Genomic DNA, 141,130 nt, shown 5'->3' with positions numbered 1-141,130 from the left:
GTAGGGGAAGGCCTCTTGTAGAAGATGTCAATGTAATAAGGCTTTAAAGGTGGGGAGAGTGATCATCTGTCAGACATGAAGGGAGAGAGAGCTCCAGGATAGAGGCAGGATGTGGGTAAGGGATTGGCAGTGAGATAGACAAGATCAAAGTACAATAAGTAAATTGGCATCAGAAGAGTCAAGTGTGCAGGCTGGGTTGCAGTAGGAGAGTAGTGAGGTGAGGTAGGAGGGGACAAGGGGACAGAGTGCTTTAAAGTCAATGATGAGGAGTTTATGTTTGATGCAGAGGTGGATGGGCAACCACTGAAGGTTCTTGAGGAGTAGGGAAACATGGACTGAATGGTTTTGTAGGAACCAATTGGTGATCTGGGCACCAGAAAGAAGTATGGACTGGAGTGGGGAGAAACCGGAGGCAGGGAGGTCAGCAAAGGAGGCTAATATAGTAATCAAGGTGATATAGGATAAGTGCTTGGATTAATGTGGTAGTAGTTTGGATGGAGAGAAAAGGGCAGATTTTAGCAATGTTGTGAAGGTTGAACCTACAAGATTTGGTGACGGATTGAAAATGTGGGTTGAATGAGAGAGGTGAGTCAAGAATAATGTCCAGGTTACAGGTTTGTGAGACAGGGAAGTTGGTGGTGCTGTCTACAGTGATGGAAAACCCAGGGGGTGGACAGGGTTTGGGTGGGGAAATAAGGAGTTCTGTTTTGGACATGTTAAGTTTGAGGTGTCAGTAAAAAATCCAAGTAGGGATGTCCTCAAAGGAGGAGGAAATGAGTGACTGCAAAGGAGAACGATCAAGCCTAGAGATGTAGATTTGGGAATCATCTACATAGAGATGGTAGTTAAAGTCATGGGAACAAATGAGTTCTCCAAGGGAGTGGGTGTAGATGGAGAATAGAAGGGACTCAGAACTGAGTCTTGAGTGATTCCCACTGATAGGGAATGGAAGGCAAAGGAGGTGCCCATGAAAGAGACTGAGAATGAGCGGTTAGAGAGATAGGAGGAGCAGGAGAGAACAGTGTCAGCGAAGCCAAGGTTGGATAACGTTTCCAGGAGAAAGGGGTGGCTGACAGTGTCGAAGGCAACGGAGAAGTCGAGGAGGATTAGGATGGCATAGAGGCCATTGGATTTGGCAAGAAGGAGATCATTGGTGACCTTTGAGAAGGCGATTTCAGTGGAGTGAAGGGGCGGAAGCCAGATTAGAGGGGGTCAAGGAGAGGAAGTGGAGGCAGCGGGTGTAGACAACTTGCTCAAGGAGTTTGGAGAGGAATGGTAGGAGGGAGATGGGGCGATAACTGGAGGGAGCCATGGAGTCAAGGGAGGGGTTTTTTTCTTAGGAGAGGGGAGACATGAGCATGTTTGAAAGTAGTGAAGAAGAAGCCACTGGAAAGTGAACAGTTTGAAGATGGCCATCAGGGAGGGGAGAAGAGAGGGACCAAGGTCACACAACAATCAAGTGGCAGAGCCAAGATTAGAACCCAAGTCCTCTGAATTCTAGGCTCTTTCCACTAGGCAATGCTGCCCTCTCTGTCTTGGCTCATCCTACAGAGATCGATGACTCAAATGTGGAGTCCATATTCAGAGACATGGGAGGGGAATGTAATGGCTCTGGAGCAAATTGGGGGTGCTGGTGGTGGGATTCTGGGATCATGTGGAATCCCATAGCTTAATGGAAAGAGCACAGGCCAGAGAATCAGAGGAACTGGGTTTCTAATCCCAGATCTGCCACTTGACTGCTGTATGACCTTGGGCAAATCACTTCACTTTTCAGGCAGAGTATGGATCCGGGAAGGGCACTGTCAGACAGAGCACTGAACCTTATATTAATGTGTGTCTCCCCCTCTAGACTGTAAGCTTGTTGTGGGCAGGGAATGTGTCTATTGTTGTATTGTACTCTCCCAAGCCCTTAGTATAGTGCTCTGCACACAGTAAGTGCTCAGTAAACATGATTAAATGAAAAAAAAGAAATGAAAAACTTCACTATGCCTCAGTTCCCTCATCTGCAAAATGGGGATTCAACACCTTTCTCCCTCCTACTTGGAATGTGAGCCCCATGTGGGACATGGACTGTGTCTAACCTGTTTATCTTGTATCAGGGACCTTGTCTAATTAGCATCTGTGTATTCTGTCCTGTCCCAGCACAAAGCAAGTGCTTAATAAATGCTACTACTAATAACTGTGGAATTTATTAAGTGCTAATTGTGTGCCAGGTACTGTACTAAGCACTGGGGTGGATACAAACAAATCAGGTTGGACACAGTCTGTCCCACATGGGGCTCACATTTTCAATCCCCATTTTACAGATGAGGTAACCGAGGCATACTTCGATCCCCAGTGCAGGTATCATGAGATGCATTTGCAGTGTGTGCTTGGAGATCGTCCGGAAGAATAGGTTGTGCTCCCTGACCTCAAGTAGCTTAGACTGTAATGGCTTCTAGACAGGATTCAAAGCAGAACCTGGCATTTGCCAACGGCACCACTTGCAAAGCCCTAAACCAGATAATGAGTGTATTTACATAGCTGTCCCTCAGGTTCAAAGACGATGCTACTGACAATCAGATTTTATCTATGTGAGCATGCTAACTGAAAAGGCCTATGCCTGGATCCCTCTTATCTCTCCCACCACTGACCTCTTGTTCATGCCCTCCCTTCTGCCTGGAGCTCCCTCCCCCTTCATATCCAACAGACCACTGCTCTCCCCATCTTCAAAGCTTTTCTGAAACCACATCTCCTCCAGGAGACCTACCCTGATTAATCTCTCATCTCCCTACCCTATTCCCCCCAACCAAATGCCATTCCAGAATTTCCACATCACCTGAGAGCTTGGATACTGACCCTTCCTCCACCCCCGCCCTAAACCCCGCATTGGGCAGGGATTGTCTCTATCAGTTGCCGGATTGTATATTCCAAGCGCTTAATACAGGGCTCTGCACATAGTAAGTGCTCAATAAATACTACTGAATGAATGAATTATGTACATATCTTTAAATGCTATTGGTTTTTTTAATGGTATTTGATAAATGCTTACTATGTGCCAAACACTGTTCTAAGGCCTGGGGTAGGTACAAGTTAGTTTGGTCAGACACAGTCCCTGTTCCACTTGGGGCTCACAGGCTAAGTGGGAAGGAGAACAGGTATTTAGCCCCTATTTTGCAATTATGGAAATGAGCCATAGAGAAGCGAGTGACTTGCCCAAGGTCACACAGCAAGCATTGGCAGACCTGGAATTAGAACGCAGGTCCTCTGACTCCTAGGCTCGTGCTCTTTCCACTAGGTCATGCTGCTGTTGCTTCCTTCTACCTGTAATTTTTAAAATTATTATTATAATTATTATATTTGTTAAGCACTTACTATTTGCCCAATACTGTGCTAAGCACTGGGTAGATACAAGTTAATCAGGTTAGACACATATGGGGTTCACTGTTTAAAAGGAAGGGAAAATAGGTATTGAATCCTCGTTTTACAGACAAGGACCTCAAGCAAGAGTGGGTCTGTTTAGTGTCCATTAATTGTAAGTCAGTCAGTCAGTCAATCGGGTTTATTGAGAGCTTACTGTGTGCAGAGCACTGTACTAAGCACTTGGGAGAGTATAATATAACAGTGTAACAAACATATTCCCTGCCCACAATGAGCTTACAGCCTAGACGGGGAGACCGACACTAATATAAATAAATAAAATTACAGATATGTACGTAAGAGCTGTGGCAGTGGGAAGCAGGATGAGTAAAGGGAGCAAGTCAGGGCAATGCAGAAAGGAGTGGAAGAAAAGGAAAAGAAGGCTTAGTTAGGGAAAGCCTCTTGGAGGAGATATACCTTCAGGAAGGCTTTGAAGTTGGGGAGAATGATTGTCTGTTGGATATGAAGGGGGAACTGAACATTTCTGTAGAAAAATGATCCAGGCAGCAGTGTGAAGTATGGACTGGAGTGAGGAGATACAGGAAGCAGGGAGGTCAGCAAGGAGGCTGATACAGTAATCTATGTGGGATAGGATGTGTACTTGGCTTAACATGGTAGCAGTTTAGATAGAGAGGAAGGGGCAGATTTTAGTAACGTCGTGAAGGTCGAACCAACAGGATTTAGTAATGGATTGATATGTAAGGTCCTTGAAGGCAGGTATCATGTCTAGTAACTATATTATAGTCTCCCCAGTTCTTACAACGGTGGTCTGCACGCAGTAAGCACTCAATCCATACAATTGATTGATTGAGTGATGGATGACTCACAGACCTTTCTACCCTCTATGCAACTAAAGATGGTACTTTGCTGTGCTGATGCTCGCACGATGGACTGACCCATTGAGATGCTGGGATAATCCCAGAGGGATGTTGTCCACAATGTCCAGTCTGAATCCTCTCCATCTCTGAGTGGTTTCATACTTAGTCAGGGCAAGCAAGGAGTCACTTGGTACCTGGCAAAATCCCGTCTCTTGGCAATGTGTTCTCTGGCTCCAGAAGAGCCAACCGATGCCTGATTGCTGCCCACCAGGCAGAATGGTCTGTCTGCTGCCATTGTCTCCCAGCAGCCCCTCACTGTACTAGATTGTTTGAGAGTGACTGTGCTTGCCTAGGTTTCTTCAGTGTTTTTTCTGCCCTCTCCGCTTGCCCACAGCCCCTTTCAGCTGACAACACAACAGCTGCTTGTGTATCCGCCTGCCGCTCCTTCTCCCCACGTGTCCCACCCGGTGATGTGGTGTTGCTGTGAACACTCCTGTGGGTGGGCTGCGTTCCAGGTCCTTGTGATCTGTCATCTCGCCTTGCCAACCCAGGGCTGATGCTGACGAGACCCACTGGAGAAGGAGGAAGGATGCTAGAGTCTCCAATCAACAAATAAATACAATTGAATGAATGAATCAATCAATCATATTTATTGAGCACTTACTGTGTGCAGAGAACTATACTAAACGCTTGGGAGACTACACTATAATAGAGTTAGTAGGTGCATTCCCTAATCACAATGAGCTCACAGTCTAGAGCAGGAGACAGACATTAATATAAATAAATGAATTATGGATATGTACATAAGTGATGTGGGGCTGAGGGAGGGGTGAATAAAGGGTGCAAATCTAAGTGCAAGAGTGATGAAGAAGGGAGTGGGAAAAGAGGAAATGAAGGCCTAGTCAGGGAAGGCCTCTTGAAGGAAATGTGCCTTCAATAAGGCTTTGAAGGTGGCTACTCCGATAGTCTTTAGAATATGAAGGGGGTGGGTGTTCCAAGCCAGAGGTAGGATGTGGGTGAGAGGTCAGTGAGATAGATGAGATAAATCGATAAATGAAAAATTAATCATCATCTATGGTATTTATTGAGAGCTTATTATGTGCAAAGCACTGTACTAAGCATTTGGGAGAATACAACAGAGCTGGTAGACACGTTCCCTGCTCATTATAGACACTTTCCCTGCCCACAATGAGCTTACAGTCAATCAAAGGTATTTCTAGAGAGCCTACCGAGTGCAGAGCACTGTACTAAATGCATAAGAGAGTACAATATAATGGAGTTGGTAGACACATTCCCTGTCCACAAGAGGTTTACAATCTAGAGAGAAGCTTACCCTCTAAAAAGAGATCCATTATGGCCGAGAAGCAGAGGGACAGGTGCACGTTTAGGCGGAGGGAGAAACGGGTGAGATATCACTCCCTTTCAGTTAGTCTGGAAGGGCTTCCTGGAGGCAGAGGGTCTCAGCTGTTCAGGAGCTACTAGTTGGAGTGCTCGCTTCCTTGCCATGCCCCCTCCCCCACACCATGGAGGGCAGGGAGAGAAATGACACCAAAACTTAGCTTGTTCGGCTCCTGGCCTGACATCTGCAGAAGACTGAAATCGCCTTTTATGTTCACCATAGCCTCTCCCCCTCCTCCAAGGCTGGGGAGCCGTTCCAGGATTTTTCTATTTATCTCCGTTTGTGTCTTCCTGTTTACACTGCAGATTTAACCTCTCCTCCTGCTGCCTCTCCTCAGGAAAACACCTTAAGGCCACGCTCTGTTCCCGGAGGACACTCAGTGAAGGATTGTTGATCAGGGTGATGATGCCTGCTCTCCCTTTTTCCAAAATCTTTTCCAGCACAGTGCAGGGTCTCCTCCTCCAGGAAGCCTACTGGGATTCATCATCATTATAACCGTAGAAGTTGTTGGGTGCTTACTATATGTCAAGCGCTGGGCTAAGTGCTGAGATAGGTGCAAGATAATCAAGTCAGACACCATCCCTGTCCCACATAAGGCTCCCAGTCTAAGGAGGAGGGAGTACAGGTACTGAATCCCCATTTTTCAGTTGAGGAAACAGAGGCACAGAAAAGTGAAATGACAACCCAAGGTCACACAGCAGACACATGGCAGATCTGGGATGAGAACCCAGGTCCTCTGGCTCCCAGGCCCTGGTTCTTTCCACTAGGTCACTCTGCTTCTCTCCACATCTCAGACTGGGAACTTAATGAGAACAGGGAACTGGTCTGTTCTCTAACAAATTGGATGCATTCAGTTCCTTGTGGGTAGGGACCATGTCTACCTATGCTATTGTTTTGTCCTCTCCCAAGGGCTTAGTTCAGTGCTCTACACACAGAAAGTGCTTAATAAATAGCAATGATAGATTGATCAAATTAGCTTATCATTTACATGTTAGGCCTGGATGGGGGGCAACAAGGCCCATTCTAAAGTAATAATACTAATAATGGTATTTGTTAAGCGCTTACTATGTGCCAGGCAATGTACTTAGGGCTAGGGTGGATAGAACAGTGCTTTGCACATGGTAAGCCCTTAGCAAATACCATCATTATTATTACAAGCAAATTGGGTTGGACACAGTCCCTTTCCCACGTGGGTCTCACAGTCTCAATCGCAGTTTTACAAACGAGGTAACTGAAGCCCAGAGTATTCATTCCATTCATTCAATTGTATTTATCAAGCGCTTACTGTGTGCAGAGAACTGTACTAAGCACTTGGAAAGTACAATTCAGCAATAAAGAGAGACAATCTCAATTCTCTTTCCTAATGAACTTGTTCTCTAGTTGTGGAAAATTGAAAATTCCCGTTGCAGAACTATCTCCTTACAGTGGACTCAACTTGATATAAAATCTCCCCTGTTCCTCTCTAGTCCCTCCCTCCTCCTGCCTTATCTCAAAATCCATGCACTCCACTTGCACCTCCAACCCCATCCATTCACACCTTATCAAAGCACTTGCCCCTTTCCTGCTTCCCAGCTTGAGAAGCACTGTGGCTTAGTGGAAACAAACCCTGGCTTGGGAATCAGAGGTTGTGAGTTCTAATCCAGGCTCCTCCACTTGTCAGCTGTGTGACTTTGGGCAAGTCACTTCACTTCTCTGTGCCTCAGTTACCTTATCTGTAAAATGGGGATTGAGACTGTGAGTCCCAGTGGTTGCCTATCAACCTCTGCACAAAACAAAAACTTCTCACTCTAGGCTTCAAGGCTCTCCATCACCTTGCCCTCTCCTACCTCTCCTCCCGTCTCTCTTTCTACTCCCCACCCCGCACGCTCCGTTCCTCTGCAGCCCACCTCCTCACCGTCCCCCATTCTCACCTATCCCACCGTCGACCCCTGGGCCACGTCTTCCTGCTGTCCTGGATGCCCTCCCTCCTCACCTCTGCCAAACTAATTCTCTTTCCCTCTTCAAAGTCCTACTTAGAGCTCACCTCCTCCAAGAGGCCTTCCCAGACTGAGCTCCCCTTTTCCCTCTGCTCCCTCTGCTGCCCCTTTACCCACCCCCTCACCTTCCCTCAGCTAAGCCCCCTTTTCCCCACTTTTCCCTCTTCTCCTCCCCCTCTCCCTTCCCCTCCCCTCAGCACTGTGCTCGTCCACTCAATTGTATATATTTTAATTACCCTATTTATTTTGTTAATGAGATGTACATCACCTTGATTCTATTTATTGCTACTGTTTTAATGAGATGTATATCCCCTTGATTCTATTTATTGCTATTGTTTTTGTCTGTCTCCCCCGATTAGACTGTAAGCCCGTCAATGGGCAGGGACTGTCTCTATCTGTTGCCGATTTGTACATTCCAAGCGCTTAGTACAGTGCTCTGCACATAGTAAGCGCTCAATAAATACTATTGAACGATTGAACGAACGAACAATCGCTGTCCACACTGGGCATACAGTCTAGAAGTGGGGAAACAGACATCAAAACAACTAAACAGCCATCAGTATAAATAAATAGAATTATAGATATATACACATCAAAACAAATGAACAGGCATTAATATAAATAAATAGAACTATAGATATGTACATATATACACGCCCCTCTCAGGGTCGCACCTGGAGAGTTTTCAGTACTCTACCAGTCTCGACTATGGGAGGGAGAGTCAAGCAGAGGCATGCCCATTCCATTCCTAGCTTGGCCTGTGGCTAGTGAGTGGAAGGCAATCTGATACAAGTCAAAACTCCCTTCTGCTGGGCAGCAGTAGCATGGGAGAGAGTCAAGAGCATAGACTCAAGTTTACTGTGTGGAAGGAGGCAGTGGTAAACCACTTCCGTATTTTTACCATGAAAACTCTATGGATACACTAACAGAACCATTGCAGATGGAGGTGGGGCATTCTGGGAGAGATGTATCCATGGTGTCGCTATGGGTCAGAGACGACTCAGCAGCATAAGACAAAACATATATACACAAGTGCTGTGCGGTGAGGAGAGGAGGGATGAGCAAAGGGAGAGATTTGGGGTGATGCAGAGGGGAGTGGGAGCTGAGGAAAATGGGGGCTTAGTCTGGGAAGGCCTCTTGGAGGAGGTGAGCCTTCAGTAGGGCTTTGAAGTGGGGAAGTGTGATTGTTTGGAGTATTTGAGGAGGGAGGGCGTTCCAGGCCAGAGGTAGGAGGTGGGTCAGGGGTCGATGGCGGGACAGGCAAGAATGAGGCACAGTGAGAAGGTTAGCACCAGAGGAGCGGGGTGTGCGGGCTGGGATGTAGAAGATGATGAGCGGGGAAGCAGCGTGGCTCAGTGGAAAGAGCCTGGGCTTTGGAGTCAGAGGTCATGGGTTCGACTCCCAGCTCTGGCACTTGTCAGCTGTGTGACTGTGGGCAAGTCACTTAACTTCTCTGTGCCTCAGTTACCTCATCTGTAAAATGGGGATTAACTGTGAGCCTCATGTGGGACAACCTGATTACCCTGTATCTCCCCCAGCACTTAGAACAGTGCTCTGCACATAGTAAGTTCTTAAGAAATACCAACATCATTATTATTATTAGAAGGATAGAAGGGTGGTGAGGTAAGTGGGCCAGGAGATGGAGAGTTTTGAAGCCAATAGTGAGGAGTTTTTGCTTCATACGAAGGTTGATAGGCAACTACTGGAGATTTTTGAGGAGGGGGGTGACATGCCCAGAATGTTTCTGTAGAAAGATATTCCGGGCAGCAATGTTCATTCATTCATTCAATCGTATTTCTTGAGCGCTTACTGTGTGTAGACCACTGTACTAAGCACTTGGAATGTACAATTTGGCAACAGATAGAGACAATCCCTGCTCAACAACGGAGTCACAGTCTAAAAGTGAAGTATGGACTGAAGTGGGGAGAGACAGGATGTTGGGAGGTCAGAAAAGAGACTGATGCAGTAATCCAGTCGGGATAGGATGAGTGACTGTACTAACGTGGTAGACGTTTGGATGGAGAGGAAAGGGCAGATCTTGGCGATGTTGTGAAAGTGATACTGGCAGGCTTTGGTGACAGACTAGATATGTGGGGTGAATGACAGAGCAGAGTCAAGGATGACACCAAGGTTGTGGGCTTGTGAGACGGGAAGGATGGTTGTGCTGTCCACAGTGATGGGAAAGTCAGGGAGAGGACAGGGTTTAAGAGGGAAGATAAGGAGCTCTGTCTTGGACATTTTGAGTTTTAGGTGGCAGGAGGACATCCAAGTAGAGATGACCTGAAGGCAGGAGGAAATGTAAACCTGGAGGGAGGGAAAGAGAACAGGGGAGGAGATATAGATTTGGGTGTCATCAGCACAGAGATGATAGTTGAAGCCATGGGAGTGAATGAGTTCACCAAGGGAGTAAGTGCAGATGGAGAATAGAAGGGGACCAAGAACTGAGCCCTGAGGAACCCCTACAGTTAGTGGATGGGAAGGGGAGGAGGAGCTCGTGAAGGAGACTGAGAATGAATGGCCAGAGAGATAAGAGGAGATCCGGGAGAGGATGGAGTCCGTGAAGCCAAGGTTGGATAAAGTGTTGAGGAGAAGGGGATGGTCCACAGTGTCAAAGGCAGCTGAAAGGTCAAGGAGGATTAGGATGGAGTATGAGCTGTTGGATTTGGCAAGAAGGAGGTCATTGGTGACCTTTAAGAGGGCAGTTTCAGTGGAGTGGAGGGGGCAGAAGCCAGATCGGAGGGGGTCCAGGAGAGAGTTGGAGGAGAGGAATTCGAGGCAGTGAGTGTAGACGACTCACTCCAGGAGTTTGGAAAGGAAGGGTAGGAGGGAGATGGGGCGATAACTGGAGGGGGCTGTGAGTTAAGGGAGGGTTTTTTTAGGATGGGGGAGACGTGAGCATGGTTGAAGACAGAGGGGAAGAAGCCATTTGAGAGTGAGTGGTTGAAGATGGAAGTTAAGGAGGGGAGGAGGGAAGGGGTGAGAGTTTTTAGAAGGTGTGAGGGAATGGGGTCTGAAGTGCATATGGAGAGGGTGGCACTGGAGGGGAGGGAGGAGATCTCCTCTGAAGACACTGCTGGGAAGGATGGGAAAGTTGAAAAGGGGGCTGAGAGGAAGGGGGATGGAGGAAGGGGAGGGGTGATTTGGGGGACCTCAGACCTGATGGTGTTAATTTTCCTAATGAAGTAGATGTCCAGATCGTTGGGGGTGAGGGATGGGGGAGGGGGAGGGACAGGGGGTCTGAGGAGGGAGTTAAATGTTTGGAACAGCTGACGAAGGTGATGGGCACGGGTGTCAATAAGGGAAGAGAAATCGTTTTGCTGGGCAGAGGAGAGGGCAGAGTTAAGGCAAGAAAGGACTGAAGGGACTTGTCGAAGGTCACACGGAAGACAAGTGGTGGAACTAGGTTTAGAGCCCCTGACCTTCTGACTCCTAGGCCCATGCTCTATCCACTAAGCCATGCTGCTTCTCATAAGCATCATCACCATCAACGGGATTTACAGAATGCTCACTGTGTGCACTGTGTGCAGAGTACTGTACTAAGCACTTGGGAGAGTACAATCCAATAGGGTTGGAAGACATGTTCCCTGTCCACAAGATATGAATGAACCAATGACCAAACCGGATGCTTATTTACATGTCATTTGCATGTTGTCAATTCCTAGTCCAATTACCCAGCAACCGAATTCGCCCTCATTCCTTTCCCCAAATGTCTCAGGACTCTCCCTGGTGTACCTGGCTCCATCCGGAAACATTAATAAGAGTTCTAATCCCAGCTCTGCCACTTGTTTGAGTGACCTTGGGCAACTCTCTTAACTTCTCTGGGCCTCAGTTACTTCATCTGTAAAAATGGGATTTGAGACTGTGAGCCCCACCTGGGACAGGGACTGTGTCCAACCCGATATGCTTGTATCCACCCCAGCATTTAGTACAGTGCCTGGCACATAGTAAGTACTTAACAAATACCATAATAATAATTATTATTATTAGAACAGACACCTCTCTGTCCAAGAAGGTTTAGGCAGTCACTTGTCTAGAGGCAGGGGCTGGACCAGACAACCTCTCAAAGACCCTGCCAAGCCCCAAATGCCCATTTTTGGTTCTTGCCCAGACCTGCTCCAAATCCTGATTGGAGTGTGGAGGCCAGAAGCAGCCGCAGTACCCGGCAGTCTCACGGGGAAGCTCTGTGGGAGGTGACTCACTGCAGTATCAGTAATAACTGAGCCTCCCATGGGCAGAGCAGCAAACTGGGTGTCGGGGGAGCATATGCAGCTCGGTCTCTACCTTTGAAGAGTCTGTCATCTAATGGGCAAGGCAAAAGTGCACGCAAACTGATGAAGAGACTAGAGTTGAAAGGCCATGAGAATCGAGAAAAATAACAAGGCCGGTGGATAGAAAATGAAAAATCAAGAAAAGGATTAAGGCCCGGGAGTGCTGAGGGGACTCAAGGGAGTGTTCTAGATTCTGGGGGAGCATGGAGCAGGGGACGCACCCTCACCTCTAGTTAAATCCTTCTTGAACCCCTCACCCTGACGCCAGAGCTCACAAACAAGGAAATAAGCTGGGGATTAACTCCTCTGCAGGGGAGGGGACAGCTTCATATTTGGAATTCTTACTGAAGCAGATTCCTAGGGGAATAAAACCAGTATCCTTCCTGTTCCTGGCTCAGCTTACATCCTGCTCCAAAAAGTCCTGCCCCTGGACTCCAGGAGAGTGCCAACTTTGTCCAGCAGGTTGAGTCCTCTGTGCTTCCGTGAATCCCAGCTCCGCCGCTTATCAGCTGTGTGACTTTGGACAAGTCACTTAACTTCTCTGTGCTTCAGTTGCCTCATCTGTAAAATGGGGATTAAGACTGTGAACCCCATGTGGGACAACCTGATTACCTTGTATCTACCCCAGCGCTTAGAACAGTGCTTGGCACATAGTAAGCAATTAACAAATACCATTATTATTATTACCTTTGGAGGTCACAACTTGGAATTAGAGCTTTAGTCACATGAATCCATCATTTGATTGTAAGCTCTTAGAGAGTAGGGATGAAGCCCTTTCCTTCTTATAATGATAATAATAGTAAAATTGTGAGCATGAGATGTGCCGGTTACATTATCATATTGTACTCTCCCAAGTGTTTACTACAGTGCTCTGTACACAACAAGCACTCAATAAATACGACTGACTAATAATAATAATAACTGTGGTATTTGTTAAGGGCTTACTCTGTGCCAGGCATTGTACTAAGTGCTGGGGTAGATACAAGCAACTCGGGTTGGACACAGTGCCCGTCCCTGTAGACTGTAAGCTTGTTGTGGGCAGGGAATGTGTCTGTTATTGTTATATTGTACTTTCCCAAGCACTTAGTACAATGCTCTGCACACAGGAACTGCTCAGTAAATACGATTGAATGAATGAATGTCCCACATTGTTAATCCCCATTTTACAAGTGAGGAAACTGAGGCCCAGAGAAGTGAAGTGACTTGCCCAAGGTCACCCAGCAGACCAGTGGTGAAGCCGGGATTAGAACCCAGGTTCTTCTGACTCCCAGACCCGTGCTCTACCCACTAATCCAGTTCCTCAAGCCTTTAGCTGGCACCTGGTACAGCACTCGGTACACAGTAGCCATATCAGCCCAACAACCACCTCTAGCACTTACATATTTATTGATATCCATCATCAGCCCTTGCATATCTGTGCTTATCCGATTGTACAGTCAGCTATTTATTCTGATTCCACTGTCGGTAAATATTTTTATGGCTGTGTCTCCTGTTAAGAGTGTAAGCCTCCTGCAGGCAGGGAACGGATCTCGTGCCTCTGTTGGACTTTCTGAAGGGTTGCATTCAGTGGGTCCTCAATAAATATTAATACTATTATTACTACGAAGACTATGACTGCTATCACTGCTCTGTTCACAGTAGGTGCCCGCCTAGTACTCTGCACAAAGTAGATGCTCTATAAATACTGTGGATACTGATTCTGATACTCTCACCCAAGTCCTGACTCCTCGTACCAGAACTTCAAACACCCCTTTGGTTTAATATATCTAAGAGAGGTTTTATAGACGACTTGTGTTTTTCCAAATAAGTACTCCTCCTACCGCCTAGATTCACTAAATTTACAATGGATTTATGTAACATCCCATGTCACGTTTTATATAATCTAAGACCACGAGCCCATGAGCAAGGCTATTGCTGGGTGAGACCCAGGGCCCATCCAGCCCCGTGTTCTGTCTGTTCTGTCTCCATGGCAACAGGATGCGTGGCGGAAACATGTGCTGGTGTCCAGGGTGTTGAGGACACCCATCCGCCTGGTTAGAAGTGGACTGTCCAACACCCCTAACTTTCCCTTCCACATCCCTAACTTGTGCCCTCTAGTAACTCTAGATGGGCTTCTAGTCCACGAATCTCTCCAAACCCCTCTTGAACCTGCTGATAAGTTCAGGCTGCACAGCTTCCTGAAGGAACAAATTCCATCTGTTTACCACCCACTGGGTGAAGAAGTGTTTCCTTATGTTTGATTTGAACCTCCCACTTTCAAGCTCCGACCAGCCCTCGTCCTGGTGCTGTGGGATTTGGAGAACAACAATTCCATGTTCTCCCCATCCACCTGCTTCCTGGTCTGGGATTGGGCAGCATTGATTGACCTGTATACCTGACATCTTCTAAAACATTTCTCTCTGCTTGCCTGGGGAGCAGGGGTGAAGGGTCCAGCTTTCCTCAAGCCAGACTCAGTGAGGAGGTGCCATCAATCTTCCTTGGCCAATCACTTCTTGGAGGGGAGGGGTCAGGTTCCTTCTTAAAGTCCTCTAGACTGTAAGCTCATTGTGAGCAGGGAGTGTGTCTGTTGTATTGTATTCTCCCAAGCAATTAGTACAGTGGTCTGCACACAGTAAATGCTCAATAAATATGATTGACTGACTAACTGTCTTAAAGAACCAGTCCCTCCCCCTCCTTTATAGAAGTCCTGTAGGAAGGGCCTCCGGCCTTCTGGCCCCTTAAGTGCCCCTATCCTTACTCTGTAACCACCGTTTCTTTTTGGAACAGATCCCAACACAACACCTTCATTTTCTTGGGCTAACAGAACTCTGTGTGTCCCACCAGGTGGGTCTGTTCCAAAAACAATCGTCCCTGGACCCTGATCCCGGCCAACTAACATTTGTGCCCCACCCTCTCATAAGGTTGACAGAGAAAATAAAACTGTGTTTTTAATGTGACCCTGGGTTTCTGCTTGCCCTGGCCTGGGCCAATGCCTTTTAAGTTTCCTTTCCATAGAATGACCAGCCTGGACTTCATTCTTTTCTCTGCCCTTTGTTTCTCTTTTCCCTGCCTCCTTTGGGAACATCCCTCTCTCACCTTTCCAGACCTCCTTTCCTTCTTGCCCACCAATTTCTCCCGCCATCTTGGCTTGCCTGTCACATGAGTAAGTCTGGCTTACACTTTGCAAAGCAGTTTAATCGCTTTGGGCAGGACTGGCCATGTGTTGTTCCATGCTCTGTAATCTTTTTACTTCCTCAACCAAGATCATCTCAGCCCTATTTGTCTTTTCCAGGGACAACCATCCCACCTTCACGCATCCCACAACCCTGCATCCCACCATCCCACCAAGCATCCTGCTGCTATGGAGACTGAATCCCGGGCTGGGTGGACCATGGCTCTGACTCAGGATGGTGCTGCTTTGGTTTCTTATGTTCTACAGAGCTGGGTCCCTTCTCTTCAGAGGCTCCACTCCCTTGGGCTCTCTGTTTTTCAGAGGTCAGACTGCTCCCACCAGGTTCTCCAGAAAGAATCCCTTCATTTGCCCTCAGACATGTCTTGGTATTAGTATCTACTCTATCCGCCAGGCTGTACTCTGATTTTTCAACCTTCACTTCCCCTTCTCTGAGCCTTCTTCAGAGGTGACCTCTCCCCAGGCTTTCCCACCTGTTTCTTTGTCTTGCACTGCCTTGGGCTCAAGGCCAGAGTGGCAAATGCATAAATCTGGTCAATGGATTGTAGTCCAACTCTGCAAGCTGAGTGACCTCAGGCAAGTTGCTTAACATCTCTGGGCCTCAGTTTCCTCACCCATAGAATCAATCAATCAATGGTATTTATTGAGTGCTGTGTGCAGGGCACTGTGCTAAGCACTTGGGAAAGACCAAAACAATAGAGTTGGTAGATGTAATCCCTGTCCATGTCTACCAACAAGTTCCACAAGGAGCTGACCGTCTACAGGAGGAAACAGACAATAAAATAAATCACAGATAAGGGAAATAGTAGAGTATGAGGACATTTACATAAGAGCTGTGGGGTGGGGTGATGGAGAAAATAACCCCAACCCTTCCCTCCCTTCCTCCCTTCCTCCTTCTCTCTAAGAGACCTAAGGAGGAGGAAATGAGATAAACAGTGGCAAAGGCCTTTGGGAAATGAAAAGCGCTGGGCACATTCCAGATATTCTTTTTTCTGGGGAGAGGTCTGTTCCACCTCACCTACAACACTTAAACTTCACTGACCCCACCATGACCCTTCAATCTCGTCCCCTCCGTCCCCCCCGTCCCCCCCCCCATCAGCCCATCCCAGTCCTTCTCTTCCATCACACCTTCCCCTCCCCCTCCACCGCGAACTCACTTTCATTCATTCATTCATTCAATCATATTTATTGAGCGCTTACTGTGTCAAAGCCCTGTACTAAGTACTTGAGAGAGTACAATATAACAATAAACAGACACATTCCCTGCCTACAGTGAGTTTACAATCTAGAGGGGGCGACATTTATTATATGAATAAATAAATAAATAAATAAATAAATAAATAAATAAATAAATAAATAAATAAATATGGAGGGGGATGAATAAAGGGAGCAAGTCAGGGTGATACAAAAGGGGGTGGGAGAAAAGGAAAGGAGGACTTAGTCAGGGAAGGCTTCTTGGAGATGTGCCTTCAATAAGGCTTTGGAGCGGGGAAAGTAATTGTCTCTCAGATATGAGGAGGGAGGGCATTCCAGGCCAGAGGCAGGGGGCAAGGTGATTGAGTGCTTTAAAGCCAATGGTGAGGAGTTTCTGTTTGATGCAGGGGTGGATGGGTAACCACTGGAGTTTTTTGAGGAGTGGGGAAACAGGGTCTGAACGTTTTGTAGGAAAATGATCCGGGCAGCAGAATGAAGAATGGACTGGAGTGGGGAGAGACACAGAAATCACGGCAGAATAGGATAATTGTTTGGATCACTCTCATCCAACCCTTCCCCACCCCTCATTCCGTACCCTCCCCCAGAACCACCCTCTCCAGCCTCAACCAAGTGTGGCCTGTGGAACCCTGGTTCCATCATGGGGAAGCTCTCCTTCATCCTTGACCTGTTCCTGACCCAATTGCTACTCCTCATCAATGAAACCTAGCTCTCTCCAGATAACATGGTCTCCCCTGCTGCTCTCTCAGAGGAGGCCTCATCTTCTCCCAGTCCCTCAGACTCACTGGGAAAGGAGGGGGTGTTGGCTTCTTTCTCATGCTCCATTGCTATTTTTGCACCATTCCATCTCCCCCATCCTTTTCTTTCCCTTCCTTCGAAGCCTTTATCATCCAACTCTACCACCCACTCCAGATTCTAGTAGCTGTCACCTACTGCCCCCCAGGTCCCACCTCCAACTTTTTAAACCATTTTGAATGCTTTCTCACATTCCTTCTCTCTTTCTCCATGCTTACATTGATCCTTGGGTACTTCAATATCCACATAGATGTTCCTGATGACCCTTCCACTGCCCGCCATCTATCACTCCTCAACTCCACTGACCTCCCGTTCCATCCCATCTCACCCACTCACCAACTTGAGGACACATTCCATCTCATCATCTCTAGCCACTACACAGTCTCTATCCTCACCAGTTCTAAAATTCCTCTGACCACAACCTCCTCACCTGCTTTCTTTCCCACACACCTCCTCCCCACAGATCTGTGCTGTTCCCAGGAATCTCCGATCTTTTGACTCCAACCAATTTTTCCAACTCATCATGCCCCATTTAGCACCCATTCCCAAACTACCCTTCCTTGATGACAAGAATGACACTCTCAACACCACCCTCTCTACTAAACTCAACTCACTTGCTCCCCATCCCTTCATCAATCTCGTACCACTAACCCACAGCCCTGGATCACCTCCACAATCTGTCTCCTTCACTCTTGTGCATGAGCCGCAGAGAGCCGCTTGCCGAAATCTAGATATCAGGCCAACTTTGTCCACTTCAAGTTTATCCTAGTGTGCTTTAACTCTGCCCTTTCCTCTGCCTGGCAAAATTATTTCTCCCTCCTTATTGATGCCCATGCTCAACGTCCTCGCCAGTTGTTCCAGACATTTAACTCCCTCCTCAAACCCCCTTTCGCCCATCCCTTGCCCCTAATGAGCTGGCCACCTACTTTATTGAGAAAATTGACTCTATCAGGTGTGATCTCCCTAAAATCTCCACTGTCTCCTCCCCAGTCCCTCCCTGGTCTTGTCCTTTCTTCAACTCTCCCATCTTTCCCAGCACTATCTCTAGAGGAGATTTCCTGCCTTCTTTCAAAATCCCCCCGCAACCTGCTCATCCGAACCAATTCCTTCACACCTTATCAAATCACTTGCTCCCTCCCTTCTTCCCTCCCTAACTGCCATTTTCAACTGTTCGCTCTCCAATCGCTTCTTCCCTACTGCATTCAAACATGCCCATGTCTCCCCTGTCCTACAAAAACCCTCCCTTGATCCCACGGCTCCTTCTATTTTTCGCCCCATCTCCCTCCTACCATTCTTCTCCAAACTCCTTGAGCGAGTTGTCTACACCTGCTGTCTCAATTTCCTCTCCTCCAATTCTCTCCTTGACCCCCTCCAATCTGGCTTGTGTCCCCGTTGCTCCACAGAAACCGACCTCTCAAAGATCACCAATGACCTCCTCCTTACCAAATCCAACGGCCTCTACTCCATCCTAACCTTCCTCCACCTCTCAGCTGCCTTTGACACTGTCGACCATCCCCTTCTCCTGGAAATATTATCCAACCTTGGCTTCATTAACACTGTCCTCTCATGGTTCTCCTCCTATCTCTCAGGCCGCTCATTCTCAGTCTCTTTCGGGGGCTCCCCGTCTGCCTCCCACTCACTAACTGTGGGAGTCCCTCAAGGTTCAGTTCTGGACCTCCTTCTATTCTCCATCTACACCCACTCCCTTGGAGAGCTCATTCTCTCCCATGGCATTAACTACCACCTCCATGCAGAAGATACCCAAATCTACATCTCCAGTCCTACTCTCTCTTTCTCTCTGCAGTCTCGCATTTCTTCCTGCCTTCAAGACATCTCTACTTCGATGCCCTCCTATCACCTCAAACTCAATATGTCTAAAACGGAACTTCATCTTCCCACCCAAATCCTGTTCACCCCCAGACCTTCCCATCACTGTAGACAGCACCACCATCCTTTCTGTCTCACAAGCCCGTAATCTCGGCATTATCCTTGACTCCTCTCTCTCATTCAACCCACATATTCAATACATCACTAAATCCTATGGGTTCTACCTTCACGACATCCCCAAAATCCTCCCTCCCCTTCCCATCCAAACTGCTACCACGTTAATCCAAACACTTATCCTACCCCTCCTTGATTATTATATCAGCCTCCTTGCCGACCTCCCTGCCTCCTGTCTCTCCTCACTGCAGTTCCTACTTCACTCTGCTGCCTGGACTGTCTTTTTACAAAAATGTTCAGGCCATGTTTCCCCACTTCTCAAGAAACTCCGATGGTTGCCCATCCACTTCCACATCGAATAAAACTCCTCCTCATTAGTTTTAAAGCACTCAATCACCTTGCCCTACATAACCTTGCTGCTCTCCTACTACATCCCAGCGTGCACACTTTGCTCTTCTAATGCTAACCTTCTCACTGTACCTTGATCTTGCCTAATCTCGCCACCAACCTCTCACCCATGTCCTGGCTCTGGCCTGGAGTGCCCTCCCTCCTCAAATTCGATAGACAATTACTCTGCCCCTCTTCAAAGCCTTATTGAAGGCACATTTCCTCTAAGAGGCGTTCCCTGACTAAGTCCCCCTTTCCTCTTCTCCCACTTCCTTCTGTGTCACCCTGACTTATTGCCTTTATTCAAACCGCCTCCCAGCCCCACAGCACTTATGTACATAACCGTAATTTATTTATTTATATTAATGTCTGTCTCCCGCTCTAAACTGTAAACTCGTTGTGGGCCAGGAACGTGTCTGTTTATTGTTGCATTGTACTCTCCCAAGCGTTTAGTACAGTGCTCTGCATACAGTAAACGCTCAATAAATATGATTGAATGAATGAATAAATGAATGCCTCTGACTCCAGGAGAACCCTAGCCAGGCGGAAATTTCTGGGCTGGGTCCAGTTTATCCAGTCCTGAGCCCCTACCCATCTCCGGTCAGATCCAACCAGGCCCTACCTGACTTGCACCCAAATGCTTAGTCAAGTCCTCTACACACAGTAAACGCTCAATAAACACCAGTGATTTATTGCACCGACCCTTAGAGATGGTGGCCTGGGGTAGATCCACCAGGGCTGTCCCGACTCTGCTGGGAGGAAGCTCACCGAACAGTCAGGGACATCCTAGACACCTTCCTGGAATGGTCAAAGATTATCACTCCACAATGCCCCTCTGGATCCCAGACACTGCTGACAAGCCGGCTCCCCCTCCCTCTGTCTCCCTGCTCCTGTCCTGCCACTCCCTCCCGACCCCGCCCCAGGTTCTGGAGAATCTGCTGTGGGGCAAGACTGCTGACCGGCTCCGGCTGCCAGTCGACATTTCAAGCATGGTTTCCCCACAGCCTCGGGCTCCTCCTCTGGGGCTTCTTGCAGGGAAGGGCTCAAGTTCCAGATGGAAGAAGAGACACCCTGTGGTACTTGGGGGCAGGGAATTCCAACAAGAATCCCAACCTCCAGGAAGATAATGAGAACGGGATTCCAGGTGGGGAAACAAAGAAGGAAATGTGAAACCATCTCCTAGATAAAGAGCTGGGTGGAGGAGTCCAGGGACCTGGGTACTAGTTCAGCTCTGCCTCGGTTGTGCTGCGTGACCTCGGCAAATCCCTCAACCTCTCTGGGCTTCCGGAAAATGGGAATGAGAACTTCCTCCTCAACTCCCAGTGAGGGCAGAGAGACAATCAATATTAAAAGCCTGCCAGGACTTCGAGGCCTTGAGAAGAGGAAGGCTATGGACACATGAGGTTTTTTAGCAATATTACTGAGAGTCCCCAATCAACAGGGACTAATGAGGTGAGGGATCAGGAAGGAAATAGACGCAGTGACCCAAAGGCAAGGAAAAACCTGGGAAGTAAAAAGTAAGAGAAAAGATCAAAGGCATTTGGAGAGGGAGGTGGAATTCCAAATTCAATCTCGCCTAGGTCTTGAATCAGGAAACCACCAGGAAAGCTTCCAGTTCTTTTGAGGGGCCAGAAAGAGAAACAAAGCTGCAGTTGCAGAAAAAGAGATTAAGGTGAGATCTTGGGAAGAACTATCTGTCAGTGAGGGAGTTGGAGACAGGAACAGGAACCTGGGGGAACTTCCTGAACACCTTGAAAAAGAACAGATGCTATATTCTGTTATTTGAGAGGACGCCTTGGCTCCCCAGAGTTGGGGGTGGGGGTGGGCGGAGAGGGGGCTGAAAGCCCACGGTGCAGTATTCCTTCATTCTCCCAACTGCACCCCCATTTTACAGTACCAGAGCGGTTGGGAGATGTTTGCACGCATTGCAAGAAGTGGAAGAAACCCCAGGAGCCTTGTTTGCCAAGCAGACCCAAAGCTGGAGCAACTGGGTGGGGTCCTTGGCAGAAAAAAATGTCTTCCTCCCCATCCCCCTTTAAGGGGCACCTGCTGGGTGGTGCCAAGGGACACTGGTCTGGCCTCTCTCCCTCCAACCTCTGACTGGATTGAGGAAATTGGCACCGGCCTTGGGGAGAGGGCAGGTTAACATCTCAGTATATGCGGGCGGCTTCCTCCCCTGGGTGTCCTTCCTCGCCTTTCTGAGAACAGGCATTGTGAGGCCTCAGCTCCCGTCCATTCCCTGCCCATGACCGGTGCTGGCACCTGGAAGAAGAACACAGAGTCTTAAGTAACCCCAGGCCACGCCCTCTTCTTCTGGCCAGGGACCAGAGTTTGGCATCCGGCTCTGAGAATCCATTCCTCCCCCTCTTTCCCCCGTCGGGATCCAAATCGAGCAGTTGGTGGGTGGGAACACCCGGGCTCTAGGGATGGCTGCCCCCTACCTGTCTGAACAACAATCACCCTGACCTGGGCCATGAGATGAGGGGAGGGAAGGACCTGGCACAGGCCGCCACTGAAATGTCCCAGACCGCTGGCCCGGTGCCCTAGTGCCCCCGGATCCCAGCTGGTACACCAGTTTGAGAGAACACAGTGGGAAGGGCCCTGAGACGCTCGGCATTATGGGCCATTACCCCAGTGCACATGGCATTCCGCAATTTTCCAGCCTTATATTTGTCTGCACCAATTACTCACTGTCATTAGCATCATTCTGATTAGCCCTCTGCCCCTCCTCTTTGGGCACAGGACAAGGAGCCTCAAGTCACTTGTCCCATTTCCCAAGTAAGGTGACTTGCACAACAGTCCCAGGGCCCAAGTGGAATTCGAAGTGGCGGCCCCCACCATTCATTCCCTTTACCTGACCTGCTCAGATGTGCCCACCCCCATCCCCTGAGGTTATTGCCCATGTCTATCATGGGTGGGTGGTCACCTCTGTAAGGATACGATGGGCTCCCCTTCCTTCCTCTCCTTTACATCACAGGTCAGAACTACCGTCTCCAGGAAGGCTTCCTTGATTCCCTCCAGCACCATCTATGACCCAGTCCTCCTCCTCAATCTGTTCCTATCTTAGCTGTGTCCATCTACCCAAATGGATCGAGACTGCCGGGAGCCGGGGGGTTCTGTCCTACTGCCCTTGTCAGAGTGGGCAGCTCCTTAAGGACAAGAATTGGGTCTCCTTTCTGACACGGCCCCCCAGTGAATGGTACAGTGTCCTGCCCCACAAGGGTATTCAGGACCCACTGATGGGATGCGAAACAGTGTGGCTTAGTGGATAGAGCATGGGCCTGAGAGTCAGAAGGACCTGGGTTCTAATCCCAGCTCCACCACATGCCTGCTGGGTGATCTTGTCACTTAACTTCTCTGTGCCTCAGTTCCCTCATCTGCAAAATGGGGATCAAGAATGTGAGTCCTATGTGGGACAGGGATTATGTCCAACCTGATAACTTGTATCTACCCCAGCACTTAGAACAGTGCTTGGCACATAGTAAACCCTTAACAAATACCATAATTATTATTATTATTATTATTGTTATTATTATGAACAGTGTCTCATCTCTTCTCCTCTGGCCAACTTGGAGGCTGATCCAGTTCCAGTCCAGAACTGGGGAGGGCTTGGGAAGACATGACTGAGGTGGTCCCCATTCTAAAAGGTTTATCCCCAGGAATTCCCAATCCAGTAGGCCCCCCCCCTTTGTCCCCCTCCTTGGTGTCCCCTTGAGATGCCCCAAAGCCCTCTCTGACCCTTAGATTTACTTAGCCTCCCTGGACCAGAGCTGGCCCAGACCCACTAAACCTTCAAGGGCTTTTCCCTTCTGGGACAGGGGAAACAGGGAAACCAGGGTGGGAGAGGAGGCATCCCAGGGTCCTGTCCTGCCTTCACCTTCTTCTCCCAGATAATGACTACAATTAGGTGCTGGCCAGCCTCAATGGACGCCCTGTTCCCATGAATCTAATGGTTTTGGAAACTAGTGCAGTGTCTCCATCCTCTGCCCTTTTCCCAGCCTGGGAGCAGATCCGGTGGCCCCGACCCGTTCGGCGGCCGCCGTGTTGACAGGCCGCGGAGTCAGGGCCTCTTTGTCTGTCACTAACTTCTCATCTTCTGTTCTGGGCTGGGATAGAGAGACGGGGGTGGCTGGGGGGAACCAATCGCTCCCTGGGAGTGGAGCCCAGGATGCCCCACTCCCTCCCCGCCATGCTCCCTCACCCTTTTGGGGGCCAAGGCCAGCCGACCCTGGGAAGAGACCAGAGAGCCCCCAGATGGGAGCTCTACTCAGACCAAGCTGGACCTATGAATCCCAAGAGGGCTTGGGCCGAGCCCTCGGTTCCAGGGTCCCTCTGGCTCTCAGCTCCCTCTGTCCTGGCACCCTGGCAGGGTTCCCTTCAAAAGGGCCCGGGCTCCTCAAAAAAAGGAATTGAGGCTAATTTACAGATTGTTTTGCATAGCACTGCCTGGTATTCCTGCCCAGAAATCTGTCTAGGCCTGCTCCTTTGCCCCTCAATGTCACCAGCTCCTGATGGCCTAGCCTGGAGAAATGGTTGGTCGGGCCCCACCTAGGTGGACCCGCTTTCAACTGAGTCATAAGAAGGGGAAGTTTAGGAGCTGGACAGGGAGGGAGTAGTCTTTCTCTCAGTTTGGCAGTCTCTCCCTCCACCCTACCCTACCCCCATACCTATACTCCCTCCTATCCTGTCCTCCCCCTTCTTCCCAGTCACACTTTTGGTGATGTCTGCCTGCCCCTAGCACTCAATCAATCACTCCCCTCAGCTGGCATGTGGACATTTGCTGTCTGCCCAGGGCAACGTGGGCGGTACAGCCAGCTCAGCTGCAGGTGCCAACAATGCCAGGAAAGATGCCCGCGGCCCTAGACGCACCCTCCTGTCACAAAGCCCTCAGTGAGTAGCTCCACTGAGACTTGTGCCCACAAACGCCATCAATGAGAATGAGCTGACGCCAGGCTGAAGCTGGGCCACCTGGGTCGATGCCAGTTTGATTCCAGCCACCTAGGTTGACATTGGCCAGGACCTGGGCCCCCTGCAGCTCTGAGAAATACACATTAGGAATTCTCAGGCTGGAAGTGGGGCCTGATGAGGCTGGACCACGAATTAACCATCCCAGACAGACAGGTGTCTAGGCTTTTCTCAAAGCCCCTCCAGAGGCAGATGCACCCACAGTTTCCCTCAGTAACAGTACCATCCCTGCCCATCTCCTTCAGCACCCCACCATCACCATCGTCACCCCCTAAAGCCACCTGTACCACTTGACAGAGATGCCACATCCTTCGCAGAGAGCCCCATGTGAGACAGGGACTGCATCTGATCTGATCGTATCTTCCTTAGTGCTTAGCATGCTGCTTGGTACCTAGTGAGCACTGAACAAAACCATACAATTATTATTAGTATTGTCATTATTACTATTATTAGAGACCCCAGAGGTTGTCCCTTAAGCTTAGATTGTCTACTTAGACTGCGAGCCCCATGTGGGACAGGAACTGTGTCTGATGTGAGTAACTTGTATCTGCCCCAGCGCTTAGAACAGTGCTTGACACACAGGGAGTGCTTAACGGGTACCAGGATAATTAGCGGGAAGCTGGGGAGTGATCCCATTTCCCCATCTAGATCAGGCCTTGTCTGATGGGTTAGAGAAGCCTCCCATCCACCTCTTGTCCGCCATCTCCCCTAGGGTACAGACCTGGCTGAACCAGGTGTGGGGGAACTAAGGGTTGGGGAGAGGGAGAGGGGCAGCTCAGATGGAGGCTGAAGGGGTCTCCAGCACAGGACAGAGCCACTAGACTGGAAGCTACTTGAAGGCGGGGATAGTGTTCATTCATTCATTCAATTCATTCAATAGTATTTATTGAGCGCTTACTATGTGCAGAGCACTGTACTAAGCGCTTGGGATGAACAAGTCGGCAACAGATAGAGACAGTCCCTGCCGTTTGACGGGCTTACAGTCTAATCGGGGGAGACGGACAGACAAGAACAATGGCACTAAACAGCGTCAAGGGGAAGAACATCTCGTAAAAACAATGGCAACTAAATAGAATCAAGGCGATGTACAATTCATTAACAAAATAAATAGGGTAACGAAAATATATACAGTTGAGCGGACGGGTACAGTGCTGTGGGGATGGGAAGGGAGAGGTGGAGGAGCAGAGGGAAAAGGGGAAAATGAGGCTTTAGCTGCGGAGAGGTAAAGGGGGGATGGCAGAGGGAGTAGAGGGGGAAGAGGAGCTCAGTCTGGGAAGGCCTCTTGGAGGAGGTGATTTTTAAGTAAGGTTTTGAAGAGGGAAAGAGAATCAGTTTGGCGGAGGTGAGGAGGGAGGGCGTTCCAGGACCGCGGGAGGACGTGGCCCAGGGGTCGACGGCGGGATAGGCGAGACCGAGGGACGGCGAGGAGGTGGGCGGCAGAAGAGCGGAGCGTGCGGGGTGGGCGGTAGAAAGAGAGAAGGGAGGAGAGGTAGGAAGGGGCAAGGTGATGGAGAGCCTTGAAGCCTAGAGTGAGGAGTTTTTGTTTGGAGCGGAGGTCGATAGGCAACCACTGGAGTTGTTTAAGAAGGGGAGTGACATGCCCAGATCGTTTCTGCAGGAAGATGAGCCGGGCAGCGGAGTGAAGAATAGACCGGAGGGGGCGAGAGAGGAGGAAGGGAGGTCAGAGAGAAGGCTGACACAGTAGTCTAGCCGGGATATAACGAGAGCCCGTAATAGTAAGGTAGCCGTTTGGGTGGAGAGGAAAGGGCGGATCTTGGCGATATTGTAGAGGTGAAACCGGCAGGTCTTGGTAACGGATAGGATGTGTGGGGTGCACGAGAGGGACGAGTCAAGGATGACACCGAGATTGCGGGCCTGCGGGACGGGAAGGATGGTCGTGCCATCCACGGTGATGGAGAAGTCTGGGAGCGGACCGGGCTTGGGAGGGAAGATGAGGAGCTCAGTCTTGCTCATGTTGAGTTTTAGGTGACGGGCAGACATCCAGGTGGAGACGTCCCGGAGGCAGGAGGAGATGCGAGCCTGAAGGGAGGGGGAGAGGACAGGGGCGGAGATGTAGATCTGCGTGTCATCTGCGTAGAGATGGTAGTCAAAGCAACTACCAACTCTGTTGTATCGTCCTCTCCCCAGTGCTTAGTAATAATAATAATAATAATGTTGGTATTTGTTAAGCGCTTACTATGTGCAGAGCACTGTTCTAAGTGCTGGGGTAGACACAGGGGAATCAGGGTGTCCCACGTGGGGCTCACAGTCTTCATCCCCATTTTACAGATGAGGTGACTGAGGCACAGAGAAGTTAAGTGACTTGCCCACAGTCACACAGCTGACAAGTGGCAGAGCCGGCATTCGAACCCATGACCTCTGACTCCAAAGCCCGTGCTCTTTCCACTGAGCCACGCTAGTACAGTGCTCTGTACACAGTAAGCACTCAATAAATACCACTGATGGAAAGAGTCAGGGCTTGGGAGTCAGAGGACCTGGGTTCTAATCCCGGCTACATCACATGTCTGCTTTGTGACGAGTTGGGCAAGACACAACTTCTCTATGCTTCAGTTACCTCCTCTGAAAAATGGGGATTCAATACCTGTTGTCCTTCCTACTTAGATTGTGAGTCCCTAGACAGGTAGGGACTGTCTAACCTTATTATCTTTAACTACCCCAGTGCTTACCCTCTCAGGGTCGCACCTAGAGAGTTTCCAGTTCTCTACCAGTCTCAGCTACAGGAGGGAGAGTCAAGCAGAGGCCTATCCATTCCATTCCTAGCTTGGCCAGGGGCTAGCGAGTGAAAGGCAATCTGCTACAAGTCAAAACTCACCCAGGCTGGGCAGCAGCAGCATGGGAGAGAATCGAGGACGGAGACCCCAGTTTTACTGCATGAAAGGTGGCAATGGTAAACCACTTTGGTATTTTTATCAAGAAAACTCTCAGGATACACTATCAAAACGATTGCAGATGGAGAGTGGGGCATTCTGGGAGAGATGTGTCTGCGGTGTCGCTATGGGTCGAAAATGACTCGACGGCATTAGACAAGACCCCAGTGCTTAGTACTGTGCTTACCATATAGTAAGTGCTTAACAAACACCACAATTATTATTAATATTTATTATTATTAATGTTAATGTTAATAATTTCCAAACTTGCCTCTTCACCTGAAGGGTTGAATCACTGTCCCCTCAGCTTTTCTTGCTTTGGTTCTGCAGTCCAGAGAGCACTGAATTGTTACTCATTAGCCTTTGGGAGCTGTGAATTAGCACCCAAATGCCCAAAGAGCATCAACACAGGTTGTTAACCCAGTCAAGACTGTTGTACATAATTCTATTATCCTCTAGGAGTATAAGTCTGTCCTGGACCCAAACCAGAAGCTTAGTGGCATTTACAGTGTGTATTCCACTCAGTGTGGACCACTCAGTGTATATTTCACTCAGTAAAGAGCAGGGCGAGTGGGAGCCATTGACTTGTGGCTTGGTTGCAAATCGTTTAACTTCACATTTCTCCCTGGAGGTTCACAGCCTCCTTCCCTTTGACCGGTTCCTCCCAGAGCTCGCTCAGTTTGCCGAAGGGGAGGGGCTGAGGATCTGAGGGGCTGAGGAATGGGCGGATTGCTTTTTGCTGTAGGAAGGGAGCGTGTGGGGGAGGGAGGGGGGAGGGCCATAAGTACAGGCTAAAAGGGTTCAGAAATCTCTGCCAAATACTGAGGAGCTCAATAAATATATACATTGATCGACTGATCGATTGATACCCTAAGTATAGTCCTGGCCCATGCCTGGTTCCTTAGGTTTCTCCCATTTCTCCCTCTATCCTAACCCTCAGAATCAAGGATGAGGTTCAGGGCTGATCTCCCCCTGTTTCGGGGGGGGGGGGGCAGAGGCCCAGAGAGGTTAAGTGACTAGCCCAAGGTCAGAGTCAAGATTAGAGCCCCGACATTCTGGCCCTTCAGCTCATTCACTCCTGACTGGCTTGGGCAAGTGATGTGGGCACACCCCAGGTATTGGGGGTCTTGGCTCCCCAGACAGAGTATTAGGAATGGTGGGTGAGAGAGTCGGGCAGGGAGGGAGGAGTAGTAACGCCAAGCAACTATGACTCGGTCCTGAAGAACTTCTGTCACGACCACCATCGTGATGGCTAATTAATCAAGCAAGCAAGCAATCAATCGTTCTGATTGAGTGCTTACTGTGTGCAGTCTTGTCTTGCTTTATGTTGTCGAGTTGTCTCCGACCCATAGTGACACCGTGGACACAGCTCCCCCAGAGCTGCCCACCTCCAATGGCAATCGTTCTGATAGGGTTTCCATAAAGTTTTCTTGGTAAAAATATGGAAGTGGTTTACCGTTGCCTTCTTCCGCACGGTAAACTCGAGTCTCCACCCTCGACTCTCTCCCATGCCGCTGCTGCCCAGTACAGGTGAGTTTTGACTTGTAACAGATTGCCTTCCACTTGCCTGCCACTGCCCAAGCTAGGAATGGAATGGGTTTGCCTCTGCTTGACTCTCCCTCCCACAGTCGAGACTGGCAGAGTACTGGAAACTCTCCGGGCGTGATCTGGAGACTGAGAGGGGACTGTGCGCAGGGCACAGTATTAAACACTCGGGAGAGTTCAGTGTAACAGAGTTGGTAGACACGTTCCCTTCGCAAGATGAGCTTACGGTCCGGGGGCGGGGGAAGATAGTTTACTGTCTTTGCCATCATCATCATCATCAACCCCAACTGGCATTTGATGTGTGCCTGCTGGGAAAGTGGTGCTGCCTGAGGTGCACTCAGGGCACCGCTCTGAGGAGTCCATGGTTCTCTTTCTCCTTTTCCCTAGTCAGCCCTATGGCAGCTGCCGTCTCCTTGTGAAGGCTCGGTGCCCACCGGTGATGTTTTCCGTTTCTGGGAGACAGGCCTGGAGGCGCACCCGGGGCATTCAGCAGAAGCCTGAGATGGGGAGGGAGGAAGGCTGGTGAGGGAGATCTTCCCACTGGAGACTACGGAGCGTGGCCCAAACAGGTCATCCCAAAGGGTGCCCACCCCGATAGAGCCCCTTCTGCAAACTCCTTTCCACCGCATCCTCCAACCCCTTTCCAAATTTCCCTCCCCCAACTCACCTCCCAGCTGCTGACCCTCCTAGGTCCCCAGTTCCCCAATCCCAAACCCCCACTGGATGGGCCACATCCCTCCATTTCCCTGCTTTCCACCTCTCCCTTCCCCCCGCGGGGCTAGGCCCGGGCCCTCCTCCCCGTCCCTTTGCCAGCTCGACGCGTGGGGCATCCTCTCCCTCCCACCCCTCGATTCCCTCCACCCCCTCCGCCCCGGAGGCCTCACAAGCTCCCACCTGTCCCGGCCCCACCCGCCCTGCCGGATCCGGCGCTTAAAGGGTGCCCGTGAGCCCGGGCGCTGTGTCACAGTGGGGCGAGGCCCGATGACCCCGGCGGGCCGGCTTATAAATCCCGGCCCCGGGCCTCTCCCCAGAGCCCTCAGCCGGCCCCACTGGACGGAGCCGAGGCAGCCGGGCCCCATCGCCTCCCTCCCCCTCCTCCCCGCCTGCAAACCCTCCTGCGCGTCTCTCTTCATCGTCCCGCCACCTTTCTCCCTGCTCCCGCCCGCCTGGGCCCGGCTCCCTCCCCGGGGGCTGGCAGCTTTGAGTGCCGTCGGCGCCCCGATCTCTCTGCCCTTCGCTCCCTCGCGACTGCCGGGAGTTCGAGGAGGAGCGGGTACCGGGACCAGGAGGGGGGCCATGGAGCTTTTCAGCCCGGAGAGGGTCACCTTCGGCCTCTGGGACTACGCCGTCTTCGGCCTGATGCTCCTCGCCTCCACGAGCATCGGGCTCTTCCACGCTCTGGCCCGGGGCGGCCAGAAGACGTCGGAGGATTTCTTCACGGGTGGCCGGCGCATGGGCGCCGTGCCGGTGGGGCTGTCGCTGTCAGCTAGCTTCATGTCGGCCATCCAGGTGCTGGGGGTGCCGGCCGAGGCCTATCGCTATGGGCTCAAGTTCCTCTGGATGTGCCTGGCTCAGGTGCTCAACTCCATCCTCACCGCCTTCCTCTTCCTGCCCGTCTTCTACCGGCTGGGGCTCACCAGCACCTACGAGGTAGGAGGCTCCCGAGGGCTCGGCCTCACCCCCGGGAGTCGGGGGAGGCCGGTATTTGGGGTAGATGGGAGCCTTGGGGGGCGGAGGGGGGAGAGAGAGAGAGAAACGGGAGCCTCCAGGAGAGAAGGGTGGAAGTCCGGCAGCTCCCCACTCCTCCCGACATGGACCCAGGGAGCCCCGAAGGAGAAGGGAGAAAAAGGTCTCAGGTTCCGTGGAAACCTGTGTCTCTGGGGAGGGAGGAGAGCCACTCTAATGAAAGGCCCCCGGGCCTCAAGGACTAGGAGAGGAGACTCTTAGGGGAGGGGAAGATGAGAGGAAAGGAGCGCCGGCAACCCAAATGCCGCCCTCATCCATCTCCCCACTCAGTATCGGCTCCCAGATGACATTCAGGGGCCCTACTTTGATGGGCAGCAACTCTGACCTCCCTCCCCGAGTCCGGGAAGCCTGGGGGGCCCCCTCCCTCCCTCCACCCCTGAGGCTGGACCCACCCCAACTAGAAGAGAAGGCCAGGACTTAGAAAGTCTGAGAAGGGGAAAGACTCTGCCAAGATCGGATTCCTGCCCCCAGGGTGGCATCGCCCTGCCAACTCCAATAGGCGGAGAGGGCCCCTCGGGGGACGGGGGAGGAACTTGAGTGGCTCTTGGGTTCTCAGGGAGGAGAGGAACTTCTTGGTGGTATTTGAAGCAGGAACCCAATCCAGGATCTGCCCCAGGAGACAGCTAGGGGCTGGGAGAGGGATTGAGTAAGTGGGGGGCGGGGGGGGATGGAGAGGTGGCTAAGCCCCGGTGCAGTCCATGGGGGTTCTAAATGGATTTGGGTTTCAATGGACCTCACTGTTGAAAAGGCCCAATGGGAATGCTCCATCAGCACCACTGGGAGAGGAGAATCAGGGAAACTCTAAATCGGGGTCACCAGGGTCAACAAGGTCTCGCTTCAGGAGTCTCCCCAGCCCTCGAAACCCCGGAACTCACAATTGAATTGGGATTGGAGATCCATTTGCAAAAGCTCATAAGGATAAAGGAAAAGGTTAAGGGAAATGGGGTTGGGGGAAAAGGTTTAGGGGTCAGCTTGACAAAGAGAAGGCTGAGGGGTGATCTTACCATCTTCAAACCTACCTAAGAGTTTTAGAGGGAAGATATAGACCAACTGTTTCAATGCCACCTGAGGAAATGGGCTGAACCTGCAGCAGGAGAGTGTTGAGTTAAACATGAGGAAGAACTTCTTGACTACAGGAATCGGGGATACTGGCAGTGGGGAAATTAAGCAGTAGAGCAGGCGAATGAGGGAGGATGTGGAGTCTCCCTCTTTGGGGAACATTAGAAACACTCCTGGGCCTTGGAAGGTTTAGGCTTGTACTTTCTTGATGGCAGGGGGCTGGACCAAATAACCCCTCCAGGTCCCTCCCCACTATGGGGTTCTGGAGTGTGGAGACACTATGAGCAGCTGTATTCATGGAAGCCAGGACAAGAGCGTATGAAGCTTCATCAGCAGCAGAAGGGAGTGGAGTTAGACACTAAGACTTCCTGTCTGCTAGGCCCTGGGATATGTTCCCCAAGGAGTTTATGGTCCCAAAGGAGTCTCCCCTGGAGACTTTCAAGAAGGTGGGAGATGGTTATCTTTCGGCAATTGTTGCCTTGCCTGGAGGCAGGGGCGTGGGTGAGTTGACTTGTCCAGGTTCCTTTGAACCCCATAGATCTGTCTCCAGGTTGGTTTTCTCTTCCCTTTCAGTACCTGGAACTTAGGTTCAGCAGGCTGGTGCGCCTGTGTGGAACCTTTCAGTACATCGTGGCCACGGTAAGGCATCTGTTTCCCCATGGGGGTCCTAACCCCGGTCCATCCCAGCCCCTCCCTGGAATTCCAGCCCGGTTTCTGTTGAGGGGCCTGGGAGGCCTGGCGGGGGGAGGAGAAGAGAGCGGAGCTTCTGACCCAGTTTTTGCTGACCCCACCCATTAGCTCTCCACCTCCCCCAGAGCCCAGACTCTATCCTGTTTAATCCTGGACTTGCCTGGAGGCCCAAAACCCTGTTTTGGGACTGGACTGGAGTGAGAGGCAGGCTGTCCAGGCAGAGGCCATTTCCCTAGAAAGAGAGGGGGCAGAGGGTAGCAGCCTGGTCAACCTTCCCACCTGCTGGGGTTTAGCGTGGGAGGATGGTACCGAATTTCAGGGGAAGAGTTTAGGAGCTTGAACTGTGGCAGAAGTGACTTCAGGTAGATTGATGGGAGATCTCTCTCACGAGGGGCCCAAGGAAGGCTGTGAAAGGTCTTTCCCTGGAGATCTTTAAGAATAGGAGTGTGATTCACCCCATCTCTGAGCTTACAGAGGACATTGTAAGCATCCCCCTGCCTCCGAGCAGGACATTCCCTTGTCCAACCTGGCTCTCCTGGCCCCTGCCTTCATTCTTCCTTTCTGTTGCAGATGCTCTACACAGGGATTGTTATCTACGCCCCAGCACTGATCCTCAACCAAGGTACAACCTGAGGGGAGGCTGGCTGGACTGGAGTGGGGGCCGGGGCGGGGCGGGACCGGGGCGGGCCCTCCCTCCAGAATCCCCGACCTGGCACAAGCTGCCCCTTTGCCTGGCTTTTTTGTCGCTGGGCTTCCTGTGCTGCTCATCAGCCAGCTGTGCCTCTTTGTTCTAGTGACTGGACTGGACATTTGGGCCTCCCTCCTCTCCACGGGAGCCATCTGCACCTTCTACACCACTGTGGTGAGTCCCCGGCCCTGGGGCCAGGGTCTTTGGGTATGGCCCCCGAATTGTTACCCAAGTTTCCGGGTGGACCCTTGCCCCCACCCAGGGTAGGTCAAAGCCTCTGCTTCTCCAGAGGAGCCGGTTCTCTTTACAAGAAGCTCGAGTCCCAAAATGACATCATTATCGGAAGAAAAAAAAAGGCTCTTGGGTGGCTGAGAAAGAGGGGCAAAAGAGCAGCGGAACTCATACCGGAGGGTCTCTCAGGGGATTAGACTAAACTCACATCTCCAGGAGGCCTTCCGTGATAAACCCTCACTTCTGGTTGCTTTCCCTATGGCACTGCCTTTGCGCTTGAGTCTGTACCCCATAAGCACTTAGAGATTTTTCACCCCACCCTCAGTCTTTCCCCACATAGGTACAGATCCACTTGTAATTTATTTTCATGTCTGTCGCCCCCCTCTAATCTGAAAACTCCTTATGGGCAGGGATCATCCCTACCTACTCTATTGTATGGTACTCTTCCGAGTGCTTATCATAGGGCTCTGCAAACAGTATGCACTCAGCAATTGCTATTGATTGATTGAGTGATTAATTGTGAGACTCCTTTAGTCTACTCTTACTCCCTCCTGCTGTAGTTTCACTTAATATCCTCTAGGCTGAAGGCTGACAAACCATGGCTCGTGAGGCATATCCGGCTCTTCTTGTAACCAAATGCAGCTCGGCAAGTCGAGGCCTCGATAGTCCCTCCCAGCACTCCCATCACTTTCCTTCCTCTTTTTTTTTTATAATATTTGTTAAGCACTTATTATGTCACTATGTGTCACTTATTATGAACACTGTTCTAAGTGCTGGGTTGGTATAACTTAATCAGGTCAGACACAGTCCCTGTCCCACATTGAGCTCACAGTCTAAGTAGGAGGGAGACCAGGCATTGAGTTCCCATTTTACAGGTCTGATAATCTGATAATCCCATTTTACTGAGGCCCAGAGAGGTGAAGTGACTTGCCCAAGGTTGCACAGCAAGCAGTTGGCAGAGCCGGGGTTAGAACTCAGGTCCTTCTGACTCCCAGGCCTGTGCTCTCTCCACTAGGCCATGCTGCTTTTTCTCCTCCTCCTCCTCCCTCTCTCTCCCCTACACTCCTCCCTCCCTTACACTCCTGCTCCCAGATAGCGCAGCTAGTTCTATCTACAGCTGTAGCTCCAGGGCCCTGTGACACAATCCCCGCTCTTCCACACCCAAAGGTTGCTGACCCTTAGCTGATGGCTTTCCTCCGCCCAGGGGCTTTGGTCCCTCAGGCTCTGCCTTTTTGTCTCTTCTCCCCCACCCACAGGGCGGGATGAAAGCCGTGGTTTGGACAGATGTGTTCCAGGTGTTTGTGATGCTGGCCGGGTTCATTGCCATCTTGATCCAGGGCACCATCCTGCTGGGTGGGACCAGCCGGGTGTTGGAGATCGCCAACGAACACTCGCGGGTCAACCTGGGAGAGTAAGTGGGCTCAGCCCGCCAGGAGGAGCAAGCAGAAGAGAACCAGGAGTGAGGACTCTCTGAGGGACGGGAGTGGGGGGAAGGAAGAGGGGAAGGACCCTCTCCTTCCCCCCTTTCTGCTCCTCCACTGCCGCAGGCCTCTCCCCTCAGAGGGGAAGAGGGGGCTCCCTCTCTTCCCCCAGAAAGTTCTCATGATGACTGACCAGTGGGTGGAGCTACTGGGGGCAGGGCCTCCTCAGATGGATGACTTCCCTGAGCCATCGCTAGAAAGCTGGGCTAAGGAAATGGATCCTGGTTAGGGGCCTCACGAAGGGGATTTAGAGGTGGGGCTACTGCCACTTCCTCTTTCCTCTTGGAAGATCCTGGACCCACTCTGCAGGCCACCAGGCACATGCAAGAATGTCCACTGGACCCATCCAACCCTGCTCTTCCCCCTTGGAAGAGAGGGAAACCGTGGCCCCGTAAGCCCGGCGTCCCCGGGGCTGATGGCCTCCCTGGGCATCCACCCCGCCCTCTCCACCCCTCCGCCAGCTTCAACGCCGACCCCCGGAGCCGCTACACCTTCTGGACATTCATCTTCGGGGGGACCATGGTGTGGCTGTCCATGTACGGGGTGAACCAGGCCCAGGTGCAGCGCTACGTGGCCTGCAAAACGGAGAAGGAGGCGAAACTGTGAGTGGCCCTGGGCTAAGGGAGGACACGGGCCTGGCCCTTTGGGCACAGGCCACACAGGCACCAGGTGGCCGATGGGTAACGTGGTACAGGAGGTTGGGATGCAGAGACCCTTCCTGGGAAGGGGAGGGAAGGAAGGGCTTGGTCCCCACCCACTGGCACCCTCCCATCTGGCATTTTCCCTTCACCTACATGTGGTCAAGTGAGAACCCCTGGAGCTATGGGGAGGGGATAGGAATGGAAGGAATATCAAGAGGCCATCTAGTTCGGTCCCCTGCCTCCAGTCAGCCTTCACCTGATCTGCTTGAGATAAGTGGATAGTGGATGCTTTTTCATTCACTCCCTCTGAAGTCTTTACTGTTAATTAACCATCTGGAGTAGTAGCTTAGACTATGAGCCCGTCATTGGGCAGGGATTGTCTCTATCTGTTGCCAAATTGTACATCCCAAGCGCTTAGTACAGTGCTCTGCACATAGTAAGCGCTCAATAAATACGAATGAATGAATGAATGAATGAATGAATAATAGCAGCAGCAATGTCAGTAGGTCGGTCATATTTATTGAGCCCTCCCTGTGTGCAGATCACTGTACTAAGCACTTGGGAGAGTACGATACAACAATGTAACAGACACATACCCTGCCCACAATGTGCACAATGTGCCCACAGTCTAGAGAGGAGCTTATACAGCAGTAATAATAATAACTGTGGTGTTTGTTAAACATATTCTAGGTGCCAAGAACCATACTCAACTCTGGGGTAGGTACAAGATAGTCAGGTTGGACCCAGTCCCTGTCCCACAGGGGGTCCCAGTCTAAGTAGGAGAAAGAACAGGTTTTAAAACCCCATTTGACAGATGAGGAAACAGAGGCAAAAAGCAGTTAATTGACTTGCTCAAGGTCGCACAGGAGACAAGTGGCAAAGCCGGGATTAGAACGCAGGTCCTCTGATTCCTGGGCCCCTGTTCTTTCCACTGGGCCAAGCTGCTCTGAATGCAACACACTGTACTAAGCTCAAGGCAGAGACAGAAGAAGCAATACACAGGCTCCCTCCAGGAATTTACTGTTCAACAGCAGAGATAGGCATAAAAATATTTACAAAGAGTAGAATCAGCAAAAATAATCAATCAATCAGTGGTATTTATCGAGTACTAACTTTGTGCCAAGACTGTACTAAATGCTTGGGAGAGTACAGTATAACCGAGTTGGTAGACATGTTCCCTACCCATAAGGAGCTTACAGGGTAGAGGACTGTACAAGTAATTGAACATACAATTGAATATCCATATATACACAGATGCTGAGGGTGGATCAGCTCCATATATGCTAGAGTTGGCTGTTCATTTGATATGACTCAGGGGATCGGGAACCCATCAGAAAGGTCATTAACCAATGACCTTCTCGCCAAATCTGATGGCTTCTACTCCATCCTGATCATCCTAGACCTTTCAGCCGCCTTTGACACCGTAGACCACCCCCTTCTCTAATGCTAGTTCTGGTGGATTGTACTCTCCCAAGCGCTTAGTACGGTGCTCTGCACATAGTATGTGCTCAGTAATACCATTGATAGGTTGATTGAGTAGCGGAAGAGAGCCCAGGGCATCCAGAAGTCAACAGTGAGGGCTGTCTGCTTGATGCTTGGAGAGACGTGTGCTGAGGCGATGTTTCAGGAGCACACAGACTCTTTTGTACTGAACTCTCCCAAGCACGTAGTTCTATGCTCTGGACCCAATAAACGTGCAGTCAATACCACTCATTGATTGAGGATGATCCAAGCAGCAGCACGGAGTATGGACTGAAGCAGAGAGAGGCTGGAGGCAGGGAGAACTGTGAGAAGACTAACAGAGTAGACTAAGCAAGATATACCACGAGGGTAGAACCAATCAATCAGAGATATTTATTGAACCAATTAGTGGTATTTATTGAGAGCTTAGTGTGTGCAGGGCACTGTACTAAGCGCTTGGGAGAGTACAATAAAACAGAGTTGGTAGATGAGGGAGGGGGACTTTTTATGGTATTTGTTAAGCGCTTTCTAAGTGTTGAGCACTGTTCTAAGTGCTGGGGTAGATACGAGTTTACCAGGTTGGACACAGTGCGGTGAAGAGGAAGGGGTAGACCCGGGAAATCTTCTGAAGCAAAAATCAGCAATGGATCAAATAGGAGAGTTGAATGACTGTGAGGAACTGAGGATGACATCAGAGTTGGAGAATGATGGTAGATCCCCGGGGGCGAGAAAGCTGGGAGGAGGAAAGGACTTAAGAGGGGAGATGAGAAGTTCAGTTTTGGACAGGTTGAGATGGAGGTGCCAAAGGACCATCCAAACGATGGGGGAGAGGTCTGGGATGGAGAGTAATCTGCATAGACGTGGAGGCTGAGCTCCGTTTTGGGGATGTAGAGCTCTGTGGTTAGGGGACAAGAGGTGGAACAGAAGTCGGCGAGAGAAGCAGAGAAGGAATGGTTGGACTGGTAGGAGAACCAGGGAAGTGCTATGACACAAACCCGAGGTCTGGAAGCATTTCAAGGAAAAAGGAAGGGCGCACGGTGTCAAAGGTGGGAGAGAGATCAAGGAAGATTAAGACAGAGTAGAGCTCTTTGGACTTCAGTGTGAAGAGGTCATGAATGACTTTGGAGGGAGCAATCTCGGGGAGCAATGTGGCCTAGTGGAAAGAGCCTGGGCTTGGGAGTCAGAGGACCTGGGTTCTAATTCTGGCACCGCCACTTGTCTGCTGTGTGTGACCTTCGGCAAGTCACATCACTTCTAAGTGCCTCAGTTTCCTCATCTATAAAATGGGGATTCACTGCCTGTTCTCCCTTCTGCTTAGGCTGTGAGCTCCATGCGGGACAGGGACTGTGTCCAACCTGACTGACTTGTATCTACCTCAGTGAGTAGAACAGTGCTCGACGCATAGTAAACACTTAACGAACATAATAATAACAGTAATGATGATGAGAAGCAATGAGGCCTAATGGATAGAGCATGGGTTTGGGAGTCCAAAGGACCTGGGTTCCAATCCCGGCTCCACCACTTGCCTGCTGCTCTGGGCAAGTCACTTAACTTCTCTGTGCCTCAGTTCCCTCATCTGTAAAATGGGTATTAAGACTGTGAGCCCCATATGTGGGACATGGACTATGTCCAACCTGATTAGCTTGTATCTACTCCAGCACTTAGTACAGTGCCTGGCACATAGTAAGTGCTTAACAAATACCATAAAAAATAAGTGAAGGGGGTGAAAATTAGACTGTAGAGGGCCAGGACTGAGGGGAAGTGAAGACCTCAATTTTTTTGAGGAGTTTGGACATGAAAGAGAGGCGTGATATGGGGTTCTAGTGTCTCCCTCTCTAACTGGAAGTTCACTGAGGGCAAGGAATGTGTCTGCCCAATATGTTATATGGTACTCTTCCAAATGCTTAGTACAGTGCTCTGCACACAGTAAGCCCTCAATAAATACCATTGCTTCCTTGATTGATAGGAAACTGTTAGACCATCAGCTTGTTGTGGACAGGAAACGTGTCCATGACTCTGTTGTATTGCACTCTCCCAAGTACTTACTTCGGTGTTCTGCACACAGTAAGGGCTCAATAAATACCACTGATTGATTGATTCCTGAGTGCTCAGTTCAATTGCTCTGCACCCAGTAAGCACTTAATAAATACCATTGATCGAGTGGGAGAGAGCTTTTTGATTATAGGGGAGACTTAAGTGTTTGAAGGTGGAGAGGAAGGAGCCATCTGAGAGTGAGGTTGAAGGCTGCAGTAATGGAGGGGTGGGAGGAGAAGAGGAGCAAGTGTTTTTCAGAGATGAGAGGGAATGGGTCAGAGGTGCATTGAAGGGAGTAGGGTTAGTGAGCAGGCAGGAGATCTCTTGAGAGGCAGCAGGGGAGGAGGACAAAGAGGAGGGAGTAGTGGAGCGATGAGAAGGGGAAGGAGGGAATGCGGGGCATTCACACCCGATGGTTTCTGTTTTACCAACCGAGCTGTTGGCCAGGTCATCAGGGATTAGGGGGAGGGGAGTGGGAACACTGGGAGCTTCATGAGGAAGTCAAGAGCTTGGAACAGTCCGTGGGAGTTGTGGGAGAGGGAGTCGATGAGGGAGGAATGAAAGAGCTCTCAAGCAGAAGAGAGAACCGAGTTATAATAGGACAGAGGGAATCTGAGGCGATAGAAATTGGCTTAGTGATCCAGAGCTGGCGGTTAGTTGTGCAAGAGCAACATTGAGGCAGGGGGACAAGGGAGTTGAGTCTGGTGGAGAGGGAAGAGATGATGATAATAATAATAATAATTACAATAATAACAATAATTATAAAGAATTATGACATGTGTTAAGCACTTGCTATGGGCCAAGCACCATACTAAGCTCTGAGGTGTTACAAGATACAAGATACAAGGTGAGCTTGTTTTTTGGGCAGGGAATGTGTCTGTTGTGATGTTGTACTCTCCCAAGTGCTTAGTACAGTACTTTGCACAAAGTAAGCACTCAATATATATGGTTTAATTAATTAATTAATTAATACAAGATAAGATGCAAGATATGAGGATGTAGACCGTATTATCAAGGTGAGGGAGAGTTTGGTAGTGAGTGAAAAGGAAGCAGTGTGGCTCAGTGGAAAGAGCCTAGACTTGGGAGTCAGAGGTCGGGGGTTCTAATCCTGGCTTCGCCACTTGTCAGCTGTGTGACTTTGGGCAAGTCACTTCACTTCTCAGTGCCTCAGTTACCTCATCTGTAAAATGGGGATTAAGACTGTGAGCCCCATGTGGGACAACCTGATTACCCTGTATCTACCCCACCACTTAGAAGAGTGCTTGGCACATAGTAAGCACTTAACAAATACCAGCATCATTATTATTATTATTATTATTATCACCAGTACAGAGTCTGGAGGTCATGGGTGGAAGGCGAGGTCAGAATTTGAGGGTGAAGGGTAGGAACACATTGTGGTCAGAGAGCTGTAAGTCAGAGATGGTGAGGTTAGAGATAGAGATGTGTACATTTGAATTGATGCATAACTGAGGGGAGGGAAGCAAGAGGCCTGCAATCTCGAGTAGGCTGAGGAAGCCAGTTGCCTGGAGGTCAGAAGGACCATTAATGTTGAGGTTGTCGTAGAAGGGAGTAAAGAGTAGGAAGGAGAGAACCAAAATCAGCCAAAAATGCTGAGGTGGGACCAAGTGGACAGTAGTTAGCAATATAGTAATCGTGGTATTCATTAAACACTATGTGCCAGGCACTGTACTAAATGCTGGGGTGGATACAAGCAAATAGAGTTGGACCCTGTCCCTATCCCACGTGGGACTCACAGTTTCAATCCCGATTTTACAAATGAGGTAACTGAGGCACAGAGAAGTGAAGTGACTTGCCCAAGGTCACACAGCAGACAAGTGGCGGAGCCAGGATAAGAACCCATGACGTTCTGACTCCCAGGCCCATGCTCTATCTACTACACAATATGTCAAGCACTGTCCTAAGCAATGGGTTAGATGCATGACAATAAGGTTTGACAGAGTCCCTGTCCTACATGGGGCTCACAGTCTAAGTAGGAGGGAGAACAGGTGTTGAATCCCCATTTCAAAGATGAGGAAACTGAGGCCCAGAGAAGTGAAGTGACTTGCCCAAGGTCACCCAGCAGGCTGGTGGAGTCTGGATTAGAACCCAGGTCTTCTGACTCCCGGGCCTGGGCTCTTTCAACTAGGCCACACTGCTTCCCAGAGAGGAAGACAGAGACAGTAGTAGTAGTCTGGTATTTATTGAATGCCTACTAAAATCAGTGCACTGAATTATACACTTAAGAAGTACAGTAGAAGCAGCACAAGATAGGTCCTCTGTCCACAAGGAACTCACACTCTAATGGAGAAGACAGACATAGAAATAGTCACTGGCAGTGGAATCAGAATTAATGAAATTGAATGTGCAAGCGAATATACATACCATATCTACTCACATAATCGTCCCACTTTGGGGCATAATTTTTAAAATCTAGAAACATGGGAGGGGTTATTGCATGGGGAATTAAGTTTGGCAATAAGGAAAGCAGGAGAAAAAAGAGGAGGAAAGAAGCTGAGCGCACTTGAAAATATCTCCGATATCCTCACCCGACGTTTATTCCCAGCGTACTGTGCACCGCTATCACTGCTTTAAAAAAAACCTTGCCTCAAAAATCAAGTGGGAGAATGATGAGGCGGTGGCAATTATGTAAATGAATACCAGTATGTACACAAGTGCTGAAGAGGGGTAGAAATAAATAACTGCATAGTTGCAACAGACAGCTGAAAGGTTCATAAATTTGACTTCTTAATGCTTGTTGGATGAAGTGAGAGGTTAGGAGGCCTTTGAAGGTAGGGAGGGCTGAGGTCTGGCAGGTCAGTCAATCAATCAATCAATGGTATTTATTGAGCGTTGACTGAGTGTAGAGCATTGGACTAAGTGCTTGGGAGAGTACAGTGCAGAGGAGTTGGTAGGCATAATCACTGTCCTCAAGGAGCTTCCAATCTATGGTGGGGAAGGGCATTTCAGGCCCTGGGGACATGCAGAGCCAAGAGTCAGAGGTGGGCAAAAAAGGGAGATGGAGATTTTTGAGTCACCTGTATGAAGCCACAAATTTGGGAGGAATGAAGGTGAAATAATAATTACAGTGTTTGTTAAGCACTTACTAATTGGCAGGCCCTGTTCTCAACACTGGGATGGATACAAGCAAATGGGATTGGATGCAGTCCCTGTCCCACATGGGGCTCACAGTCTCAATCCCCATTTTACAGATGAGGTAACTGAGGCCCAGAGAAGTGAAGTGACTTGCCCAAGGTTAAATAGCAGACAAGTGGCAGAGCTGGGATTAGAACCCAGGTCCTTCTGACTCCCAGGCCTGTACTCTGTCCTTTAGGCCACGCTAAGACTGCAAGTTGAGGTGTAGCAGGCGAGGAGAGCTGCTAAGTATGGTGGAGAGGACTGGTGGACAGTCTTGAAACCAATATCTAGGGGTCTTTGCTGGATGCAGTGGGAGCTGGGGAACCACTGGAGGATTTTGAGGAGAGAGAAGATGTGTTTTGAGTAATATTTTAGGAAGTTGATCCAGGGAGCAGTGTTGAGTATGGATTGAAGGGAGAGAGGCTGGAGGCAGGGATGCCAGCGAGGAGGCCAGTGCACCAGCCCAATTATGATAGGTCGAGCAGTTGAACAGGGGTGGCAGCTGAATGGGCGAAGAGGAAGGGGCAGATCCATCAGATGTTTCTGAGGAAAAATCGTCAGGTTTTGTCAGTAACCTGGATGTGAGAGCAGAGTTACAGTGCGGTGCTGCTGGGGACCCCGAGTTGGGGGCTTCAGTCACAGGGAGGATGGCAGGGTCTCAGCGGAGGCAGGCAGGTTGGGACGGGGGCAGGGCTTGGGAGGGAAGATGAGATGTTCCGATTCTGGCTTGACATGCCCACGGGCCAGCCCCAGAGAGCTGCCCCGGAGGCGAGAGGAGGCACGGGACGGAAGGCAGGGGGAGATGAGGTCAGGCCTGGAGAGGTGAGTTCCTGAGTCACTCGCCTGGAGAAGGGCACTGAAGCCACACAAGGGGATGAGTTCCCCAAGAGAGTGGGTGGAGAAAGAGAGGATCAGAGGACCCAGCACCGAGCCTTGCAGGACCCCAATAGACAGGGAATGATTAAACCCTTGCACATATGCATGGATTCTCCAGGACAGATGTGCAAGGTGCAAATGGAGCTTCTGTGGTAGTGTCAGGGGACAGGAAGTGGAAACAGGAGCTCTGGGAGAGTTGAATACCCTTGGGGTTTTGGTTATCTTTCCTGCCACCCACCCCTAGGCTGCTGGGGTCAAGGACAGCTTCTCCCCGTAATTTCCATTCCTTTCATCTGCCATTGCTGCTTTCTCCTTCATGCACAAGGCATCTGGGTCTGGACAACCGGGCCAGACAGTGTGTGTGGGTGTAAGTGAATGTATCTGGATGTGTGCATGTGTGCTTGTGTGTGTGTGTGTGTGCGCGCGCGCGCACGTGAATGCGTGGCTGGGTGAGTGATGTAGGTGAATATGTCTCGAATGGCTGGTAAATTGAAACCATTCATTCATTCAATCGTATTTATTAAGCGCTTACTGTGTTACTATGTGCAGAGTACTGAATGAAGCACTTGGAAAAGTACAATACAACAATAAATAGTCACATTCCTTGCCCACAATGAACTCACAGTCTACTTGGGGGAGACAGACATCAATAAAAATAAATGAAATTACAGATATATGCTTAAGTGCTGTGGGGTTGCGTGGTGGGGAAAGAAAAGGGAGCAAGTCAGGGTGACGCAGAAGGGAGTGGGAGATGAGGAAAAGTGGGACTTAGTCTAGGAAGGCCTCTTGGAGGAGATGTGCCTTCAATAAGGTTTTGAAGGCAGGGAGAATAATTGTCTGAGGGATTTGAAGAGGGAGGCTGTTCCAAGCCAGAGGCAGGACATGGGCCAGGAGTTGGTGGTGAGATCAAGGGACAGTGAGAAGTTAGCACTAGAGAAGCAAAGTATAAGGGCTGGGTTGTAGAAGGAGAGAAGCGAGGTGAGGTATGAGGGTGCAAGAAACTTTAAAACCAATGGTGAGGAGTTTTCGTTTAATACAGAGGTGGATGGGCAACCACTGGATATTTTTGAGGAGGGGGGTGACATGTCCTGAACATTTTTGTAGAAAGGTGATCGGGCAGTGGAATGAAGTATGGACTGGAGTGGGGAGAGGCAGGAGGTTGGGAGGTCATCAAGGAGGCTGATGCAGTAATCTAGGCGGGATAGGATGAGTGATTGTATTAACGTGGTAGTTGTTTGGATGGAGAGGAAAGGAAGGATTTTAGTGATGTTGGGAAGGTGGGACTGATAGGATTTGGTGAAGGATTGAATATATGGGTTGAATGAGAGAGAGGAGTCAAGGAAAACACCAAGGCTACGTACTTAGTGTGGGGTGACGAGAAGGACGGTGGTGCCGTCTACAATGACGGGAAAGTCAGGGAGAGGACAGGGTTGATCTGTGTATAGGAGGGCTGGGGTGGCTCAGGGGGAGGCTGGACCGAGAAGGGGAAGGATTAATCAGGGAGGCCTCCTGGAGGAGGGAGCTTTGCGAAAGGTCTCTGAAAAGGGGAGGACTGAGGTTGGGTGAAGCGGAGGATGGGAGGAGGGGATTCCAGGCAGGCAGAAGATGTGATCAGCAGCCCAAGTGAGGGACACATGGAGCTCTGCTTGGGCCAAGGGAAGAAGGGGATCTGGGGTTGGGCAGGAGTGAGAGAGCATTGGGTGAGAGGGAGCCAGCAAGGGGATGGTCTGGAAGCCAGTGGATGGTCAGGCATTTCTGTTCTATTTGGGAAAGGGGGGAGCTCTTGGGGGGAATAGGTTCTGATTGGCGATTGAGACAGTCCGGGCAGGACCAACCCGTGATGGGGAAGTCTGGAGGCAGGGAGGCCGGGAAAAAGGCTGCTGTAGTCAGTAATCCAGCTGGGAGGTGACGAGGGCTTGAACTGGGATTTTGGCAGTAAGTCAGGGGCAGGAAGGGAGGGGGTGTCCATGAAATATTAGAGAAGAAGAACCGGCAGAGTTTAGAGACCACCTGAATTGAGGGTTGAGTAAATGGCTGAAAGGAGACAGAGGGGACCCGAAGGCTGCAGGCTGGTGTGACGGGGAAGGGCTGGTGGCACTGACTGTGATGAGAAAACTGGGGAGGGGGTGGAAGGAGGAGGGAAGATTGGGGGGTCGGGCTGGGGATGGCTGGGTGTATGGTGGTGGCTGGACATCCGGGTGGGGATGGCCCAGAGGTAGGAGGTGAGGGGTGTCAGGGGGGTGAGGGTTGGGGGGAAAAGGCCAGAAGAGAGGGGTCAGGATTGGGGTCGCCTGCCGAGATGAGAGGATGGAGTCACCAAAGAGATAAGCCCCCCGAAAAAGTGAGTGCAGAGTGAGAAGCCTGGGGGACCCAGGACTGAGCCTAGTCATACCCCTTCCCCCTCTGGCCCCAGTTAAAGGAGGAAGGGATTGAGAAGAACCGAGAGAGGAGGTTGAGGAAAGAGTGGAAGGACCAGGAGGGCCCTGTGTATGTAAATCCAAGATGGGTGTGGGCTGTCGATTGTCGGCTGCAGAGAGGTGCCAGAGGGCTAGAACGGAGGCCAACCCATCGGGTCGGGCCAGAAAGAGGTCACTGGGGAGCTGGGCAAGGGCCAGGTCAGGAGAGTCAAGAGAGCAAAATCCAGGCCGGAGGGAGAGAATCGGGAGGAGAGGAAGGAGAGGAGGCGGCGGTGGGTGCAGCCGCTCAAGAAGTCTGGACAGGTGCAGGAGCAGAGTGGGGATGGAACAAGAGCCAGAGGGTGTGGTGTGGACAAGGTCTCATAAGTGATTTATTGGCTCAGACCCACCCTGCAATCGCACCCACACCACTAATCTTACCGAAGTCAATAAGTACAGTGCCAGGAGCGGGAATATACGAAGGCTGAGGACTCTCCCCTACCGAGTCTGTCTATAGACACAGCCTCTGTTCTCCCAGATCCCCGATAACCTTAAAATGCCCTTGACTCACCCAATCTCAGTCTTGCCCTTACAACTCCTCGGGGTCTGGGGGAGGAGCATGAGGCCTCAGGGCTGACAACCTCCCCTCAGGGCCCCAGACCCCCACACCAGTCTCTGCCTCCACCACCATTTGGGATATCAACTTGCCCAGGTCTGGGAAAGATGAGGGGACGCAAGGCCCATCCCTGGTACGGGTCTCAGTGGCTGAGGCATCACTTCCTAATAATTATAGTTATTTGTTAAGCACTTACTATGTGTCAGGCACTGTACTAAGCGCTGGGGTGGATACAAGCAAATCAGGTTGGAGAAAGTCCCTGTTCCACATGGGCTCACAGTCTTAATACCCATTTTACAGACTCTGGGGCTGGTGAGTCAGGGAAGCCACAGCCCCATGTTGTGGAGAGGTGAGGAGGGTTTCGACAGTCTAGAATCGCCCAGGGAAAGCATCCTATTAGTGGGAAGGGCAGGTAGCCACAGGAGGGGGAAGGAGAGAGGGCAGGAAATAAGGGGAAGGACGCTGATTCCCCCAAGCACCTGAGTGGATGAGTCAGTAAATGAATTACTGCTCTTTTGCATATTCCTCAGCATCTGATTTCCAGGTACACGTTTTTCTTGAGAAGCCTCGATATCCACCCCACCCAGGGGTGATAGGCTTTCCTGCTGGTGTTGGGTGGCAGCCATGTGGGCCATGATGCCAACATCAACTTGAGCCGGGTTTGGTGACAGAGAGGGGAGACTGTGGGGTACCTGGGGTTAGCCCAGTCAAAGGTTGGAGGGTGCTGGAAAGTGGGAGGTAGCATTTGGCCAGCGCTGGCTGCTGAGCCTGAATAATCATGGCCATCTCTCTCTCTCTCTCTCTCTCTTTTTCTGTCTCTGTCTATGCCTGTCTATGTCTGTCTCCCTGTCTCTGAGTCTGCCACCCTCTGTCAATGTCTGTTTCTCTGTCTCCTCTGTCTCCGTCTTTTTCTGTCTCCCTGTCAATGTCTGTTTTCTCTCTCTGTCCACCCTCCTCTCCCCTCTCCCCGCCCCCCCCCCCCAATCTCCCTCCTGGCACAGAGCTCTGCTGGTGAACCAGGTGGGACTGTTCTTCATTGTGGGTAGTGCTGTCAGCTGCGGCATTGTCATGTTTGTGCTGTACAAGGATTGTGACCCATTGCTGGCCGGGTACATCTCGGCCCCTGATCAGGTAAGTCCTGGGACCAGGCAGGCGGAACAGCGGCTCCACAGGCTCCAGTCTGGTGCATCTTGGAGAAGAGCGGATAGTTGGTAGGGGGAGGGGGGAGAGAGAGGGAGGGGGGGCTCCTGGGGTGGCTAGAAAGGCCATTCTGGGCATTGAGTCCAGGATTCCTGCTCCTGCCACCTCCTGGGCCCTCCCGTCCTCTCCCACAGCATCACTTCTGCCTTCTCCCACTGGGCCTCCCCACTCACGACTTAATGGGGCTCCCAGTCTGAGAGTTGACTCTGGATAGACACACAGACAGACACAATCAGGACAGGCATGTACTGAAAACAAATTGTGCCCTATGAGGAAGAGAATGGGGGTAATCCTGGGAGGCTTCCTGGAATAGGTGGTTGGACACCACACTATATAGAAGGGAAGGGCAGGGAGGGGTGGAGGGAGGGGTGGCCTTGGGGACAGGAGCAGGGAGGCTAGTTCACGCAAAGGGTTTGGAAACATGAGAGGGAGAGGGCATCCCCTCCAGGAAGCAGGCCCCTGGAGGAAGCAGCTGCAGCCCTTCCTCCCTTCCTCCCCACAGTACATGCCCTACCTGGTCCTGGACATCTTTGAGAAGTTTCCAGGGGTCCCTGGGCTCTTCCTGGCCTGTGCCTATAGTGGCACCTTGAGGTAAGAACTGAAGCTTCCCCACTTTTAGGTGCCCCGGCAACCAGGCTTGCAGAACCTTTCTCCCTCCCCTCCACCCAGTGCCTGGACAGTCGGTTGTCCTGGTCAGCGGTGAACAGTGCTATTCTCATTGACGCTAGCCACAACCCATGGAGGAAGGGTGGACTGGGAAACCCTGGGGAAGAGGAGGAAAGGGCCAGAGGCTGCAGGTATCTCTTGAGTCCCTGTTGGCAGGATAGAGTGTTAGAGTGCCCAGGGACCCATGGGGGTGCTGGTATCCAGCAGAGAGCTCTCCTTCCCCTCACAGCCCCACCCCATCTGCAGGCAGGCTCAGTGTGTGGCTAAGAATAGGGGAGGGGCATTGCTCCAAGGGACTGGGGGAAAGGTGAGCAGACACCACCAGTCAGCCCCCTAGTACCACCACCACATGTGTCCCCATCCCATTTCTCCCCCGACAACAGCACAGCATCCACCAGCATCAACGCCATGGCGGCTGTGACAGTGGAGGATCTCATCAAGCCCCGGTTGCCATCCCTGAGCCCCCGGAAACTCACCCTCATCTCCAAGGGGCTCTGTGAGTTGATGACCCCTGCCATGAGGGGAAGGCTGAAAGCCACGGCACCCCCAGTCAGTCACTTGTATTATTGAGCACCTACTCAGCAATTGGGAGAGTACACAACAACAGAATGAGTAGACACGTTGCTTGCCCACAACGAGCTCACAACCTAGAGGGGGAGACAGGCATTAATATAAATAAATAAATTACCAACATGTACGTAAGTGCTGTGGGGATGAGGGTGGAGTGAATAAAGGGTGCAAATCTAATTGTAAGGGCGATACAGAAGGGAATGGGAGAAGAGGAAATGAGGGCTCAGTCGGGGAAGGCCTCTTGAGAGGAGATGTGCTTTTTAATAGAGTTTGAAGGTAGGAAAGTGGTAGTCTGTCGGATATGAAGAGGGACGGTGTTCCATGCTAAAGGCAGGACGTGGGCGAGAGGTCGACAATGAGATAGACGAGATTGAAGTACAGTGAGTAGGTTGGCATTAGAGGAGCGGAGTGTGTGGGCTGAGTTGTAATAGGAAGTCAGCAAGGTAAGGTAGGAGGGGATAAGGTGATTGAGTGCTTTAAAGCTGATGGTAAGGAGTTTCTGTTTGATGTGGAGGTGGATGCGCAACGACTGGACATTTGTGAGGAGTGGGGTAACAGACTGATTGGTTTTGCAGAAAAATGATCCAGGCAGCAAAGTGAATTATGGACAGGAGTGGGGAGAGAGAGAGAAGCCAGGGAGGTCAGCAAGGAGACTGATGCAGTCATCAAGGCAGGAGAGGATAAGTGTTTGGATTAACATGGCTGTAGTTTGGATGGAAAATAGAAGGCATATTTTAGCAGTGTTGTGAAAGTTGAGCCAACAGAATTTGGGTGACAAGTTGAATATGTGGATTGAAGAAGAGAGATGAGCCGAGGATAATGCCACGGTTATGGGCTTGTGAGATAGGGAGGATGGTGGTGCTGTCTAGAGTGACAGGAAACTCAGGGAGAAGACAGGGTTTGAGTGGAAAGATAAGTTCTGTTTTGGACATTTTAAGTTTGAGGTATTGGTGGAACATCCAAGTAGAGATGTCCCAAAGACAGGAGGAAATACAAAACTGCAGAGAAGGAGATCAGTGCTGGAGATGTAGATTTGGGAATCTTCTGCAAAGAGGTGGTAGCTGAAGTCACAAGAGCAAATGAGTTCTCCATGGGAATGGGTATAGATGGATAATAGAAGGGGATCCAGAAAAGCCTTGAGGGATTCCCACAGTTAGGGAGTGGCAAACAGAGAAGGAGCCCTCAAAAGAGAATGAGAATGAGCAGCCTGAGAGATAGAAGGAGAACCAGGAGAGGACAGTGTCATTGAAGCTGAGGTTGGATGTTTCCAGGAGAAAGAGTGGTCTCCAGTGTCAAAGATAACTGAGAGGTCAAGAAAGAGTAGGATGGAGTACCGTTGGATTTGGCAAGAAGATCATTGGTGACCTTCGAAAGGGCGGTTTCTGTGGAGTGAAGGGGCAGAAGCCAGATTGGAGGGGAGTCAAGGAGAGAATTGGAAGAGAGGAAGTGGAGGCAGCGGGTAAAGACAACTCGCTCAAGGATTTTGGAAAGGAATGGTGAAGCAGCGTGGCTCAGTGGAAAGAGCCTGGGCTTTGGAGTCAGAGGTCATGGGTTCGACTTCCAGCTTGGCCACTTGTCAGCTGTGTGACTATGGGCAAGTCACTTAACTTCTCTGTGCCTCAGTTTCCTCATCTGTAAAATGGGGATTAACTGTGAGCCTCATGTGGGACAACCTGATTACCCTGTATCTACCCCAGCACTTAGAACAGTGCTCTGCACATAGTAAGCGCTTAACAAATACCAACATTATTAACATTATTATTATGGTAGGAGCGGAGATGGGACGATAACTGGAGGGAGCCCTTGGGTCAAGGAACTTTTTTTAGGATAGAGGAGACATGAATATGTTTGAAAACAGTGGGGAAGAAGCCACTGGAGAGTGAACAGTTGAAGATGGCAGTCAGAAGGGGAAGAAGGGAGGGAGGAAGCATTTTGATAAAGTATGAAGGGATGGGATTGGAGGTGCAGGTGGAGGGGGTGGATTTTGAGAGGAGGTAACGAGATAGTGCTGGGAAAGATGGGAGAGTTGAAGTATGGGGCAGGAGGAGGGAGGGACTGGAGAGAAGCAGGGGAGATATTAGGGAGAGCACACCTGATGGTTTCAATTTTCTCAATAAAGTAGGTAGCCAGGTCATGAGGGACAAGAGATGGGGAGGCTGTGGGACAGGGTGTTTGAGTAGGGATTTAAACAACTGAAACAACTGTCAAAGGCAATGGGCAAGGGAATCAACAAGGATGGAGAAATGATGTTGCTGGGCGGAGGAGAGGGCAGAGTTAATCAATAAATCAATCAATGGCATTTATTGAACACTTATTATGCACTTAAAATACCACAGAATTAGGGACACGTTAAATCAGGGGCCTCTCCTCCAGCCAGGTGATATATCTACATGAGCTATGTATGCATATGTGTACATACACACATACACACACACCTGATGCCTTAACCCCCTCAAGGCCTCAGTTGACAGACTGGGGGAGAGAGTCCAATGCCCTGGCCCCCACACCTCCCAGACCCCATTCTCCTGACCTTGCCTGGCATGCATATTTCCTGGCAGTTGACCAGACCTCTCTGTGTTCCAGCACTCATCTACGGCTCCGCCTGCATCACGGTCGCTGCTCTGTCTTCGCTTCTTGGAGGAGGGGTGCTGCAGGTCAGGCCCCCTCCCCCCACCTTACCCCTACCTCCACTTCTGAGCTGAGAGGCCATCCCAACTTCTTACGGGTGGGTAGGGTGAAGAGGCTCGGGTTGACTGCCTTGACCCTCTTCTCTCCACTCTCCAGGGCTCGTTCACCGTCATGGGGGTGATCAGTGGCCCGTTGCTCGGTGCTTTCATCCTGGGAATGTTTGTTCCCATCTGTAACACGACCGTAAGTGCTCCCCCTCTGGCCCTGCCCCCTCCCCCCAGTCCTGTTCCCTCCACCCCCATCCCATCCCTTCCCCTTATCCCATCCCATCCTGCCTGAATTCTTCCGGCGAGTCGGGGTGGGACTTAGGACTGTAAGGAAAGTCAACTGGCTTTGTTCAGCTCCCAGAAACTGGTTGGGAAGAGGGAGTTTTTTCCCCATTAGCTGCACAACATGAACTGGCCACCCAATACACACAGTTCGAGCCGCATGGCCCAGAAGCCCAGTCTGGTTGGGGGCCACCAAAGGGGAGGCCACCATGTGGAAGAGGTAACCAGGTGACAACAAGGCCCTTTCTCTACCTTCCAACCCCACAACCCCCTCACATTTCTGCTTCCAGGGTGTCTTCTCCGGCCTGGGAACCGGGTTTTTTCTGTCTTTCTGGGTGGCAGTGGGTGGCACCCTGTACCCACCCAGCCCGGACACCATGGGGGTGCTGCCCACCTTTGGGGACCTGTGTCCACTGTATAATGCCAGTGAAGGGAGACTCAACAGCACCATCGTCCTGGGCCCGCTGCCGCCACGGAACGCCTCCACCCCCGCAGACAGGTGAGGTCATGGGGTGGGGGATCCCACTCTCTAGAGAGCCGGACCGACCGGCCTGAGACGGTCCGACAGGGGTCAGGTGGACCAAGAATGGACTAGGGCCTGCAGCCAGCATTCCAGCCCTTCTGCCAGCTCTGTCTGGGATCCTGTGGCATCCCCAGTCTGAAAGACTCTGGCTCCAGAGGGCCAGAATCTAAACAGAGGGACAGGACGAGCCTAGCGGGGGTGAGGCCTCCGTGGCAAAGACTGAAGAGTTCAGATGGAAAAGCTCAGCTCTGTCACTGGTAGATCCATACACACGTACATACATACTGAAATCCATGCCCACTTAGGTATATGCACAGACATACATGTACACATATACATAAGTAGACACATAATAACAATAATAATAATGGTATTTGCTAAGAGCTTACTGTGTTCTAAGGCACTGGGGTAGATACCAGGTAATTAGGTTGGACACAGTTCCTGTCCCATATAGGGCTTATAGTCTTAATCCCCATTTTACAAACAAGAGAACTGAGGCACAGAGAAGTTAAGTGGCTTGCCTAAGGTCACGCAGCAGACAAGTGGCAGAGTCGGGATTTGAACCCACATCCTTCTGACTCCCCAGGCCTGGGCTCTATCCAGTAGGCCACCATGCTTCTCTATGCAATCAATCCATCAGTGGACTCACTGTGTCCAGAACACTGTACTAAGCATTTGGGAAAGTACAATACAATAAATCCTTGCCCACAAGGAGGTCACAGTCTAGAAGGGAAGACAGACATTAAAATAAATTACAGAAAGGGGAAATACGTAGTGTAAGGATAAGGTCATAAGTGCTGTGAGACTGAAGATGGGGTAAATATCAGGTGCTCAAAGAGTACAGATCTAAGTGCAAAGGTGATGCAGAAGGTAGAGAAAGTAGGGGAAATGAGGGCTTAGGGAAGGCCTCTTGGAGGAGATGTGATTTTAATAAGGCTTTGAAGGTGGGCACAGTGGTGATCTGTTCTTTACGAAGGGGGAGGAAGTTCCAAGCCAGAGGGAGGACATGGGCGAGGAATCAGTGGCGAGATAGATGAGATCGAGGTTCAGTGAATAGGTTGGTGGTAGAAGAGTGGAGTGAGCATCCTGGATGGTAGTAGGAGATCAGCGAGGTATGGGAGGAGGGGGTGAGCTGATTGAGTGCTTTAAAGCCGATGGTGAGGAGTTTCTGTTTGATGCGGAGGTGGATGGGCAACCATTAGAGGTTATTGAGGAGTGGAGAGATGATGGGCTGAATTTTTTTTTTAAATGATCCGGGTGAGCAGAGTGACGTATGGACTGGAGTGGAGAGACAGGAAGCAGGGAGGTCAGTGAGGATGCTAATGCCATAGTCAAGGCGGGAAATGATTAGTGCTCAGATCAACTTGGTAGCAGTTTGGAAAGGTCAGATTCTAGAGAGGTTGTTAAGGTAGAAACGACAGGAATTCGTGACAGACTGAATGTGTGGGTTGAATGAGAGAGACGTGTCAAGGATAATGCCAAGGCTTGTGAGACAGGAAGATGGCGGTGCTGTCTATAGTGATGGGAAAGTCACGGGGAGAGCAGGATTTGGTTGGGAAGATGCTGTCTACAGTGATGGGAAAGTCACGGAGAGAGCAGGATTTGGGTGGGAGGATGAGTTCTATTTTAGAGATGTTAAGTTTGAGGTGTCGGCAGGACATCCAAGTAGAGATGTCCTGAAGGCAGTAGGAAATACGAAACTGCAGTGAACGAGAGAGGTCAGGGCTAGAGAAGTAGAACTGGGAATCATCCTTATAGAGATGGTTGTTGAAGCCATGGGAGTGAATGGGTTCTCCACGGGAGTAGGAGAAGATCGAGAATAGAAGGGGACCCAGAAGTGAGGCTTGAGGGAACCCCTCAGTTAGAGGGTGGGAGGCAGAGGAAGAGTCCACGAAAGAGACTGAGAATGAGCTGCCAGAGAGTTAGGAGGAGAACCAGGAGAGGATGGTATCAGTGAAGTCAAGGTTGAATAACGTTTCCAGGAGAAGGGTGTGGTCTCTAGTGTCGAAGGCAGCTGAGAGGTCGAGGAGGATTAGGATGGAGTAGAGGCCATTGGATTTTGCAAAGAGGAAGTCATTGGTGACCTGCTTCCTATATATGTATACATGCAGATACACAACAACACATACAGTTACACAGGCACACTGCAACGAAAAGCCTCTAGTAATAGGGCCAGATAGGGTGGCCTCTCCCCAGTTCCCTGACCAACTCCTTGGCTGTGGCCATCCCAGTGGAAAGCCTTTCCAGGTGACAGGACAGAAACCCCGAATGGATTTGTTCTGGGCCAGTTTGAAGCGTGAGATCTCCGAGGGGCCGGATTTCAGGGCTCTATTACCAGCTTGGGCCCCACTGGTTTGGGACCTTGGCCACTTCTGTAAGTAAATTATGGTATTTCTTAAAAGTTCACTCTGTGCCAAGCATTCTGCTTCGCGCCAGGGTGGATACAAGATAATTAGACCAAACACAGCCCCTGTCTCACCTAGAGCTCACAATTTATAAGGGAGGGAGAGCAGGGATCTCTATTTTACAGATGAGGAAACAGGGCTCAGAGAGGTAAAGTGACTTGACCAAGGTCACACAGTAAGCCAGTGGCAGAGCTGGGCTTTTCCATCTGAACTCTTCAGTCTTTGCCACCTATCTCAAAGGCCCTGTGACCTTCTGCCTGCCACTGTTCCCCGGGCATAAAAAGTTGGGGTCCTCAGGTCCCACAATGAGCTCTAATGATGTCACACTAACGCCATAACTTCCCTTTCAACCCCCCACCCCCAAATTTCCACAGACCAGCCATCGCCGACACCTTCTATGCTATCTCCTACCTATACTTCGGAGCCCTGGGCACCTTAACTACAGTGGTGGTGGGCATCCTCACCAGCTACCTGACAGGTAACAGGGTCCCCTGCTTGGCCCCAGGCTTGAAAGACTCTTTCAAGGTCATTTTATCCATCCCCCTGCCTCTGGGCAGGACTGCAACTGAACTATCCCAGACAGACTACTATCTTCTTTTGAAAAATCTGCAGAGAAGGAGGCCCTACGATCCTCCTTAGTCATCCTTTTAATAGAAGTAGAAATAATTGCAACAGCAAAATATAAGGATATGGACATAAGTGCCGAGGGCTTGCAGGGGTGGAGTGAGTACTAAAGGTACTTGGGGGGACGGATTCAAGTGTATAGGTGATGCATAGGGGGGCAGGGGGAGAATAGATGGGGAGATGAAAGATCCATCAGGAAAAGCTTCCTAGAGGAGATAGCATCTGAGGGCTCATTTGGTGCAATGTACTGTACTAGCCAGTGAATCATCTGGACACTTGAAAAGTCCTTCCTTCAATCTAATCTCATTCTCTCCTGCTGCAATTTCAGCCCATTTCTCTCATTTGGTCCTAAATGGGATGGCCATCTGCTAAGGAGAGGAGGTCCCGGCCTGACCCTTAGGGAAGCTTCCCAATACCCTGGGATGGCCGGGGAGGGTGTTGGTTGGGGTTCAGCGAGCCTGTTTTCTTCTGTCCCCAGGCCCCACCAAGCGAAACTCCCTAGGGCCAGGGGTGCTCTGGTGGGACATCATGAAACAAACATCGTCCGTGGCCCCTCTGGAGAAGGACATGCTGGAGGATGGGCTGGCCAGGGTGAGCCGGCAGGAATGGGGAGGGGTCTCTGGGTCTGACTAGTGGTGGAAGTGGGGCGGGGGGCGGAGGGGAGCCGCCCCACCCTCGTGCCAAGCAGTGAGCTGGAGCGAAAGCCTGCTGTGGCGGATCCCTGTTCAAGGGGCTGCAGGGGAGAGAGAAAGAGAGGGTCCTGCCCTCAAATGGTGGAGAAGCAGAAGCTATGGCAGCAACAACATCAGGGGTTTGCCGACAACGTGACAGAATTTGATACTCCCACCTCTCCCCGTTCTTCTCTTCTGAGCTGCTTCGCCAACATTAGAGCCTGGCACCACTGAGGGTCTGCGTTGCGCCACCACCCCCCCCCCAGCCAGGGCCCCGCCCAGAGCAGGGGTGTAACTGAATTCAGCAGCAGAAACTGACCACTCACTGTTGAACACAAAGGAGCCAGCCACCATCCCCCCATCCCCACCGGCGCTGCACCCGGTTCCTGCTCCAACCATCGGGTCCCCCTAGTTTGGCTGTTGAGATGGGCTGACCCGGCTTAGGACACAAGCAGGGCAAGGGGTCGAGCTGGGGGCATCGCTCCGGCCCTGCAGCCGCAGGGCAGAAGCTCAGACCCTGGAACTCAGACCTTCCCTGTAGTCTCTGGGAAGAGTGGCGGCCAGACCAAGTTACCCCATGGCAGAGCAGCAGTGGGTGGAGCTGGGTGATTCGCCTATAACTGACACTGATAAACTCACGTGAGAGAAACAATAGAACTCAAAGGACAGAAACATGTCAGTGGCTCCCTAGAGAGGTTGGAGTGACCTTGGCCTGGAGGGATCAAGGAGGAGAAGGGAGGGGAAGGAAAGAGAAGGGAAAGAGAAAGAGTAAAGGAAAGGCAAAAGGACAGAGTATGGGAAAGGAAGGGAAGGGAAGGAATGCAGTTTGCACCTGGACACTATCAGATCCCAAGCTTGGGGGAGAGGCGGGAGTTGAAGAAAGGAGTATTATTGAGCCTGAGGAGGAATTTCACCTGACCCCTGCTCTTTATTCCTTCTAGGATCCTGAGGAGTGGCCCCGGGGGTTCAAGAAGGCCTCAACCCTGCCCACCTTCCTCCCCAAGGATGGACACCACAAACAGCTGCTGGAAAGGAAGCCGGATGAATGGGAGGGGCTGTGGGCTCCCAGCTTCCTGCTGAGGGAGACCAACGTCTAGGCTGTGGGTCCAGCCCCCAGCCTCGTAGGGAAGGACCGTGCAGATGCCAGGGGAGGGCTGGCCCATCCAGTCATGGGAACCCTGACACTGAGGAAACCCTCCATTAGAGCCAACCCATACCAACTGGCAATCCCCTCCCTCCCAGAGCCCAAGGGGATGAGTCCCCCTTCATCTCTGATTGGTTGGGCATTATCTTATGCAAATCATTAGGGCTTCCACCTTCCCAGATGAACCAGACCCGGTATTTTCTACAATCACCTCTGGTGGCAGGAGAAGGACCAAAAGCCCAATCTGTCTCTCCTTAATTCAGACAGAAGGCCTGCAGTCTCGACAACAAGAGGGAAGTCAGAGCTCCGGACCAGTCCTTGTGGCTCACTGGGGTGTATGTGCCCCTCCTCTATCTCTGCACTGAGATGGGAAAGGGAACCCAGGTGGGGAGCCAGAGCCCAGCTGGGATTTCAGCATGACATCTTCCAAGAAAGACCCAGAGCAGAGAACCAGCAGGAACGCAATCTCAATGTTCTCTGGGCTGGAATAGCCCACTGGAGTTCATTTCATCCATCCCCCTGCCTCAAAGCAGGGTTAGACCCAACTAAGCCGGTTAAGCTCGTCTTCAAAGATCTGGCATAGAGGTGGCAACAGACTGTCCCTAAGAACTGGCTGTGCCCATCTCACATGCACTCTCACTGTCTCTGTTTCCCCCACTCTTCCTTCAAACATCTTTTGGGTTCTCCTTTGCTCACAGCCTTCCCTTACCAGCTAACGCCATGGAGCCTTGGGGCTGGAGACCCTGCCTTTCCCGGGAAACATAAAGACAGGAGACACATACCCCTCTGTTCTCTTTGATGGGATGAGGCTGGGGGTGCGAGGGACTGGAGGGGAACTATTTCAAGGTCAGAAAGAAGGGTGGGAAGCCAAATTCAGCCTCTTCTGGGGCAGGTCCTCCCTTCTCACAGCCTCAGTCACTGACAACTTTCAGTATCACCTGTGCAGACACCTTCACGTCTCCCCCCTTCGCCCTCACTGTCCCCAAGGCTAATCGGAACCACAAAATGCTCTGGACCAGAATGATGGGCTTCAGGGAGCCCAGCATGGGGCAGAGGACAGCAGCAGGAAAGGGGAAACAACCTCCCTGACCTTCTCGCTGCCATTGCTGTCAATGCTGCCACTTCCACCACTGTCCCTCAGATGACCCCAACAGAAACTTCCACCATGGTGGCGGTCATGGACTTTGGCTGCTCTCTGCCCCTCATGGAAAATGTTATCTTGGTAACCAAATTTCCCGTAGGTTGGCGTATGTGACTGTGTTCCTCTGTCTCTCACTGTCTGTTGCTCACTGTCTGTCTCTCGGTCTCACCGACTGATTGTCTCTCACTGTCTGTGTTCCTTTCCGGCCTTCCCTCCTACCTGACTCCATTAAGTTTGGACTCTAGGTGTCGATTTCCACCCCCGCCCCCCCGAACCACCTCCACTATGAGCCTGGAAAACAGTCACTTTACCCCTTAACCAAGGGGCTCATGCCAGGACTGAGGCCATACACTGCTGCGTTGACCAGCCCCGGGACTTGTTCGGTGATCACCTCTGGTTCGTTGCCATCGCTTCCAGATGTAAATTGCTGCACCTGAAATTCACCCAACAGGTCAGGGCTTCCCTCCCCACCCTCCCAGCTTTCACCAAACCTGCCACAAGTAGCAACGTGCAGAAGTTTGGGTTCCTCCTATTCTCCCTGTCCCTGTTTCTCCTCCCCATGCTTCCTCCACCTCCTGCCATCACTCCCATCCCAGGGGGCAAGGAGGGGAGGTGGCCAGGAGCTTGGGTATGCACATTCTGGGATTCCAGAACATTTTGCCCTGGCAATACTCCAAGAGGGCAGCGGGTCCAGGAAGGAGAGCCCTCAAATTGGGAAATCTCCCAGCCGGGAATTCCCAAGCAGGGAAAGCAGGAAACCCAGTGGCAGCCATAATCCAGGGTTGGAAACTTTGTTCCCCCTCCCCTCTGCACCCTTCCAAATTCCAACCTGACCAGTGAAACACCAAGGAACAGAATTTTCTGTGAAAACCCCACTCCTAGAAAGTGCTGATTCAGAACCAGGAAACTGGTCTCCTTGGGAGTGTTGGGGGTCATGGAGGCAGTGGAATCGAGGAAGAGGTAGAGTGGGATGCTGGGAGATAAAGGCTTTGGCTGACATTCCCATGTGCTTTGTTTCACTGTGTTCGCCCTCCTTCTACACCTCCACCCACTCCACGCTCACTCTATTTCCTCCTCAAATTCTAGAAAGGTCCCTAGAGCGAGGCCCCTCTTCCCTCCGCGGCCCTGGAAGGCCCCTGGCATAGAGTCCAGCGCTCCCTAGTGGCCATGTCCGCTCAAGAAGGATTAGAATGGGCTGGGGTGTGGGAAGGCGCTGGGGGAAACTTTACTTTCTGTCACTCGAGGTTGGTTTCTCTGCCTCAGTCTCTCTCCGTCTCTCGTTCCCCCACCCCTCCCCACACACACCCTGCCACCTTGGCCAGGCCAAGGTGTCCCATTCAAATCCACTAGATTGTAAACTCTTGCACTAGACCGTCAGCTCTTTGAGGGCAGGGATCGTCTCTCACTCTATTTTACTCTCCCAAGTGCTGAACGTTCAATAAATATCATTGATTGAGTGAAAACCCAAACCATCCCCCCTTCAGTCAGGAGATCCTTCCTTCTTTCTAACCTGCATCTGCGATAAAAGTGCATGTCTAAGAGGAGAGCCCTCTTCCCAGCTCTCTATTCTCCCTCCATCCCCCCATGCAGGCTCCAGCCCTCCTTTGTTGGAGTAGGGCAAGGGCAAGGAAGGGGAAACAGAACGACTGGGGACAGGATCAGCTAAGCATCCTAAGTCTCCTCAACCTCTAAGAATGGCCTTCCCCTCAGTCAGTCGAAACCCTTTCCCTGCTCTCTGCTCTCATTCATTCAATAGTATTTATTGAGCGCTTACTATGTGCAGAACACTGTACTAAGTGCTTGGAATACACAATTCGGCAACAGATAGAGACAATCCCTGCCCCATGACGGGCTCACAGTCTAATCGGGGGAGACAGACGGACAAGAACAAGACAACATAATCACGATAAATAGAATCAAGGGGATGTACACCTCATTAACAAAATAAATAGGGTAATAAAAATATATACAAATGAGCGCAGTGCTGAGGGGAGGGGAAGGGAGAGGAGGAGGAGAAGAGGGAAAGGGGGCTTAGCTGAGGGGAGGGGAAGGGGGGAAGGGGGAGGGAGCAGAGGGCGGAGGGGGAGCAGAGAGTGAGCAGAGGGAAAAGGGGTAGCTCAGTATGGGAATGCCTCTTGGAGGAGGTGAGCTCTCAGTAGGGCTTTGAAGAGGGGAAGAGTGTTAGTTTGGTGGAGGTGAGGAGGGAGGGCATTCCAGGACAGCGATAGGACATGGGCCAGAGGTTGACGGCGGATTAGGCATGAACGGGAGACAGTGAGGAGGTGAGCGGCAGAGGAGCAAAGTGTGCGGGCTGGGCAGTAGAAAGAGAGAAGGGAGATGAGGTAGTAGGGGGCAAGGTGATGGAGAGCCTTGAAATATATGGAACGCTTCACGAATTTACTCCAGAGGAGGCCGTCATTCAGACTCATCTCATTGGGGATGGCTCAGCTAGCAGCTGCTGATCATGATCTCCTACCTCGGGCTTTGAGAGAGGTGTGCATGGGAGGCAGTGGGTTGCCAGGTCAGTGCTCCACTTAGATCACCTGAGCTGTGGCAACAGAGCATGGCAATGAGGACTGGGGTGGGGTCTTGGACGCTCCAGCTGTCCTCCCTCGGGGCTGCCCATGACTTGGAGGAATGTTTAGTGTCCGGCCCGTCCCTAGCTGGGCAGCACCAACGCTCCGGGGCTTCTCCAGCTGCTGCCGGGGTGCCACTTCGGGGTAGGGAAGGGCTGACTAATTGTGTTTATCCAGCTGTATCCGTCTCGGGTCATGGCTCAGAGACCAGCGGGCCGGCTACGCCAGCGGGAGGAAAAGAGGGTGGGGCCGTGGGGAAAGACGGAGGCCAGGCTGGACCAGGCAGTCCTTGTCCATACTCTGCTGCTCCCGCAGGTGAGCTCCTCGACTCATGGAGGAGAATTCGACTCTCAGGGCAACACTCCGGGGGGAACCAAGGAGGAAGCTCCAGGCCTCGCTCTCTGGCCTACTCACCTCCTGGCACAGCTGGTCCCAAGGAGCTTTGCTATCTCTGCTGCCCTCTGGAGAACAAAGTGTTTCTCCTGCTACATTAGTCCTGATCCTGCCAGCTCAGCATCCCAGTCAGCATAGGCCCATTCGTGTCCAGTGGCTTTGGAGAAGCAGCATGGTCTAGTGGATAGAACATGAGCCTGGGAGTCAGAAGGACCCGGGTCCTAATCCTGACTCTGCTACTTGTCTGCTGTGTGACCTTGGGTAAGTCACAACTTCTCTGTGCCTCAGTTGCCTCATGTTTAAAATGGGGATTAAGACTGTGAGCTCTATGTGGGACAGGGACTGTGTCCAACCCAATTACCTTGTATCTACCCCAGGACTTAGTACAGTGCCTGACACATAGTAAGCGCTTAACAAATACCACAATTATTATTATTAGTGGAAAGAGCACAGGCCTTTGTGACCTTGGGCAAGTCATGTAACTTCTCCATGCCTCAGTTCTCCTGTTCTCTCTTCTACTTAAACTGTGAGCCCCATGCAGGACAGGGACTGGGTCCAACCTAATTCACTTGTATCTACCCCAGCGCTTAGAACGGCGGTCCGCACTAAGGGCTTAAATAGCATAAAAAAATTAAAAAAACTCAGAGGGATTGGTATCTGAAAGAGAGTAGGGGAGTTCCTGCACAGAGACAGAGGATGGCCAGGATGACCCTAGATCAAACCTGTGGCATGGCTAATTATTAATATTATTATTATTACAGTGGAGTTGGTTAAGCAGTTACTATATGTTAAACACTAGGGTAAATACCTTCCCCCAAGAGGCCTTCTCTGACTAGGCCCTCATTTCTCCAATTCACCGGCTCTTCTAAGTTGCCTATACACATGGAATTATACCCCTTATACAATCAATATTCACCCCACCCTCAGCCCCGCAGCACTTATGTACATATCCTTATACCTGCCATTCCCCTGGAGTTAATTTATTTTCATGTTTGTCTCTCCCTCAAGAATGTAAGCTCCTTGTGGGAAGGGATTACCAACTCTAAAGTGCTAGTACAGTGCTCCAGAACACAGGAAGCGCTCAGTCAATCTGTCAGTGGTATTTAGTGCGTGCTTACTATGTGCGGAGCACTGTATGAAGCACCTCGGAGAGTATAATACAACAGAGTGGGTAAGCATGTTCCCTAACCACAAAGAGCTTACAGTCTACAGGGGGAGACAGACATTAAAATAGATTACAGATGGGTATATACAGAAGTGCTGTGGGGCTAGGGAGGGGGTGAATATAAAAGTGCTAAAGGAATAAGTGATGCAGAAGTGAGACCAAGTAGGGGAAATGAGAGTTTAGTTGTGGAAGACCTCTTGGAGGATATATGATTGACGGAGAGTTTTGAAGTTGAGGAGAGTTGTGGTCTGTCAAATATGAAGCAAGAGGAAGTTCCAGACCAGAGGTGGGGCATGGGCAAGGGATTGGCATGGTAAGAAAGATGAGTTTGAGGTACAGTGAGTTGGTTGGCATTAAAGGAGCGAAGTGTGTAGGCTGGGTTGTAATAGGAAATCAGTGAGGTAAGGTAGGAGGGGGTGAAGATCAAGTGTTTTAAAGCCTATGGTAAGGAGTTTGATGCTGAAGTAGGTGGGCAACTACTACGGGTTCTTGAGTAGTGGGGAGACCTGGACTTAATGTTTTATTAGAAAAATGATCCAAGCAGCAGAGTGAAGTATGGACTGGAGATGGGAGAGAACAGGAGGCAAGGAGGTCATCAAGGAGACTGATGTCGTAATCAAGGCAGGAAATGATAAATGCTTCCATCAGTATCGTAACAGTTTGGATGGAGAGGAAAGGGTGGATTCTATAGATTCTCTGAAGGCAGAATTGACAAGATTCCATTACAGATGAAATGTGCAGATTGAATGAGAGAAGACAGTCAAGAACAATGATAAAATTACAGGTTTATGAGATAGGGAGGGTGGTATCTACAGTGATGAGAAAGTCCAGGAGTGGACATGGCTTGATTGATTGAGATCAGACATAGTCCTTTTCCCACCCGGGGTACATGGTCTAAGGAGGGAGAACAGGCATTTCACCCCCATTTCAGAGATAAGAAAACTGAGGGCCAGAGAAGGGAAGGAACTCAGCAGACAAATAGTAAAATCAGGAAACCCAGGTTTCCTGGCTCAGGCTTTTGCTTTTTCCAAAGGGCCCTGTTGTTTCTCAACCACTGATCCAGCTTCTCCCTAGCCCTGCCCTCCCCCTTTTTTAAAATGGTATTTAAGCACTTACTATGTCCCCCTGCCTCCCTTATCCCTTGCCCCCAGTGACCTGGCTACCTACATTATTAAGAAAATTGCCATTATCAGGAGTGAGCTTCCTAAAATCACCCCTTCCACTCCTCAGTCCCTCCTCCTTCCAGCCCCCTCTTGAACTCTCCCATCCTTCCCAGAAGTATTTCTAAAGGAGATCTGCTGCCTCCTCTCAAAAGCCACCCCCTCCACCTGCGCATTCGACCTCATTCCTTCGCACTTTATCAAAACTCTTGCCCCCTCCCTTCTTCCCTCCCTAACAGCCATCTTCAACTGTTTGCTCTCCAATGGCTTCTTCCCCACTGCTTTCAAACATGCCCATGTCTCCCCTATCCTCCAAAAACCCTCCCTTGACCCCACAGCTCCCTCCAGTTATCGCCCATTTTCTTCCTACCATTCCTCTTCAAAATCCTTGAGCAAGTGGTCTACACTTGCTGACTCAAATTTCTCTCCTCCAGTTTCTCTCCTTGACTCCCTCCAATTTGGCTTCCATCCCCTTCACTCCACAGAAACTGCCCTCTCAAAGGTCACCAGTGATCTCCTTCTTGCCAAATCCAATGGCCTCTACTTCATCCTAATCCTCCTCGATCTCTCAGCTGCTTTCAACACTGTGGGTCACCCCTTTCTCCTGGAAACATTATCCAACCTTAGCTTCACTGACTCTGTCCTCTCCTGGTTCGCCTCATAACTCTCTGGACATTCATTCTCAGTCTCCTTCGTGAGCTTCTCCTCTCCTTAACTGTGGGGGTCCCTCAAGGTTCAGTTCTATTCTCCTTCTACACCCATTCCCTTTGAGAATTCATTCACTCCCATGGTTTCAAATACCACCTCTATGCCAATGATACCCAAATTTACATCTCCAGCCCTCATCTCTCTCCTTCTCTGCAGTCTCGCATTTCCTCTTGCCTTCAAGACATCCCTACTTGGAGGTCCTCCCATCACTCTTCCCATCACCTCAAGTTTAACATGTCCAAAACAGAACTCCTTATCTTCCTACCCAAACCCTGTCCTCTCCCTGACTTTCCCATAACTGTAGACAGGACCACCATCCTTCCTGTTTCACAAGCCTGTACCCTGGGTGTTATCCTTGACATTTGTCTCTCTTTCAATCCACATATTCAGTCCATCACTAAATCCTGTCAGTCCCACCTTCACAACATAGCCAAAATCCACCCTTTCCTCTCCATCCAAACTCCTACCATGTTAATACTCATCCTATCCCACCTGGATTACTGCATCAGCCTCCTTGCTGACCTCCCAGATCCTCCCTCTCCCCACTCCAGTCCATTCTTCACTCTGCTGCCTAGATCATTTTTCTACAAAAACATTCAGGACATGTCACCCACTCCTCAAAAAAACTCCAGTGGTTGCCAATCCACCTCCACATCAAACAAAAACTCCTCCTCATTGGCTTTAAAGCACTCCATCATCTTGCCTCACTACTCTCCCACTATAACCCAGCCTGCACACTTTGCTCCTCTAATGCAAGCCTTCTTACTGTGCCTCTATCTTGCCTGTCTCGCCACTGACCCCTGGCCCATGTCCTGCCTCTGGCCTGGAATGCCATTCCTCCTCAAATCCGACAGATGATAACTCACCTCCCTTTTCAAAGTCTTATTGAAGGCACATCTCCTCCAGGAGGCCTTCCCTGACTAAGTCCCTCCTTTCCTCTTCTCCCACTCCCTTCTGTGTCACCCTGACTTGCTCCCTTTGTTCTTCCTCCCTCCCAGTACCACAACACTTATATACATATCTGTAATTTATTTGTATTAATGTCCGTCTCCCCCTTCTAGACTGTAAGCTCATTGTGAGCAGGAAATGTCTTATTGTTGTATTGTACTCTCCCAAGCGCTTAGTACAGTGCTCTGCACACCGTAAGCACTCAATAAATATGATTGAATGAATGAATTGAATGAATGAATGAATATGTACCAGGAACTGTATTAAGTGCTGGGGTAAATACAAGATAATCAGGTTGGACACAGTCCATGCCATACATAAGGCTACAGTCTTAATCTCTAGTTTGCAGATAAGATAACTGAGGCACAGAGAAGTGAAGTGACTTTCCCAAGGTCACACAGCAGACAAGTGGCAGAGCTAGGATTAGAATCCAGATCCTCTGACTTTCAGGCCCGTGTGCCTTCCACCCACCCTATCTGCTATTCCTTCATTGTTCTGGGATTTTTTTTTTGCTTCCGCTGGAGAGTAGCTGCTGTCTCTCTGAATGGTCTTACCCTCTCCCTAACTCCCTTTCCTTCTCTTCTACCTACAGCTCAATGACATTGACTGCCCCCTGCTCCACCCCATAGCCTCACATGGACCCCAACCTCAAGGAAGCAGGCTGCTACTCCACCCCCCCCCAAAAGGCAGTACACCTTGTAGCCCTGACCATGCCTGAGGCCCCTTCCAAATCTACCAGATTCTGAATGATCCAGCTGGGCTGCCACATTCTGACTCCACCCTCTTCACTCAGGCTGTATAGACTCAGCCTCAGACTCCAGGAATGCAGTTCCACTGCCAGAGCCATGTTGCTTTTTCCCTGTCCCTTGCATAAGCCAGGGCTTTCAACAAAGCCTGAAGACAGAGAGGCAGCATGGCATGGTGGATAAAGCATGGGTCATGGATTCTAATCCCACCTCTGCCACTGTCTCCTGTGTGACCTTGGGTAAGTCATTTAACTTGAGAAGCAGCATGGTTTAGTGAAAAGAGCACAGGCTTGGGAGTCAGAGGTTGTGGTTTTAATCCTGACTCTGCTACTTATCAGCTGTGTGACTTTGGGTAAGTCACTTAACTTCTCTGGGCCTCAGTTACCTCATCTGTAAAAATGGGGATTAAGACTGTGAGCCCCACGTGAGACAACCTGATTGCCTTGTATCTACCCCAGAGCTTACAACAGTGCCTGGCACATAGTAAGTGCTTAACAAATACCATCATCATCATTATTCTCTGTCCCACAGTTACCTCATCTGTAAAATGGGGATTGAGACTGTGAGCCCAATGTGGGACAAGGCGCTGTGTCCACCTGATTTGCTTGTATCCACCCTAATGCTTAGTACAGTGCCTGGCACATAGTAAGCACTTAACAAATACCATAATTATTATTATTACTAAGTCAGGAACACCCAAAGCCTGATCAAAGTAGATTCCCTGCTCGCAACTTGCTCAGCTGTCAGTGGCTATCCAGGGCCCACTAGGTATCCCCATCAGAGCCCAGTTACCTAGAAGCCCTGCTCCCAAGAGGTGGCTGGCACCTTATTAGCAGGCATCATAGGGACCATGTGTTTGTCATCAGCTTCCTGAGCCTTAGAGGAGAAGCAGTGTGGCTCAGTGAAAAGAGCTCAGGCTTGGGAGTCAGAGATCATGGGTTCAAATCCCAGCTCTGCCACTTGTCAGCTGTGTGACTGTGGGCAAGTCACTTAACCTCTCTGTGCCTCTGTAACCTCATCTGTAAAATGGGGATGAAGACTGTGAGCCTCACGTGGGACAACCCAATGACCCTGTATCTACCCCAGTGCTTAGAATAGTGCTCTGCACATAGTAAGCGCTAAACAAATACCAACATTTTTTATTAGAGGAAGCCCCAACCCAGGTAGACTGGAAGGTGGGTGAGGGGAACACTACCCTGGCAGTCATTAAAATTGTGTCACCCTGGGGCTGACCTGCAGTTAGGGGCTCTGGAGAGAAAAAATCAGATTGGCTGGCAAACATCTCAGCTCTGACACAGCACTAAAAGTAAGAGAGCCATCACACGCACACACACTCATTCTCTCTCTCTCCCACTCTGTTGGATGCTATAGGCTCCATTTATATTAATATCTGTCTCACCCTCTAGATTGTAAGCCCATTGGGGGCAGGGAATGTGTCTACCAACCCTGTTATATTGCATTCTCCCCAACATTTAATAAAGGCCTAGTGATAAGAGCATGGGTTTGGGAGTCAGAGGATGTAGGTTCTAATCCCAGCTCTGCCACTTGCCTGCTGTGTGATTTTGGGCATGTCACTTCACAGTGCCTCAGTTACCTCATCTGTAAAATAGGGATTAAGATTGTGCACCCCATATGGGACAAGGACTTTATCCAACCTGATTACTATGTATCTACCCCAGGGCTTAGAACAGTGCTTAGCACATAGTAAGCACTTAAACCATAATAATATTACACACAATAAGTATTAAATAAGTGATTGATTTACATGAGTCACAGAATCCTAGAGGTGGAAGAGATCTTGGGATGGGCGGGGGGGGGTCATCTGGGCCATTCTCCTGCCTCTGGACAAAACATTCATCACTTTCCCAGAAAGTTACCCTCCCTTTAAAAGGGGCAAAAATCCTAAGAGTACATAGTAATCATGGTATGTTCAGTGCTTATTAGCAGGACCCCAGCTCCATGTAACAACAGGTCAGTATGGCTGGAGGAACTGAATGGAAGAAAGGCAGAGACAACCAATGGGCAAAGAGAGAATCCTATTTTCATTTTGTTGAGAAACAAGAGGGCAGAAAATGAGATCTCTATTAAAAAAGCACAAACAAAACCCTTTGGGAACCCAGGAATCTTTACTCTTGTCCTGCTAGCTTAACATCGTGAGACTTCTGCCCACATTTGCGGTTGGGGGGCAGGGAGAGAAGAACTTTAGCAGCCTGGCTTCTCAGCTCATGGAATCTGTAGTAGCAGCAGCAACATATGGGCTTGGCATCCTTTACACATGAGCACTAAACAAATAACCCTTAATGATAATGATGTCTTGGGCCTGTTGGCTATGGATGCTGGTGCCAGACACAAAGCTCTATGGTACAGTTGTGGCTGCTTTCTGAACACCAGTCATCTCATCCAGGAGAGGGGTGGTGGGGAGGAGAAGAGTGAAGCCCAGCATGTGTCCCCACCTTAACTCTAACCTGCTCCAGGTAAGAGTTCCCCCCTTTGACCCCATACCCCTCCTGTTAAGAAACTTAAGAGGCCCAGCTGTTTCAGACATGTTTTAATTGAAAACACCAAAATGACATGTCAAATGGGCAGCCTCTCCGGTTTGCAGAAGCCTAAAGCTTTCAGTCCTCTGGGCAGTTGTCATGGATTTGATTTTGGCTTTTTCCACTTCCTCATCTGAGCTCAGTTCCATTTTCAGCTCCATCTACAGTAGGGCTGGTAAGAGCGTGGGAGCCACTGGGAGACAGAGATGCAGTCTGTTGTACATATTTTCTTCAGAAGCTGAGAAGCACGAGTCTGTTTGGCAATCCCAGATGGCAGAGCAGTGGGTGGCGCCGGGTCCATGGCTCAGTTCCACAGCACCATAAGGTTCTTTGGTTCACTGGTGACTCTTTGAGAGCAGGGAAGGAGGGGGTGACACCTACCACCCCCAGGCAGAGCTTTGCAGCTGGGGAAAAGCCTTAGCTCTGCTGGCCTTCCCTCCCACCACAGCACCACTAGTTTTCTGGAAGTTTCACAGAGGTCAGTCAATCATCCTGGATTAGCCCTTTGTCTGAATCAGGGGTAGAGATATCTGGGGGGAGATTAAAAAAAAATTCAGAACACAAATGAGATTAACACAGCAGATTAGTTTCTAATCACACTTTTAGGGTGGCTCAAAACTGAGCCCATAGTTCACTTCTAGCCCTCTTCAGTGAGCTAATTGACACCGTGGCTTGGAAGCACTAAAAGAAGGGGGAAAATGATCCATGAACACTTGAAAGTCCCAAATAACCCTACCACCGGCACTTCAAGTAATTCAGATTTTTAATTCCAGTAGGCTCAACACCAGTGTTATTTTCCTGGAAAACACAGGATAAAGGTCACCTATGTGTCTGCCTGAAAATGGAAGCTGAACTTCCAAGACAGCTTGTCCCACACCTGAGGGAAGACATAGTGGCCACCTTCCACCCCACAAACTCCCAGTAGTATTCTACTCTACCCAGTAGTACTCTACAGGCTACCAAATATACAGGGTGGTTTGTTGGGAGTACCCAGTGGAGTGAATGGCCTCAAAGTTAGGATTCACCTGGAGACAGATTTTAGCCTCAGGAGGCTAGGTGGAAATTAGCCAGGGGGAGAACCCCCTCTGCATGATTTTCTCCCCCTCAACCTGGAGATACCACTGGGAAAATAGTCTGGGAAAGAGAGAAGTGGACTAGAATCTCACCAGTCACACAACTATGGTATATAATGGGGCAAGGGGGCCACCACACTCCCCCAGTCCAGAGGGACTAAGGAGTTTGTCCCCTCCCCAAGGGGGTGTGGGGGTGCAGAAGGGGTCGCTGAGATGATCACCTACACCCAGGTCTAAGCAGGAATGGAGATGATGAAAGGTTACCGGACCCTCAGGAGAATGGGGCACAGTGGCCACAACTCCGGCCTGGGCGATCACCACTCCTCCTCTACCCGGTTGGAGTCCTCCTCCTCCTCCTTATCCTCCTCCTCCTCCTCCTCCTCCAGAGCCCCGGCCGCCCCCGCGGCGCGCTGCCAAGGTGGGGGTCGCCCCATCCCCGGCGGGCCCTGACGGTTGAGCTGCTCCTGGAAGGAGAGGAGGAGCCGCCGATTGAGGTGGTCGGTCAGGGAAAGGCCTTCGCGGGCCTGCCCGCCCCCACCCTCCTGGCGACTCAACGAGCTCTGCAGGGCTGCATTCTCCAACTCCTTTTGGCGTTTACTGCAGGCCTCCCTCTCCGGCTCCTCCAGCCGCGCCCCCTCACAACCCGACTCCATTCGGCCCGATCGGTCGGTGGCCAGAAGGCAGCGCCCAGTTATAGGCCCGACAGAGCGGAAAACGGGCGTGAAGCCGTCGCCGCCATGTTGGAACCGGGCGGCAGCCATCTTGGTAAAGAGCTTCTCCGACTCCGCTCCCCACCCCCGTCCTCCGTCCTTTTAACGTGTCATGACTCTCGGGGTGCAGGGCGCCCTTTCTGGGCTCTAGAAAACACCCTCTCTGGAAAGTGGGGCGGGATTTACCCATACGGCGGGGAGCCAAGAGTGGACAGGGAGGAGGGGAGATCCCCGTTCCAAGATGGCGGCCGCTAGTGACGTTTTAAGAGAACGCCGGGTGGCCCAGCCGGATCTCTCTCCGCTCAGGCAGTGAGACAGCCACCCACTCACATGCCCCCACCCCATAGCACGACACCCCCTGCACCTGGTGGCACGGCCGCTGCACGACCCGGACCTGGCATTGGGGGAAGGAGGTAGGAACCGCGGTCGTTTGTTTTCCTGGGGCCTCCAGCCCGGCTGGCGGGGGCTGGGAAGGGATGGGAGGGTGAGGGGCTAGGGAGGAGCTGGGGGGGGGGGGCTGGGAAAGGGAAACCCTATGGGGAGGGGCTGCTTCTCTCCTTTAGTTCCCCCCCCTCCGCCCCTAAGGCCGCAAAGTGGGGGGCGCTAACGGGGGTGGGGGGGGGCCGCGCTGTGTGGGAGGGAATTTCACTCATGAGGATTCGCCGTGACCTCCGGCAGGTGGGATCTAGCCGGAGTTGGAGCCCCCAGAGGTGATTAAGGAAGCAGGAGCTGGTTTAGGAGAGTCCTACGATGGAGTGGAGTCGGGCGGGGAGACCCCGGCCTTGTCTCGGGTTGGGGGTGGAGAGGAAGGAGTAGGGACCCTCCTCTAAGGGGAACTTGAAGCCCCCAGAAGTATAGTGACCGCAGGCCTGATTTGCCACCAATGGAGGCCTCCCTCCCATCGCAGTGATTCTGTACTCGGGGACCCCCCCTCTAGGCATTCCCCTTGGGTCTGGCAGGAGGGGACCACCCCCCTCCCCGTTGGCTCTCCACCAGACATATTGTCTGGTGGAGTGTGGGTTCAAAATGTATTTAGGAAAAGGCGATGCAGTTATATAAAAAGATTTACAGTATTCTCCTGTCTCTCACTGTGTCCTTCTGGCATGTTTCTAATAAGGATTTTTTTTTTTCTCCAAGTCTGGTTTCATCATTCGTGTTCTCCTCCCCTCAATCTTTGCCATTTGAACTGAACAGCATATAAGGTGGAAATCATACGGTGTCTGATTTCTCCCCTCCCACACACACACCCTCCCACCCCCCGCCTCGCTGCACTTTCATTCAGTCGTATTTACTGAATGTTAACCCTGTGCAGAGCGCAGTACTAAGTGCTTGGAAGAGTACAATAGACACATTCCCTGCCCTCAACGAGCTTACAGTCAAGAGTTGGGGAGACAGGCATTAATATAAATTACAGGTATGTACATAAGTGGTGTGACCTTAATCACGAAAGGCCTCCTGCAAGAGATGTCCCTTCAGTAAGTCTTTGAAGGGATGGGGAGGAGGGAAGAGTCTGTCAGATTTGAGGAGGTAGGGCTTTCCAGGCCAGAGGCAGGATGCGGGCGAGGGGTCCGCAGCAAGCTCGAGGCATAGTGAGATGGTTAACAGAGGAGTGAAGTTTGCGGGCTGGGTTGTAGTAGGAGAGTAGCAAGGTGAGGTAGGAGGGGGCAAAGTGATAGAGTGCTTGAAACCATTCATGCTTTCCCTGCAGATGATAAACTCATTATGGGCAGGGAACTGCTAATTCCTAGTGTCTGCTAATTCTGTTGTATTGTACTCTCCCAAGCACTTAGTACAGTGATCTGCATTTCTCAAAGCTCTGCCCAGACCACCCTCTGAGTGGTGCCAGCAGTCAGTCAATCTGCACTCCTGCACAAAAGCCCTGGGTCTCTAACAACAATAGTAATTATAATAATGGTGGTATTTAAGTGCTTACTCTGTGTTAAGCACTGTTCTAGGCACTGGAGTAGATGCAATCTAGGCAGGAGAACAGATATTGAATTCCCATTTTACAGATGAGGAAACTGAAGCCTGGAGAAGTGAAGTGACTTGCCTAAGATTCATTCATTCAGTCGTATTTATTGAGCACTTACTGTGTGCAAAGTACCATACTTAGCACTTGGGAGACTACACTATAACCATAAAGCGACACATTCCCTGCCCTCAACGAGTTTACAGTCTAGAGAGGGAGACAGACATTAATATAAATAAATGAGGTCACACGGGTTAGAAGCAAAGTCTTCTGACTCCCAGGCCTCGGCTCTCTCCACAGGCCACGCTGCTTCTCTAAGGCCCACAAATGCTGGGACAGTGGAGCAGTGATATCACAACCTTCCTCGGTGGCCTTACCTCTGTTTCTAAGTGGGTCTGGGGCCCCATTGGGTAGGATACATGATCTGGATTCACCTAAATGTTTGGAAGAGTTCGTCGACCTGATCGCTGCTCCCAAGGAGATGATAATCTAATTGGGGTATGACAGTAAAATAAATGACATTTAAGGGAAGCAACGCAGTATAAGGATATGTGCATCGGTGGTGGCCTAAGTACATAGGTGACTCAGAAGGAAGGGAGAGAGGTCAGCTGGGGAAGTCCTGTGGAGTGTAAGGTTGTTGGGGGCAGAGGGCATGAGGGAACATGAGTGCTCAGCACAGAATAAGTGCTTAGTAAGTACCATTGATTTGATTAATCGAAGGCTTCCTGGAGGGGCTATGATTTTAATAAGGTTTTAGTAGGTGGGGAGAGTGGTCTGTTGAATGTAATAATAATAATGTTGGTATTTAAGCACTTACTATGTGCAGAGCACTGTTCTAAGCACTGGGGTAGTTACAGGGTAATCAGGCTGTCCCACGTGAGGCTCACAGTTAATCCCCATTTTATAGATGAGGTAACTGAGGCACAGAGAAGTGAAGTGACTTGCCCACAGTCACACAGCCGACAAGTGGCAGAGCGGGATTCGAACCCATGACCTCTGACTCCCAAGCCTGGATTCTTTCCACTGAGTCACGCTGCTTCTAATATTAATGTTAGTAGTTAAGTGCTTATTATGTGCAGAGCACTGTTCTAAGCGCTGGGGTTGATACAGGGTAATCAGGCTGTCCCACGTGAGGCTCATGGTTAATCCCATTTTACAGATGAGGCAACTGAGGCACAGAAAAATTAAGTGACCTGCCCACAGTCACACCGCTGACAAGTGGCAGAGCGGGGATTCAAACCCATGACCTCTGACTCCCAAGCCCAGGCTCTTTCCACTGAGCCATACTGCTTCTGGAGTTCTAGGCCAAAGGGAAGGCATGAGGAAGGAGTTTGGGCATGGCTCTAATAAGAAGGACCTGGCTTCTAGCCCTGGCTCTGCCACTTGTCTGCTGTGTGACCTTGGGCAAGTCACTTCTTTCTCTGTACCTCAACTACCTCATCTGGAAAATAACAATAATAATAATAATGTTGGTATTTGTTAAGCTCTTACTATGTGCCGAGCACTGTTCTAAGCACTGGGGTAGACACAAGGGAATCAGGTTGTCCCACGAGAGGCTCACAGTCTTAATCCCCATTTTACAGATGAGGTAACTGAGGCACCGAGAAGTTAAGTGACTTGCCCAAAGTCACACAGCTGACAAATGGCCGAGCCGGAATTTGAACCCATGACCTCTGACTCCAAAGCCCGTGCTCTTTCCACTGAGCCACGCTGCTTCTCTGGGGATTAAGAGGGATTAAAAATGGGGATTAAGACTGTGAGCCTTATGGGGGACAGGGACTGGGTCCAACCTGACAAATTTGTATGTACCCCAGTGCTTTGATACAGTGTCTGGCCCATAGTAAGCACTTAAATACCACATTTATTGTTAATTGTTGTTATTACTGTATGCTGATCCAAGCACTTATCCTGTCCCACCTTGGGTACTGTATCAACTTCCTCGCTGGCCTCCCTGCCTCCTGTCTCTCCCTACTCCAGTCCAACTTCACTCTGCTGTCCAGATCATTTTCCTAAGAAACCATTCAGTGCATGTTTCCCCACTCCTCAGGAACCTCCAGTGGTTGCCCATCCACCTCTGCATCAGACAGAAACTCCTTCCCTTAGGCTTTAAAGCACTCAATCACCGTGTCCCTTCCTGGCTCAGTGGAAAGAGCCCGGGCTTGGGAGTCAGAGATCATGGGTTCGAATCCCGGCTCTGCCACTTTTCAGCTGAGTGACTGTGGGCAAGTCACTTTACTTCTCTGTGCCTCAGTTACCTCATCTGTAAAATGGGGATTAACTGTGAGCCTCACGTGGGACAACCTGATTACCCTTTATCTACCCCAATGCTTAGAACAGTGCTCTGCACCTAGTAAGCGCTTAACATACCAACATTATTATTATTATTATTCCTACCTTTCCTCTCTGATTTCTCCCCACAACACAGCCTGCACACTTTGCTCCTTTAAATGTCAATCTACGCACTGTACCTCAATCTCATCTCTCGCCACCACCGACCCCTCACCCATGTCCTGTCTCTTGCCTGGAAGTTCCCCCCTCCCCTTAACATTTGGCAGCCTACTGCTCTCTCCTCACTTTCAAGACCTTATTAAAAGCACATCTCCTACAAGAGGCCTTCCCTGACTAGGCCCTCATTTTCCCTACTTCCTCTCCCTTCTGCTTTGTCCTTGAACTAGGATTTGCATTCACCCCTCCTTCAGTCCCGTGGCCCTTATGTACATATCTGTAATTTTAATGTTTGTTTCCCTCTGTAGTCAGTAAGCTCCTTTTGGGCAGGGATTGTGTCTACCAACTCCATTATATTGGACTCTCCCAAGCACTTAATTCAGTGTTCTGCATACAATAAGCACTCAAATAATTGATATTAAGTGCTTACAAAATGCTTAGTGAGAAGCCTTGTGACCTAGTGGAAGGTACATGGGCCTGGGAGTCCAGGGGCCCCAGTTATCATCCTGGCTCTATTCCTTTGCCTGCTTTGTGACTTTAGACAAGTCATTTAACTTTTCTGTGCTTCAGTTTCCTCATCTTTCAAATGGGGATCAAATACCTGTTCTCCCGACCTTTTAGACTGTGAGCCCTGTGTGGGATGGGGACTATATCTGATCTGATTACTTTGTATCTACCCCAGTGCTTAGCATGGTGCTTGGCATATGCTGTTATTATTAACAAATATTATTATTGTCAGTGATTTTTGAGCACTTACTGTGTGAAGAGCATTGTATTAAGCGCTTGGGAGAGTACAGTACAGCAGAGTTGGTAGATACGTTCCCTTCCCACAATGAGCTTGCAATCTAGAGCGGGAGACTGACATTAAGTTAAAAAAAAATTATAATATGTAATTTATATATGTTCATAGTGCTGCGGGGTGAATACCAAATGCCCAAAGGTTACAGTTCCATTATTATTGTTATTATTATTCTTATTATCCCTACCAAGTGCTGGGGTAGATACAAAAGAATCAGATTGGACATGGTCTCTGTCCCACACTGTGAGCCTGTTGTTGGGAGGGCTTGTCTCTATCTGTTGCCGAATTGTACATTCCAAGCACTTAGTACAGTGCTCTGCACACAGTAAGTGCTCAGTAAATACGATTGAATGAAGGAAGGGGTGGGAGAAGAGGAATTGAATCCCCATTTGACATGAGAAAACTGAAGCACAGAAAAATGAAATGACTTATCCAAGGTCACCTAGCTGGTAAGTGGCAGAACTGGAACTAGGACCTGCATATCCTGATTCCCAGACCCGTGCTCACTTCATTAGGCTATGCTGCCTCCCTAGGATCAGTTTTGTTGAACTGCTATTTATTACTCTCTGGGTAAACAGAGGAGCTCCGAGATTGGGGGACCAGTTGCCATCAACAACTTGCATTCATATATTAGTTCTCACACTTCTTTGGGTCAGGCAGTTTGATTCAGCTTGAATATTTTTCCTCCGAACTTGATGGATCTGCTTTTCTCCTTAAATTGTTAAGTTCCAGATGTCGCTAAAGCAGAAATAATCCTCTTTAATCAATCCCATTCAGACAAAAAGGGAAAGAAAAATAAACCCAACCCAATCTGAGAGCATTTCTTAAACACCCTCCCCTGTCGGTAGGTCTGCTGGGTGTCGAAGAGAGCAAGTTAAGCAGGTCTGGAAATCTACCACATAAATCTGGTAGAAAACTGATTTTTCGGAGTGAAATGGGATCCCCAGAGGTCTGACTAACCAAGCGGGATGTGGTTCGGATAATCTGCTCCCCGCTGTGTATTTGCTGCAAGAGGTCTTTGGAAAAGGAGATTTGGACTGGAGGGTTTTTCTAGTTTTAATTTGCCAGAGTGGTAATGCTTCCGACAGCCCCACTCACTTAGCTCCGCCCGACATTTTAGATGGTTTTGGCCTGAGGCCTCTGGGCTGTGTAATGCATGAAAGCTCTTCAGAATTGCTGGTGAGGATGGAGAGAAATGGCACTTATCTCAGCCTCATGCTCCTGTGTCTTCCAAAGTGGTTAGACCGTCTGCCAGGTGGTTGTTTGGAGGGGAAATTTGGCTTTGGAATCCCTTCCTCTTTCTCTTCAGAGTATTGACTCAGCCTGGAGCATCACAATTAACGTTTTAGCCAACTGCTCTTGGGCTGCTATTAGTGGCTTCCCAGCCTGCCTTGGGAGACGGTACCTACACAGACCCTTGTGTTGGAGAAAAATTCAGCACTTGGCATTTCAAATGGGCCTTTTATTGTGTTTTAGGTAATGAATTTGGAGACCAGCAGAAGGAAATTGGGAAGTTGTCATTTCTGAGGGTGGCTGGAGATCTATAGTTTGGCCCCTGTCAAAAAATCCCCCAAAAATCCTTTAGAAAAAGAGGTGTGTACCTGCTGAACAACTAGTGCCTTCCAAAGAGAGTTCCTGTCCTCTCTCTCCTCAAGTCTTCTCCTTAGAATCAGTGCCCACTGTCCCGAATGCCTGGGAAAGTACCACAGACACAAGAAATGCTCCCCATTTTAGCAGTAGAGGGATTGGAGTAAAATAACTGACTTTACAGCTGATTGTACATAGATTCGCCAGGACAGAGAAGGACCCAAACAGCACCCCCCACCCCCACGTCCTAGTGCTAGAGTGGGTCACCAAGCTGATGTGGATTTAATTGGATTTGATCAGGGAACACCCATAATACTAATAATGTGGAATTTGTTAAATGCTTACTGTGTGTCAAACACTGTACTAAAGAGCTGGGGTAAATAGAAGATTAGCAGGTCGGACTGGTCCCTGTCTTACATGGGACTCTCAGTCCAAGTAGGTGGAAAGACAGGTATTAAATCCCCATTTTGCAGTTGAGGAAGCTGAGGTACAGTGAAGTTGGGTGACTTGCCCAAGGTCCCACAGCAGGCAACTGATGGAAGCAGTATTAGAACCCAGGTCCTCTGACTCCCAGACCCATGCTCTTTCTACTAGGCCATCAACTGCACATCTCGCTGCCGTTCCCGCCCAGCTCTTCCCGGTGCTTGCTCCCCGTTCCTTGACCTCACTCTTTTGTTGTCAGTTCTTGCCTTAATTTATCCCATGGTGAGCCCTTCCCAGTGCACATTCAGAAACTCTCTTTTTCTTCTCTCAACGGCCGACTGCCTCTTGAGGGTCTCCTGGTTTGGCATGTAGGAAGCCCAGCTCTCTTCATTAACCTTTCCTCATCACCTGAGTGGTTGCCATGTCTGCCGCTGGTCATACTAGGCTTGGGCAGAGGGAGGAAGGGGAGGACAGGGAGACTTTTTTCTCCTCCTCCCAGGATCTCCCCCAGGAGAGAAGAGGCTCTCTCGCTTTGTTGACACGCAGACACAGAGCAGTCACGTAAAACAAGGTGCTCTTGGTACCATGGTGAGGCAATTCCCAGCGTCCTGCCTCTAACCATCAGGGCACATCCGAAGACACAAGGAGCCCTCTGTGGGACTTGAAACAGAAGTGTTGTTTTGGAGCGACAAGCTCGTTTGGTATGGATGGACAGCTGTGTGCTGTTCCCTAGACACCACTGGTCATGCCGCCCTGCTCTCCGCCCTTGGGGTGGGGCCTCATCTGACCGCACCTCCTGATGCCAACTCACTGGCAGGCTTCCACGCTGGCTCTGCGGTGAGACATCACCTGGTCCCGTCGAGGAGTGACGCCCGGTCAAATGGGACAGCTTGAGGGTGTGTTTGGGTGCCTCCTGCTAGTAGGAGAGGGCTGAAAGTGGGAAGTCGTGTTCCTTGTCTCTCTGCACCCCAGCTTTCCCCCCAGCCTGCCTGGCCCTCATTGTGATTTTTCCATTGTGATGTTTGTTAAGCGCTTACTATATGCCCAGCAGTGTACTAAGCTGCTAGGGTAGATGCAAGGTAATCAGGTTCCACATGGGGCTCACAGAATAAGAAGGAGGTAGAAAGGGGAATCGAGTCCCCATTTTGCAGATGAGGGAACTGAGGCACGGAGAAGTGAAGTGACTTGCCCAAGGTCACCCAGCAGGTAGGTGGGAGAGGCGGGACTAAATCTCAGGTCCTCTGACTTCCAGGCCTGGGCTCTTTCCACTAGGCCACATTGCTTCCCCTGGGGAATGGACAGTGTCTGCTGTTTAGGCAGGTGACCTTCCATATACCAGAATCAGGTGTAAAGAGGTTTTGGGGGAAGTGATTAGAGCCCGGGCCTGGGAGGCAGAGAAGCTGAGTTCTATTTCCGCCTCTGCCCCTTGTCTGCTGTGAGGCCTTGGGCCAGTCACTGAACTTCTCTGGGCCTCAGTTTCCTCACCTGTAAAATGGGAGTTCAGTACCTCTTCTCCCTCCCACCTAGACTATGAGCCCCAGGGAGGACACGGACTGTGTCCAACCTGATTACGTTGTACCTACCCCAGCACTTAGTACAGTGCTTGGCACAGAGTAAATGCTTAACCAATACCACTATCATTATTGTTATTTATGAAGGCATCAATTAAGTGCTCACTTGGTGCTCATATTGCAAACCAAGCAAAAGGAATTTGCCAGCCTCCTTTTCCTCCCTGATCCCATGGCGAGTTGCAGTTCTCTGTTGCGTTTTTCAATACAGTGGCATCTCCTCGCTCGAAAGAAGGCTAACCTAGAAACATTTGCCGGGCGCCATCTGGGAATTCACCACTAAAAAAGCCATCAGGCTGGCGACAGCAATGTTCGACTGGCAGTGACAGCCGTGTGGCAGGAGGCACCCCTTCTCCACACCCAAACGGCATCCCCTTCTGTCAGGCCTCTAGGCATCCCCAGGCACAAATGAGATATGCGGTTTCTTAGGAAACTGAGAGCTCTGTTTTTCCCAGTCTGGAAAGTCTGGGGGTGGTGGGGTGAGGTGGGGAAAGGGGGAGCCCCACCCTGATTAACAAAGGACAATCCTCAGGCAGGAGTGTCCCTGTCACCACCACCGGGAATTTGCTTCCACGTAGGTGGACCGGGAAAGGTAGCACTGCCCTCTCTCCGGGAGCCGCTTGGCAGATTTCCTGCTCGCCATGGGAGGCAACAGGTGTCTTTGGGGCCCTGTGACCCAGCCCACAGGTTGTCGCATTTCACAGCCTCTCTAGGCTGGAACCCAGAGGCTTCTCCTGGCTTGGACCGGATGGTGCGCATTGTGCCAAATGAAATCGATCCTCGGGAGAGAAAGGAGCCAAGCTAATTAGATGAGTTGAGGTAACTGAACCGAGTGGAGCTTGTTTACCTTGGCCAGGGCCATGGCCAAAGCTTGCACCAGTTGCGCGGGCTCCTGGGTTTGGGCTTTCTGGCTCTCATTTGCTTCTGATGACCAGTTGAGTCATCCACTGGTGTGACCTTGGAGTGGTTGGTTTGCCTCTGAAGAGACCTACTCGAAGCCCTGAGGCAGATGGTCTCCCGGAGCCTCCTCGTTTTCCCAGTCAGTAATCCCTCCATGGGCAGCTGTGCGGGGCAGTGGAGGGGCTGGGCTGGGGGTGGATTTTGTGATTGGCTGACACTCTCCCTCCTCTCCGAACCCCCACCCCTGGCTCTCTCATCCCGCAGTTCACTTGAGGGATGCCCAAGAAGTTCCAGGGGGAGAACACCAAGTCGGCCGCTGCTCGTGTGAGGAAGGCCGAGGCCAAAGCGGCAGCTGATGCCAAGCGACAGAAGGAGCTGGAGGATGCCTACTGGAAGGACGAGGACAAACACGTCATGAGGAAGGAACAGCGAAAGGTTTGTGGTAGCTGGGGGGGATGGGGCAGAGGCAGTGTCTGGTAGGAGGGGCTTTCTGTCCCCACTTGTACGGGGCTCAAGTTGAGATGTTCGCAACCAGCCAGAAGCTTAGTGGATAGAGCATGGGAGTCAGAAGGACCTGGGTTAATAATAATAATAATAGCATTTGTTAAACACTTACTATGTGCAAAGCACTGTTCTAAGCGCTGGACACCGTTCTAAGGTTCTAATCCCGGCTCTGCCACGTGTTTGCTGTGGGACCTTGGGCAAGTCACTTTATTTCTCTGTGCCTGTTACCTCATCTCTATAAATGGGGATAAGAGTGTGTGCTCCAAGTGCTTAGTACAGTGCCCTGCACAGAGAAGCAGCGTGGCTCAGTGGAAAGAGCACGGGCTTTGGAGTCAGAGGTCACGGGTTTAAATCCCGGCTCGGCCACTTGTCAGCTGTGTGACTTTGGGCAAGTCACTTCACTTCTCGGTGCCTCAGTTCCCTCATCTGTAAAATGGGGATGAAGACTGTGAGCCCCACGTGGGACAACCTGATTCCCCTGTATCTACCCCAGCGCTTAGAACAGTGCTCGGCACATAGTAAGCGCTTAACAAATGCCACCATTATTATAGTAAGCTCTCAATAAATACGATTGAATGAATGAATGAATGTGGGACGGGACTGTGTCCTACCTGGTTAACTTGTACCTACCCCAATGCTTAGAACAGTGCTTGGCACATAGTACGCACTTAACGAGCACCGTAATCATTATTAACTTCCCACTGGTCCAGGATTTCACTTGGAGAAGGGTCCAGGAGGCCCCCAGCCCAATCAGAACACTATGAGGTCCGTGTGGGATGGGGCCCCTGTCCGCTCTGATTATCTTGTATCTACCTCAGTGGTGCTTAGTACAGTACACATGGTAAGTGCTTAATAAATACTATTATTATTATCCTTAGGCCTTGAGGGACCAGAGTATCCCGAGAGCTCTCCATCCTCCGTGTATCCTGTTGGGAGAAGGGAGTGGCTGTTTCCAATCAGAAAGTTTGGGATTAGCATGATCCCAAGAGGCTCAAGTGAAAAGAGCACAAGGAGCAGCAAATAGTGTGGGCCGACAGCTCATTCTGCCCTGCCACACTCAGGGAAGTCCAGTGGCAGCAGGACAGCTGGGTTCCCACCGTAGACCTTCTGAGGCCAGTGGTCTGTGGGGAACAGTCCTTTTGTGTTGTTACCGGGTAGCCGGAACCAGGCAGGAGAGCGAGGTGAAGCTTGGGGAAAGTCCCAAAGATGGGCTTGAAGACAGCCAGATGCAAACCGCAGTTTTAAAAGGCCAAGAGAGAGAGGATGGAAATTGGCATACGTGCACGCGCACACACACACACTCCTCCCCCCCCCCTGCCATAAAGCAGGAGCTGGTGAGAAGGGCTATGTGGGGGATGAGGTTTGGGTCAGAAATTAGATGTCGAGTTTGGCCTATAAATTGGATTTTTTCCAAAGCTCCATCTGCTCAACCCTGTTCCGTCCTGCCTGCTGGTCACCCATTGGTCTTGGTAGCCTTCTTAACCAGTGGCACGCTGTTAGGAGCATTCTCTTCGAGTGTAAAGTTCTGTGGGTGTGTGAATACACGAGAAAGTGAATTATCCAAACCTATTTAGGCCTGATCTGGTTCAGAAGTTCAGATGATTGGACAAAATGGGGTTGGCTGCTTTTGGCAAGTGCTTACCTAATTTTATTCTCTTCTCTGAGACTGGGCTATTGTGGAGTTTTTTTGTTTGTTTCTTTGGGTTTTTTTTTTTTTTTGGTTTTTGGTTTTTTTTTAATCTAAACCAAAGCCAGCCCTGCTGACTGGTTGGTTCAGATACCAGCGTACATCTTTGTGAGCTTGTGTGAGAGACGGGTTGAGATCCTTAACTCAGAATTAAACCAGAAGCTCCACGGGGCGTTGGATCAATTCAGAGACGATTTGGCCGTAATAGGTCACTAGAGGGAAGGTTTCGGGTGTCGGAGAGCCCATCCCTAGCTGTGAGGGTGGGGTGTCCAGGAAGACAATCAGCACACTATGGTTGAGCCTTGTGGCGGTGCTGCTGGAAACAGAGCCTTGGGCTGGGAGAAATGTGAGTCCCCCTCTAGATTGTAAACTCTTTGTAAGCAGAGAATGTGTCTGTTGTGTTGTACTCTCCCAAGTGCTTAGTACAGTGCTCTGCACACAGTAAGCACCCAATAAATACCATTGATTGACCTGGTTATGGTGCTGGACACAGTTGAATGTTACCACCTCCTTCCAGGATTAGGCATCCAACCTATCATTGGTCTTCGAGCGCTTACTGGTTGCAGGGCATTGTACTAGCACTTGGGAAGTACAACTAGCACTTGGGAAGTACAACACAATAAAACAGATAAACGTGATCCCTGCCTACAGTGAGTTTACAGACTAGAGGGAGAGATAGGCACAGAGTAAATTACAAATGACTGTACCCAAGAGCTGTGGAGATGAGGGAAGGGTGAAAATCAAAATGCTTAGAGAGGGCATGGGCTATGCAGAAGGGAGGGCAAACAGGGAAAGTGAAGGGTTAGTCAGGGAGGGCCTCTTGGAGGAGATGTGATTTTTAGTAGGGCTTTGAAGATGGGGAGAATGGTGGTCTGTCAGATATGAAGGTAGAGGGAGTGCCAGGCCGGAGAGAGGACGTGGGCGAGGGGTCAGCGGCGAGAGAGATGAGATCAAGGTACAGTGAGTAGGTTGGTGTTAGAGGAGCGAAATGTGTGGGTTGGGTTGTAGTATGAGATCAGCGAGGTGAGCTAGGAGGGGACACCTGATTGAGTGCTTTGAAGCCGATGGTGAGGAGTTTCTGTTTGATGCGGAGGTGGGTGGGCAACTATTGGAGGTTTTTGAGGAGTGAGGAGATGTGAACTGAATGGTTTTTCATTTGATTTTTTTATTTGTTTTAGAGAAATGATCTGCACAGCAGAGTGAAGTATAGACTGGAGAGAAGAGAGAGGAGGCTAATGCCCTAGTTAAGGCAGGCTGTGATAAGTATGTTCAGCAGAATAGCAGTTTGGGTGGAGAGGAAAGGGCAAATTCTAAAGATGTCGTGAAGGTAGAACTGACAGGATTTGGTGACAGACTAAATATGAGGATTGAAGGAGAGAGATGAGTCAAGGATAATGCCAAGGTTATGAGCTTGCGAGACAGGGAAGTTGATGGTGCTGTCTGCAGTGATGGGAAGTTGTGGGGAGGAGAAGGTTCAGCTGGGAAGATGAATTCTGTTTTGGATATATTGTCAGAGGGACAGCCAAAAAGAGAAATTTGGGAATCATCTGTGTAGAAATGGTAGTTGAAGCCATGGGAGTGAATGAGTTCTCCAAGGGAATCGGTATAGATGGAAAATAGAAGGGGACCTAAAACTGAGCCTAGAGGGACCCCCTCAAAGGGTGGGAGGCAAAGGAGGAGAACCAGTAGAGAACAGTCTCAGAGAAGCCAAGATTAGATGGCATTTCCAGGAGAAGGGGGTACACCCAAGTGTCTAAGGCAGCTGAGGGATCGAAGAAGATAAGGATGGAATAGAGGCCTTTGGATATGGTAAGAAGGAAGTCAGCGGTGACCTTGGAGAGAGCAGATTTAGTGAAGTGGAAGGGGTGAAAGCCAGATTGCTAAAGATTGAAGCGAGGAAGTGGAGGCAGCGGGTATAAACCACTTGAGGATCTTGGGGTGGTGGTGGGGAGTGGGTAGGAGGTCAACTAGAGGGTGCCGTGGGATCGAGGAAGAGTCTTTGTGTAGGGTAAGGGGATATGTATATATGGGCATGTTTGAAAACTGTATGGAAAGAACCATTGAAGGGTGAATAGTTGAAGATTGCGGTTAGGGAGGGAAAAGGGGAGGGGGCCAGTGTTTTTTAATAAGGTGTAAAGAGGTGGGGTTGAAGAAGGTAGACTTTGAGAGGAGGTGAGAGATCTAGAGTAATTTCTGGGAAGGATGGGAGAGTTGAAGTGGGGCTGGAGGAGGAAGGGATTGGAGAGGAGCAGGGGAGACTTTAGGGCACTCACGCCTGAGGGATTCAATTTTTTTTGATGAAATACGTGGCAAGATCATTAAGCGAAGATATGGGGGAGGCAGGGGAATGAGGATTGAGATGGGAATTAAATATCTGAAACAGCTGCCGGGTGCAATTGACATAGGGGTCTATAAGGATGGGGAAATACTGTTGCAATAGGGATTCCCTCGGAAGATTAGGTAACGAGTCAGATGATATTTAGCAGCATGTGTGAGAAGCATCCTGGCATGGATAGAGCACAGGCCTGGGAGTCAGAAGGTCAAGGTCTCTAATCCTGGCTTTGCCACATGTCTGCTGTGTGACCTTGGACAAGCCACTTCACCTATCTGTGCCTCAGTTATCTCATCTGCAAAATGGGGATTGAGGCTGTGAGCCCCACGCGGAACAGGGACTGTGTCCAACTCATTCAGTAGTATTTATTGAGCTCTTACTATGTGCAGAGCACTGTACTGAATGCTTGGAATGTACAATTCAGCAACAGATAGAGACAATCCCTGCCCAGTGACGGGCTCACAGTCTAAATGGGGGAGACAGATAGCAAAGCAAAACAGAACAAAACAAAACAAGACAACATCAAGTTAAATAGAATCATGAAGATATACATCTCGTTAACAAAATAGGGTAATAATATATACAAATATGCACAGTGCTGAGGGGAAGGGGGGAGAGCAGAGGGCGGGAGGGGGAGAAGAAGGGGAGGAGGAGCAGAGGGAAAGGGGGAGCTCAGTTTGGGAAGGCCTCCTGGACTGAGAGCTCAGTAGGGCTTTGAAGAGAGGAAGAGAGTTAGTTTGGTGGATGTGAGGAGGGAGGACATTCCAGGACAGTGGTAGGACGTGGGCCAGGGATCGACGGTGGGACAGGTGCAAACGAGGGACCGTGAGGAGGTGAGCGACAGAAGAGCAGAGTGTACGGAGTGGGCATTAGAAAGAGAGAAGGGCAGTGAGGTAGGAGGGGGCAAGGTGATGGAGAGCTTTGAAGCCAAGAGTGAGGAGTTTGTGTGTGAAGGTTGATAGGCAACCACTGGAGGTTTTTGAGGAGGGGAGTGACATGCCCAGAGCATTTCTGTAGGAAAATGATCCGGGCAGCGGAATGAAGAATAGACTGGGGAGAGACAGGAGGAAGGGAGATCAGAGAGGAGGCTGATGCAATAATCCAGTCGGGATATTATGAGAGCTTGTACCAGCACGATAGTAGTTTGGATGGGGAGGAAAGGGCGGATCTTGGCAATATTGTGAAGGTGAGAACGGCAGGTGTATTTATTTGGTATTTGTTGGTATTTGTTAAGCGCTTACTATGTGCCGAGCACTGTTCTAAGCGCTGGGGTAAACACAGGGGAATCAGGTTGTCCCACGTGGGGCTCACACTTAATCCCCATTTTACAGATGAGGGAACTGAGGCACAGAGAAGTTAAGTGACTTGCCCACAGTCACACAGCTGACAAGTGGCAGAGCTGGGATTCGAACTCATGAGCCCTGACTCCAAAGCCCGTGCTCTTTCCACTGCGCCACGCTGCTTCTCTGTTGGTGACGGATTGGATATGTGGGGTGAATGAGAGAGCAGAGTCAAGGATGACACCAAGGTTGCGGGCCTTTGAGACAGGAAGGATGGTAGTGCCGTCTACAGTGACAGGGAAGTCAGGGAGAGGACAGGGTTTGGGAGGGAAGATGAGCTCAGTTTTAGACATGTTGAAACATGGTGGTGGGCAGACATCCAGGTGGAAACGTCCTAGAGGCAGGAGGAGATACGAGCCTGGAGGGAGGGGGAGAGAACTGGGGAGGAGTTGTAGATTTGGGTGTAAATCTGCATAGAGATGATAGTTGAAGCCTTTGAACTCGATTTGCTTGTGTCCATCCCAGTGCTTAGTACAGTGCTTGGCACGTAGTAAGTGCTTAACAAATACAACAATTATTACCAAGTGCTTGGGAAAATATAGCGCAAAGGATTTCACTGGCACGACCCCTGCCCACGAGGAACTTACGGCCTAGAGGGGGAGAGAGACATTAAAATAACGTACAGGTGGGGGAATAGCAGAGTATTAGGATCAGGATATAAGTATGGTGGAGCAAAGGGTGGAGTGACTATCAAGTCCATGAGGGGTGGAAATCCAAGTGCATAGCGCTTAGAATAGTGCTTGGCACATAGTAAGCGCTTAACAAATACCACAGTTATTATGATTATAGGTAACACAGAAGGGAGAGAATTGAGGGCTTAGCCAGGGAAGGCCTCTTGGAGATGTGATTTTTTTAGGATTTGTTAAGCAGCTACTGTGTGTCAAGCACTGTTCTAAGCATTGGACTAGATTCAAGTTATCCACATTGGACATCCACAGGGCCCTCCCTGTCCCACATGGAGCTCACAGTCTAGTTGAAGTTGGGGAGAATGGTGGTCTGTCTAGATCAGTGTTCCCAAAATGGGGATGGTTGATGTAGGGGGAGGGCAGGAAAGGGCTTCCTGGTCCAGAAAGCAAATCAAAACTCATCACAGTCAGGGGTGACCTGGAGTGGGGACTGAAGAGACACAGTTTGGAAGGGGATAGAGGAGGATCAGCAGCTCTTTGCAGGAGATAAAACCAGGATTGTTCAGGGCTCTGTAACGGAATGCTCGAAAGCAGGGCTGAAGAGGAAGCTTAGCTATGAACATTGACTTTCCCATCACTGTAGATGGCACCGCCATCCTTCCTGTCCCACAAGCCCATAACCTTGGCATTATCCTTGACTCCTCTCTCTCATTCAACCCACATAGTCAATCCATCATTCAATCATGTTGGTCCCACCTTCACAATATCGTTAAAATCCACCCTTTCCTCTCCATCCAAGCTGCTACCACGTTAATACAATCACTCATCCTATTCCGCCTTGATTTCTGCATCAGCCTCCTTGCTGACCTCCCAACCTCCTGTCTCTCCCCACTCCAGTCCATACTTCACTCCACTGCCCGGATCATTTTTCTACAAAAACGGCAGGACATGTTTTCCCCACTCCTCAAGGAACTCCAGTGGTTGCCCATCCACCTCCATATCAAACAAAAACTCCTTCTCATTGGCTTTAAAACACTCCATCACCTCCCCCCTCCTACCTCACCTCACTGCTCTCCTACTACAACCCAGCCCACACACTTTGCTCCTCAAATGCTAACCTTTTCACTCAATCTTGTCTATCTCACCACTGACCCTTTGCCCACATCGTCCCTCTGGCCTGGAACGCCGTCCCTCCTCAAATCCGACAGACAGTTGCTCTCCCCCCCTTCAAAACCTTATTTAGGCACATCTGCTCCGAGAGGTCTTCCCTGACTGATGCCCCCTTTTCTCTTCTCCCGCTCCCTTCTGCATCACCCTGACCTTTTCCCTTTGTTCATCCCCCCCGTCACAGCCTCACAACATTTATGTACATGTCTGTCTCCCCCTCTAGACTGTGAGCTCGTTGTGGGCAGGGAATGTCTGTTTATTGTTGTACTGTACTCCCCCAACTGCTTAGTACAGTGCTGTGCCCACAGTAAGCACTCAGTAAATACAGTCGAACGAACATTGGCTCCAACTCAGAAGAGGTAGGCGAACCAAGCACGGGTCGGGCGCTCAGCCTATTCCCCCCCAGCCTAGCTCTTGGGGGCCTCCTGCAAATTCAACGGCAAAGGGAGACATGCCCCCCAACCCCTCACCCCTAGTGCAGTGGAGCCAGAAGTGTGAGCAACCTTTTCATAAACATCATTTGGCCATAGAATGCGACAGTTTGGCGTTCAGCTTAGTGTGGCAGTTTGATTGCCGTCATTTCCCGCAGAGGCAAACTGGCTTTGGAGGGAGCAGTTACTCTCTCCAAAGGAGGTGGTGGCGGTGGAGGCAGTGGTTATCATCATTATCATTAGCACCGGTAAGAGCTGCACTTTGACTGTCTATCACGCTTTCATTTTCCAAAGTGCTTTTGCAGCAGCAGTCATCCATCTCGCTTGCCCTTGCAACAGCCCTGGGAGCCAGGGAGCAGTGGGGATTGCGTCAAGGTAAGTGCTGGCGTTCCTGGATCAGACTCCGTGGTCCAGCCAGCCCACTCTAGGTTCTGCCTCCATGGCAACAGGATGCTTTCCTGGACATCCGTCCTCATGGTTACAGACCTGCCATCTAATATTCCCTAACTCTCCCCGTGGTAACCCATTATGGAGCTTGCTCTGAGTGGCTTGGCTTTTTGTAGCAAAGAATTCCCATGTGGGGCGGGAGAGAGATTTTGTTTTTGTAACTGAACCTCCCCCCTTCAGACTTTTGTATGTGACCGATTTTGTGTTTGCCTTGTTTTCTCCCCCATCCTCCATGGTCTTGTCCACTTCAGTTTGTTCCCTCTCCCCTGCATCTTTCCCAACCAGAGTCCTGATGGTTTCATTCTAGAGTAAGTGCTTAATAAGTACCGTAGTTATTGTAATTATTACTCTTATTCTCGTGGAAGCTTACCATCTGGGTTGCCCTTCTCTCTACCTTCTCCAGTTCTAAACTTTTCAGATGAAGAAACGGAGGCCCAGAGAGGTTAAAGTAGCCGGCCCAAGGTCCCACAGCAGATCAGGAGCCAGGCTGGGCTGAGAACTTGGGTTGCCTGACTACCAGCTGATTGTTCCACTAGTCCATGCCACTTGCCTCTGGCTGCTGCTTCACATACTTTGATTGAGAAGCTGAGGGCCATGCTATCTTGCTCAATATATACGACTGAATGAATGAATTTGAGGAGAGGCAGTATTAGACAAAAAGGATAACATTGATTTAGATGACTTTGTGCTCTTTTTTTCCTCCCTCAGTCAATCAGTGATATTTATAGAGGGCTGACTGGGTGACCGGCACAGTACTGAGCGCTTGGAAGAGTCTAATTAAGTAGACCCGATCCTTGCCCATAAGGACTTTACAGGGAAAGGAGGGAGCTAGGCATTAAAATAAATTACAGATAGATGCATACTTAAGTGCTGTGGGGCTAGGGTGAATATCACAGTGCTTAAAGGGATACAAAGCCAAGTGCAAAGTTGATGCAGAAGGGAGGGCTTAGTCAGGGAAGGCCTCTTGAAAGAGATCAGTCAATGGGGATGTGATTTTAGGGGGGCTTTGAAGATGGGGAGAGTTGTGGACTGTCAGATATGAAGGGGGAAGGGAGCACAAGGCCAAGGGATTGGAGGCGAGAGAGGTGAGATTGAGATTCAATGAGTAGCTTGGAGTTAGAGGAGCGAAGTGGGTGAGCTGGGTGGCAGTGGGAGATCAACACCCTACACTCCTTTCTCTGGTTCTCGATTCAGTTGAGGCTTCTTGTTTAGAGCAGGAAATAGGTCTGATTTGTTTGGACTTCTCCCCCTACCAGAGTGAGCCTGTAATCTGTACAGATAGATCTGAACCTCATCGTATTTCCATCTAAGGAGAACTCAGGATGTTTGAATCTCTAATTTACATTTTCCCAGAAATCTTTGTCAGATTCCCCTTTCATTAGCCGTCCATCTCTCTGGACACTCCTGCAGTTTCCCAGGCTCCCCTCTCCTGGGGATGGCCCATGTCCATGGCCGCAGCCCAAGAACCTCCGCTTAGGAGAAGCAGCATGGTCTACTGGATAGAGCACGGGACTGGGAGTCAGAAGGTCCTGGGTTCTAATTTCAGCTCCACCACTTGTCTGTTGTGTGACCTTGGGTAAGTTACTGCACTTCTGTGGACCTCAGTTACCTCATCTGTAAAATGGGGATTAAGACTTTGAACCTCAAGTGGGGCAGGGACCGTGTCCAACCCGATTTGCAGCCCAGCACTTAGTATGGTGCCTGGTATATAGTAAGTGCTTAACAAATACCACAATTAGTGAAAGGCACCTTGGGGAGGTGGATGAGCGAGTGCAAGGGTGCATGACTCCTTGCTACTTAGGAAAAAAAACGCTAATCCGTTCCAGGGGTGAGTTGTTTTTTTGTTTTTTTTAAAGGAGCTCCTTTCTCTGGAAAACTCATTAATCTGGAATGGGCTTGTCTCAACCCATTCCAGATCAATGGGATTTACTTGAACATAATTAAAAATTCAGGATTTGTTTTTTCTAAGTTACGTCTAATAGGCGTCTGAGCTCTGACCTGTGAACTTGATTTCCTCTGAACGGAATTTCCTGGTTCCTGTTCCCCATTTCTAGAAGGGCTACTGTGGTCTCTTTCTAGTAAGCAACTGGGCCCTTTCCCCTCCTTAACTTCTACCAGCCTGGTGAAATGTCAGCTCAACAGGAGCTGCCTGGGAAATTTTTCTTGCTGTGGTATGTCGAACAGGGCCCCATGGAGGTGAAGTCCGGGGAGGGAGAGGGTGATGTCAAATTCCCCTGTAGTTCTCCACGTCCTCCTTCTCCAAATAGCTCTGAGATGTTGCTGCTGCTTGAGAAGAACCTCATTTTAAGCCTTCTTTCTAGGGCAGGATAAAGTACAGATAGGATGAGATCTTATTGGCTCCTCCAGATTTCTTATCCATCTCTAACTAGTTAGTGCACTGGGATTCTCAGGCTGCGGAAGCCAGATCACTTCTAATACCAATTTCCCCCAGAGCAGCTTCAGGAATGAAGATGGTAAACCCATGAGTAAGGTCATCCCTGTGGCAGGTTCATTGTTTTCCCCTGACCCGGAGTTCTAGCAGCACCAGGAGGCTTGGAGGACTTGAGTGCTGGTTGCCCTCCTTGAAGAAGAAAAAGGATAATGACTGTGGTATTTAATTGCTTACAGTGTGCCAAGCACTGTACTAAGCAACTACCCTCAAGCTTTCCCAGACACCGGTGTCCATCCGTCTCCATAAACGTGGCCATAGAGAGCTCTTGAAAGTTAGACAGGGGAGTGTTGGGCAAGTTTGTAGCCCCCCACCCCTCAGCTAGGAAGTTCCTAAAGGCATGGCGTAGTGGAAAGAGCCCAGGCCTGGGAGTCAGAGGCAATGGGTTCTAATCTTGGCTTGCCGTCTGCCTGCTGTGTGACCTTGAGCAAGTTATTTCACTTCTCTGAGCCTCAGTTTTCTCACTTGCAAAATGACGTTTCGATACTTGTTCTCCCTCGTACTTGGACTGAGCCCCAGTTTAAGGGTGGGGGTGGGGGGGCGTTTGGGAGGGTTTTTGTTGGGTTTTTTGTTTGTTTTGTTGGTTTTTTTTAATGGCATTTGTTAAGTGCTTACTATGTGCCAGGAACTGTTCTAAGCGCTGGGGTGGATACAAGGTAATCAGGTTGGACACAGTCCCTGTACCACATGGGGCTCAGTCTTAAATCCCCATTTTACAGATGAGGAAACTGAGGCACAGAGAAGTGAAGTGACTTGCCCAAATCACACAGCAGACAAATGATGGAGCCAGGGCTAGAACCCAGGTCCTTCTGACTTCCAGGCCCATGTTGTATACACTAGGCAGTGCTGCCCAGTATGGGACAGTGACCGTGTCCAACCTAATTATCTTTTATCTACCTCAGAGCTTAGTGTACAGTGCTTGGCGCATGGTTAGCACTTAAATCTATTATTATTATTATAATGTCTTTGTCTTCAGCCCCTCAGACTACAAGGCCTGACCCAAATCAATCGATCAAAAGTATTTATTGAGCACTTTGTGCAGAGGACTGTATTCAGTCATATTTAGTGAGTGCTTACTGTGTGCAGAACACTGTACTAAGCACTTGAGAGCAGACACATACTCTGCCCACAACGAGTTTACAGTTTAGAGGAGGAGATAAATAATTGCAGATATGTACATAAGCGTTGTGGGGCTGCGATGGGGGATGAATAAAAGGAACAAGTCAGGGCAACGCAGAAGGGAGTGGGAGAAGAGGAAAGGAGAGCTTAGTCAGGGAAAGCCTCTTGGAGGAGATGTACCTTCATTGAGGCTTTGAAGCGGGGGAGAGTAATGGTCTGTTGGGATTGAGGAGGGAGGGCGTTCCAGGCCAGAGGCAGGACGTGGGTGAGGGTTAGGCGGCGAGATAGACGAGGTGGAGAAACAGTGAGAAGGTTAGCACTAGACGAGCGAAGTGTGTGGGTTGTAATAGGAGAGTAGCAAGCTGAGGTAGGAGGGGGCAAGGTGATAGAGTGCTTTGAAGCCAATGGTGAGGCGTTTTTGTTTGATGCGGAGGTGGGGGAATACAGTACAGCCAAGTTGGTAGGCATGTTTCCTGCCCACAAGTCACCCAGTTTCCCTTGACACCTTTCCGGTTACTTCTGTCCTCGGTTGCTTGTGGAGGGATCCCAGTCCTTATTCAGATCTTATTCATGAATCTCTTTGGCCTGATACTCCGTATATCTAGTTGTCCTTTTGCTCAAAGACGATGTCACTGGTGGTCTTCTAAGCTAGAACGGAGCTTCTCATCTTTCCTCTTAAACCCTCTCTTCCCTCGCCCCCACCCCCAAACCGACTTTCCCTGTCTGACACTACTCCCACCCTCCTTGTCTAGAAGCCCAACCACCTTGGTGTAATTCTCAATGCTTCGCTATCTTTCAGCTCCCGCATCCACATCCTCGACGACCCTGTCCCCGTCCACCTCTTCCTCTCCACCCTGGTCCACAGCTCTTGTCAGCTTGTGGCTAGGCTGTCCTATCCATCTCCTCTGTAGTTTCTTGCCTCCGGTCTGTATTTGTTAAGTCCTTTGCGCCAGGCACTGTGCTAAGTTCTGGGATAGATAGGAGCTAATCAGATTGGGCACAGTCCATGGCCCACGTGGGGCTCCCAGTCTTCATCCCCATTTTACAGATGAGGTAACCGAAGCACAGAGAAGTTACGACTTGCCCAAGGTCACACAGCAGACAAATGGCAGATCTGGGACTAGAACCCAAGTCTCCCAGGCCCGTGATCTATCCACTAGGGCACGTGCTGGGGTGCTGGGGGTGAGAACCTAGCCGACACCCATCTTTCTTCCCGGAGCCAACCTGACAGGGGGCCTTCTAGTGGCGGCAACGGTGGGTCCCAGCCAAGACACCCCTTTTGTGAGTAGCACCCCGTGCTAAATCTTAAGTCTTAAGACCTCCTTAAGTCTTCTAGTTGGGGAATCTTGTTGGCCTCCCAAAGGGAAACGATCTGCAGCCGTGGCTTTGACCAGGAGATGGCAGAAGTGTGCCAGTCCCCACCCCACTCAGTTTCCCCGGGCTCTGGCACCAGGTCGCGGTGAGATTGGGGGGCCGGGGGAGGGGTTGGGGGCTCGGGGGAGCGGGAAGGGGGGTGCCGGGGGCCTCAGGTTGCCAAGACCAAAGCATTTTGTCCTTCCATTAAGGAGAAGTGTCTTGGGACGCCCCCCTCCCCTTCTTCGAATTGAACTTGGGACGTGTGAGTGCGTGTCTGAAAGGCAAGCAGCCCTCTCCATCGGGTGACATTGACGCGGCGGCCGCCGCCACCGCTGTTCACCAACCGGTCCGTCTGTGGCTTCTTCAAGCCTCTCCTTGAGGGGAGTCATTTTAGGGTTCAGTGGAGCTTAGCACAGAGCAAGCTGGTGGTCTCACTTATGCATTCTGAGACCATCCCCACACATAATGGGATGTTAATATTTGGAGATTGGGAAGTTAATGCCTGGAGGCAGCATCAAGGAAAGTTAATGGACTGATTCCTGTCACCTGGAGGCTGCTGCTGCTGCTGTTGTTCACTTGGTGTTCGTTCTTTCCTTCCTGTGTGCTTTTTTTTTTTTTTTTTAAGCCCTGAATTGAATATCTTATCTCTCTGATGGAGAGCGGTGTACACCAGAGACAGGGAATCACGAGGCAGCAATCATTTCCGTGCACAGATTCCGTCTCTCCTCCCTCCGCCGCCCCCCTTCCCCCCAGTCCTCGGCGACCGGCTATGTCTGCCCTCCATCAGTGGTCTTGTCCAAATGAGACCTTCGCCTTCAGACTGGCAGGTCCCGGGCCTGTGCCCGCTGGCGGGTGGTCGGGGGGTTGGGGGAGGCGGAGTTCAGCTCCAACCCCCCTGAGCCCAAGCAGACCTCACTGTTGACGTCTGGTCCAGAGCATCCTGTTTGTCTGGTAGCTATGTGGCCCCTGCATCCCTTCTCTCCTCGCCAGTGCCTCCCATTTCCCTCCACAAGGACGGCTCAGCGGGCCTGATTTATTTAGTAATGAAGGTAGGCGGGTGAGGCTGTCCAAACTTGTCTCACTGATGATCAAAATTACATTTGAGCACGAGTCGGGAAGGTGAGAGGGGAAAAGCTTGTGTCGCATTTCCATTTGCCTGTGACCCCCGTGCCCCTCCTCCCCCCTGCCCCAACCAGGTCCCTTGCTCCAATCCCAAGCCAAATGGACATGATTTTCCTAAAGCCAAGGCAAGGATCTAGGCTGGAGTGTGGCCCGCTGCCCCTCAGTGTGACCTGCAGCCCCACAGAAGATCGGAGCAAGGTCACCTGGGCCAGAAGCTAAATAAAGGCAATCTATTAACTTCTTTATGCCCGCATGAGGGGCGGGGAGGGGGAAGGAGTAAGCAGAGGGCGGGCAGACAAAGGATGAATCAAGCCCCAAGAGTTAGCTAGTGTCTGTCTTGGGTGGCAGGTTTCTAATTTGAAACGATAAATCTCAAATTTCCCCTCCACCATATGGGTTCTCAAGTTCCTGGGTTATTAAACTTTTTAATGCCGCTCCTTCTCAACCAGGACATTTTGATCTTTCTTTCTCATCCATAAGCAACCTCCTCCCCTCCCGCGCCCCTGAGGGCAGGAGGCCGCCCAAAATGGCTTTGCCAGTGACCTATGTGAGGCCGTAAATCAAGCCTGCGGCCTTTGGGTAGCACCCTCACGTCCTGGGCAGCCCTTGACGTCAGCGCTCTTCTGAGCCTCTTGAAGCATAGACAGACCTGCCACCAGTCTGTCATTTTTTTTTCCCTCTTGTGTTGTGAGTGCCTAAATTTCCAAGCCCCTCTCCCTTCCCCTCGGCAGCCACAAAAACATGGATTGATTTCCCCCTTGGTGGACCAAGTCCTGGTCACTCTTCAGACCGCTTTGGCTAGTAATGATAATTGATGATATTTAAGTGCTTACTACGTGCCAAGGGATGAGAAGTTCATAACGAGGTATGAGAGGGAAAAGCCGGGGTTGTTGGATGGCCTATCCCCTAAGTGTCCGGGAGGGCAACCAGCACACCCAATTCCTCCAAGCATCCTGTTGCCATGGAGATTGGAATGCTGGGGCTGGGTGGACCATTGGTCTAACCCAGTAATGCCATTTCTTATTCTGTAATCCCTTTCTAATCCAGATGTTCTGTGGCAAAAGAACCCCAGTGCCACTGCTTCTCCCCGTGTGACCTCTTGTCCCTTTGACCTCTCTCCTCTGTGCCCCCATTTTCGTGATTAGTCTGTCTTCACAGAACACTAGGAGTAGAGAACCTTTTGTTGTTGGGGCAGGGAAATGGGTTTCCTGTTTGCTTAGAGAGGTGACTCAGGAGCCCTGAGATTCTTATCCTCCGTGGCCTCCAGTTGAACCACAGCCATCCCGGACTTCAGAGGGTGAGATGCTGTGTCCAGGAAGCCAAGCAGTTGAAAGACCAAAGGAAACACCAGTCGGGACCGGTCAATCAGTCAATCGATCGGATTTATTGAGCGCTTACTGCGTGCAGAGCACTGTACTAAGCTCTTCTCGTCATCTCAACCCATAGCGGCGCCATGGACACAGCTCTCCCAGAACGCCCCACCTCCATCTGCAATCGTTCTGGTAGTGTATCCATAGGGTTTTCCTGGTTTTTTTAAAAAAAAATAAATCCGGAAGCGGTTTACCATTGCCTCCTTCCGCGCAGTAAACTTGAGTCTCTGCCCTCTACTCTCTCCCTTGCCGCTGCTGCCCAGCACAGGTGAGTTTTGACTTGTAGCGGATTGCCTTCCACTGGCCAGCCACTGCCCAAGATGCGAATGGAATGGGTTGGCCTCTGCTTGACTCTCCCTCCCATAGCCGAGAACGGTAGGGTAGTGGAAACTTCCCAGATGCGATCCTGAGTGGGGATTAAGCTCTGAGGAGAGTCCAGTACAACAGAGTTGGTAGACACATTCCCTACGTACAGCAAGCTCAGTCCAGAGGGGGACGGTCCAGCCAGCCCAGGTGACTGCCTCCCACAGGGGCATCCCATAGTGGTTGCTGGACATCCATCCTCTTGGACAGCCCACCGCTTGTACCCTCCCCACCTTCAAAACCCTCCTAAAATCACATCTTCCAAGAGGCCTTCCCCGCCTAAGCCCTCATTGCCCCTGCTGCGTCTCCCCTCCACGTCACCTATGCACTTGACTCTGAACTCTTTAAGCATTTGATGTTCTCCCCGCCCTCAGCTCCACAGCCCATATATACATATCCATAATTGATTTTCATGTCTGTCTCCCCCTCTAGGCTCTAAGCTCCTGATGGGCAGGGGGTGGTACCTATTAACTATTTTAATAATAATTCTAATTCATTTCAATCAATAATAACTCTGTGGTGTACTCTCCCAAGCATATAGTCCAGTGCTTTTCACACAGTAAGCACTCCATAAATCCCATTGATTCATTGATTGGTTTTGGCTAGAGTGTCTACCGCCCCCACCTCTCCCTTCTAATCACCAATCATCCGGGAAATGCTTTTACTGTTTACTTTTGAAAACATTCTTGTAAATAAGCAATTGAAATTTGCCAGCTCACCCTCCCCCTAGGAGGGAGGCATGTGTGGTAATGTCAATGAATTGGGGTGCCTTTTTTTTTTTTTTAAATGAAATTCTTCCCCTCCATCTCCCAGCTGGTGTTCCTTTGTGCCTCGTACACCTCTGGGTCTCTGCTCCTTTTTCTCCTGTTTTTCTAGCTTGAACCCCTGCTGCTTGGCTCTCAAAACCACCCCCCATCCTCCTCTTCCTCCTCGTCTTTTTCCGCATCGTCTGGCAGCATCTTCCGATCCTTAGATTCTGGAAGCACGACTCCTCGAGACGTTCCCTCCCCCCGGCGCAGCCCCTCCGATCGAGGCAGGTCTTCTACTTGGTTAATGAGGAAACAGGCCCAGATCAGAATGTCCTTCAGTCCGTCACTCTGAGCTACCAAATGACTAACGGTAGCCATTTGGGTTCTAATCCCGCCTCTGCCGCTTGCCTGCCGGATGACCTTGGGCAAGACACTTATTTTTCTATGGGCCTCGGTTTCCTCATCTATAAAATGGGGGTTCTTCCTCCCTCCCCCTAAGACTGTGAGCCCCATGTGGGACAGCGGTGTCTGAACTGATTATACTGTATGTACCTTGGTGCTTGGTATAGTGCTTGGCACTTAAATGCCATTATTATTATTTGCAGTAGGAGGGAGTGGACTGAGTTCCAGTGCCACAGACCCTCATCCCACTAACCCTTGTTCCCTGACACCCTTGGGAGGCACCCCCACCACCACCATCACCATCCTCCAGCTGGGCAAGCAAAGTCATTTCCTCGGTTAATTGTAGAAAACACATCTCCTCACTGGTATGCAGTGGTTCTTGGGGGAGTGAGGGGGGTGCTTTTGGAGAGGTGTTTTGGCTTGAGAGACAATTCCAAATAGGCGGAGCACTTTAAGGGATTCCGGATGGGTGACTGACAGACACAGAATCCATCATGAGATGTGAGTTATCATCTCACAAGGGTCGTCCCTCTCTGGCAGGGCATCTGTGCCAGAGGGGTCAGATATTGGTAGATGCTACATCCTGCTGGTTCAGCTGTTGAGCACTGTGAGTCAAGAGGGGGAGTGGATGGGGGCAGGAGGCCCCCTTTTTTTTCCCCTCCTCTCTCTCCTGTCCCTTCACCCACAGTTCAGCCCTAGAGGTGTTCTTTTGGAGTTGTGGATTCTCGGGGGAGTATTAATGAGCTGGCCCGTGGTGCTTTGTCCCTCTGCAAGGTCATCGTAGCAGTAGCCCGACGAACTGGGTGAGTGTCTCCTGGGGTGTTGGAGTGTGTATCCAGGCGTGTGGAATGCCCAGGCAGGAAAATCCTCTGCACAAGGCACACTTCCATCGAGGGGACTGGAAAGCTCAAGGCCAGGCTGGGGTCTTCTCTCCTCTCCCCTCTTTCCTCATTGACAGGCCAATTATTTTGGCTCAGAAGTAGCCAGGAGAAACCAAACAGCCTCCCCTGTCTGCGTCTTTCCGCTGATTCATTACTCCGACTAAAGAAACTAAAAGCTCATTGCACCCGATGAGATGGCTCCATCCGCTCCGTTGACCCGCGTCTTTGCCATTCAGAAGCTCAATCATCACAACTGCTCAGAGGTTTCTGTTCCTGAAGAAACCAGAGGGGTGACATGGGGGTCGTGGGGTCTGTTCCCTACCCTCTTCTTTACGGGCCCCAGGTCTCCTATTCCTCCTCTGGTAGACTTGCTCACCGTACCCCTTCCTGCTAAGTTGTTTGTCTTCCGTCTGCATTGCCTGTTATCCAAAGCGTCAGAAGGGGCAGATGCCGCTTCAGCCAATCTTAGCTCTCCTTTGACGCACCGGGCCTCCTCCCCCTCTCTACTTGAAGCTCTGCTTACGTCCCAGTAGCTCTTTTCTTGACCATTAGCACTTGGGTGTTAGCTGCTGCTCAGCCCTGGAATTACTGAAAGTCATCTGGGACTTTTTCTGGTCACGGCCTCAAGCCAGAGTTCTCCAAGGGAACTACTTGGCTTGGGCACCTAGGGTTGGAAGGTAACTGGGAACCCTCCAGCCGAAGAGAGGGCTCACGCTGGCCTCACGCCGGGTGAGCCCAGTAATAGTTCCACTGGAATCTCGGCCCCGCTCTGATAACTTGAGTGGGCGGGCGAGGCGGTTCCACTCGCCCCGGTGGGTCCTTCCCCATCAGGAGCAAAGAACTCTACGGGAAGTTGATCTTGACCTCAGTAATCCCAGCTCTGTCACATATCTGCTGTGTGACCTTGGGCAAGTCACTTAACTTCTCTATACCTCTGTTACCTCATCTGTTAAAAAAAAATAATAATGGGGATTAAAAGTGAGCCCAGTGTGGAACAGGGACTGTATCCAACCTGATTAAGTTGTACTGCCCCAGCACTTCTCCTCTCAGGGTCGCACCTGCAAAGTTTCCAGTACTTTACCAGTCTCGACTGTGGGAGGGGGAGTCAAGCAGAGGCCTATCCATTCCATTCTTAGCTTGGCCAGTGGCTAGCGAGTGGAAGGCAATCTACCTCAAGTCAAAACTCACCTGTGCTGGGCAACAGCGGCACGGGAGAGAGTCGAGGACGTCGACTCAGGTTTACTGCGCGTAAGGAGGCAGTGGTAAACTGCTTCCGGATTTTTACCAAGAAAACTCTATGGATACACTACCAGAATGACTGCTCATGGAGGTGGGGCGTTCTGGGACAGATGTGTCCATGGCGTCGCTATGGGTCGGACACGACAGCATAAGACAACAACAACAGCAATCCCAGCATTTAGAACAGTGCTTGGCACATAGTAAGTGCTTAACAATTACCATAATTATTATTGTTGTTATTTTCCCGTGAGCCCTCACATCTAGAACTGTGGGCTCCTAAACCCTGGGGTCCAGAGCCACATTGCCTCTCAAGGGACCTTGAGATCTTTGGACTCAAGTCAAAATGTGATTTATTTATTTATTTATTTATTTTTCCAGGGGGTGGCACAGTATGGTGGTTTTGACTACCTGGCTGCTTGGGCCAGTAAAGGGCAATGGCTAGGTTGGGGAAATTTCCCACCTCTGTTCACCATAGCTTGGGCCGCCTTGCTCCCAAGAGCTCTGAGGGGAAAAGGCACAGCATTAAGGAAGTGCCTCTCACTGCACAATCCTGTCTCTTGAATCTTGGTTTTTGTTTTCTCTCCCCTGAGCTGATTATTTTCCTGCAAATCTGTTGCTGTCAGATATATTTTAAGCTATCAAGCAGAGCTGCCCAATAAGCTCTTAAAGAAGGCAATGGCTCTGTCACTGCTTTATTCACCTGCCCAGAAAACAAAATTGTGACACGGTTGTGTGAAAGGCACAGGGTAGAAATGGGCCTGCTGAGCAATTAATTAAGGGAAGAGGGGCAGGCGGTGGGTATTTTAGTGCCATTGTTCTTGTCTGTCCGTCTCCCCCGATTAGACTGTAAGCCCGTCAAACGGCAGGGACTGTCTCTATCTGTTGCCGACTTGTTCATCCCAAGCGCTTAGTACAGTGCTCTGCACATAGTAAGCGCTCAATAAATACTATTGAATGAATGAATGGGTAGTTTGGGGAGGTAGAGGGGCACCGGGGGGGCAGGTGGAAAAGAGGCAGAGTTCCTGCCTTGCACAAAGCAATGAAAGCTCTATAAATAAGTGATCTTGTTGTTGTTATTGAGGCCCAGGCTGGGGAAGGATCACAAGCGAAATGTTCCAAAGTACGTTCTGCTGGCTTCATCGTGTGATTTGGTCTGACTCAGTCGCTTGCCAGCAGAGTCCCTCCAAGTGAAAGCAGTCACGTGCCTTCCCTTGTATCCATCTTTACCAGAGCACGCTTCCTGCGTGACACACACGCGCGCGCACACACACACACACAAAAACCCTTCCCCAGCACGCCAAGCTAAAAGAGCAAACTTCACTAAAAGCAACAGCGGGCACCTTAAAATGCCACCTTGGCAAGCTTAAATTAGCCCAGCAGGTGGGTCAGGAGCACAGCCGATCTGGCCTTTAAGACAAAAACGAACAATCCCATTTGTGTTTTTATGTGGGAGGTAGATGAGGAGGAGAATTTTAATTCCCTGTGCAGGACTCACCAAATAGCTGGCAGGCCCCTCAAGCCAAGTGGTGGCGGTGCTGTTGGTGGTGGCGATGATGGTGTCCTTTTTCTTCTTTCAAAAAGTTCTCCATTGAAAACCCAGAGGACTCTCTTGGGCTCACAAAGGCCAGGGCACGTCCATGGACCGAGTGCCACAAAACAAGCTTGTCCGTGGCCACCTTAGCTGAACACAAGTGAATAAGAAAGATACGTGGTTTGATTGCTGTTCTAACCGAGGGCTCTGAAACCCTCCCGTCAGTCAGTCATGTTTATTGAGCACTCACTGTGTGCCGAGCCCTGAACTTAGCCCTTGGAAGTGTACAGCGCAGAGTTGGTAGACAAATTTCCCTGTCCACAGCAAGCATAACAGTCTAGAGGAGGAGAAAGGCATTAATATGAATAGATTACAGATAAGTGCTGTGGGGCTGAGGGTGGGCTGAATAAAGGGTGCAAATCCAAGCAGATTTGGGCAACACAGAAGGGCATGGGAGAAGAGTAAATGAGGGCTTAGTTGGGGAAGGCCTCTTGGAGGAGATGTGCTTTTAATCAGGCTTTGCATGTGGGAAGAGTGATCGTCTGTCAGATATGAAGAGGGAGGGCAGTCCAGGCCAGAGGCAGGAAGTGGGCAAGAGGTCAGCAGCGAGATACATGAGATAGAGGTAGAGTGAGTAGGTTGGGATTAAAGGAGCAAAGTGGGTGGGCTACGTTGTCGTAGGAAAGCAGCAAAGTAAGGTAGGATGGGGCAAGGTGATTGCTTTAAAGTCGACGGTAAGGAGTTTTGATGTGGAGGTGGTTGCTCATCCACTGGAGGTTCTTGAGGAGTGAGGAAACATGGACTGAAAATTTTTTGTAGGCAAACGATCTGGGCAGCAGAGTGAAGTATGGACTGGAGTTGGCAGGGAGGTCTGCAAGAAGGCTGATGCAGTAATCAGGGTAATAGGATAAGTGCTTGGATTAATGTGGTAACAGTTTGGATGGAGAGGAAAAGGTTGATTTTCGCGATGTTGTGAAGGTTGAACCAACAGGATTTGGTGACATTTAATATGTGGGTTGAATAAGAGAGATGAGTCGAGGACAACGCCAAGGTTACGGGCTCGTCAGGCAGAGAGGGGACGGTGGTGCTGTTTACAGTGATGGGAAAGTCAGAAGGAAGGCAGACTTGGGTGGGAAGATAAAGCGTTCTCTTTTGGACGTGTTTGAGTTGTCAGGACATCCTAGTAGAGATGTCTGAAGGCAGAAGGAAATGCAAGACTTGAGCGGAGGAGAGAGATCAGAGAGTCATCAGCATAGAGGTGGTAGTTGAAACCATGGGAGCAAATGAGTTTTTCAGTGAAGTGGGTGTAGGTGGAGAGCAGAAGGGGACCCAGAACTGAGCCTTGAGGCACCCCCACAGTTAAGCAGTGGGAGGCAGAGGAGGAGCCTGAGAATGAATGGCCACAGAGATAGAATAACCAGGAGAGGATAGTGTCAGCGAAACCAAGGTTAGATAATATTTCCAGGAGAAGGAGGTGGGCCACAGTGTCAAAGGCAGCTGAGAGGTCAAGGAGGATTAGTATGGAGTAGCTCGGAATGCTGCTGGGGGAGACAGCAGCCATTTCCAAAGTGGCTTTCCCAGCTAATACCCTTCACCGCCCCACCCACCCCACCCCACACACACACCCCGCTGCTGCTTGTGAGCACCCTTGAAGCCCAGCTCATGGATGGCTGCACCCCAAGTTTCCAAGGGAAACTTGAGTGCTGGGGGCACTCAAGTGAAGAGGATGATAAATCGACAGGCCAGCAGCCTGCTCAAATGGGGAGTGTGGAGGTGGAGAAGGGCGTAGGTGGGAAGCCCCCAAGGAGGGGAGTCAGGCAAGTAAGTCTTCCAACGAGGTTAGATGGAAAGGGAGAGAAACAGAGCCCATGGGAGAACCCAGAAAAGGTCTTTCCACTGAAGATGCTGGGGAGCGGTCTCAAGGGCCAATCTGCTGACTGCCACCCCAATCCATCTTTTTCTCTGGTTGGGCCTTGAGGGGTTCAGAGTTAATGGGGAACCAAGTGAGATTTCATTCTCCCTTGCATGCCAACCAGCTGGCCAATTCTAGCTGCCCCACAGTGGTGAGAAGTCAGCCTCCTAATATAATAATGATGGTTTTTAAGTGCTTACTATGTGCCAAGCACTGTTCTAAGCGCTGGGTAGACACAAGGTAATCAGGTTGTCCCACATGGGGCTCACAGTCTTAATCCCCATTTTACAGATGAGGTAACTGAGGCCCAGAGAAGTTAAGTGACTTGCCCAATGTCACACAGCTGACAAGTGGCGAAGCCGGGATTAGAACCCATGACCACTGACTCCCAAGCCCGTGTTTTTTCCACTAAGCCACGCTGTACAGATGAGGTAACTGAGGCACAGAGAAGTTAAGTGGCTTGCCCAAGGTCACACAAGACAAGTGGCAGAACCGGGATTAGAATTATTGTCCTCACACTCCTAAATCCTTGCTCTTTCTACTAAGCCACGCTGCTGCTGCCCCTCTCCTATTCTACCCTCACAGCAGCAGGATTGACAGGGCTGAAACCATGCACCCTTCCCCCCACCCCCACCCCCCTCCAACACACACACACACACACTCTTCCCCCCCCTCCCCCCCAGACCATGCTTCCGTTCCTCTCTGCCTCCCCCCAAGCCACATCCTTAATGTGGCTGGGTCCCTGACCTCCACCATCCCCTCATTCATCATCATCATCATCGGTACTGATTGAGTTTTCCACTATGTGCAAGTCCTGTACTAGGCACGGATAGGACAGGCTAATACAAGGCATGATTTCTGTTGGAGGTTGCAATGCTGTGTTCCAGAGGGAAAGATGAGCCGATAATAATAATAATTATGGTATTTGTTAAGCGCTTACTATGTGCAGAGCACTGTTCTAAGCGCTGGGGTAGATACCGGGTAATCAGGATGTCCCACGTGGGGCACACGTTTTTAATCCCCATTTTTACAGATGAGGTAACTGAGGCCCAGAGAAGTTGTGACTTGCCCAAGGTCACACAGCAGACAAGTGGCAGAGTCGGGATTAGAACCCATGACCTCTGACTCCCAAGCCTGTGCTCTTTCCACTAAGCCACGCTGCTTCTCTATAATAATATTTGTTAAGCGCTTACTATGTGCCAAGTACTATTATAGGTACTTGGGGTAGATACAAGGTAATCAGGTTGTCGCACGAGGGGTTCACAGTCTTAATCCCCATTTTACAGATGAGGGAACTGAGGCACAGAGAAGTAAGTGGCACACCCAAGATCACACAGCAGCCAAGTGGCGGAGCTGGGATTCAAACCCCCAACCTCCCAAGCCCGTGCTCTTTCCACTAAGCCATGGTAAGATGGCAATTGATAGCTAAATAGTGGTTAAGAGACCAGATCAAAGTCCCAAACAAGCGAGGAGCGGGTCAGAAAAAGAGGGAAAGGTGAATGTGCCAAAGCGGCCGAGGGGATTGCATGATGGATGGAGAAAGTGGGTGGGGGTGGGGGGGTAAAATCAGGGAGTGCATCCTGGAGGGAGACAGCTTTGAAGGGGAAGTCAATCAGTGGTATTTTTTGAGCATTTATTGTGTGCAGGGGACTGTACTAAGTGCTTGGGAGAGTCCACTACAGTAGAGTAGGTAGACACAATCCCTGCCCCCAGGGAACTTACAGTCTAGAGGGGGAGGCAGACATTAAAATGAATTACAGATGGGGAAATGGCAGAGTATAAATTTATGTCCGTAAGTGCAGTGGGGCTGAGGTTGGGGGTGAATATCAAGTGCTTGAAGGGTACAGATCCAAGTGCATTGGTGACCGGAGAGGCAGGTAGGGGAAACAAGGGCTTAATTAGGGAGGGCCTCTTGTTGGAGATACGGTTTTAGGAGGGTTTTGAAGGCCGGGAGAGCGGCGGTCTGTCATATGTGGAGGGCTGTGGTTCGACCGTAGCAGAGGGTACAGGTGTGAAGGCCAGTGGGAGGCAGAAGGGACCAGAGTTTAGAGTGGCGAGCACAAGCTGGAGGGAAGTGGCAGAAAGACAAATAGAGAGCAGGGTGGCCTAGGAGAAAGAGCTCAGGCCTGAGCATCAGAGGACCTGGGTTCTACTTCTGACTGTGCTATTTGTCTGCTGTGTGACCTTGTGCAAGTCACTTAACTGCTCTCTACCTGTTTCCTCATTTGTAAAACCTGTTCTCCATCTTAGAACTCTGACCAACCTGATTATCTTGTCTCTACCCCAGCGGTTACCACATAGTTGTTGTCTTAAACTGTCGAGTCGTGTCCGACCCAGAGCGACACCATTGACAAATCTCTCCCAGAATTCCCCACTTCCATCTGCAATCGTTGCAATCTGCAAGAAAACCATAGGGTTTTCTTGGTAAAAATACAGAAGTGGTTTTCCATTGCCCCCTTCCACGCAGTAAACGAGTCTCTGCCCTTGACTCTCTCCCATGCCGCTGCTGCCCAGCACAGGACAGTTTTGACTTGTGACAGATTGCCTTCCACTCACTAGCCACTGCCCAAGCTAGGAATGGAATGGATAGGCCTCTGCTTGACTTTCCCTCCTGTAGTCATGACTGGTAGAGTACTGGAAACTCTCCAGGTGCAGCCCTGAGAGGGGGAGCACTTAATAAATGCTTCAATTACCACTGTTATTAGGTTAGAAGGAGCCAGCCTATGGCCTCCAAGAAGGTGGCTGTTTTTGTCTTGAGAAGTTGAGGCGGGTAGTTTGCTTGGTCCATGGAAAAGGGATTGCAAGAGCAAGTACCAACCAACCACCCTTTGCCCCTCTCCCTGGTTGGTGCTGCCCTCTAGACAGTGACTTTGGCTAGGGTTTGGGTTCAATCTGGCTCGAGAAGCAGTGTGTTCTCTGGAGTTCATTTAGTGTGATTTGCTTTACTTAACTGGGGATTGGCTCAAGTTGCGGAAGGAACCAATTGAGAACGGACATGAGAAACGAGCCCTTTGTTTGGATGGGATTGACTCTCCTTCTTAAGGCAATTTACTCCCTTTACTGCCTGGAGAAGTCCTCTCCCTCCCGCCCTCGCTTCCTCCCACAGCCTTGCGGTTGTTCTGGGCCCTGGTGGGAGTCATTAAGCGTTTACTGTGTGCTGAGCGCTTGGGAGAATATAATGGAGTCGGTAGACATGATCCGTCCTCAGGAGTTGAATATTAATTACGGTATTTGTTAAGCGCTTACTATGTGCCAGGCACTGTACCAAGCACTGGGATGGAGATGAGCAAATCGGATTGGACACAGCCCCTTGTCCCACATAGATGAGGTAACTGAGTCACAGAGAAGTGAAATGATTTGCCCAAGGTCACACAGCAGCCAAGTGGTGGTTCCCCCTCCCTCTTTCCCCTCCCTTCAGCACTGTGCTCATTTGTATATATTATTTATTACTCTATTTATTTTGTTAATGAGGTGTACATCCCCTTGATTCTATTTATTGTGATAATGTTGTCTTGTTTTTGTTTCGTTCTGTTTTGCTGTACCGTCTGTCTCCCCCGATTAGACTGTGAGCCCGTCATTGGGCAGGGATTGTCTCTATCTATTGCCGAATTGTACATTCCAAGTGCTTAGTATAGTGCTCTGCACATAGTAAGTGCTCAACAAATACTGTTGAATGAAGCCAGGATTAGAACCCATGACCTTCTGACTTCCAGGCCCATGTTCTATCCACTACGCCATGCTGCTTCTCTGTTTACAGTCTAGTAGGGATGGCAGACATGAGGGAAGCGGCAGAGTACAAGGATAAAAGGAGGGGTGAAAGCTTTAACACAGCCATGCCACATGCCGGAGCTTCAGGCTCGCTTTGCTTCTGAGCCTTCTGACAGGTTCAGCTACTCAAAAGGGCGCCTTTTTGGTGAGCTCCAGCCAGCCCCGTTATACCTAACCAACGGGAACATCGAGCAAGAGTGCGAAGGAAGGGGACACACGTGGGAGAAAAAAAATCCAAAAAACCCTACTTCCACCTTAGCTGTTACTATTAGTTTCAGCGTCACACTCCACACAAGTGGAGTAGCCCCTGGACGGAACTGCCTTTTATCTCTGATGCAGCTATTTGTTGCAGTATGGTACTCTCCCAAGCATGTAGTACAGTGCTTTGCACACAGTAAGTGCTCAATAAGTAATGATTGAATCTCTGATTTCCCTAGTCCACCCCCATTCTGGCTGGAGAGGTACTAATAAGCAGTGAATTGGGCTTTTTTTTTCCACTCCTGACTCTCTAGCCGTGAGCCTCCGCACCCTGGACAATCAGACAGACCCCGGATCATCGAGGCTGTCTTTAATTCAGCGCTCTAAAGTGGGGTTTTACTCTGCTGATGTCCACCAGACTTCTCCAACCCCCCACTTGTGGTGCACACTGAGGGGTTGTGCTCTTTCAGCCCGGCTAACCAGGACATACTGTGTTCCGGTAGGCCTTGTTTTGGTTGCCCAAGCGCTGTTCAGGGCGAACTCTCTCGGTGGTGCTTCTTCCATTCGCTAGAAACTCGGCGTGATGAATAATGAATGAGACCCGTAATCAAGAGTGGCAGGAGAATGGTGGAGTGTGGGGGGTGAGGGGTGCTGGGGGCTATTGTGGGTAAAGAGAAGCCAGGTCACACCCTTTTGCTCAAAAGCCTGGGGGTGGGGGCTGTCTGCTTCTGGACCCCTCCCCGGTCCCCATCCCACCTCTCAAATCAGAAAGGGGAGGCAGGGAGAAATTATTTTGAAACTGCCAGTCGCAGCAAAGTTGTTTCCTCAGTCGTAGAGCCGAACTACTCACAGCTGTGCCCTTGCTAACAAAACAGTTGTTAAATGCGTGTGTTAATTTGAGAGTGTCTCCTGACTTAATGACTACAACAGCGCTCCTAACTTGGGGGACCGAAACTGGCCTTTCCGAAGCTGTGGGACGATTCCTGCCCAGAAATAAATTGTCTTTTTTGGTGATGGTTTTTTTATTTTTTTTATTTTTTTAAAAAAAGAATAGTTCTCCGTTTGACATGTAAGAGGGCCCAGAGAGGGAAAAGTGGATCTGGAAGGAGGATTACAGTGGAAAGCGGATTATTTGAAATACGGTTATCAGTGATCCAAACCAAGGCTACTTTAGATAATGGGAGGGGTGGAGGTTAAGAAAGGGGAGAACGGATGGACAAAATTAGGGGGATTGTCATTTAGCTGCACTACTAGCCTTGTCCTCTGCAAACTCTTCCCACCCCCGCACCCTCTATGCACCTGCCTAATCTTTGTCTCTCTCAACTCAATAGAGTTGAAATATCTGGTTTTCATTTGATTGTATTTATTAAGCGCTTAGGGTATACAGAGCACTGTACTTAAGCGCTTGGGAAAATACAACACAACAATAAACAGTGACATTCCCTGCCCACAGTGAGCTCACAATCTGGTGGGCAGGGGGCAGGCGCTGGCGGTTAAGCGCACTGGCCCGTTGTGCAATAATTTTATGCTGTTCTCGACTCTGAAATAAATGACCGGAGTCCTAAATCCAGAGTGGAAAGCAAGATGAAAAGAAGCGGGTTTGGAAAGCAGGGCTGTCCCTTTCTGCGGAGTATTCCTTTTTCTTTTTTCTGTTTTTTTAAATGGTTTCAATTGATTGGATTTGAACCTCAGGGCTCCCTAATGGCCCAACTGGTGGCCATTGGGCAGTTATGCAAATGAGCCGTGGAAAGCCCCCTTTTATTTGGCCGCCTGGCCTCTATCTCCGTGGCTGGAACTTTGGATTTTCTGAAGCTTGATCTCCACTTCGCTCGCGGCCTTCCCCAGCCCATTCCTGAGCCACTGCATCTCTGGCTAGGAGCGACAAGCTTCCTCATGCGGCAGCCTTCGAGAAGTTGGAAAGGGTGAGGCCAAGTTTTGGATGTGGTAATAATAATAATAATAGCTGTGGCATTTAAGCACTTAAGCCAGGTGCTGTATTCAGTGATCATAACGATGATGTTTGTTAACCGCTTACCGTGTGTCAGACCCTGTTCTAAACCCTGGGGTGGGTACAGGCACCATAACAACGATAACGGAAGAACCGTTAGCAAGTGTATGGATTTATGGCAGAGGATAGGGCTTTCTGGAGACAATTCGATGGCATTTGATACTAATAATAATAATATAACAGGCCTAGAGAGATGAAGTGACTTGCCCAAGGTCACGCAGCAGATAAGTGGCAGAGCCAAGATTATTAATAATAATAATAATAATAATAATGTTGGTATTTGTTAAACGCTTACTATGTGCCAAGCACTGTTCTAAGCACTGGGGTAGATACAAGGTAATCAGGTTGTCCCACGTAGGGCTCACAGTCTTCATCCCCATTTTACAGAGGCACAGAGAAGTGAAGTGGCTTGCCCAAGGTCACACAGCTGACAAGCAGCGGAGCTGTGATCTCTGACCCACGATCTCTGACTCCCAGGCCCATGCTCTACTAGGCCACGCTGCTTCTCTCAATAAACATTCAGTTTGATCTCCTGGAAAATTAGAAATTTTTTCACTTAAAAAGTTCTGATCCATTAGATATTTAGAGAAGCAGCATGGACTTGGGAGTCAGAGGACAGGAGTTCTAATCCCGGCTCTGCCACTTCTCTGCTGTGTAACCTTGGTGAGTCATTTCACTTCTCTGGGCCTCAGTTCCCTCACTGTAAAATGGGGATTAAGACTGTGTACCCCACATGGGACAACCTGATTACCTTGTATCTACCCCAGTGCTTAGACCAGTGCTTGGCACATAGAAAGCACTTAACAAATAACATCATTGTTATCTGTGATAGAGGAGCAATTGCTTTTTTTTTTTTTTTGAGGGGGCATTTCCTACAGTGAGAAGCAGTGTGGCCTAGTGGATAGAGATGGGCCTGGGAGTCAGAAGGTCATGGGTTCTAATCCTGGGTCCACCACCTGTCTGCTGTGCGGCCTTGGGCAAGTCACTTCTCTGTGCCTCAGTTACTTCATCTGTCAAATGGGGATTGAGACTGTGAGCCCCATGTGGGACAGGGACTGTGTCCAGCCTGATTTGCTTGTATCCACCCCAGCGCTTAGTACAGAGCCTGGCACACAGTAAGCGCTTAACAAATACCACTATTATTATTATTACATCAACATTTGCAGCTGCTTCCCCAAAGCTGAATATCTTTTGATCTTTGGTGTTTTGATCAAACACCCTCTCCCCACTCTTCTTCTCCACTGTCCCTGCCCCCCGCCAATCTCATGACAAAACCAAGGCTCAGAGAGGGCCCGTGGTAGATCCAGGGTCACACAGCAAGTCAGAGGCAGAACTGCCACTTGACTCCAGGTCCTCCATTCCCAGGTCTGTGGATTCACAATCCACTCCATTACCACAGTGCTTCCAGCTCAGGAAGGAATTGTGGGTTCGAGCCCCAGTTTTTGCCTCCCACATCCTTTTGGTGCCACTAGAATCAAGACTTCCGGATGATTTGAATGACCTTTTCCTGGCATAATGACCGCTTTCCTTTGGATGCCTGTGCTTAATTGCCTCTCTCCCAGTCCAGATTAGACCAGCTCCTGGGAGGGCAGTGTTAACATTCCTAGCACCCGCGGAATTTAAGGTTACAGCCCTGAAAAAACAATTTGCTGGATGTGCAAGCTATAGGATCTTTTGGAAAAAAGCAGCCCAATTCGGAGAGCTTTTGCATGTCACCGACCTCCCCAGTCTTCCTTCTCCTGCTTCCGTCAGAAGTCAGGGTTTGAGCCAGACGCGCCGTTAGCAAAGAAATAAGCAGGGTCTGAATTGTCGCAGTTTGGTGGTCCTGATGCAGAAGGGCGTGGGCGTTTGTGATTGAGGGAGCCAAGAGGGCACTTCTGTGCCTGAACGCTGGCAGGGGTCTGTGCGTGCTTCCCAACCTGAGCTCACCCGAGGGACCCGATCCTTGGCGACTGCCCCACCCCTTGGCTCGGGCCAGCGGAGTGTCCCGAGGTGAGGGTGGGGCCGTTCGGCAAGAGAAAGAAAGACCCGTTGGTGAGTCGCCCGGGGGACGACATCGGGGTGGCAGAGAGACTGAGGCTCGACTGGAGATGTCTGCAGAGCCTGGCTGTCCCCAGACGTGCTTGATGCTCAGACCCTCTCTCCTCCCGCCCCGGGAAGTCTCAGCTCTTCCCTCTGCGGCTAGGCTCCCTCTGGGCCATCCTCCGGAATGAGCTTTCAGCGAGAGTCCGATCGTCCGCCGGCTTCATTAGTGATAGCCTGTCTAGACACCGGGGGTGCGATACCATCACCCGCGTGGTGATGTGTTGTCTCGTCCAACGCCGATTGCCTGGAGCAGGGCAGAGATGTCGGGCTGTTTGCTGTTCACTGCCTAAACTCCTTTACTAAAGCAGGTGACCTTGACGCGCTGCCAGTCACTGCTTCCTCTCAGGCCCCGCTACCTCCCCGACGCTTAAAAGCCCCTCCAGGCTCAGATGTCTTCTCCAGCCTGACCGATTGGGTCCCAAACAGCAGGCTAGGGGGCTTCGGAGGTGTTTATGATGGGGATGTTGTTTTCCTGGGCTCAGGGGACCCTAACTGGGGTTGGGGGCGTGGGGGGTGAGAAAATGACGACGAGGGGAGCAGGGATTGCTGAGCGAGCCACCCCAAATCACCAATAGGCCAGGAGTCTCGACCTTCCCTCTTCTCCATGCCTCCTACCCACCCCAAATCTTTTCACCAGGAAAGAGATGCTCAAGCAGCAGCAGGGACAGGATTTATGTTTCACCCTCACCTCCCCCCGCTTCTCCACCTCTCCTAGGGCTGGGGCTACCAAGCAATGACATCTCAAGAAAAGGTGGGCATTAAAAGAGAGGGGTGAGAAGACCTGCATCACCCACACACTGGCTCTTCAACCCCTGCACCAACAAATTTTTATTTAAAAAAACCTAAAGAAACGTTTCGCACTTGGCATAGGGTGTAGGTATTGGGGAGGGTGGAATGATGCGAGATTTGAGACTTGCTACCAGCAGTCTTTCTTCCCTATCACAGGCAGGGTTGGCCTATTCCCTGTGGGCATTTGGATTGATCCATAGCAATTTGGCATAGTGGATAGAACACAGACCTGGGAATCAGATGGTCTTGGGTTCTAATCCAGGCTCCACCACTTGTCTGTTGTGTGACATTGGGCAAGTCACTTTACTTCTCTGTGCCTCAGTTCCCTCATTTGGGAAATGGGGATTAAGTTTGTGAGCTCTATGTGGGACAGGGACCATGTCCAACCTGATTATCTTGTTTCTACCCCAGCACTTAGAAAAGGGCCTGGCACGTAGTAAGAGCTTAACAGGTACCGTAATTATTATTATTATTATTAGCATCTCTATCTCTGAGTCCCTCACCGTTGTGTATGCGTGCTCTCTTTCTCTTTCCCGCCCCGCAAATAAAGAGGGTGGTAACTTTGGAATAACTCATTCAGCCTTGCAGACAAGTACCAGCCCAAGCTAAACCACTCCTTAGTTTGGACAAGTGACAATTTGCAAGGCTGCAACCAACTAGATGTCATGAAAGCGAACAAACCAAAGACCCGGTTGAGGCCTCAGAGCTTGCATGCTAGAGAGACAAGAGAAGTAAACATAATCCAGGACCAGAAGCTTTATTGGGGTGGAGGTGGGGGGTATTTTGTGTGTCATTTGGTTTTCAGGAGCTTGGTGTTAGGAGTGAGGAAGTACTTCAAAATGGACTCATCTGGTTTGCCTGTCCGGGTTGAGGGCAAGGCATAAAATGGAATAGTTGGAAGAGAATAATCCTCTGGTGTTTCTACTTCCACCTGAGATCGGAAGACCCCGGCACCGTGCAGGTCCAGTGTTACTAGTGTCTGTGTGACCATCAGACGCAGACTTTTCCAAGGGTCCCTATTGACCTCCTCGATGCCCTCCTGCCCTCACTGTCCTCATTCTCTTCCCTCCCATCTATCTCCCGAGAAGAGACCGCTCTTCTGCTCTTGGGGTCTAACCTTTCTAGCTGGACCTTGGACCCCTTTCCTTCTCACTGATTCTTAAAGGAATGGCTCCCACTCCCTTCTGGCCTTTGCCCTCGGCCTTCAGATGAACCAAAGGCTCCCCAGTGCTGGCAAAAATCCGTCCACCCCCCACGACAATCATTTCCCATTCCTTTTCAAACTTCTTGAATGAGATGTACACACCTTCTGCCTCCTCTTCATCTCCAGCAATTTTGACCAAATGACCACCTTTTGGCTAAACTCAATGGTCCTATTCTGAACTACTCTGCCCCAGTCTCTCGGCCGCCTCTGACCTGGCTGACCACTCCGCTTCTTAGAACCCAGAGAAGCAGTATGGCCTAGTGGATAGAGCACGGGCCTGGGAGTCAGGAGAACCTGGGTTCTAATCCCAGCTCTGCCACTTGTCTGCTGCGTGACCTTGGACAAGACACTTAGCTTCCCTGTCCTTCCATTACCTCATCTGTAAAATGGGGATGAAGACCGTGAACCCCATGTGGGACATGGACTGTGTCCAACCTGATTAGCTTTTATCTGCCCCAACACTTAGTACAGTGCCTGGTATATATTAAGTGCTTAACAAATACCATTTTAAAAAAAAACAAACCAAAAACAACCCTTTCCCTGCATTGTTCTCCTGATCTCTTCTTACTCTCCTCCTTGGTCTTTTTGGCTGGCGTTCCATCCTTCCCCAGAAGCCTCCATCCTTGGTCCTCTACCCTTCTCCACTGTGCCTCCACACTCTGAGGATGCTCCCCCAGCTGTGACCACCTCTTTGCACCTCCAGCTCTGCCTTCGTCCATGCTCCAACCTTGGTTCTCTCACCTCTTGCTTCTAATACTCAAAATGTCAAAAACAGAACTCGGTCTTCCCTCCTAACTCCCCCATTCATTCATTCATTCAATAGTATTTATTGAGCGCTTACTATGTGCAGAGCACTGTACTAAGCGCTTGGGATGAACAAGTCGGCAACAGATAGAGACAGTCCCTGCCGTTTGACGGGCTTACAGTCTAATCGGGGGAGACGGACAGACAAGAACAATGGCAATAAACAGAGTCGAGGGGAAGAACATCTCGTAAAAACAATGGCAACTAAATAGAATCAAGGCGATGTACAATTCATTAACAAAATAAATAGGGTAACGAAAATATATACAGTTGAGCGGACGAGTACAGTGCTGTGGGGATGGGAAGGGAGAGGTGGAGGAGCAGAGGGAAAAGGGGAAAATGAGGGTTTAGCTGCGGAGAGGTAAAGGGGGGATGGCAGAGGGAGTAGAGGGGGAAGAGGAGCTCAGTCTGGGAACGCCTCTTGGAGGAGGTGATTTTTAAGTAGGGTTTTGAAGAGGGAAAGAGAATGTTTGGCGGAGGTGAGGAGGGAGGGCGTTCCAGGACCGCGGGAGGACGTGACCCAGGGGTCGACGGCGGGATAGGCGAGACCGAGGGACGGTGAGGAGGTGGGCAGCGGAGGAGTGGAGCGTGCGGGGTGGGCGGTAGAAAGAGAGAAGGGAGGAGAGGTAGGAAGGGGCAAGGTGATGGAGAGCCTCGAAGCCTAGAGTGAGGAGTTTTTGTTTGGAGCGGAGGTCGATAGGCAACCACTGGAGTTGTTTAAGAAGGGGAGTGACATGCCCAGATCGTTTCTGCAGGAAGATGAGCCGGGCAGCGGAGTGAAGAATAGACCGGAGCGGGGCAAGAGAGGAGGAAGGGAGGTCAGAGAGAAGGCTGACACAGTAGTCTAGCCGGGATATAACGAGAGCCCGTAATAGTAAGGTAGCCGTTGGGGTGGAGAGGAAAGGGCGGATCTTGGCGATATTGTAGAGGTGAAACCGGCAGGTCTTGGTAACGGATGGGATGTGTGGGGTGAACGAGAGGGACAAGTCAAGGATGACACCGAGATTGCGGGCCTGAGAGACGGGAAGGGTGGTTGTGCCATCCACGGTGATAGAGAAGTCTGGGAGAGGACCGGGTTTGGGAGGGAAGATGAGGAGCTCAGTCTTGCTCATGTTGAGTTTTAGGTGGCGGGCCGACATCCAGGTGGAGACGTCCTGGAGGCAGGAGGAGATGCGAGCCTGAAGAGAGGGGGAGAGGACAGGGGCGTAGAGATGGTAGTCAAAGCCGTCAGAGCGAATGAGTTCACCGAGGGAGTGAGTGTAAATGGAGAACAGAAGAGGGCCAAGAACTGACCCTTGAGGAACTCCAACAGTTAAAGGATGGGAGGGGGAGGAGGCTCCAGCAAAGGAGACCGAGAATGATCGGCCAGAGAGGTAAGAGGAGAACCAGGAGAGGACAGAGTCCGTGAAGCCAAGGTGAGATAAGGTTTGGAGGAGGAGGGGATGGTCGACAGTGTCAAAGGCAGCAGAGAGGTCAAGGAGGATTAGAATGGAGTAAGAGCCATTGGATTTGGCAAGAAGGAGGTCATGGGTGACCTTAGAGAGAGCAGTCTCGGTAGAGTGGAGGGGACGGAAGCCAGATTGGAGGGGGTCTAGGAGAGAATGGGAGTTAAGGAATTCTAGGCATCGATTGTAGACGACTCATTCTAGGATTTTGGAAAGGAAGGGTAGTAGGGAGATAGGACGATAACTGGAGGGGGAAGTGGGGTCAAGAGCGGGTTTTTTTAGGATGGGGGAGACGTGGGCATGTTTGAAGGCAGAGGGGAAGGAGCCCTTGGAGATTGAGTGGTTAAAAATAGAAGTTAAGGAAGGTAGGAGGGCAGGGGCGATGGTTTTAAGAAGGTGAGAGGGAATGGGGTCCGAGGCGCAGGTGGAGGGGGTGGCACTTGCGAGGAGGGAGGAGATCTCCTCTGAGGATACTGCAGGGAAGGATGGGAAAGTATGGGAGGGGGTCGGTGGGGGGGAGGGGAGAGGCGGAGGGGTGACTTTGGGGAGCTCAGACCTATTGCTGGTGGCACCACCGCCAGGTGATCTCTGTCCCAGAAGCTCACCACCTGGTGTCAGCCCGAAGGTGGGAGGTAAATGACAAAGACTTTTATTATTTTCATTATTACTTTATGGGCTTTGTTAAGGGTTTACTATGTCCCAGGCACTGTACTAAGCACTGGGCTAGACCCAAGCTAATCAGGTTGGATGCAGTTTCTTGTCCCAAGTGGGGCTCACAGGCTCAATCCCAATTTTACAGATGAGGTCACTGAAGCACAGGGGAGGGAAGTGACTTACCCAAGGTCACACAACAGACAAGTGGTAGAATTAGGATCCAGGTCCTTCTGACTCTCAGGCCTGTGCTCTAGCCCCTAGGCTCCTCTGAGGCCCCTAAACCCTGCTGGTTCTTCCCCTGTAATGTGTCCTGGATGGCCACCCCCCTGGTGGCTGTACAGTGAGCACTAGGTACAGTGCTCTGCACACAGTAAGTGCTCAATAAATTGGTTCCAACCATGCCTCTAAGTCTCTCCTCTTTTCGGTCTGGCTTGCATTCAACTGCCTGGATCATCTCTTGAAGAGGTCATTCGTAACCCATCACTTCCCCCTTCTCCAAAACTTCCAGTGGCTCTTCACTCCTCATCTAAAACCAAAATTCCTGATCACTTCCCTTCAAGGCTCTCCATCGTTTCTTCTTCCCATTGCTCTCGCTCTTGATTCTTCCATCTCCCACCTCTCCCTCTAACTGGAACACCGCTTCCCCTCCTGCCAAACTAGATCTCTCCCCGCCTTCAAAAATGTCACCCCCCCCACAGTGATTGTCACCACCACCATCCACTCCCCCCACCTTAGTCCTCAAGGTGTCATTTTACTTATTCATTATTTATTTAATCGCTCCCTTTTGTGTTTACCATCTGTATCTCTGCCCTTTACTCTTTTGCCTCTTGTAGATGCGGCAATTTATGTCTATTCTAGTAATAGTAATGACATTTAAGTACTTACAACGTACAGAGCACTGGGGAGACATAGAAGGACATTGATCAGACATGGTCTTGGCCCATGGGGGAGAGTACAGGGAAGAAAAACAAGATAAATTCAGCCAAAGCAACCAAAATAAGAAGAGCAGTACATCCCTGCTGGAAAAGAAAGGACCTCAGCCTCCTCGCTGCTCCAGGCAGCGTCTTCTATGGTCCAAAGTAACTGCTTCAGCTTCCTCTTGTGGAGGGTGGGGGCGGGGCTTCTAACCAGTGCCAGAGGGGCCTGTCACAGTCATCAGGCAGAGCCCTGAAGGAGGGGTGGGGGGAGCTCCTGCCCCACATGCTTTCCTCCTCTACTGCCAATCTGTACTTTATCTCATCTCTCTCGCCGCCGCCACCTCACCCACATCCTGCGTCAGGCCTGAAACCCCCCTCTCCACCCTTCGTATCTGATAGACCACTACCCTCCCCATCTTCAAAGCCTCCTAAAATCACATCTCCTCAAGAGGCCTTTCCTGAGTGAGCCCTCATTTCCCCACCCTATTTGCCCTCCCTTTTGTGTTGCCTCTGCACTCAGATCTATGCCCCTGCAGCCCCACAGCACTTGTGTGCATCTCCTTGTACTCAGTTACTTCCCTTACTTCTCTTTTATTTTAATGTCCCTCTCCCCCATCTAGCCTCCTAAGGCCCTTGAGGGCCGAGAACGTGCCTACCAACTGTATTGTCTTATTTATTGTGCTTACTGTGTGCGGAGCACTGGACCAGGCGCTAGGAAGAATACAGTGTATTAGAGTTGGGAGACACGCTCCCGGCCCACAGTGAGCTAAGCACTCAGTCCAGTCTACATGTGTTAAGCACTCAATAAACACAGATGATGGTTGGGTCATGCGGGAGGCGGGCTTTACTCCCTGGACATGGCAGGTCACCGTATTGTCAAATCGAGGTTCTTCTCCCCTACCCCCATTAGATTGAGATTTTCTCAAAGGCTTCCCGGTCTCTCTGTTTGACTGTGTTCATTCATTCAATCAATCGTATTTATTGCCAGGATTCCCGGCTCATCTTCCTGCAGAAACGATCTGGGCATGTCACTCCCCTTCTTAAACAACTCCAGTGGTTGCCTATCAACCTCCGCTCCAAACAAAAACTCCTCACTCTAGGCTTCAAGGCTCTCCATCACCTTGCCCCTTCCTACCTCTCCTCCCTTCTCTCTTTCTACCGCCCACCCCGCACGCTCCGCTCCTCTGCCGCCCACCTCCTCACCGTCCCTCGGTCTTGCCTATCCCGCCGTCGACCCCTGGGTCACGTCCTCCCGCGGTCCCGGAACGCCCTCCCTCCTCACCTCCGCCAAACTGATTCTCTTTCCCTCTTCAAAACCCTACTTAAAAATCACCTCCTCCAAGAGGCGTTCCCAGACTGAGCTCCTCTTCTCCCTCTACTCCCTCTGCCATCCCCCCTTTACCTCTCCGCAGCTAAACCCTCATTTTCCCCTTTTCCCTCTGCTCCTCCACCTCTCCCTTCCCATCCCCACAGCACTGTACTCGTCCGCCCAACTGTATATATTTTTGTTACCCTATTTATTTTGTTAATGAATTGTACATCGCCTTGATTCTATTTAGTTGCCATTGTTTTTACGAGATGTTCTTCCCCTCGACTCTGTTTATTGCCATTGTTCTTGTCTGTCCGTCTCCCCCGATTAGACCGTAAGCCCGTCAAACGGCAGGGACTGTCTCTATCTGTTGCCGACTTGTTCATCCCAAGCGCTTAGTACAGTGCTCTGCACATAGTAAGCGCTCAATAAATACTATTGAATGAATGAATGAATGGTGGCAAAAGGGTGCCCTGTACCCAACTGGTTTGTACCCTCAATCGGACGGCCGTTGCTTCCGGACACCGGTGAGCCTGGTGGCCACGATTCAGATCGCCCGGGCTTATGTGGGAGAGGTGGGGAACCTGGGAGGGAGAAGGGTGGACACCCCGCTGTGTGGATTAGTTACAGTCTTGTTGGCGAGTCCCAGAAAGGTTATCACGTTTTCGCCGTTTCTAGCTCTCTTTCTACCCTCTAGGCTGTAAGCTCATTGTAGGCAGGGGATGTGGCTGCTACTTCTCTTGTATTGTACTCGCCCAAGCGCTTAGTACAGTGCTCTGCACATAGGAGGCGCTCAATAAATACGATTGACTGACAACTACTCCATTTTGCCACATCGTTTCAGTCAAGTTTGTCTTCCTCCCTCTCTGCCTAGAGTATCTCTTCTGGGTGCAACAGCCTCCCTACTTCTGTGTGCCATCTCTCCCCCGAACCTTCCCTCTCCCCCTCAAACCTCTATGGGGGAGCTTTCCCCAATTCACCCCACCCACTCTCCAGTCCACTGGCACAATCTGTTAATCAGCCGCCTCTTTGTCCACCTCATTCTTGTCATTAGAGTGTGTGAGTTCACGCATATTTATGCTGGTTTATATTTATCCTCTGTAAACTCGATGCGGGCAGGGATCGCGGCTACCAGCTCTTTTGCATCGTACTCTCCCAAGAGCTGAATACAGTGCTCTGCACACCAGTAAGCGCTCAATAAATACGATTGATGGGTTTGTTGCTTACTTCTTCTCTCCTATTAATTGTAAGCTCCTTGAGATCTGGAACCTGGTCTGGTCTTTTAAAGGTGGACCCTTAAAACCACCTTGGACCCTGACTCGGTTCCTCTTTCCTGTCTGTAGGAGGAGAAGGAGAAGCGCCGCATGGAACAGCTGGAACGCAAGAAGGAGATTCAGCGGCTACTGGAGGAGGAGGACTCCAAGCTGAAAGGGAAGTCCCTTAAGCCTCTCCCCTCTGGCAAGATCACTAGATCTCAGATTGAAGACATGATCCGAAAAGATCAGCAGAAGGAATATGAGGATTCAGGTTTGCTTTCTCCCATCATTACCTAAGCCAGGCATCGGCAATGCCTTTTTGGAAAGAGGGAGGAGTCCTAGTGGCCATGGGTAAAGCATGCGGAAGTTTCCAGGGGTCTGGGGGGTGGGGGGGGGGGGTCTGCAGGCGCAATTTAGTAGAGAAGCAGCATGGCATAATGGATAGAGCCCGGGTCTGGGAATCAGAAGGTCATGAGTTCTAATTCCAGCTCCACCACTTGTCAGCTGTGTGACCTTGGGCAAGTCACTTCACCTCTCTGGGCCTCAGTTACATCATCTGTAAACTGGAGATTGAGACGTGAGCCCTACTGTGTCCAACCCGATTTGCTTCTATCCACCCCAGCACTTAGTACAGTGCCTTGCGCGTAGTAAGCACTCAACAAATACCGTAATTATTCTTGTTGTTGTTGTTGTTAGTAGTAATTTCACTTGCAAGCCTCGAGTCCTTGGCCCCTGCACCAAGTTAGTGTGTTCGGGACTCCCTGTGGCCCATGCACTCTGTTGGCAGTGTCATCGCAGACTCCCTCTCACTCTCTTCTTCTGTCTTATAGTGGAGAAACCAAAGAGTCATCTTGAAGTTCCCCTGGAAGAAAATATGAACCGCAGAGTGCTGGAAGGAGAGCTAGAAGCCAGAACTATCGAAGATGCTCTGGCGCTTCTCAGGTATCTGAGCATCAGGCCGGTAGTCGGGTGGTGGTCTTCTCCGGGTCCGGTGGTCCCGGTCCCTCTTGTGATTTCCATAACCCCTCGATGGTGGAAGCAGCTGTGATCGCTTGTGCCTGTCGCTCGGCTCAGAAGGCGCCAGATCGAGAGCTGGGGAAGTCGGGCCCATGGGGAGAGATGGTGAAAGGAAACGCCCTTCCAGCCACTTCCTGGGGCACCTTGTGGATATGGGTCCTCTTGCCCTCAGCCGTAAGGGCCAAGGTCATAGGCCACACCGGGGTCCGGATGACTCCTGGCTTAGGGTCGCGTTGGCAGGAGCCCATTTTGATTCCCTTCCCCTCACTTGGACCCAACAGCCTGGAGGTCAGGAGGCCCTCGGGGCCCGGGTTCCCAGGTCCACCTAGCTTCTAAGTTCCTTGAGGGCAGGGATCGTGGCCCTTCTCTAACCGGGACCCCCACGGGCTCTCGGGAAGGGCTTCCCAGATGGGTGTCGCCCCGGTGCCAGACTCTCCCTTCCTGGGGAGCTCAGTCCCGCTCTCTGGTCTCGCTCGGAAGCCTGCCCGGAAGGAAGGTCCCGAACCCGCCGCCAGCATCCGCGGGCCAGATGGAGCGAGGAGCCCATCGGCCTAGGCCTGGCCTGGCCTGGCCTGTCTGGCCGGGAGGGGGGCCGGTGGCCCCGGCCCCCTCAGGCTGCTCACAGCCCGCCCTCTGTCCCTCCCTCCCCAGTGTTTCCGACGACTCGGACAGACACCCCGAGCGGCGGATGAAAGCCGCCTTTGCTGCCTTCGAAGAACAGCACCTGCCGCGCCTCAAGAAGGAAAATCCCAATATGCGGCTGTCCCAGCTGAAGCAGCTGCTGAAGAAGGAATGGATGAAGTCCCCCGAGAACCCCATGAACCAACAGTACGTGGCCTACAATGCCCAGAAATGAGCCCAGGATCCACCTGGCCGCCCGCCCACAGTCCTCTGAGGGTGAGGGGGTTGATTCCATCAACAGCACAAACCTTTCTATAGTATAAAAGCAGAGGCCTTGCAGTAGGCCCCATGCTGTTCAGCCTCAAGTTAAGCCTCTTTTCTTCGCCTGAAGTAGGGGGTTGGGGAGGCCCTGGGCCCCAGCTACCACCTGCTGGGCCCATAGCTCTGGCTTCATTTTTTGATGTTTTTTTCTGGTGTCCCCTCTTCTTCCCCTTACCTCCTCCTCCTTCCTGCCCCACCTTGGCTCCATCATCCAGTCCCGACCCCTCACACCCACAGAGTTGATTTTAAAATGGAAAGTCCAAGGTCTGGGTAATAATCGATCATGGAATGAGAACATTTAAGCAAATCACATGTGCGTGCACGCCCGCCCCCCCCTCCCAGAATAGCTGAAAGTCGTGAGAGCCCAGAACCTTGCCACAATCAGTGTGAATCCCCCACCCCCCCAATAAAGCGACAGTTCCCTAAACCACCCTGACCCCTATGGCATACTGCCAGCCTGTGACCGTGTGTGTTGGTGTGTGTGTGAGATATGGAGTCCGCACTAGGACCTGTCCTTGGGCAGAACCCTCAGCCCCCTCTTTAGAGGGAATAACTGAGGCATCTTAGCCAGGACAGAGGTGCGTTAGCAAAGTCTAGTCCTTCTGTCTTTCCTGCTCTTGCTCCCAGTCCCAGCGTTCATGCCTTCTCCCAGGAACTGAACCCCGCCAAAGCTGGTCCCTGGCTGGTTCCAAGACAACTGGGGAGGGAGCCTGTGGCCGGAGTGAAGAGAGAGTCTCTGCTAGAGGAGAATAGCAACATCCCCATCCCCCGGGAAGAACCTTTACGCTCTCCCTGGGGCCCTGGAGTATCCCCTGGGCCTGGCGGAGGTGTGATAAGACCTGCCTCCCCCACTGCCAGATGCCAACACCTCTGCCCTGTGCCCTTCAAAGCTCATTCTCTGCTGGACCAATTAACGAGATCCCAGACTTGGTTTTTCACATGGGGCCTGACCTCCCCCTGGGCAGATTGGCCAAGTGTCGGACACGGTTAACTCAGCCCGGCCGGCCCACGGCGGGCAAGAGGAGAGAAGAATCCGGGAGCTCCGTTTGAGACAGAGCAGCACGACCCCAGATGGGATTGGAGATCCGATGCTACTCCGGCAATAAATAACTTATCTCTCCGTAATCCACGGATTCCTCTTTTTTCCTCTTCCCTGGCCTCCCTCTTCTGCGGCTGTCACAGGCTCTTTGATCTCCTCTGTTGGGAGGTAAAGGAAGCTGGCTACCTAGGCGGCTCCAGCCTACCCCCCACCTCTGCTCTGCCGTGTTCCCCACCCCCCACAGGGTAGAGGGAAGGGCCACTCTCTGTGGCACGGGCTTCCCGCTCCCACAAGATGTCGGAGGGGGAGGTGGCTGAAAGCTCTACCGGGCCTGCGGCTTTTGGAAAGCCAGCCCAGATGGACGGCCGATTCGGCTCACGGTGCGTGAAAGTGCAGAGCTGACTCACGGGCCGCCTCCAGGCTGTCGCCGAGCCCATCTAACCTCAAGGGGGAGAGGTTGGTGGGGCTGGGGGAGGTGAGCATACGAGGCCCGACTTCCCCGTGCCCACCCCCTGCCCCGACCCCCTGATCCCTGATCTTCCTGTGGTTTGGGGATGTTTTGAAACCCGATCTCTCGCTCTGGTCCGTGGCCCGGGGCGGGTGGGTAGTGAAGCTTCCCTACAGCTGTGCTGATCTGGCCCTTTGCATCGAGTACCTCCAGGACAAGCAGCCAGCTTTCCTGCCTCTGGGTGAGGTGCAAGGCCAGTGCTTTGCGGCTAGCTGAATTTCCAGGACTTGGGGAGGGGTGTTGGGGAAAGGCCCAGGAATTCTCTCCCTCTCTCTCTTCCCCACTCCTACATCCTCTCCGGCGGGGGCACCAGAAATGCCAGCCTTGTGCTCTGTGCCATGGAAGGCAGCCCAACTGGGAGAAGACTAGAAAGCTGCGTGTGCATGATGGCATGTCTCCGGGCCCTGTCCCCCATCCTCCCTCCCTCTTGTGTTGGCGTGAAAGTTTGTGTTTTATGTTTAAACAAATATGCAACCTGCAACCAATTAAAGACAAAGCTGATGCATTTGCCAGTGTGGTGGAATCTTCTTTTCCTGGAAGCTGACGCACCACTTGTGCTAAGAAGGTTAGGAGTACTGGGAAGTCCCCAAGGGCAGTGTAGTTTGGTCTGGCCCTAGCGTGATCGGATTCTTCCCCCAACCCCGACCAAAACACTGGGGGGAAAGTAGCAAGAGGCCCTATCTATTTTTGAGGAATGGGGAGATGTGAACAACGGTTTTTCAGAAAATTGATCCAGGCACCAGAGTGAAGTAAGGACTGGAGTGGGGAGAGACAGGAGGCAGGGAGGTCAGCAAGGAGGCTGATGTAGCAGATGAGGTGGGAGAGGCCAAGTGCTTGGATCAGTGTGCTAGAAGTTTGGATGGAGAGGAAAACCCGAGTGCCTTGCCTTGAACCCCTAGATGCTCCACTAATGCCAACCTACTCACTGCATCTCAGTCTCATCTCTCTCACCACCAACTCCTCTCCCACATCCTCCTGACCTGGATCTCCCGCCCCCTTCATATAGGACAGATCACTCCTCCTCAGTTTCAAAGCCTTATTAAAATCACGTCTAAAAAGAGGCCTTTCCAGACTTAGCCCTCATTTCCCCTACTCCCTCTCCCTTCTGAATCATCTGTGCACTTGGATTTGTACCCTTTAAACACTTGATATTCACCCCACCCTCAGCCCCATGGCATTTATGGGCATATTCATAATTTTATTTTAGTGCCTGTCTTCCCCCTCTAGACTGTAAGCTCCTGTGGGCATGGAATGTGTCTACTAGCTCTCTTGTACTCTCCCCGGTGCTTAGTACAACGCTATGTACATGGTAAGTGCTCAATAAACACCCTTGATGGATTAAGAGCATTTAGTGTTGTAATAGCATTTTTTGAGCACTAACTGGCTGCGGTGCTCCGTATTCGAGGATCAGTGTGGCCTATCGGCAAGAGCACGGGCCTGGGAATCAGAGAACCTGGGTTCTTATCCTGGATCTTCCAGTTGTCTGTTGTGTGACCTTGGGTAAGTCATTTCACTTCTCTGTGCCTCAGTTTACACATCTGTAAAATGGGGACTCAGTGCCCGTTCTCCCTCCTACTGTCAGCCCCATGGGGGATAGGGACTGTGGCTGACCTGATTAAGTTGTATCTACCCCAGCCCTTAGAACAGTGCTTGACACAGAGTGAGCACTTAACAAATACCATTGTAATATCAGACATGGATAGCAATCAATCAGTGATATTTGAGCACTTACTGTGTGCAGAACACTGTACTAAGCCCTTGGGACAGCATGATACAGTCGAGTTGGTAAAACAATCCCATTCATTCAATTGTATTCAGTGCTTACTGTGTGCAAAGCACTGTACTAAGTGCTTGGGAGAGTACAATGTAACAACCCCTGCTCTCAAGGAGCTTACAGTCTAATGGGGGAGGCACACAATGAAATAAAGTTCAGATAAAGGAAGCAACTGAATATGAAGAGATGCAAGAAAAAGTGCTGAGGGGATGGTGGGATAACTAAATACTTGAGGGTGGGACTAAGTGCATGCGGGAGGCAGTAGAGGGAAAGTGGGGTGCAGGGGATGAGAGCTTAGTCTGGGAAGATTTCCTGAAGATGGTGTGTACAGAACAGAGACGTGACATATTTCCTGCCCACAAGGAGCTTCCACTCGTGGAAGGGGAGGCAGTCAGAAAAATTGTCCCTTCACCCCTCCTCCGATGCCCAGCCAGGGTGCCAGTGAGAACGGACCCTGGGCCCCAGCTGGGATTCCCCACACTGGACCAGCTGCAGCCTGCCAGGCTGAGCCCCTGACAGCATCCCAGGCCCTCTCTATAGCAGCTCCGATGCCCAGGGCTGGCTTGGCAGGGTGAAAAAGGGTCTGGAAAGGATCCATGGGCAGCAAGCAGCTCTGTTCACTGTGGGAGGGGAGGGAGAAGAGGCAGTCCCATCCTGTTCCCTTGATCTCTGGCAACCACCTGAGTCAGCTTATCCTGCAGTTTTATGCTTAAATAACTTTCAATAAAGTCTCTCAACAACCTTTTGCCTCCCCACCACCCCACTTCCTTTTTCTCCCCGTTTCCATCCTCTTCACACCCCAGGTGCTGAGGGCCCAGTCCAGCCTAAGGTCAGTTCAGTTCCAGTATCCAGATCAGTGTTGTGATGGATAGACTCTCCCCTCCCCTTCCTCCTGATCCAGGTTCTTGGACTCTCAAGGACCGTTCCCTCCTCATCCCCAAATCCTATATTATCCCCAAACCTGACATACATAGGGCTTCAGCCTCCTCTACGAGGCCCTTCCCAGAACACTTTGGTGGTAAGGAGCACCGACTGCCGCCCACCTCTTTGACTCCAGTGTGTCCACGGATCTGGCTCCAACCCCTGGATGCTCTGGCCAGGGAAGAATAGGGGCCACCCAAGACACTCCTTGGCCAGTAACTTGCACCATCTGTCCTCCAGGCAGAGTCTCAGCAGGGAAGGATGGGTGGGGGGGAGGAGGGAGGAGGGGAGGGGGGCAGCTGCTTGTAGGTGGCCAGGAATGTGTTCCCCTTCCTCAGTCTCTGTGAGGAAGGTGCCTGTTGATGTCAAAACCTTCCCTATGGCCATTTGCCAGGCCCATGGGAGAGGGAATCTCCCCCCCACCCCCAACACACACACATACATACGCCACCCCCACCCCCTTCTGCAGGGAAGCCCAGAGGAACTGGAGCAGAAGAGCTAGTTGCAGAGAGCAAACTGGAGTGAGGGGGCCACTCCAGTTGCTTAGCAACTAGAAGCTCTCCCACTTCCCCAGCCCTGGACCCTCCTGCTTAGAGCTGCCTCCTGTCTCTCCCCACTCCAGTTCATACTTCACTCTCTGCTGCCCGGATCATTTTTCTAAAAAATAATGTTCAGTCCACATCTCCCCCCTCTTCAAGAACCTCCAGTGGTTGCCCGTCCACCTCAGTATCACAGAACCACCTTAACATTGGCTGTCAAGCGGTCTATCAGTTCACCCCTTCCTTATCTCCCTGATTTCCTACTACAACTCGGCTCGCCCACTCTGCTCCTCTAATGCTAACCTATTCACCTCACCTCGATCTAATTGCCGACCAGTTGCCCATGTCCTGCCTCTGGCCCTGAACTCCCTCCCTCTTCATATCCAACAGACCATCACTCTCCCTGCCTTCTAAACCTTATTAAAATCACATCTGCAGGAGGCCTCCCCTGACGATTCGCCCTTGCACTTGGATTTGCACTCTTTATTCACCCCACCCTCAGCCCCATAGCACTTATGTACACATCTGTAATTTATTTTCATATGTCGCCCCCTCTAGACTGTAAGCTCCTTGTGGGCCGGGAAAGTGTCTACCAACTTTGCTATAGTGTACTCTCCCAAGCACTTAGTACAGTACTCTGCACAAGGTAAGTGCTCAATAAATACCACTGACTGATGGATTGATTGCCCTCCCTTACTTCCAGACCTGCCCCTATCACTTCCTTGCAGCCCTATGCTGCTCCACTGGGCATTTGCCCCAGAAGAGACAAAACCTTTCCCAGACAGGATAAGATGGGGGGGAGAGATAAAGAGGTAAAATCTGTGGGTGTGTTTGTGTGTTTTCAATTACGGTATTGATAAGAGCTTACTGTGAGAGAGAGAGTGTGTGTGTTTTTATTATGGCATTGATAAGAGCTTACACTGCTAAGCTCTGGGATGGATACAAGATAATCAGATCAGACACAGTCCCTGTCCCACCTGGACCTCAGTCCAATGGTATTGATTGAATGCTTACTGTGTGCAGAGCACTGTACTAAGCACTTGGGAAAGTACAATGTAATAGAATGGATAGATGCGACCCCTGCCCACAAGGAGCTTACTGACTGAGATGAGAGAGTAGGTATCCCATTTTACAGATGAGGCCCAGAAAGCTTAAGTGACTTGCTCAAGACCACACAGCAGGCCAGAAACAGAGCCGGGATTAGAACCCAGGTCTTCTGACGCCCAGCTCTCTCCGCCAGGTACTGGAAGACTCTGTCACGAGCGGTGAAATTCAGCTGTGGGTGTGACCAAAAAGGCCAGCGTGGGACCCACGGCCCTGATCACACTGCACACACACGGTCGTTTGCAGAGTACCGAGCTGTCTTTCCTTTTGCTCTCTTTTTCGCGATCCTCCTGAAGCTTCTGCCCACTGAGAGCCGCTCCTTTCTTGACTGCAGAGTGCCAGGCTCATCTGGCTGCTGCATTTGGCTCCCAGTTTTTTTCTGTGGTGCGTATCATAGTATCATCGACACTTCGGGCTACTACAGCCCTAGGCCATTATCTCATTGTATCCCTCAATGGTCCTGGGAAGTAGGGAAGGGCAGGAATTAGTCTCCCCATTTTTTTCAGGTGAGAAAATAGAGGCACAGAAAGTAGAATGGGGTGGCACAGCAGGCCATGGGACGAGCTGGAACTAGAGCCTAGGGCTCCTGACTCCCAGGCCCATATTCTTGCCATTAAAACACCCTGTCTTCCAGGCCAAGGACCAGGGGGACCAAGCAGAGGGCAAGGGGAGTAGGAATTGAGTGTGGAGGGGCTGGCGTCCCTCAGGGGTAGCAGGAACAGCAGCTGTCCCTCTTCCACCTCCCCAAGCCCAAAACCTCCCCCAGATCCTGGGGGGCAGAGAGGCCCTCGTGCCTCCTCCCCAGTGCCTATCCCCAGGATCTCAGCTGTGTGTCCCCGTCAGCTGTCCGGAGCTATTTTTACCATTCAGTGTTCTCTGGCCTTTGGGCATGCAGACGGTGGGCAGCTATTTTAGGGACAGTGGGTTCCCCCGAGGAGAGGGGACACGCCAGTCCCTTCCAGGGTGGAGCCTGGTGTTTGGGGTGGGGCCTGGGGGAACAGGGACGCTGTGTGGCTTAGTGGATAGAGCGCCGGCCTGGGAGTCAGAAGGACCTGGGTTCTAATCCTGACTTTGCCACAGGTCTGCTGCGTGACTTTGGGCGAGTTAACGTCTCTGTGCCTCAGTTACCTCCTATAAAAAATGGGGATGAGTGTGAGCCCCATGTGGGACAGGGACTGGGTCCAACCTGATTAACTTGTATCTACCCCAGGGCTTAGTACAGTGCTTGGCACATAGTAAGCACTTACCAAGTACCATAATTAATTCATTGATCCCCTGCAGGACTCACTGCATCCTGAAACCCAACTCCCCTTTGCCATGCAGTCAGTGAAAAGAGCGTGGGCAAGAGTCTGGCGTCCAGCCAGGGGTGTCAGGGGCAGCTGCTCCCTAATACCACTCCTCCAGTCCCCCCTGGGGGACGGTTTTCCTGGGCCCTATTCTAGGGTTTGGCGTTTTAAATTCTGGCTGTCCGGAAGGGTGGGCGAGACCCTCTTTGGCCATTGATTGGGCCCCTAGAAACAGGGCCCAAATCCTCCCTTCTTTGCCCGGCTACACAGTTCTGCCCAGAGGCAGATTTAGTCCTGGACTCCTGCTGGGACCTAGATTGATCTTGCAGCTGCTTCTAGGGTGGAGCATGGGAGATGTTCAACTCCAGGTTGTAAGTTCCTTGTGGGCAGGGAACAAGCCTCGTGCTTCTGTTGTACTTTCCCAAGCTCTTAGTGGTGGTACTAATAATAGTGGCTTTGTACTAATGGAATGTATTGCGCGCTTATTGAGTGCAGTGATTGATTGGTTGATTGATTGATGGACAGACCCTGTCTGGCCCAACACCTAATGCTCTTGGAAGAGGCCCAGATCTCACTTCCAAGGGATTGTTGCCATGCAAGCACCTGGTCGTTCTCACAAGCTCCTGGAGACGCCCTCACTTGTGTGACTGCACTGGGAGGATACCTAGGCAAGCCACAGCCCCACGTCGGGACCTCCAGAACACCCTCCCGCCGTCTCCCCCTCCTCCCCCCTCCCGCCCCCAGCCTGTTGTGAATCCAACCCCCTGCCAGCTTTAAGTCCGACCCCCCTGCCTGCTCTGAGTCCAACCTAGTCCTTGCTCCAGTCACGTTTGGGACTCATGAGCTGGTCTGAGCCCGTGAAGGGTGCTAGACCAGCGACATGGCCCATCAGTCACTGAGCAGGCTCAACCAACTGGGACTTTATCTCTCTCTCTCTCTCTTTCTCTCTCTCTCTCTCTCCCTCCCCCAGCTGTCACGCTCCACTGTGGTCCAAAGATTTCCCCAAGGTCACTCAGGGCATCAGCGGCAAAGCTCAGGAACAGGACCCAGGAGTCCTGCTTCCTCCTGTCTGATGCAATTTCAGGACCGAGAGGCTTCTTTGAGCAGAGGGACGGACAAGCCCTCATTTTGCCCATGCTAGGAGTCAGTGGATATGACTTTAGCCAGTGTCCTTTGGTGGGGGAGGTGGTGGGGAGAGCTACATGAGGTCTTAGGCAGGGGGTAAGGTAACCCAGACTCTAAGCAACCTCGGGGGACTGTTATCATTTCTACCTGAGTCACCAGCCCCAGGGTCATTACTAACATGTTTACCCAACTTCATGAGACTCCTTCATGAAGGAGACAAACCGGCTGCGTAATGAGCAGGGAAGAAAGGCCATCTGTTTCCAGCTGGCAGTGCCAGCTCTTAGCCCGCAGCCAGGCCGGGGCGGCCTTGTGTCTAGCAGGGAGGAAGGAGCCTAGGGTGGGTGGCTTTAGGCCTCTCTGCTGAGCCGGCAATGCAACCCAGGCGTCCCAAGCTCCAGCCCTCCATGGGGCACGGCGGTGGGGTGGGAGCAGCCGGAATGGAGGGAGAGCGGCTGGGAGTCACGGCTGCCAACCAAGGGCTGGGTAGCTGCCCTGCTTCCCTGATCCCCTTCCCCCTCCTGCAGCATGGTCCCAACTCCCTCTCCCCTTCCCTCCCGCCTGCTTCTGCCGCAGGAGCCCAGCATCCAAAGACCAGCCCCCACTCCCCCCCTCCTCCTCCTTGAGTGGGGGGGAGGGGACTCTCCTCCCTCTGCAGCAGGAAATCCCTGGAAGGATATTGATTAAACACCCTGTCAGGTTTCATACCAAAAGGTTTTAATCCCCTCTCCTCCCAGGGGAGCCTAGGGCTCCTTTCCATCCTGTTTCCCAGCTGGAGAGAGAGAAGGAATTCTGGGAAGAGCTGGACTAAGAGCCTTCCCCGGTGGAAAATGAAGGGGGCGGGATGCCCTGGGCAATGGTGAAGGAGGAGAGGCAGGTCTCCATTTAACATCGGGGGTTCTCCCACAACTGGGGCTCCCCGGGGCTTCATTGTCTGGAGGATCCAGAGGAGTTTGCTTCTCGGAGGCAGCAGAAGACAGAATCTCCCTTCATCTCCTTCCCTCAGCCAAGACTTCCCTGCCCCCGGCTTTGGAACAAGCACAGTGCCAACCCCCCGCCTCCCCCCACAATGAGAACCCCAGATCTCAGCACTCATGTATTGTCATTTGCAAGGTGAGCGTCACCTTCACACTCTCTCCTCCGCTGTCTGCCTGATGGATGGGGCCTTGAGCAGGCTTCATTACCGTTTATCATCAATAAAAGAGTGGGAAGGAGAGGAAGATACTTGAGGTCAGGAGCCTGGCCCTTTCCTCGAAGGGATCTGGCCGGGGTAGTGACCTAGAAATAGCTCACCAGCACTGCTCGGAGCGTGGGGCTCCCGCTCACCCTCAAAGGGAGGCCTGTGGCATCCATCCTCTGGCACCTGTAGCGCCCTTCCTCCTCCTCCCTTCACCCCCACCCCCACCCCGTCCCTGCCCCATAGGGAGGGAGAAGTCCGCTGTCCCTCTGGGGTCAACCTTCTTTCAGTCACATCCACACTAAGAAGGTCCTTCAGGACCCAATTTCCTGGAGGGAAACAGCCCGTCCTTATCAGGGCCCCTGGCCGGATATGATTTCGTTTCTATGTAGCCTGGTTCTGGGATTTTATCTTGCTATCCGCCATCTCCTGGGCCTGGAGCAGGAGAAACTGTTCCCGCTCACAGCCACCACTCCTGATTGGATCTGGGGCCAGCAGGGTTTTCCTGTCACCTGCCTAGAAGGTGGGAGGAGGGGAAGGGGCTGTAGCGTTCAATTCTGAAGGGTGAAAGATACACCCCCGCCACCGAACATCCCTCCCATCTCTCCCTCTCAAAATACACCTCCGAGGAGTGAGGGAGGGGCAGACCCCCCGATGGACCCCGCCTCTTTTTGTAGAGCTGTTTTCTCTCTGCCTTGTTCGATCATGCAAGTCCCACGACAGAAGGCTTACAAATACTGGAGAGAGAAGGGCTGGGGGGTACCTTCTCTGTCCCTTAGGTCATCCCAAAGCCATCCTCCTGGTGGCCCCATCCCCTTGAGGAGTTGGGGGTGGAGGGGCTCTAGCTTTGGCCCTCTGGGGGTCCCGGAGGGCGGCCTGGGGACTTAGCCACTCCTTTTTGGTAGATGCCCCGGGTGCCTCTCCTCTGGAGAACCTCGAGGCCTTAGTCCCGGGCAAGGAGAGAGAGTAGGGGGAAGGAGGGCCCAGTGCCCCTTATCCCGCCCTCCCCCAATTTCTCTTGTGCCTTGGCTGGCTCTGAGCAGCCTCCGCCGCTGCCGCCGCCTCAGCAGCAGCCCAGGCTCCTCCCCCTCCCTCTCCCTCCCAGACTGCGGCATCCTCCGCTCGGGATCCCCCTCCCGCCTCTGGGTCTCGGGGAATCCCCCACTTCGCCCCCCCCCCATACCGCTCCAACAGCGCGCGGATGTTTGGGGGTGGGGACGTGGGGAACCGGATCAAACCGGCAGCAGAATGAATTATTGATCCAAGAGGACGGAGCGGAGAGGAAACTCATAAAGGAGGGGGGAGGGGAGCAGTGAGGGGGGCTTCTCTCACTGCCTTCCCATCCCCCCCCTTTGCGGGCCTGCCCGTTGCCAGGACAACGGAGCGCCTCGGCTGACAGGCGGGGGTGGCCGCAGTCGGGGAAAGCCAGGCTCGCACGGCGCCTGCGCGGAGTATCCTCGCTCACGAGTCGGGGCTTCCCCTCGTGCGAGGCGGGGGCGGTGGTAGCGGGAGAATCTGAGGGGGGGGGAGTCGATAGGGAGGAGGGAGAAGGGAGCGATGGGGGGAGGGGAAGGACTGCTGACGTTGCCAAAGGCTGCAGGAGCGGAGGGGGCATTGGGAACGGAATGAGGGGTGGGAGGGAGAGAGGAAGCTCATCCCGGCGAGGGGACATCTCCGGTGGGGAGGAGGGGGAGCCACGGGGGGGGGGGAGCGGGGCGTGGAATCCCACAAGGTGACACACCAAGGACGGTGGAGGAACACCGTGCTGGGGCTGGAGACCCGAAGTGGGAGGATTGGAGAGAGGTGGGGGCCACCTACGTTGGGGAAGAGCTGTAAAGAGGAAAATAGGGAAAGAACGGGGGGAGGGAGCTGGGGAAGAGAGAAGGAAGAGGCGCTCACAAAAGGGGAAGGGTGGAAAGGGTGATTCCACTTTAAAGAGGAGGGAAATCACAGGGGAGGGGAGGTGAGGAGAGACTTTAGGGTTAGGGAAAGCTAGCAGAGCAGATAAGTAGCGGTGGGCGGGGGGAGCTGGTGGAGGGAGGGTGGCACCGAACCTCCTAGAAGACGAGACCCACACGGCACAGGCTGCCTCGATTCCCCGTTGGTGGGACAGGCGCACCGGAGTGGGGGCGGAGGGGGTTTTTCCGAAGGGCGCCAGTCCTAAAAGAATGAGAAAGAGGGGAATGGGCCCGAGAGGGGCCCCAAGGCCAAAGTCAAGTAGACCAAGGGAATCCGTTTTGAAATCCTCCAAAGAACTGAGCTTCCCGAATCCGAGGGTAATGGTTGCCCTTCTTATTGTGCCTTTAAACGGCTTACTTTACACAGAGGGGCTAAGGAAGCTACAGGATCGAAACGTGGCACGGTGTCTCCAGATGGGGAGTTTCCGATTCGGAAAGGACAAAACCTGGGCCACCCAAGGGCTGCCCGCCGAGCCCCGGGTCTCAGTGCCAGCTTCTGTCCCCACGTCCAGCAGAGACCACAGGGGCAGGAGCCGAGGACTGGGGGGGGGGAGGCGTATCCCGGAACTCCTCACTCTGTAGATGCTCAGAGGTGACTGAATGTCTGAATGCCGCAGTGTGATTTTTAAGAAGGTGGCAACCCTGCCCATCAAGGGGAAAGAGAGCAAGAACCCGAGACAATGGGGCAAAGGGGAGAAAAAATCCACCCTGCTATCTTAAATCTACCCCCTCCAGTCATATCTTCTCACATTCATTCTTTCACTCGGACACACTTCCCCTCACCCACTCATTCATTTCATTCTCTTTCCATCTCTCTCTCTATATATATATAATGCATGTATATCTCTCTCTTTCAAACACACACACACACACACACGGTCTAATGGATTTATCCCAATTCACACCCACTCCCCTGGGCCCATGTACTGTCGTCTCTCCCACACACTCATGTTCTTCTATTCACATACAGTAGCGCACACGTTCTTACACACGTTTTGCCTCTCACACACCCCCATGCCTCTCACACACACATTCTGTCTCTCACACGGGCACATGCTCTGATGCCTACGCCCCCTCTCTCCTGCTCACACACACGATTTGTCTTTCTCTCGTTCTACCTCACCCCATCTCTGTGTATGTGTGTGCGTGTGTGCGTGTGTGTGTGTGTGTGTGTGCTTGCCTGTCTCTCTCACACACAAGCTGCTGCCCGTCAGACGAATAGACTGGGGTGCACCTGCCCCTCCTTCATACACAGACACCCTGTCGTATTTCTCACTCACGTGTTCTCCCACAAGTTTTCTCTCTGCCTTTCTCTGCTTTGTCTCTGTCTCTTTGTCTCTCTTCTTTTGCCACGCGTTCTCTTTCCCGGGGTGTCTCCCTGGCAGAGTGGGGGAGTGGGAGAGAGGAGAGAAACTACCACTCCCCCGCGACCCCTCGCCGCTCCCCGTGTCGCCCCCCGCCCCCCATCCCGACCTTGCCATTGCCACACCCCGAGCCGCGGCCTGCGCCCAGTGGAACTCCCAGCGCAGGGTCTCAGGAGCGCAGGTCGCCTCCTAACCCGTGAGTCACAGACCCGTCGACCATTTCTAACATTTTTCTCCGGGAGCGCTGGCGAGACGAGATCCCGGCACAGATGACGCCGGGGAGGGCGGAGGGAGACGAGAGGGGGAGCTGAGCTCATTAAATTTCATGACACGGGTGGGTGATCGAGGGGACGGAGCAGCCGCTGGGCTTGGGGGAGGGGGAGGGGGCTATTTTTAGAACAATGGGCAGGAAAAAAAGACTAAGAAGGAAAGCTGTAGAGATACCCACCCGACCCCACCCACGGGGGAGATTCCCAACGCAGGGGGCAGGGGATGATGGCTCAAGACCCGAATGGGCCCGTGCTGCGGAGTCCCGAGCCGCCGCCGCCGCGGAGGAGTCTCGCCCACCAAAGGGTGAGGGGAAAGGGAAAAATCAGGGGCGAGTCGCTTTCAAAGGAGGCGAGGCAAGAATGAAAAGCAAAAAGAAAAAGGCCCGCTCCTCGTGCTCCGGCCTGCCCGGCCAGGGCCCGCAGTCGGTCTGGAGCCGTGGCTTGAGAGATCAAAGGGCAGCGCTGCGAACGGCAAGTGCGCCTTTGCCACCTCAGGGGTCAGTGTGACCTTGAGCCGCTGGCTCGAGGGGCGGCCGGACCCAGATGTTTGCCCCAGCTGGAATCCCCGCATTCCGCCCGGGAGGGGACGGGAGGGGTTGGGGAGGCAGCGCCTGCTCGTTCGCTCCAGCGGAGCTTTCGGAGCGGAGCTTGAGCGCAGTCACCCCTCCTCTCCGCCCTCCCAACACTCTCTCTCTCTCTCTCTCTCTCTCTCTCGGCTGGGTTTCCCTCTCCCTCCCCCAGCCCACTCTCCGTGCCAGACCCGCTTTGGGAATCTAGGTTTTCTTCTTTGTTTTAGATCTGAGGGACGGGGTTCGTGACTGGGCCACTCGGTTGGCCCCGAAATCGACGAGATCCACTGTTTTCTAGGTCTTTGTTCTTTCTAACCCTTCGGATCACGCCCATCTCCCCCGCACTCGGCTCGGCCCCGCGTCCCGTCCCGTCCCCGGTCCCTTTCCTCCCCGCTCTCCGCGACCCCACTCCCTCCCCCCCTCCGGGAAAGTTAGCTGATCCGAGGAGAGCCCAGGATCCCCACCGTCTGGCCGGGCTGCGCGCCGGGTTGCGGGTCGGGCCGCGAGTCGGGCTGGGAACCGGGCCCGGGGCCGGGAGGGAATTTCCTCTCCTGGCCGGGCCTGGACGCGGGCGGGTTTCCTGCTGCGGCCATGAAACTGCAGGAGCCCCCGGCTGCGAGGCCAGGACCGGCCAGAGGCTGGAGGGGTCGGGGAGCGGGGGATTTGGGAACTTCGTGGCAGCTGTCGCTGCGGAGCGCTCACGCCAACGCCCTCCCCTCCCTTCCCTTCCCCTCCCGCCCCTACGGCCCCTCCCCCCGGAGCGACCCCTCTCCCGCAGAGAGAGACTCCCCTTAGGCTTTGAACCCTGCCGGCCGGGACCCTGGTGCCCGCCCGGTTGGGCCGGGGCCATATGCATGCCAGGGCTGGCAGGGGGCCGGGCAGCGTCCGGCTGACAGGGCGCATTCGGGGGGGGGGGGGTTGGCGCGGCCGGACCCGGGAGCGCCCAACCCGCCCCTCCCGGCGCCCCCCGTCCCCGCCCCCCCGCTCCACCACCACCTCCGGGGGAGCTGGGAAGCGCCTTGAGATGGGGAAGGAGGCTCGTCGGCTCGAAGCCGTCGCAGGCGGGGTTTCCCCGGTGTGAGAGCAGTGAGCGCGCACACACACACTCACACACACACACACACACACACACACGCACACACACGCACACGCGCTCTCCTTTCTCTCACTCACACACTCTCCCTCGCCCTCACGCGCGCCGGTCTCCGTTTGGATGCAGCCGGTGCAGACGCCGTGGCCTCTGGGCTGGGTGAGTACCGGGTTCGGGGCGCGGGATGTCTCCGGTTGGGAAGAGGGTGGAGAGATTTCCCCAGGTGACGCCCGGCATCCCCTCCCTCTGCCAGGGCTCTCCTGTTCTCGATTTCTCTCCCTCTCTGTCCTCTCCACCTAGACCCCTCTTCCCCCTAGGCAGGGGCTAGAATCATCGAGGAGAGACGGCAGGCAGGCGCTCTCTCCCCGCACCAGTGGATGGGCTATTTCCTCTCCTCCTCTCAGTCCAGAGGGGTTCTAGCCCTGATTCCCTGGCTCTGAGCAGTCCCACCTCAGTTCCGGCCCTTGACAGACTTCCCCTCATCCTTGGGGACCTGAGAAATCCCTGCGACACCCCGAGAATCCACCGACCCATCACCCACAGGCTTTCTGGCGCCTCTCAGTTCTAAACCAGAGCTCAGCCCGCAGTGCCATGGAGTAAAGGTGGGCCCTGGTGGGAGACAGAGCCAGAGACGGAGGGAGAGAGACAGAAGGGAGAGAGAGAGCCACCTGTACTCTGAAACAGCTAGGAGTCGTGGGTCCCCACAACTCCAGCATTGACGCTCCGGTGGAAGAATCGTAGCCCACCACATGAGCTCGGAGAGAGTCCCCCATCCTTCTAACTGGAGTTGTTGATCCCGACTTTCCCCATTCTACAGGGGAAAACTGAGACCAGAAAAAGGGTCAGAGCTGATCCTTTTCCATAAAATAACTTGAGGAACAGAGAGGAGCCAGAAATCCTAGGGCCTAGCCCAGCACCAAGCCTGCCAGGCTGCCGGGGCGTCTGAATTCCGCAAGCTAACAAGTCCTGGGAGCAGGGGGACCCTAGCTTGTCTCTGGTCTCTGATCGTGATGGCCATGGTGGTCCTGAGGCCTTTGCCGGGACCACCTGTCGGAGCGGAAGCTGAGAAGCCTGATGGGGGATCTCGCAGGCAAGATTAGGAACTAGGAGTTTCTGGTCCCCAGCCCCAGGATGGGATGTCTTTGGGGAAATCAGTTGGAGGGGTGGTAGGACTCTGGCCCCAAGGGGAGCAGGGAATAGCGTGGAGCCGTGGGGCCGTGGGGCACTCCGAGCCCCCCGCCCCAGGTTGCTCCTTGAATCCCAGGCTACAGCCAGTCAGCATAGAGTCCCCAGGAGCGAGATGCAATAACAATGATTCTCGCTCTCTAAAAATAACCAGCTCCCCTCCCTTCACCCTCCCCTTTCCCAAATTACCAGCCTAGCCTCAGAAGCCTCAAGGTCAACAATAGCCCCACAGCCACCCGGTGGTCCAGTGAAAGGTTCCTGGAGTCTGCTGCCATCCTAGAGGAGGTGGGAGGGGGTATTCCCGAGTTGAGACTTTGATCTGAGAGTGGGGGCTCTCATCCAACACTCCTGGGCCTCCAGGATAGGCCCCCAAGTAAGGGCCTCCCTCCACTGCCTCTATCCCACTCCAAATCTCCTGACTGTGACCCCTCTTCCCTGCCCCCTGCACCTACTCCTGGAGGGAACCAAGCAGGTAAGAAGGAGCAATTCTGGTGTGTGTGTGTGCGTGTGTGTGTGTTTGGGGGGGGAGGGGCAGGGGGAATTGGGGAGAGGACCAGCTGCAGCTTTTCTTTCCCCCTAAATGGGAGCCAGGAGAGTCTCATCCTGAACCTAACTTGGCCCCAGTGAGCCTGAAGCATGAATTACTGCCTCAGGACCATGGTGAGCATTTGCTTAAACGATCCAGATAGTAGTAGTAATAATAATAACAACAACAATAATAATAATTGTGGTATTCATTAAGTATTAACTACATGCCAAGCACTGTACTAAACACTGGGATTGACAGAGACCTTCAGGTTGGGGGAGGACCAGGAATAGCCCTTTCCCATCAGCCTCCAAAACCCTGATCAGCTTCACTGGGGCCATCTGGTTCCTCCAGGGATGGAACAGCAGCTCCCATCTGGACTCAAGATTGACGTTTCCTCGTTCACCTCAGAGGGAAGGCCTAGCCAGATTCCCCCTCTGAGCCTATCCCCATCCATTGCTGCTGTCAATGTGGCTGGGGGACCCCAGAGCTGAAAGGTTTTCAGCTCCAGTCCCCTTCCTCCAGGCTTTCCTTACCTTGGGCCTGCTGTCCCTTAGCCACGAAAGCCCGGCCAGCTTGAACCATTCAGACCCTCCGGTTGGGCCTTTCGAGGGCTCCTACTGCCTCACTCTTGGGCGGAGAGCCTCGAACATGGATGGGGGTGGGTTTGAGGGAGTCCAGGGAGAAATCTAGCCAGAGAAGACCCCACACACGCATCCCACCAAGGACTCCCTGGCTGCAGCCAGATCCTCCCTCATACAGTAGCCACTGAGGTCTGGCAGGAGCTGGAGGAGGGATGGGAGCGGGAGAAGACGCAACAGTATATTGTCGAGGTGAAGAAGGCGCCCCAGTGCCTGTACTCTGCCAAGAGCTGAAAGCAAGATCCCCATCTTGGCCACCCATCCTGGGCTCCTCACCCCCTTGCTGGTCATGGAGGGGAAAAAGGGAGGGAGGGGGGAGGGAGGGAGAGAGGAAGGGAGGGAAAGGGACTCCCGGTTACCCAGAGGCAGGGAGGGGTGGCTGGAGGAAGTCGGCGTGCCAATCTGTTCCTTCCCGCTAAGATTCTTTCCCCGGAGCAGGGTCCCCTGAGTAGTTTCACCACCCCCAACTCCCAATAAAGGCAGCGGGGTGGATAAGGGTAATGGCCACCTGCAGGTCGGCAAGGGAGAAGTGAGGAGGCAGCGAGCAGAGCCAAAAGCGTGGCAAGGTAAGCTTGCTGCATAGCTGGGTCTGAGTCGGGGTGTGGGGATGTCTGAGAAAAAGTGTATGAAGGTGCTCGGGTGGGGATCGTCTGGGCAAGTGGAAACGTGGCAGGAGGAGGGGGGAGTTGGTGAATATGTGCGTGTGCCCGAGCTCTGTGAGGCCGGCTCAGTGCTGAGCTTAGTCCCTGGGGACAGACAGCCAGACTTTTCCCGGGATTTAGCCGCCCGCAGGTCTGGGCCATGGGAGGGTAATCATGGGGGTTACCTCTCTCTCCCCACCCCACCCCTCACCCTCACGCTGGAAGAAAACAGTCAGGCTGTCATGCTCAGAAAAAGAGATGGGACAGCTGACGAGGGGGAGGGGCCGGCTCACGGCCTTTCTAGACCTGCCTGGCACCTGCCAATAGGACCCACCCATCTTCAGCCCAATCAAAGGAACATCTGCTGTCAGGTGGGACTTCCTTGGCACATCTGGAGCAGTGCCTCCCCCCTCCCCCCAGCACCGGCCCCAAATGTCAGGCATTGCCAGCCTCCCCCTCCCCTCCTTCTCCTCCCTTTCCTTCCTCCTTGGGCTCCAACCAGGCTGGGCCAAGTCCAACCTTTCCTGCCTCTGCTGGAGTAGGGAGAGGGTGGGGGTGGGGCAGAGCCTGGACCAATTCCAACCACTCCTGCCATGGCTGGTGGTGGGGAGCAGAGGCTGTTGTTTTGAAGCCGACGGGGAGCGACCCATGGCTGTGAACAAGGTCTGCCCCCCAGGCCCGTGTTGAATCTTCCTGCAGAGGAGAAGCCAAGAAATGGATAGGGGGTAGGGGGGAGATAGACATGGACAGGCCCATACAGGAGCGAGAAACCTATCTCTCTCTCTCCCTTCAGAGGCATCCACACTGGGGCCTGGGCCAGCCCAGGGTTCTTGACCTGAAAGAGATCTAGAGAAGCTATGTGGGCCAGCCCCCTGCCCCCAGGGCCAGCTTCATTTAAACTATTTCAGACCTATGAGTATCTCTCACTCTTGAGATCTTCAGGCAAGGAGGCTCCCAACCGCCCTCTAGTCTAGTTGGGAAGCATGCTGGCTCAGTGGAAAAGAGCCCGGGCTTGGGAGTCAGAGGTCATGAGTTCGAATCCCAGCTCTGCCACTTGTCAGCTGTGTGACTGTGGGCAAGTCACTTCACTTCTCTGTGCCTCAGTTCCCTCATCAGTAAAATGGGGATGAAGATTGTGAGCCTCACATGGGGCAACCTGATTACCCTGTATCTACCCCAGCGCTTAGAACAGTGCTCTGCACATAGTAAGCGCTTAACAAATACCAACATTATTAACATTATTAGTCTCTCCTCCCCCATATAAGTGTTTTAGCACTCTGTTCTCTCACCGAAATCCCTCTTGCTGCAGTGCAGCTCCAATCTTATAGAGCTATCCCCAACAAGGCTCCAGGCTCATCCAGACCCTCAAATGGATCAGGAGTGGATTAGGTGTGTTTCTTATGGTATCCTCGGAGTGTGTGTGTCGGGGTGGGGGGAGAAGGGGCAGGGGGAGAGAAGTCAGGTCTACATTATCAGTTATTTATTGAGCACCCACAGGGTGCTGAGCACTGAACTATGTGCATTGGAGAATACTGTAGATGTAAACAACTTGGTTCCTGCCCTCAAGAAGCTTACAACCTAATGGAGGAGATAAGTCAACGCCAAAGTATCTATAAATAAGTTGGAGCAAGGGGAGAAACAGAGACACAGCCGATGCTAGAGAATAGAAAGAGGAATAAGTGAATATTAATACCCAAATGTTTAAAAAGTAGAACACATGAACTGCTTTATACATAAGTGGTAGGAATAGTTACAATTCATTAATTATTGAGCACTCACTGTGCAGAGCGCTGTATTAAGTGCTTGGGCGAGTACAATGCGAGACAGGGACTGTGTCTGACCTAATTAACCTGTATGTGCCTCAGGGTTCAGAACAGTTTTGGACATATAGTAAACGCTTAACCAATACCATGTCCACAATGAGCTCACAGTCTAAGAGCACGTGGCCTATTGAGAAGAACATGCGCCTGGGAGTCAGAGGACCTGGGTTCTAATCCCAGCTCTGCCACTTGCCTGCTGTGTGACCTCGAGCAAACTACAACTTCTCTGTGCCTCAGTTTCCTCATCTGCAAAATGGGTGTTTAATACCTATTCTTCCTCCTACTTAGACTGTGGGACAGGGACTGTGTCCACTCTGATTAGCTTGTATCTTCCCCAGTGCTTAGTACAGTGCTTGGCACATAGTAAGTGTTTAACAAATACCACTGTAATAATAAAAATTATAGAGCATGAGACAGTTATTGAAATAAATAGAGATACCTAAGTGGTATGGATGGCCTTTGGAATGACCCAAACTAGGATGGGGGAAAATTCATCAGTATCCTTGGAAGCGGGAACAGGAGACCACCCTTCTACCCCCAACATGTCTCACCATGGCCCAGCCACTCAGAAAGAGATTTTTCAAGGGTGTGGTTGGTGGGAATGAGAGCTTGTTGTAGGCAGGGAGCATGTCTACTCTGTTGTATTGTAATAATAATAATGATTTTACTACTAATAATAATAACAGTAATCTTGGCATTTGTTAAGCGCTTACTATGTGCCAGGCACTGTTCTAAGCACTGGGTTGGATG

At 51.4% G+C, this 141,130-nt stretch overlaps 2 protein-coding genes, 1 long non-coding RNA gene and 4 other non-coding genes across 8 annotated transcripts; 5 read left to right on the top strand and 2 right to left on the bottom strand.

Annotated features, from left to right (window-relative positions):
* Positions 1-8,248: 8,248 nt before the first annotated feature.
* On the top strand, positions 8,249-8,386 carry LOC114806775. The gene has a single exon (XR_003754837.1). It is a non-coding gene; the product is annotated as a small nucleolar RNA SNORA7 (small nucleolar RNA).
* An 18,628-nt stretch (positions 8,387-27,014) lies between these two features.
* Positions 27,015-27,152, top strand: LOC114807118. The gene has a single exon (XR_003755171.1). It is a non-coding gene; the product is annotated as a small nucleolar RNA SNORA7 (small nucleolar RNA).
* A 2,591-nt stretch (positions 27,153-29,743) lies between these two features.
* Positions 29,744-58,712, top strand: SLC5A5 (solute carrier family 5 member 5). The gene is made up of 15 exons (XM_029051148.1): positions 29,744-30,412; positions 32,141-32,206; positions 32,828-32,879; positions 33,052-33,119; positions 34,433-34,587; positions 35,119-35,259; positions 46,818-46,947; positions 47,519-47,607; positions 48,066-48,178; positions 50,836-50,906; positions 51,037-51,123; positions 51,500-51,708; positions 54,512-54,615; positions 55,240-55,352; positions 56,374-58,712. Exons 1-15 carry the CDS (start codon positions 29,744-29,746, stop codon positions 56,527-56,529), a joined length of 2,223 nt encoding a protein of 740 aa, XP_028906981.1. The 3' UTR covers positions 56,530-58,712.
* A 9,234-nt stretch (positions 58,713-67,946) lies between these two features.
* LOC114806443 lies at positions 67,947-69,572 on the bottom strand. The gene is made up of 2 exons (XR_003754480.1): positions 69,293-69,572; positions 67,947-68,480 (listed from the first exon to the last, which is right to left on the bottom strand). It is a non-coding gene; the product is annotated as an uncharacterized LOC114806443 (long non-coding RNA).
* A 275-nt stretch (positions 69,573-69,847) lies between these two features.
* CCDC124 (coiled-coil domain containing 124) lies at positions 69,848-122,899 on the top strand. 2 transcript variants are annotated; one of them, XM_039910182.1, is made up of 6 exons: positions 69,848-70,146; positions 79,689-79,859; positions 87,806-87,886; positions 118,976-119,159; positions 119,719-119,830; positions 120,557-122,899. In XM_039910182.1, exons 2-6 carry the CDS (start codon positions 79,701-79,703, stop codon positions 120,759-120,761), a joined length of 741 nt encoding a protein of 246 aa, XP_039766116.1. In that variant the 5' UTR covers positions 69,848-70,146; positions 79,689-79,700; the 3' UTR covers positions 120,762-122,899. The 2 variants fall into 2 exon arrangements, with proteins under 2 accessions (XP_039766116.1, XP_028906498.1); XM_029050665.2 differs by lacking the exon at positions 87,806-87,886 and having other exon boundaries at positions 69,867-70,146.
* Positions 98,810-98,947, top strand: LOC114806701. Its single transcript, XR_003754763.1, has one exon. It is a non-coding gene; the product is annotated as a small nucleolar RNA SNORA7 (small nucleolar RNA).
* On the bottom strand, positions 104,981-105,118 carry LOC114806914. Its single transcript, XR_003754967.1, has one exon. It is a non-coding gene; the product is annotated as a small nucleolar RNA SNORA7 (small nucleolar RNA).
* Positions 122,900-141,130: the final 18,231 nt, after the last annotated feature.

Source organism: Ornithorhynchus anatinus, chromosome X1 (assembly GCF_004115215.2).
Source record: "Ornithorhynchus anatinus isolate Pmale09 chromosome X1, mOrnAna1.pri.v4, whole genome shotgun sequence".
NCBI lineage: Eukaryota > Metazoa > Chordata > Mammalia > Monotremata > Ornithorhynchidae > Ornithorhynchus > Ornithorhynchus anatinus.
This window is presented reverse-complemented; position numbering and strand designations above follow the sequence as displayed.

What these genes read in the sequence shown, in the direction of transcription:
- SLC5A5 (XM_029051148.1), top strand. Translation starts at nt 29,744, where the DNA reads ATGACCCCGGCGGGCCGGCTTATAAATCCCGGCCCCGGGCCTCTCCCC. An exon ending in AGCACTGATCCTCAACCAAG is followed by an intron (nt 32,880 to 33,051) that starts GTACAACCTGAG and finishes TCTTTGTTCTAG; the next exon opens with TGACTGGACTGGACATTTGG. An exon ending in ACGGAGAAGGAGGCGAAACT is followed by an intron (nt 35,260 to 46,817) that starts GTGAGTGGCCCT and finishes CTCCTGGCACAG; the next exon opens with AGCTCTGCTGGTGAACCAGG.
- CCDC124 (XM_039910182.1), top strand. Translation starts at nt 79,701, where the DNA reads ATGCCCAAGAAGTTCCAGGGGGAGAACACCAAGTCGGCCGCTGCTCGT. An exon ending in GCAGTGGGGATTGCGTCAAG is followed by an intron (nt 87,887 to 118,975) that starts GTAAGTGCTGGC and finishes TCCTGTCTGTAG; the next exon opens with GAGGAGAAGGAGAAGCGCCG. An exon ending in GAAGGAATATGAGGATTCAG is followed by an intron (nt 119,160 to 119,718) that starts GTTTGCTTTCTC and finishes TCTGTCTTATAG; the next exon opens with TGGAGAAACCAAAGAGTCAT.